Source organism: Anomalospiza imberbis, chromosome 2 (assembly GCF_031753505.1).
Source record: "Anomalospiza imberbis isolate Cuckoo-Finch-1a 21T00152 chromosome 2, ASM3175350v1, whole genome shotgun sequence".
NCBI classification, from domain to species: Eukaryota; Metazoa; Chordata; class Aves; order Passeriformes; family Viduidae; genus Anomalospiza; species Anomalospiza imberbis.
Window position 1 is genome coordinate 15,268,900 of NC_089682.1, and position 121,896 is coordinate 15,390,795.

General features: G+C 38.0%; 2 protein-coding genes and 2 long non-coding RNA genes across 8 annotated transcripts; 3 read left to right on the top strand and 1 right to left on the bottom strand.

Annotated features, from left to right (window-relative positions):
* Positions 1–20,194: 20,194 nt before the first annotated feature.
* LOC137468319 (uncharacterized) lies at positions 20,195–30,682 on the bottom strand. Its single transcript, XR_010995872.1, has 2 exons — positions 28,383–30,682; positions 20,195–27,111 (listed from the first exon to the last, which is right to left on the bottom strand). It is a non-coding gene; the product is annotated as an uncharacterized lncRNA (long non-coding RNA).
* A 144-nt stretch (positions 30,683–30,826) lies between these two features.
* RPS6KA3 (ribosomal protein S6 kinase A3) lies at positions 30,827–103,154 on the top strand. 5 transcript variants are annotated; one of them, XM_068179901.1, is made up of 22 exons: positions 30,827–31,047; positions 43,836–43,892; positions 64,177–64,293; positions 66,430–66,511; positions 70,212–70,292; positions 71,253–71,332; positions 73,806–73,912; positions 76,289–76,326; positions 76,696–76,838; positions 79,933–80,003; positions 84,298–84,386; positions 84,652–84,716; positions 84,815–84,917; positions 85,103–85,227; positions 86,976–87,101; positions 88,553–88,642; positions 92,986–93,144; positions 95,785–95,946; positions 96,131–96,207; positions 97,241–97,358; positions 98,098–98,238; positions 99,356–103,154. In XM_068179901.1, the coding sequence occupies exons 1-22, from the start codon at positions 30,976–30,978 to the stop codon at positions 99,476–99,478; spliced, it is 2,226 nt and encodes a 741-aa protein (XP_068036002.1). In that variant the 5' UTR covers positions 30,827–30,975; the 3' UTR covers positions 99,479–103,154. The 5 variants fall into 5 exon arrangements, with proteins under 5 accessions (XP_068036002.1, XP_068036003.1, XP_068036004.1 ...); XM_068179902.1 differs by having other exon boundaries at positions 86,979–87,101; XM_068179903.1 differs by lacking the exon at positions 30,827–31,047 and adding an exon at positions 32,054–32,122.
* On the top strand, positions 47,173–48,724 carry LOC137468320 (uncharacterized). The gene is made up of 2 exons (XR_010995873.1): positions 47,173–47,460; positions 48,388–48,724. It is a non-coding gene; the product is annotated as an uncharacterized lncRNA (long non-coding RNA).
* A 1,433-nt stretch (positions 103,155–104,587) lies between the features above and the next one.
* On the top strand, positions 104,588–112,480 carry EIF1AX (eukaryotic translation initiation factor 1A X-linked). The gene is made up of 7 exons (XM_068179927.1): positions 104,588–104,746; positions 105,621–105,704; positions 107,285–107,388; positions 108,755–108,805; positions 110,199–110,280; positions 110,388–110,479; positions 112,087–112,480. Exons 1-7 carry the CDS (start codon positions 104,731–104,733, stop codon positions 112,090–112,092), a joined length of 435 nt encoding a protein of 144 aa, XP_068036028.1. The 5' UTR covers positions 104,588–104,730; the 3' UTR covers positions 112,093–112,480.
* Positions 112,481–121,896: the final 9,416 nt, after the last annotated feature.

Sequence of the window (121,896 nt, forward strand, 5' to 3'; positions counted from 1 at the left end):
GCTGTGACTGTGCAGTGAGTGTGATGGTCCCTAACTGCAATTTATTGGCTTCACTGTAGGACGAGATGGGGACAATGAAGGACTGCCAGCAGTGAATGATGGGAAACTCTATTCCTGTCACTTGCCAATTTTTCCAAGACTGAATGGAGGCCTGCCCACAAAGAGTGCTGTAACTTGGCTAGCAAGAGAAGAGGGAGCACAGGAGGGCAATAGGAATCAGTACAGTAAGAAGTGAAGTGCCCTGTCCCCTCAGGGTGCAGGCAGGGAGGTAGGTCTGCTGAGGGAATGGAGCTGGCGTGCATTTTACCTGCACTCAGGGAGGAGGTCATGCCAGCCCTGTGCTGGCAGCTCGATGGGCTGCCCCTGCTCTCCCTGCACCTTGGAGGCTTCACTGGGCATGAGCAAAAAGGGCACTTTTCTGCTGGTTTCATTCTGCTGAGCAGGAAGAGTGCGTGTGTGGTCTCCTGGCTTATGAAACGCTTGGCATGTTATTGCTCCTCAGCTTTAGTGTAAGTGAATTGCAGCAGTTTTTCTGCCGTCCGGGCCAAGCGTGTCTCAACTTGCATAAAAGGAAATTAACACTGAGGTTTTGAGCTAAAACCATTTCTATACTAAGGCAGCACTAAAGCACTTTGATACATTCGGCTAATCTGTGCTGTAATCTCAACAGTGGGAAAGAACTCCCTCATGTTAACCCGTGAGCAGCCAATATTCACTACAGCTCCAAGTCCTTCTTCCATATTGGGACTGAGTCCTCTCTCATTAAAATGTTGCCACTGGCACCAAGATGGGAGGAATCCCTGAGGATTTCAGCACACATTCATTCATACTCATGAAATGCCTGTGAAGCAGGGACAGGCCCTCAGCTAGGCTGAAACATTCAAGTACAGAGAGTCTGGAGGGAACAGGAAGAGCTTCACTTTGTTAAAACACTGCAGTTGGACTGTCTGAGCTGTGCTGAGCATTAATCAGCTTTATTTAATTTATTTCTTTATTTTAGGATGGGCTAGTAAATCTCACCTACGGTAAGAACTATAGCAGTGAGTTATCTCCACTAAGCACATTCATCAAGCATTCAGAGAAGTTTAAAGGTATGAAACTGTTACATCACTGACAGAACATAACTCAAAGGGCAGGCCACATTTTCATCTTTAAGGTATTGATTGTGGCTGTTACCATTCTTAGAAAAGCAGTGAGATGCCAGTAACAAGACAGACCGCGTTACAGTTTTGCTACTAAATTATCAACATAATTCTAAAATAAATTTAATTATTTACAAATAAACGACCAAAAGTTAAAAACCAATGAGCTATTTATTTTGCAACACCACCACATACAAATTTACATCTACCCATTTCTGGGAACCACATTTACAGCAAGGGAAAGATCATGCAATTATACACACACAATCTGTTCCTGTGGAAATTTATACTAGCTGGAAGAGAAGTTGCAATCATACCTCACTACGTGGAATGGGGAAAGACTCTTTCTTCAGCTGCCCCATGAGGAGAATAAGCCTGTGCTTTCTGTAAGCCTTCAAGTTTCATCTTAGGTCCAGTACTAGCAGGAGTGTAAGTTTTCTGCAAAGCATGTCTGCATCTTGTCTTGTGGCTTCTGAGGGTTTCAGCTACAAGCCAGAAGCTCACGTTGTCATTGCTCTTCTAGGAAAGGAAATGTTTAAACTATAGAGAAGAAGTCAAGAGTTAGAGCCCAGATCCTGTGGCCAACCTCTTGAGACAATGAGCTCCTGTACACAGAGGAGCCTGTCTCTGCTACAGCTGCAGAGCTGGAGTTTCCTGAGGGATCCAGCCGCTTTGTCCAATGATTATAATCTGATAACAGATCAATAAGGTCTTTCAGTTAGGCAAGTATCACATAAACTGTTAGCAGTGGAGTTTGTAGTAAGATCCCCACAGCATTCAGACTATGATTGAAAACCAGAAATTTTGAATGCTTAGAGAAAAGTAATTATTCCTACTATCTAATAGGGGTGTCATGGTGGTCAGTTAGAGCCTGCCTGAAGCTGAGAACTGTATTTCAAATACCCACTCTTCGCTGCATTGAAATTCCTTCCCAGCCCAGACCAGTGCTACTGTTTTGACAAATCTCCACTAAACATATCTCGAGGTGGAAGTGCATGCTGGCTAATTTGGCTTTACTGCCTCCAGAAAAAGAGGACGACCCAAACCCACTGGTTTTACTCTGGAGTTGCTTCTTTCCAGTGATAAGAGAAGGTGCTATTCTAGAAGAGCCAAAGGTTGATGTCTTTGTTGCAAAACTGGAGATGAAGTTCCTGGAGGCAGAGCACAGCAATTAACCAGGTTCTAGCCTGGCTTAGGCTGCTCACCAACAGATTGCTTCAAGACCATTTTCATGTCCTTCATCTATGATTCCTAAGTCAGGACTCAGTCAGTCAAAGTACAGCATTCAACTACTCCAGCAGCACCCCAAGTGCTAAATGCCAGCCTCTCCTAGACGCTTTCAAAACTCCTTCCTCAGTACAAATGAAGTACTCAGACTTTACCTGGACATTGTTGCTTTTAATACTTCAAGGTTGCTTTTGATGTTGATCTTCTTTGAGCTACTGGTTCCTTCTACCAGTTCCCTAATTGAGGTGGAAAATTACTTGTGTGTATCATGATCAGCTCCTAGAGACCTGTTCATGTACAGGTGAAGAATTCATGGCTTATCTTGGGTTGAGAGTTATCTCAAGTGTTCAAAGCACTTCCTTGTTATTATGACATTCCTAAGTCTGATCCTGTGCACTACTAATTACATTTTACTAACTATGTGTCATCAAACAATCTTTGCCATTAATTTGGCTTTTCATAGAGATTGAACATGGCACACATGTGCCATTTTATGTTACAGACTTTGTTAAAAGGCTTTTAGTCCAAGTAACTTCCACTCCACCCCACCAAGGCACAGAATACCACGGTGCCATGCTGAATGCTTCAGATAGGAGGAGATGATAGCCATGAAAGCCACAAGTCTGACATCTGCCGACATTCTTCTGTTCTGCCAAGATCTGTTTTGATAACTGCTCTGCAGTTGCTAAGACTGGTGCTGCCTGGATGAATTAAAACCAGAAAGGAATTACTCCTTCTCCCATATTTAAAAGTTAGAAGAAAACTCAGCTCATAATGGATTTTCAGCAGAATCTAATGCTAGTCATAGATAGAGAAATGAGTACATGAGCCTAATTACTGTGCAGGGCTGTTTCTCCAAGATTATCAAGTGCAAAAAGAAGTCATGCTGCTTGACTCTGATTCTAAGCTAAACAAAACTGGAAAATACTGCTTCATGATCCTGAATCTGCTGACATATTTATATTATTTGCTGTGTGATTTCCTATGCAATTTTTAAGCAAATTGAGAAAAGTGGCACACACACACAGACTTAGAACTAAAAAGACTTTTAAATTCTACATTTAAAATATGAGGATACCCAGAGAAAAAGAAGAGTTTAAGTCTGAAAGATATTTTGTTGCTGGGTTATTTCCAAAAGTTGATCTGTGCAACCTTGGCTTCCTGAAGTGAAACTGTTTGGGGCTACTGGAACAGCATGAGGGGAAGACGTCCTGGAGTCAGAGCCACAAAGAGGGCTGTGCTGCTTGACTGTGCCAGTGCATCCCAAGAGCAGCAAACACTCTGCACTCCATACTAACCCCAAAGGAAGTGCTGGGTCCCTTTGGTTATGCTTGACCTAAAGGCGTAGCTTGCAGGTCACCTCCTTTGGCATTTTAGACCATGTCTGTGATGGCTGGAGTCCAAGACTGGCTTCAGGACAGGTACAGCCAGCAGTACATACCAGGGCACCAAAAACACCAGCTGGCTCCATTCCAGGCCCTGCCCCTCACCAGACCATGGGTACAACTTATGCAGAGCTATAACCATTATGCATTTAACATTAACAGCAATGGCAATATGAGTTATCTTTGGGGTGCAAAAGGTGCAAGGGACGTCAGTCTTGGTAGGCCATAAGTTGCCGCTGAAAATGCCATTTTTCCACTTGCCCTCTAATCTCTCTATTAGTGTTAACTGTCTTTAACATCTGCAGCTGTGTATGGGTGGTTGGTTCTTAAATTCTACTGGTGACCATATATTTTGTTAACTCAATCTGAAACAGAACTCTTGCTTTCCTTGGCATTTATTTTTATCATTCTCATTTCCTTTTTCTGGGTATGTCACTATAGCACATCCCTGGGTGTTAAAACTTTACAAAAGCTGTGGTAGATTCCTCAGAAACTCTGGCAAGGGGAGCTGCACATATTTGGTGTGTATTCAAGAGGTGAACACAGAAGTAGTTGACTGGTGAAGACCCCAGCTTTTAGGCATTGCAAGATGTGGTTTTCTCACCCACCAAGCTGGCTGGCAGATAGAGTGGTCAGGGCACTTGCGGGACAGAAGCCAGAGCTGTTAGACAGAACTTCAGTATTTTCAGCAGCATATCCACAAAAAAGATAATCCCCCCCAAGAAAAAGGAAAAAAACCCCACAGGGTTGGGGATTTATTGTCAGCAACTTCATCTACTAGTAAATCTACAGTGCTATCACATACCTGTTTCCAGTTTTAAAACTTATTAAATAACTTTCACAGTCTGCAAAATTTCCAGACCTTGGGTTGTGCCATCCTTCATTTTAAACATCTTAAGATGCTTGCCGAGTCATGAGATGGCAATCTGAAGGAAAGCTGTCATTTCTCTGAGCCAGTGCGTCCAATATGAGTGTGTGAATGTGACTCTGTGAGGGCTCTCTGAATGAAAAAGGAAAAGGATAATATTCCAGATAATTAAAAAAAAAAAAAAAAATCAGGGAACCTCTCTAAAGTACTTCAAGTACATGCTAAGTAGGAACGGACTGTTGAAACCTGGATCAAGAATATCATGGCATTATGATATAAAAGCAAAATAAACAGAAATAAAATCCAAAAGCCAGAACAAGGAAGACAAAAAACTGCTTGCTCGCATACATTAAAAAAGAAAAAGTCCTTTCATGAATCATCAATTGGAAAAAATGGGAATTATTCTATTTCTAAATAAGCTGCATACTTTTTTTTCTTTATTTTTTTTCCCTCTACCTGTCCTTTTGGGACACTTGCTTTTATTCCTCAATAATGTAACTGGTAAAACCTCCCATACACAGTGACTGGTTTTGATATGTATTATTTATTCTAAAACTATTATCCTGTCAGCTCAAGAATTGTGTGTGCAGGTTGCAAGATAAAATTCATTCATGAAATGTCTGTGACACTCACTGATCTGGAGTTTCTCAAAGAGGTCAGTACCAAGTTACTGTTTATTTCCATAGCAACTATGTGCCAAAGAAAAGGTAACTATTGTCAATGTATAACATTTGTTAAAAGTTAGAGTCATCATAAAGGACTGCTGGGAGAGGCATTGCCAAAGTCCACTAATGAGACATCTCTTACTTTACCTCAGCATTAAATAGAAGTTTGTGTTTTACTTCAGTTTGGGGTTTTTTTATGTTCATGAATTTGTTTAATCACTTTTTGAATCAAAGTTAACTTTTAGTACTTCATATATCCCCATGTCTGGTTTCTACAGCTGAGCTATTGCATAGTGATTTCCTTGGATGTTCCCTCTTATTTTAGAACAGCAAAATCATCCTTCCTTATTGATCGTCATCCCATATATGATTTTACAGCTTTCTTTCATATTTTCTCTGAGTCAACATTTTTCATAGCTAGAGCCCTCCCATGTTTGATTTTTTTGTATTGAGCCTTTTTATCTACAGTTATCCTTGTCATTCAACCATACTCTTTTATAAATACATACATACATATGTATATATATATACACACACACACTGATATGAAGGCTAAAAAATGTCCACAGCCTTCAAGATACCATAGCGTAATATTGTTTTATGCATCATTCTCCCTCCCTTCCCTAGTAATTTGCTTCATACTGGCTGCCATTCAGGACTATGCTGATGTTCCTGCAAATTTGCTATTATGACTTCAGAATCTCTGTACTGGCTGATAATAGATTCTTCAGTGTCTGCAATAAACTATATTAAATTCAAATTCCTCTTGTGTACTCTTTTTACATTTTCACACATTCCCTTTTCCCCACCCTGCCATGTTACTCAGTATCACAAGATGTTAAAGCAGCTCTTCAAACTTTGCAAGTTTTTGGTTTTAACACAAAGAAGAGTTCAGAACAGTCACTGAACTTTGTCACTTCATATTCCATTCATTTGTGAATGTAATGAAGAGCAAGGCTCATCAGATATACCCCTATGGGACCAGAGTGTTAAGCTCCCTCTTCGAGAAAAGTAACTTCTTTTCATTGTTTGCCTATCCACGTCAGCACTGTCCATCTCATCCCAGTCTTAACTTCTTTAAGACCCTTTGGTGAATGATCTTGTCCAGTGACTTTCAGGAATCCAAGGAGACTGTATCAGCTGTATCTCCCATGCCAGCATGGCTGTTCACTCCTTCAGAGAACTCTGACAGATTTATGAGAAATTCATTACCTTTACAGAACCACCAAGAATCGTTCTGAATGTAGCATACTTGCCTACATATCCAGTAATTCTGCTCTTTTATTAATGCACCAAACCAGTTTGTAATCTTCTAAAATCTCTGAAACTGCATTCAACATCAGGCAGCATCGTTTGTTACATTTCCTTTCCTCTGTTATCCAGGTTACTGGATAACAGTAGGATACTGGGAAAGGTGGGAAACAAGTGGCTGTACACTAAACTAGTAGTTCATTTGCTTCCATTTAGAGCTCTCAGGTGAAAAATATGGTCCTGATGGTAACTCTCTACTAACTCTCCATGCAGTGGCCATTTAGGGTAATTTCAGCTTTCATGGGTTTGTCATTGCCAAGGCTCAGTTCTCCAAAACTCCTTCAGGTCAGGACATTTTGAAGTCATTTTTTTATTCCTATAAAATTAACTGAAATGAGAGTTGTGAAAAGGCCAGGAGAGGAGAAAAAAGTCATAACAACCTCCTAGAGACCATGTCAGAATGCTCATTTAAAGGCTGAATGTTTAAAACCTCCCGATTTCATTTTCCCATTGAAAAGCTCTGAGAATCAGCAGGAGAGAAAAACAAGAGCCTGTGTTCACAACTGCCTCTTTTCCTTTTCAGTTGTGTTTTCCTGTCTAGATTCAGACCTGTCCGGATTCAAAAGGAATGAATAAAAAGATAGGTCATGGCACATAGGCATGCTTTTCTCAATTAGAATGGGCCTTCATGAAATGAAAGTTTCTGTAACAAAGGCTTTTAGACACTGGGGCTTTTTATACATTGCTCACATATAATTTAGCAATGAGCAGTTACTAATGTAGTCAGGCAGTTGTGGACCCAATTATCCAATTACTGCAACTGGCACACAGACAGGGTAATTGTACAATGAATGCACTCGCGTACTTGGCATTGGTGCCTTTGTGAGCCTGGTGTCACCCTTTCAGTGCTGTGCCAGAGTAGGGATGTTTCATCTTGCTTATTAACACCTCTGTCCTTGGGGAAGTTTTAGCACATGGTTTGGGGAGAAAACATTCTGGGTTTTCACAGAAGACAGCTAACAGTGGAACTACCACAAGATAGCTAGCAACCAGAAGCCCTAATTCTCTCGAATTTAGATGACATTGAAGTTAAATTTGCTAGCTTCTCTGAACTTCCCCTTCTCAAAGTTGTTTCTTGTGATAATTCTATTCCTTATAGATGTTGAAAAGTTATAGCAGCCTCATCAGCCAGAAATTTGCATATGACTGAAACAAATTCACAGTGAAAACTGAATTTTCTGCTTTGCCTTAACAGAATATTAGTTTAGTGTATGCCACAGAATACAAACCTAGACGTAGCTCAAAACAAATTTCAGCATTCTTAATGTTATTTCTCTTGACATTTGAGTTTGGCATGAGAAGGGAGAGGTGAATCCATCAAGTCTGTGCCTGTGCAACAGCAGTATAAACAATTAGGCAAATTTTTCTTCAAGACACAAGTTCATGTGGAAAGCTAAATAATAAAAGTAAGTTGTTTGGGCAGTTGCAAATAAATCAGATCAGAACTTCATTCCAAGTGGAAGTGGGATACATATTCTTCCACAAACTGAAGCAATGTGTTTCCCTTCACACTTATATTTCTGACTGTGAATTGTTGTGTGGGAAGTCTAATGACTTGGGACAATTACTGAATAAAATGGCACTGCAAGAAAGGAGATACTCTTTGTGGGATGCAGCAAAGGTAAAATCACAGATTGTTCTAAATTGCTTGTATAGAACGTAGCTTTATAAGCATAAAATATACGTGTATTTTTGCCTTGATACAATATCCTTACAGTGTTCATCTTTTCCCCATTAGTCTCCTGGATTCCCACAGCGCACAGCTCCCTTCCATTGGTCCCTTATCCTAAAAAGTAGTTGATCAAAATCCAGACCATGTTTATCTTGCTGGAGGCAATTAGTTGGGACCAGCTGTCAAAGCCACAGCCGGTTCCTAGCACATGTGTGCAGCCTGTCAGCAGGCACAGTAACAGCATATGCCTTCCAGAAGATAATGACACTGATCTTAAACTGAAATCACGTTTTGTTGGGTAGAATAACACATGGAGAACCAGACTACACTACAACCAAATACTATGATATTTCAATAAATGATTCAACTTCAGGCCTATTTTCTGTTTTGTAGATGGTTAGCACAGCAGCTGCTTGTAATATAAGCTCCGTTTATCTGCACCCTCCCAGTACTTAGAGGTTTGAAACTCCTTTTGAATTTACTGCCATCTCTATTTTTAAAAGCTCATTTATCAGATAAGCTCAGCTGAAAGACCAAGAAACCTCTAGGCTTTGAATGGATGGATTAAAGTGTTGGGCACAAGAAGTGAAGATTTTTTTCAATTATGCAACTTCCCCTGCACATCAGTGTTTTCAACACTCTGTCATATTTAGAAACTGTTTTGCTGCAATATTATTAGAAACAGTAGTTAAGTGTTACTTATGAAAGGAAAGCAAAATAATGTTACCCATTTGTGAGCCAGAACTGTCTACCTCCTACTGAATGAGAACCATCAAATAATAAAAAGCTCTTTGAAATCTATAAAAATACTCCTGTGCTAATTATGTTTTACATCAAACCTTTGTAATTCCCAACAAATTCATTATGTAAAATTGATAAAGAACGAGTGAAGATTAAGCTCACAGCAATTACTAAGTACAGGTCAGAGATGGGAATATTCCATTCCAGGAACAATTAGGATTGAGAAACTTTGTATCTGGGTTGAGATACATTTCTGGGGATGAGCTTTACTCCCTTGCATTCTGAAACACACTGCCTCCCCCTGAGAGGCTGCAACAGCCCCAGAAGGGAACCACAAAGGCCAGAAGATTTTCTGTGAAAGCGTCTTTAGGAAGAGAAAGTGTTATTAGACCCAACATGACTAAATCAACTTACTGGGAAACTGAGACAACCATCTGGGAGGGAAGTCCCAACCCAATGCAGAGATCTCTTCTGAAACTGGGAAGCAGAAGAAGAGCAACAACAAACTGCTAAATTTTTGAGCCACTGGTAACCACATTACCTTGCAATCAACAGGGACCTAATTAAAAGCAGACAAAGTAATGTCTTGGAAAGAAGCAGCACAAGGAGAATTTTACTCTTTTCTGAATCACTGGTGTCTCAAGCTGGTTTTGGATGTGTGGATGAGCATCACCGGATTTCTGCCTGTGCATCATTTTGACTGTTAACTTTGTTTAAACCAATGCAAAACTCCTGAGCAGCAGAAGAGTTCAGATTTTGTTATTTGCTTTTGAATTGCTGAGTTCTAAACTACAGAGATGATAGCCTCTTTAGTAGAGGCTATCCCTTTCTTAAGAGAAGGGAAATGGAACTGGAAGCTCACAAGTGGGGTAATTTTGAAACTATCTCCACACTAAATATTCTAAAACTATTGCAGCAGAAGAGGCAAGATCATAGCAACCTCTCTTTTTTGGATAGCCCTCTGTGAAGTGCAAGACAGAGAAGAATACAAGCAAGAGGAAAAAAAAAAAGATAGGAAAGGAAAATTTTGAGCAGATTATGAAAATTATCCAAGTAATTTCCTAAATGAAAGTAATCATTGACTATGAGCAGCAGAGGCTGCAAGTAGATGAGACTTTTGGGTAAAGAATTCCTCTTACTAATCAGAAAGAGCAGCTCTGCGCAAGCAATATAAAAGGAGAGTAATAATATTAGTCACTCCTCATGCTCTGGGATTAACTTCTTTCAAAACACTGATTACAGCTCTAAGTACAGCCCAAAACTGGAATTTATAAATCAGATGAGAAAGTGGCATATTTAGTAGTTCTGTTTCAGATTCCAGCCATTCTCTTTCTGCATAACCAAGATCAGCTTTTGTAAGCTTATGAAGTTCTACCATGTATAGTTACTCATCCTATATAGTGAATATTCCCTGTAAGTCACATTGTGCTTCAGCTGATTTCACTGCTTATTGCCTAGGACTGGAAGTTGTGTGGAGTATGGCAGTCCAACAACCAGCTCTGGCCACTGCAGACCTCAGTGAAATGTCTTTATTTGACTTTTAAATCACATCAGGCATCTGCATACCAGGCTCAAAACAATTTGAGCATGGGTTTCTTCTGCCTCCTTTCCTGTGTTTGCCCTCCCAGCTGACACTGAACCTATGGGAGGACACAGGGCCCATTGTTGCATGGAGCACAGGGTGAACAGGAACAGTGAAGCCTGACCAGCCACTTCACATGCCACACTTGGAAACCCTTGGCTCTTGGCCGGGGCAAAGGAGTTTTCAGCTCTGAGTACTCAAGGTCAGTGACAGCTAAGCAATAAATTATGTCATAAGAAGATGCTGAGCCCCTGACTAATACACTTGGAGAGAATAACAGAGAAGATCCACTTTTGGAAAAGTACAGGACGAATTAAAAACCAGAAGCAAGGAAGGATGTCATTCAGTGGACAACCTTCTATCAGAAGAGGTCTAGTCTGATTTTTTTTTTATTATAGCCTGCAAATTTAAGCACATTAAACCTAATGTAGAAAAATTGCATGGATTTTTATTTAACAAGCCCATGTTTTCTTTGGCTTCTCAAGGAACTAAGTTGCAAAGTCAGTTCCTGCCTGGTTCATCTCCAGATATCTGGAGGTTGCACATTGCAGGTGTCCAGAGCCATTTTGAGGGTCTTAGGAAGATGGGTTTGTCTCAGAAATACTTCTCCCCATCTTTCTTTATGTTTTTTCTCTTGTGCCTGAATATGTGTGATGAATCATGGCATCCCTAGGCACAACTCCACGAAGGGGCATGTTTGTCCAGCAGAATTCACATAACTTTAAGCTCTTGCCCAAATTAAATGTTTAACCACTGCTTAGCTCATACCCTGCCAAATAAAGGCATAAGGACTAATAACCACAGTGCTCAATGGTTATGAAACTGTGTGGTCAGACTAACAAAGCCAGCGCTCATTCTGTGCTGAATCTGAAGAAGCAGGTTGAAAATTTGTTAACATGGATATGTCACTAGAAAAGATCTAAGAAAATTTTAGACTTAAATATTAGGAGACCAAAGCTCTTTAATAATGATATTACAGTCATTCAGAATGTAGAGCAGATAGCCGAGGTGAAAGTGAATTTATCTCAGTATATACACAGACACTGTATCATCGCTATGTTCATTAAAAGCAATACATTCAAAGAACATGTAAATTGCCTAAGCTCAGCAAGATGTAAAACAGTAATGTTGAGGTTATGCATTCAATCTTAAATAAGTCCTTTCACTGTTTCTTAACTGGTAATAAAACATTTCTCTCCATTTCTCTACTTATTCCAGTGTATCAAGTAATTTATTTTATATTGCCACCTAGGTCCAAAGGAGCCGCTTTTCCTTTGTTTCTCAAAGCAGTTATTAGTGTGTCAATAGATGCCCAAATAATAATATCAAACAGAATTTTTTTAAAAAAGGAACAAGCATCATTGCTTCTTTTATACTGTCTTTTCTTTACTCTGTTTAAATTACAACTTTTCTAATTATGGCCCAAATTAAATATTTTTCTTTGAAAAACGCATAGCTGAATTAGGGTCCAGCTCTGTTCCTATTCAAACCTAATGAGGGAAATGAAAAGGAAAATGAGACATTTTGGTATCTTTCACTCCCAGCCTCAGCTTCCTTTTTTCTCTTCCTTCTTAGATTCACTATACATTTATATTAGTTTCTGAAGGAGATAGGGATTATCTGACCACATTGTCTTTCTGCTCAACTTCACTTTTGAACCCTGTAGATTAATGTACTTTAACTTGAGAGAGCTCCTGATCTCCAAAAGGTTACATTTCTATGCCTTCTGGGGAAATAACAGAGACAGCCAGATTAGTCATTCCACTAGGAGAAAGGTGGCAGTGTGAGGGGGGTTATTACTCCCCCCCGTTTTGCCAGGCTGCAATCCCTCTAGCAAAGGCAGTACTTGGAAGCACAGATAGCACCGTTGATAGCTGGGTATTACAGAACACACAGAAGGATGAGTCAGGATGAGTGTGATAGGAGCCTTAAGCAGATCAAATGCCAGACTGGAAATCAAGATTCACAAGTGACAACTCACAAACTGGATGCTCTGTTATTTTTTCTATTATTTTATTTTTATTCTTCTTCTGAGGAGGAATCAGTTTGATTACAACATGCAGTCCTTGGGAATATCTAAGTTCTGAAGAGGAATCCACAGGAGTCGGACAAGCATTTGGCTGAGCTAAATCTAAGCAGAAACTTAGCCCAGTGGCCTTAAGAGCTCACTTCCTCACATCATTTCCTCCCCAGATGGCAGATGAGTATTTCACCAGGGTACCAGCTTATCTCACCTAGGCCAGCTGTGAAAGCTCATACCAAGTCCAGCTTCTAAAAGTACCGTTTCGCCTGGTGTTGGATTTTTCCCTCTTCCCTCAGTGATAAATTCAGTAAATCTTTCATTTTTGTTTCAGAAATATTAAACACCAAATCCCAGGTCTTAATGAAAGCTGCTATATGTAATGTCTTATAAACATAAAAGTAGGACAAGAGATATGAAAATCAAATCCCATGGCCCACTCAGTTGTAGGAATTTCTTTCATTATAATAACCAGTGCAGCTAACATAGCTCAGCTACATCTAAAATTGCTCACATGCCTGTTCCATTTTCTTCTTCATAGCAGCTTTGCTATTTAAAAAAATAATAATTTAATAATGTTTTGTCCATATACTGATCCCACAATTACAGGGGTCTGCTTCTCCAGCACCTTCAGATAAATCCTTCCTAGCCCTATCCCCTGGTATTGAGTACAGCCAGCTTCTTTCAAGTCTCTAACTTGTTTGCTCTCTCCCCACTGAGGAAGGGCTGTCCTTCTCCATCGCACATCATGCCAGTTCCAAATCAGCTTTTCCTTGTGAATACTGAGGCAAAAAAGTCACTGAATACTTAAGCCATTCTTGCTCAATTTTAACCAGCACTTCTTCTCCATCCATCCCTGGGTCCTGAATTTACTTTGAAACTAACACTCCCAGAGTCTATGCTCCTCAGCAGTGCCTTCCTAATTTTGACACTAAGTTTCTTAGACTGCTCCATCTATACTACCTGTCCTTTCTACATCTTCTCCACTTCCTTTCTGTGAGCTACTTCAATGAGAAGCTCCCCACCTAGCCATGCAGACCTTCTCCAGAAATTCAGTCTTCCTACATGGTAGAATTCATTCCTGAACTCTAAGTTACCTTCAGAAACCAGCCAGCTTTACTGGGCACTCTTCCCCTTCCCAGCAGCTCCATAAGGGATCGTGCCAGGTAAACCTTGAACCAGTCCCTGTTTGCTTCCTCAAAGACCAGGGTCCTCTGCTCACCTTCCAGCCTTCCTCTGTGCCCCAACCTCCAGCATCTTGTGTCACTGCATCCTGGGCTGCCCTGTGTGACCAGAGCTGCCACCAGCTCTTCCCTGTTTGTGAGGAGCAGGTTGAGTCAATCAGTGGGGTTCTGTCAAACCATCACCCCGAGGAGGACAGCCTGCCTGCAGGGTCGTGCTGCTGGTTTGGAGCTTGTGCCTGTTCCCAAGGAGCAAGCACCTTTCTGCCACAGGTGAGCGCTGCCTGTCTGTACCACCATGTATTGCCAGCCACAGACACTATTAAACTTCATAAGATTGTTCCGTAATAGTTGTCCTGAAGAGGTGAGCTGGTCCTCTAGTTTTAGATAAGTGACAGCTTTTCTATCAATTACAGTGATACTTAATACAGTGATTTCTTTTAAAATCTGGACTTTGAATGCCTATCTGGAAATAACAGGAATATCAGCTCAAATTACTGCTTATCAATCACTGATGTAACCATTTAATGTGAAATATAGCTTTCCAGTTTGTTTTCATTTTTAACTATTTTCTGGCATGACAACCACTGGTCTTACTGTGCTCCAGTCAAAGACTTCTCGTTTTTAAATTTTGATACAGTATCTGAGTCTTAGAATTCTGACAGTTGAAAAAACAAAATAGTATTGTACAGAGATTTTTTTTAGATCTAATTAAGAAAATTACCATGTCTGTAATTCAGCACTTTATTAAGCACAACTACACTTTGCTCACTATGTGATTATGAAACCATTGTTTTGTGCAAGCAAATATACATTTGAATGTATTGTGGGGGCAGAGAAAAGTTTGCAGCCTAGTGGTAAATGGAGTCTTATATCCCCGAGAACAATAGCTTATCTGAAAAATCTCACTCAGGGATAAAAATGGTATAATTATAGGGGAAAAAAGATACATTGGTTTGGCACTGGCAGCAGTTTACCAGGCTGGGTGGCTAAACCAGTACAGTCTGCACCAGTGAGACATGACCTTAATACCATGTTGCACTTCAATAATGTTTTTATAGCATCTGGAATATTCAGTGTTGAAATTTAGATCCAAAAATGTAAAACATGATGAAAAAGAGGTTACCTTTCTCATCTAAAAGATTTTAAGACTTCTTTTTCTACAGGAGAAAAAGATAACAGCTCTGTCAGAGCTGCTGAGTGTGGTACATGTGTTTTAAGCAAGTTTTAGTCTGCAGGGCCAAAAAATAAAGGTGCAGAGTGTTGGTTTAATTGTTGCCATCTATATTCTTCCTTGGCCATTCTTTTTGATCCTTGAGGTTCACACTGCAGATTGTCATTACCAGAAACTCTAATTTTATCATCAGAGATCCCAAAATGAGATCCTTATTCCAGGGGATGAAGAACACACTGAAGATGGATAGAAATGCCAATAATTCTCAGGAATAAATGTCACAGAAATTTAGGAACAGACAATTTGGCCCATCTAGTCCAGTATTTCATGTTCCAGTCATATGTATCAGCCACCAGTAAGGTTTTCTTTTAGAATTCAGAAGTTGTGTGGTTCTTTGTTGCCTTTGTTGGAGTAGAGTGAAACTCTGCAGTCCTTGAAAATTTTGAGTTTTAAGGACCATGTAGAAAAGAAAATATTTTTTCCCAAATTCCTTTGCTTGCAAAGTTCTAGGTTAATAGTGTTTGCTAAACCACCTCTGTAATGTAATCTCTAGTCACAAAGCATTATTTCTTATTCCCTATTTTACCCTAGTTGTCTTTATCTAATCAGGTTTGCAGGTTGGCACTCATGACTAAGTACCTGAATGGTACCAGCAGGAACTTGATTCTAGTATCTACAGGAGCATATTGTGTCCTAAATAATCACTCACCCTTCCATAGAAAGGCACTCATATTTCAATTTTAGTTTAGTTTTATTTTTTTCTGTTATGGGCACTTGCTATATCTGCCCAAGTAAAAACATTAGAGACTGATCCAGGAGCAATGGACTGGATGGGATTTCCTAGTGCATCAAGTTCTACCTATCTGGTATTACTAGCAAACAACCTGCATCTTCCTTTTTATAAACTGACCAACTTCTGGTTTAAAAACATGTAGATTCTGTCATCCGTTATTTCCACTGTGGTTTCAAAGCAACCAAAATCTTATTCCTCTGGTAGTTATAAACCGTTTTTCTTTTATTCACAGACAATTTATACTCATTAGTTCCTGTGACAGTATTGTTCTCTAGCACAAGTGGCTCTTTCCCTTCCAGGTGTTTTACCTGTTTAGCATTCACAGAGAGCAACCAGGTCCTCTTTCAGCTTTTGCTTTTCTAAGCTGAGCAAGCTCTCTAATCCAAAACACTTTCCATTATTGTAATCCATTCTCTGCACCTGTTCCAGTCTGAATTCCCTCTCCCTCAGTCACTGATGCTCAGAAGTGCACACAATACTCCTGATAAGGTTTTGGCAGAAAACACACCTGCATGAATATGTCTCTTTTTTCCTTACAATTATTTCAATTGACAAGTCCAAGCACTGTGCTTCAAGGCAGCTTCTCATTAGGAGCTTATAGTCTGATTCTCATCAGTTAATACAGCCCATAGCACTTATCCTCTCTGTAATTCCCACCTGGCATTCTCACAACACTTTCTCTAAAATATTTCTGCAGGAATCGTTTCATTCATACAATTTTAGCAATTTGAAAGTCAGTGGTCAGGCTCATCAACTTTAAAGTATCTGTCAAAGGCAATTTAGATAGGTATGTCCCACTGCAACTCATTCCATCTATCTCCAGTAGATTTCTAGTACTAACTTGATGTCTCCACCCAAAGGTCACACAGAGTCTGGGACACATGGGCCATATACCCATGTAAGTATTGAGCCCTTGCCTAATACATTGGGGCCATTTTGTCACATGCTAGCTCTATAAGTCTCATTTCCTCCATCATCTTCCCAGTTCTCTCTGAGCTTACACCGTCCCTGGCCAACCCAAACATGTAAAAACCAAAGCTCCCACACTGACAATCAGGTTCACCCACTCTGTGTAAATACTATAACCCTCAGCCAAGAATTACCCAACACCAAAGAGATACATAAGATGTTTTTTCACAGAAACCAGTTGGGATTGAGCAGGATGAACTGGAAGACAGCAACAGAGCATGGAAGGGATAATAGCAAGAAGATAAGGACTGGACTACAGCTCATCTTCCTGGAACAGTTGTGTGGACAGACCAAGACCTGAGACAGCTTTAAAGTATGGTGAACCAGGGAGAGCAGAGACTATGGGACAGCCCCAGCCATGGCTGCAGGAGGGGTAAGGAGAGCTCCTGAGGAAAACACTTTCTCCTAGATATCAAAGAAACAATTGAAACTCCTTACCATGGCCTTTCTCACTCAGAAACATTAAAGACGAAAATGTTTACTGGCAATTCTTTATGATCATAGCACAGGCCTTTTTTACAGAATAATTTCTCAGATGATTACCAAGTATAGCATGGGAAGGCCAATCAGGACCAGAGCAGTATTTGGGGAAACAGCCTTTGACTACACTTGCCAGCTTTTTTGTCATTTTTTGCAATGGGCAAAGCCAGAACAGACATGGGACAAGCCCACACTATCTCTGTAAAAGCAGTTGTTGCTGTCTAAAATAAAATCATGGTTAGGAATTAACTGACTCTTTTTCATGTATGAAAAACCCAGGAGCCCAGCAGTCATGTCTGATTTGACAGGCAGATCGGTAAGGCAAGACTAGGTCTGTCTGTTCATTTCAAGGACAGGGAAGCAGGGCTGAATCTGCTTATCTGAGCAACTCTTGGTTGTTGTGGTTTGCTTAGCTGTCGCTCCAAGTTTTGCTCTCAGGCCCACACTCATCCTTTGCCCTGACCACAAATCCCCCCTCCCCGTTCTTATCACTGCAAGTATTCTGGCACTTAGAAACACTAAGAGTCACTTTTTCAATTTCTTTGGTTTTGAGGTTGTGTTGTTGCTGTTGTTTGGCATTTCAGTCTGAGTGAAGGCTGATCAGCGTATTGCTGACCTATTTAGACGCAGCCACCAATCTGCTCCTATCAGTGAGGGTCAGCTCTCACTGACGCAGTAGGACCCCTCTTGCATCGCTCAGCTTTGAGGCTGCTGTGAAGTCTGTCCAGACATCCAAGGCTACCTTTAAGATGTGGTGGGCTGGAAGGCAGATGGGCATCTCCTGCCATAGCACCTGACATGTGGCTGAGATGAGAAAGCAGAAGAAATTCTTACATTCTGGGCAAGAAGAGTTCAAAATCAGGGGCAGAGCTGTGTGGGACTACACTAAAAGATTCCCAGCAAGTCCTTATAGTGTCTGGGTAATTTTCTTGTACAACACTAATTTTGTGCAAGAGAAGAGACTTCTGCCACTATGGTCTCTCTTTCTCACATCTGCCTTGCCCTAGTGAAAAGGAATTCAGGGTGGTAAGAAGGCCTGTGTGTGAAAAGCAGCCTGAGACACGGGCTGTGCCAGTGGCTGTCCAGGGGCTTGAAAAGCTTGGAAGAGGCTAGATTTTTCTATAAGAAAAATCCTAATTTCTTGCTCCACTTGAGAAAATACTGTCTGAGTGCAGAAAGCCTCGTCCAGATACAACGCTGAGCTTGATTTCAAGTGACTGACATTTTTCCTGACATTTTCAGGTTCATCTTCAGCCAATGACATAATATATAATTACAGGTAAGCTACATGTGTACCATCTTTCTATTGTTGGCATGATTTAAAGACTGTTAAAAGCTATCAATGCATGTCTCAATATTACAAAATTTCCAGTGATAATGCCACATTATACTTTACAATTTTCAGGCAGTGAAGTTCAGTTGCCTTACCATAAAAATGTGCTACAAATGTGCTAGAAGAACCAACATTTCTCAACCTTAATGAACCCTGCTCCTCCACCCTAGAGAAGTTTTTTTTAAAGTATGTAATCTCAATGCCTCTTAAAAATAGGACCTCAGATACATTTCACAAAGCAATACAAATTCATAAAACTAGGATTGCTCTGTATTTCTTATGCTGTCATAGTCCATGCATCCACCTGGCATTCAATGCATCATAAATGATATAATAAGCATGTCAATGCACGCATCTATTTAATTTTGGCAAGTTCTTGATTGCAGTCTTTTGTATGGAGGCAGTTGCAGATAGGAATTGTGACAGACAGTAAATCTAACTGACTTTGAATTGGCAACAATAGCTGTAATGAAGATTTGCATTTTTAAAGGCGTGTAATTAACACCAGTATTAGCTTCCTCCTCCAGCTAAAAAGTCAAGCTGAACTACCTTTTGCTGAACTTGTGTTGGGTTTTGTATTTCTTTTGCTTTGCTGACAAGTATAAAGCATACAGATCAGACGCTGCCTGGGTACTGTTCTGAATATTGCTGTTACAAATGGTTAACCTGTGAGAAAGAAAAAGCAGGACAAATGGGCAGATGTGCTGGGAACCAATGGATGGAACAAATACTTCACTTATCTCATGGTCTGATCTGAGACATTACCTTAGAAAACTTGGGTTTTACTCTGTTTTCTACGGCAAAATTACACAATGCATAAGGCAATAAGAATTTTCCTTCCATAGTTTCTTCACTTTTATTGTATTGTATTGTATTGTATTTCATATGCACATAATGAAACATAGAAATGGCTTTGGTGTCCTTTATGTTCCCTCAGCCTTTAGACTCTCAGTTTGAACACACCCCTATGAAGGCATGATATTCAATCCAGTTATTTCAATTTTTGTAAACATCACCAAATACATGAAAGAATAATATTATGGTAGACAAAGTACTAATGAAAATGGTTTTGAACACCTTAAAAACTACATATCAATCAGGAAGTCTGAAATTCCAATTTTTTTACTGCTGTTTACTTATTATTTCTATAATTTTTCATTTTCCAGATATTGTTTCTTTAGCTGAAATCTCCTTCAGCTTGTTTAACAAGCTCAATAACTGCCAGTAGTAACAATAAAGAATTATTTACTTGAGCTTTCTCTGGGCCAGAACCTGAGATTTCTATCTGAAGTTTAGTCAGTTCTTTGTCAAACAAAACATCCATGAGATTTGATTGGTCCTTGTCTTTTGAAAGCTATGAGTATAAGCTGTTTTATAGGATGCAGAGCAACTTATGTGAAGAATTCATCAAACTGTATGGAGAGTTAAAAGCAAGACTAAGTATGAACCTTGTAGATGCCACTGTGGGATCAACAAGATGAAGTCCCTCCCAGTTTATGACACAGCATGGAAATTTTAGTTCTTTAAATTAAAGCTCTTCACATGTCATTTAAATGCATGGTGTTATACCAGAAAGCTGTTTTGAAAACTCCTAATTTGAAGGATGCTATGCAGCAATCCTCTATGACCAGATTAACTGTCCCATTTAAAATTGATTTTTGCTCCTGTAGGTATTTATTTGCATTATGCTTATGGTTTCAATGAGAAAATAATTCTATTCATTGTTTTACTGTGCTAGTACATTACAGAATCAGAGAATCACAAAATATTCTCAGCTGGAAGAGATTACCTTTCCATGTACCTCATATTTAAATTAAATGTTGACATTAGTTTTCAGCTTTTTTAAAAGAAAGTACATTATACAACTGACATTAATGTCTAGAGGGAAACTTCTGAAAGAGTGAATTCATCAAGACGAAAACATGCTTGACCAATCTCTCATCCTTGTATGGCACGAATGGCCAGGTAGATGAGGGAAGAGCAGTGGATGTTGCCTACCTTGACTTCTACTTGGAGGGTGAAAAAGCACTGCAATACACAAAGCTGGTCATATTTGAAACTTGCCTGGGCACAATCCTGTGCAGCTAGATCTAGGTGAAGTTGCCTTAGCAGGAGAGTTGGACCAGATGACTTCCAACTCCAACCATTCTGTGATTCTGTAATTCTGAGATTCTGTAAGTATTGTGAGTGTTGTTGTGACATTAATTTCTAGAATTCCTTGTGGTTTTTTTTTCCTACAGAAATGCACACATATGATTAAAAGTGTGACAAACCAAAAAATGATTCATGGAGTCCATGAGAATTTAGAAATATGCCAGCATGTTTTTCTTCTGCATCCTAACAAAAGGGTGAAAAAACAGTAAGGAGCAGCTTCCAACCTAAACTTTAAAAGGAGAAACAAAAAACAAACAATCAAAAGGCAGAAAATTAGATGAGACTTGATATGAAATAACTTCTAAGGCTTACAGAAAAATAAAGTGAAAGTAAGGCAATGCTACTTAAACATCCTGAAGAAAAACACACAAATGAAACAATTTCTATATTTTTGCTTATTCTTATTTCACATGTGTGTTCTTCCTTGTTCTGAATACATAGAGCCATTCATTGCATTCAAATATACCTTATCTTTTTATTATGGACACAACTCCATTCTGCTTAGCGAGTCAGTGGCATCCCTGAAAATGCAAAGTGGTCAGAAAAGCTTTCCATCATCTGCCAGCAAATAATCTGACCCCTGGATACTTACATACATAAGGAGAGCCAAAAAAAGTATGCTGTCAGGAAAAGCCTCCATTTGCTACTATTTTGTTTGTCCAAACTAAACTGCAACCTTTTTTTCCCCGTATAATATGCATAAAATATGTCACATAGAAATCAAAAATATTCTTTGTGAGCAGGAGCAATTCTGCCCAACCTTGCAGCTACATGGAAAAAAAAAGATAATAAAACTGACAAAAGAGGGAGCATTTGCACACTCATTTTCCACAAGACGTTTTCACTTTAGCTTGCAGAGGTATTTTGGGGCAGGCCAGGAAGGAAAAATAAAAGCATCTGAGCAGTGGATGTGCAGCCAAACCATCACTTGCTGACACCACAGGCACTGTGTCAGCTGAGGTGAAGGTAGCAATTCAACCATCCCAGACAATCAACAACTAGACCAACCCTGTGGCCTGGTATGGAAGGAGAGAACTCATCAGTAGGACAACTCTGCAAAAATTGTACATATTCCTGCTTTCAACAACATCTGCTGTATGATAACAAAGTGCAAAATTATTTCAGTCTTCATTTACATTTTCCTTCACATTTACCTGCTACAAAGAAGGTGGATATTTAAAGACCAAAACTCATGGCCAAAATAGATGAAATAAGCATAACTACTTGCTTCAGACCTAACAAGTGAGTCAGCAGTCAGATTCTATTTCCTTTGTTGAAGTCAGAAAACAAATTAAGCTGACAGCATGCCTCTAATGGTGATGACATCACTGACAGCAGTGTTATTTTCAGTCTCTACAGCACCGGTAAAGGAGAAGCATAAAAGTGAGAAAGGGAAACTTTTTACTCATGCCTACTCCTAATACATTTGCTTTGCATCCCTTCCCTCAGGTTAGGTATTTTTTGCTTTTTTCATTCTGTGTTTAAAAGTAGACATGCATTTTTCAAAAGCTTGTAACCATATAAAACATTTTCTTTCTTTCTTTAGGAAGCACCAAAACATAAGATTTACAGCAATTTTATCCTTGTATGAAGTGGGAACAAGTCCTCCAAATACTTTAGAATTGCACCTAAATAAAGCAGAGAAAAGTCAAAACCATTTGCCAAAATGTTCAAAAGTGACCTTATATGAAATCTTTCAGTCTTCAGATGCCCAACCTCTGAGCCCTGTGGGCAGTATAGAATGTTGCTCTATATCTGCAAAAATACCTCCCTCTCAACTGTGTTGCTTTCTTTTAAAGTGGGGGTGGAAAAGCTTTTGCTTTTTGACAGTACAAAAATTGTGCTTTGAAGAATTTTCAAACTTGGAAAAAAAACTTTCTGGGACAGTGGCCGAGAGACACTATTAAAAGGTGGATACAGGGAGACTCGAGGGGATTTGGGGAAAAGCAGGCCTTTCTACATAAGAAGCCTGAAGCACAGAGTGACATAAAAAATGCATGAGGCTGAGAAGCAGTAGAAAAGAAGATGCATGAGTATACAGGTCCATGAACAAGATAAAGGAGAAAATGAAGAAATAAGCCAAGGCAGAGTTCTGCCAAGCTATGAGGCTGAACCTGAGTAAGAAGCAGAAAGAAGTGAAAGTGTAGAAATGTCAAGGGAGATGGGAGCAGCCTCACTGTGTTGGTGAGTGATGAGATGTGAGGTGATGACAACGTTGCAGCAACAGGACTGCAACTCCTGGCATTGGTAACAGACTGGAAGGAAATGCAGAATAGCCAATATGCAGTTCCTGAAGGTACGTGATTTAGTGAGAAGATGATGACTTGACAAGGAGGATTAGAGAGGCTGGTTTCTTGTGCAGCAAGTAGGAAGTTATTGAGAGAAGGGGAAGAAAAATTTTGGATGCACCACATAAAATATGCAGATAATTAAAAAATAATGATGACAGGGCAGAAAGAGGAGTCATAGTAAGCAAGGAAATAGATGTACATGAGGTGAGTGGGCACCTCAGATCTACCTAATATAATGCAAGGAGAGCAGGCAATCTTCTGCCAAGTGCCAGATTTAAGCTGTGTGAGAAAAATGAAGAAGACCTTGAAAGAAACACGAGAATGAAGTTAAGAAAATCATGTCTGTCTTCAGAAGCTGAAATGAAGAAGAAGAAATGTACAGAGGACTAAGAGGACTGAGAAAGGCAGTCAAAGCTGGCCGGAAGGAAATTAGTGACAGATTTCCTGCTTGTCTCCAAGGGAAAAATAAACCCAGTGCAAAATGTCACACTTCAGACAAGAACATTCATGACATCATATGTTGTGAATGTACAAGGTGTTCTGTTGACTAAAGTGTACAAATTTTGTCATAGGGATGAGTGGTGCTTTAAGGAGCTAATAAAAAATCTCTTTGTCCTGAGAAACTATTAAACAAAAAAAAAAATCTGTAGTAATGAAATTAATAATTAAGGAAGCCTTGCAACAGACCAATTCAGCACTCTCTGGAGATGGCCATCTTATTGCATTTTACACTCTCTCTTAACCAACATCATTAGTCGGGGTTCTAGAAAGCAAAAAGTAATGAAGCACTGAAATACTGCAGGAACACTGTCAACACTGATCAAAGCCCTCATCATAGCTTTTGTTCAACTAGGGCAAGCAGTGCATTTGTGCACAGCAGAGGAGCATTCATTCTGATGAAGCAGGCAAAATAACGTCATTCCTTCCTGAAAATTGTGATTTTTAAAATAGCTTCTTTGAAGTCAGACAAAGTTTCAGTTTGCTGAAAGTGAATCAGTAGAGGAAGAATATAATCCTGACAACTCGTTTAATCCCTTCTACTGTCTGTGGTCACGTAATACCAAAAACTCTATTAACTTATACGTCCACTCATGAGCTGAAAATTTACTTCTTAGTGCAAGCATTAATCTAAGCCATTGGAAATTGTATCCAGTTGTAACAGATTTAATGAGACAGTGAATGGTTGTTTGTTTCGTTAATCTTGTATCAAGTGACTTTAAAAAAGAAAATACTGATCAATTTCTACAAATGTTTAGAGCATCTCTCTGGCTTATCACTATGAACACAACAGCCTTTACGATTTTCTGTGATTCACTAAATATATACTGAAGTATATATAGATTTAACTGGCTATTCACATCCAAGACACAAGGGCTCCTTATGGTCTTTAAAACTGTTCTGCTCTTTTACCTGTTTAAAAAGCCATCTTCTATTCTCATCATTCCCTCTCCATTTTATCCTACACCTTACATTACCATCCTTGGCACTCAATGAAGAATGACCAACAAGCCAAAAATCTTCCACAATCTCCCCTCCTCCAGTATCTTGCCCAGCTAGTAGTAGATCAAGTCCATACCACTCATTAGCTTAAGCCCAGAATCTTCCACAAGTATCAGACAGCACAGACTTTACAGTTTCTGACTCACCTGTCACATATATACCATTTTGCAACACTAAAGCTCTAAATAAGGAACCACATCTTAACACAGTCTTCAGCTGCTCTGCAATACAGGGTAAATGTTCCTGCCTCCTCATCCTGCTACTCCTTTTGGCCAGTTTGGGACTCTGGAGCAAGACCTTGAGCATGTCTTTACTCCATCAAATAGGACAAAGTGGGTCAACACAGCCAGGGCAGATTGAGGTACTTATGGGGGGAATAGGGTTGTTTCATCTAACGTATTTCTCTTCACTGCTTCCAGATAACGCTTCCAGAGCTGTCTTCCGTCACATTCATGCTTCCCTTCAGTAAGCGCTGACTTTGGGGGATAGAAACATGCACTCATTGTGGAACTGTGCTGAAATGATTGCTGGGGATGTAAAGTATCCATATTTAGAGTATGCACCTTTTCACCAGTGAAATCACTTGTAGGACACAAGGAAGGGTGCCAGTATACTTTGGAGTTTGATAGCTCCCAGCCAATACTGAGTGCTGAAAAAATACTTAAGGGTAAGGCAGTCGCCAGGGAAGTTCTTTTTGATGTATCAACAGCACACAGGAGTGTGAATCCATCATTTCACTGAATCACGGAGTGGCCCAGGGCTCATACAGGGAGCTGAGGAAAACACTACCTCTACAGAGCCTCTTGTACAATGTACACAATTATGATCCTTACTGATTTACATGTGATGATGCAACAAGTTTTACTGATCACTAAAGAACATTTTTGGACATGATCACAAACCTGGGCCCTCTCTGGCACTGCTTTGTTCTCCACAGGGCAAAAGGCAAGGCACAAAGGTGAGATGCTGATGGAGAAGCAAGTGAATGGTCTTGAGAGAATACGTGGATTTTCAAACCAGTAGAGGTAACAAACTCTATTTTTAGGTGCTTCAACAGCACATATCTTGGAAATATCCCCAGACTACTGGGAATGAGCATCAGGTGTTGTCAGGCAGGATAAAGGACAGCTGTTACCTCAGTCTGGAGAATCCTGTTCAGTATAATTAAGGGTCAGTAAAGAGAAAGTGAAGCTTTCTAGATTTAGAAGGGATTCTTGGCCAAGAGATGCTGGATAATCTATAAAAGGAAGTGAAGAGTAAGATTGTTAGAATAGATTTGGTAACTAGTTTTCAAAGAGACCAAGGCATTTTTTAATTGTGAGGGCATAAAATCAGGAAATTTAAGTAGTAAGGTTAAATAGCAAAAAAGTGAGATAAAGTAGACTTTGCTTGTCAGTAGGCTCTTTAATTGCATAGCAGTAATAAAAGGGTCTGTGACCCTTAAATTCCTAGATCTGGGGGGTAGGGTGCATAAATACTGCTGTGGCCTCCTCTTGACAGTGTGTTTTATAGCAATGATTTGTGAAGCTGATGAGTTTTTTATTGCAGTATTATATAATATAACATCATATTCTATCTCTATCAGCACTCTTTTGGTTTTGGGTTTTTTTGTTGGTTGGTTGGTTTGGTTTGGTTTTTGTTGGGTTTTTTTGTAAATAGCTATCTTGTGTACATTTAATGAAAGAGAACTCTGACCCTTGAACACTTTTGCATGTTCATAATCCACCATTTCCTTTTTGTCTCAAAATACCACAATCTGAAATTCTAATCTGCTTCTCATAGTTCCACTGCAATGGGGTGACAACTTGAACTCTGTATTTGACAGCAGGTTTCCATGTAAGATTTCAAAACTCAGCAAGAGGTTTCTTATACTCTGTGGTGAACAGGATAAATTTTGCCATTCAGACGATAAATCTGAGCTATCTGTATGTACAGAAACACTAAAATGAGAACATATGTTGGAGACAGGTATGCTGTAATGAGACCATATTTTATTGAATTCCAGATTTCCACTCAGGATGTAGAAACCACAGGCACAATTATTTCCTGCTAGCATAGTGACCACAGATAAAACTCGGATAAGTAATTCCATCGAGCCTGATGCATTATGCTTTATGCTTTCAGTGTAATTTTATGTAAGCATACTTACATCCAGAAAAGCTATAGCTTTAAGCAGTGAGTCAGACATTGTATCTCTAACATATATAGGATTTAGAAGCATTCTTATTGTCATTATCACATCTACTACACTTGTAGGATTAGAACTTCAAAGGAGAGCCTGCCAGAGGAAAATGCAGGAAATGTTTGCATTCCTGTATGATTCCATCATCCAGGGGCCTGTAATGGTGAAAGCACCGTTCAGCAGATGTTGTTTGAAAGGTCAGGTTAAATCTTAATACACAATAGACATTCATTTCAGTTCTTCCCTTTTTTGTTATTGATTATAACTCTGATTAATACAGCAAATCGTTCTGGTGTCTCTGCTATGACAACTCACACCAGCTGGAAACTTCTTGCAGCACTTTGTCTCTCCTCCCCTGGTCTTTATCAGCTTTCTAAACATCACCGAAACCAGCCTTCCAATATCCCAATGAGGTTAAGGAGATGTTCTTTCTATCTGCACCTAAAGCACAGAGCAACCAATTCTAACTAGCACTAAGGCTTCCTTAGGTTATTTTGGCAGGATGCATCTATGCTTCTTCAATCAAGGCCTCCTCACACATTTCAAAAGATCATGAAGAAAGACTAAGTCTTCTTAGTTGAATGTCATCTACATGAAGTGACTGACTAAATTACACAGTTGTCCTTTGTGTTCTGCTAGGAATTGAATCCAGGTGTCTTGAGAGTAAGAGACTCTCTTTGTCTATCAGCTATACAAATAAATGGCATTGATTATTTTTTTAACTCCTTGGAGTTTTTTTCCCATATAAATTCAGACAGTACCTTCTGTATATTTTCCTGTGCATTAAATTCAAATTGTACACCTCAGTGCTATGGTCACAATACTTGAAACAGAATTTCACACTTTCACATTGTATTTACTGTTTCATATTCTATTCAGAAGATACTGCATCACAATTCCCACCTAATGCACTACTAGACCTTCTAGATGAGTGTCAGATTGTGGGGTTTGTTGCCATAGTTTTGTTTGGTTTTCTCCCTGCTTTTATGTATATTTTAAAAATGCAAGTTGAAGTTCCCAAATATTATTCCGATCATAATATTAGTAAACTATTTTTGTTTTAGTTATTATTTTGGGGGGCATGGTTATGGTGATTTACTAACTCTGCAATTCATTCTGCACTAATTGCAAAGACAAAGTAGGTCAAAAGCTACTTCAAAGCTAAGCAAAGCATTAGATACAACCAACCATAAGCAAGCTTCCCTAATTTCTGTCACATATATATCAAGAGGCTGCCTGTGGGAAAAGACAGGTAAGTACTATTAAGCTGATGTCTCCCTTGCAATCGAGTGACATTTTAGTGAGGTTTGTTAGAAACAAGTGAAAAAAAATGGTGCTGCATGTGAAGCCCATCTAATTCATATGACAAGTTAATGGGATTTTATACAGCACTGTCATTTCAGTGCCATATGCTACCCTTCTCCTAACAAACGTGATCAAATTTTTGATTGCAATGCATATAAAACATCCGTGTGGATGCACCACAATTGCAACCACTTATGCAAAGGTGAAATCAACGCCCACAACCGAGCCTGGTGACAGACATTATTAGCAGTGACTGCAGTCAAGCAGAGATAGCTGTGCCTAGAGAGAAAGAGGGTATAAGGAGAGGCTTAATGCCACAGGTGAAGGCACTACCTCACTTTGGCCTGAGACAAAAGGAATGAAAATAGGAGCTGCTGTCTTGAGGTAAAATATCTTCAGCATCTTACCTCTTGCTGGGAGGATGAGCCAACTCCGAGCTTAGCAGGATTTGAAAGCCAGAATCCCCCGCATCTCCCAGAGATTAACTGATATGTTTGTCTTCCCTGTGGAGACACTTTGCAGATGATTTTCTTGCCCTGAAGTCTGTTCTTGCATAGTAGCTCCTACTAAAATCCTGATGCAGCTTTCTCTGTTATAAAATTTAAATGCGTGGTGCAATAATACTGAAAACCCTGAACAATGAAATGGCATACTTCTGCCTACTCTGTACTTCAGTGCCTCAGAAAAGGTCAGATTCCTATTGTTTGCAGCTCTCTTACCTGCTAGTGCAGAAGATCTTTGCCCCTATTTTATTTTGGATTTGCAAGATGCATACAGGGAAGGACAAATGAGGATCTATGTAAAAAATTCAGAAATTATAACCAAACTATGACCCCCCTCCCCTTCTAAAAAGAGTTTAAAATTCAAACAAGTAATTTAGAATATGTACCCATGGCAAGAAAGGACTAGACAACTATGAAAGGAAAAGAGATCATGGAGATTTTTAGTTAGAGGAAGGAAATCTTTTATAAAGAGGGACTTGTTGAACTATGTGAAATGCAAGCTTAGGTTTGGTGTATTGTTCTTGTGATTGCCACCTTTCAGTTGTCAGGTTCATCTCCCTAATGGCACGTCTGAGATGTATACACCTGACTGTGTAGCTGATGCAGGTACGAATGCACGAGCTTTGATAAAGTCAAGTGAAATATTCCTGTGAGGGAATAGAAACTTTTATTTCCAGAGGGATGTAAGGTAACTTTTTTTTTAACATCATTAATTTTTACATGAACTCAGGGATTTTTTTTAAAGTCCCGATTTGTGTGTCAACCACATAATGTATGACTGCTGTAAAAAATTAGTTTTATGCTCAACATTCCAGCAGCCAGCCTGAGACTGAAGTGACGTGCTGCTGATCAGACTATGAAAAATTATTTCTTGCATTATGCTTAATATCATAATGTTTGCATTGTTCTAAATTTCATATCATTAACCAGACAGAGTTCTGCAACTCATTGGAAGGAAGCAGTCTCAACTCCTCTTCAGCCTTTAATATGGTGGGTTGGTTGGTGGGGTTTTTTTTGACGACAACAGGAGGTAAAAAGGGTATGGTAGGGTAAGTTTTGATGCGGATCTGTTCCCTGGTATAACTCACCACTTGACAGCACAAGCAATTGCACCCCTTTGAAAGAGAGGCCGATGCAAGGGCCAGACTGAATTGCAGTGAATGAGGGCACATCTGCTCCTCCTGGCTTCAGGTGATCATTCAACTATGACCTTTTACTCCAGATATGGAAGTCTCTGCAGGAACAACTGAAGACTGATTCATTATGAGCAACTGCCTATCCACTCCTTTGTTCCTCTTTGTAGATAGGTATTTATACTTACGTGAACATGAAGTAGGATCAAAACTGCTACCAAGCAGAAACAGAACCAGCCTGTGCTCATCACAACAGTGTGTGCATGCACATACACACTTTTAATTACTAGCACTCTTGCTATTTCTCACACTCCAAAAAACCTTCCAAGTATTTAAAGAATGCTAACTTTTATAAAGGATGGAACAAATCATGTGACCTGTCAAAACCTAGAAATGCTTGGGGCAGTGGTGGCTGTCAAAAACTAAGTGGCCTTCTCAAAGAGTTCTGGAAATTTTGGCTTCAACAGCAAGAAGTCTGACACCAGTGCTCACCCACCTTCAGTTGTTGGTCTCATGTTTCAAGGATTCTTCAGCAGTAGCAAAGCCATCTAATGTTGCAAAACATGGGTGTTTATGACAGTGCTTAGCATTTTAGGAAAACCATGTAACACCCTATAGGCTGTGGGTCTGTTTATATGTTTGCGTACCAGCTAACAGGTGAGAATAAAAAGTTAAATAAGGGCCGTTTTCTGAATCTGTGGGTTTTTGGGTTTTTTTTTGACAGCTTTATCTTAATGTCTCTCGGCCGGAGGGAGTATGACTTTCCCGCTTCCAGTCAACTCCCACTCACGCAGTCCAACCACTACTTAAACGGTGTTGCTACAAAAACAAATTCCTACACCTTAATTCCTTTCCCTCTTCGCCTAATGATATTCTGCACAACACCACGTCTCACCCGCCTCTCGATTTCTCCCTCCGCGCTCGTCTGTGCAAACAAACTCTCCGTGTCTCCAATTCCCCGCGGCCCGGGGGGCGGTGGCAGCCGCGGTTCCCGCAGCCCCTCTCCGTGGGGCCGGGGCCGCCCCGGCGGAGCCGGCGGCGCTGAGGGCGCAGCCCCTCACGACCACTGAACGGCGCCGGTGGGGGTTGCCGGGCGCAGGCGCGGGCGGGACCCGGCCGCCGCCATGTCGTGAGCGGAAGCCGGGCCGGGCCGGGGGAGGGCGGCAGCGCGGCCCCGCCCGGCAGCGGGGAGGGCGCGGGGGAGGGACGGGCGCACCGCGGCGGCGGCAGCGGGCAGCAGTCGCCGCAGGAGCCGCCGCCGGAGCCAGCCGGGCTGTCCCGCGCCCTCCGCAGCGCTCGCTGCCTGCCTGGCCGCCCCCGCCGGGTAGCGGGAAGGCGGAGGCTGCGGGAGCCGGACGGGAAAGATGCCCCTGGCGCAGTTGGCAGACCCTTGGCAGAAGATGGCTGTGGAGAGCACGGCCGAGAGTAGCACCGAGGTACGGGGCGGGCGGGGGGTGCTGCGGGGAAAGTTGTGAGGAGAGAACGGGACCGGGACTCCCGGTGTCGCCGTCGCTCAGCGGGTGGGCAGAGTTTTCCCCCCGCGAGGTTTCGGGGCGGGCAGCGGCCCGGCGGGGGAACGCGGCGAGCGCCAGCCCCTGCACGCCGCTTCCTCTCCGGAGCACTGACTCACGGCCGGCACCGGCCGGGACTCCCCCGCCCGCGCCGGGCTCGGGGTGTGTTTCCCGGGACCGGGCTGCTCCCGGCGCGCTCCCTCCCCTTCCGCCCCGTTCCCGGGAGGGAGTAACCTGCCTCCGCGGTGGCCGCCGGCTCGGGCGCTTTTGTTCCAGCGCGGTGTCTGGTTACTGTCACGGCGAGTTTCCTTTCCCAGGGCGGCCCTCCGCCTCCGCGGCTCGAGGTGGGCAGGAGGGCCAGGCCTGCCCTCGCCTTGCCCGGTGCCCTTGCCTTGCCCGATGTCCTCTCCTTGCGGCCGCCCCCCTTGTGGGTCCCCGCCCGGTGCCGCTGCCCCCTTATCTCGGCAGGATGGGGTTGGCGGCAGTTTCGCAAGAATTTGGGAAACCGCAGGGACGTGAAGGGTGGTGAAGCACGGGTGAAGCTTTGTGCTCGGCGGCGTTGCCGGGAACAACCCTGGGGTGCCGCGCACTGTGGGTTTCCCGCTGTGGTAGCGGGGAGTGCGTGTTGTGCCTGTCCTTGTTAGGCAGGACGCGTGTCAGCTTTCCTAGGCTGGAATAATGAGGGCGGCTGGAAATTAGAGTCACTTGACACCGAGGCCATAGAAGCTTTCAGCTATTTTAATATTTTTCCTACTACTGTTGGTTTGGATCTGTGTAAACACTGCACCTACTCAGTCAGTTTTGCTTGCTCCGTGAGTCCGTAGTAGCCCACAGTGCGTGTGCTACTTTGTGACCAGATTCCATCTGAAAAGAAAAAGCTGCTTTTGACAGTGCAGCTTCGACCTGAATCGGCTCCAGCTGATACGCGGCCAGGCCGCTTCAAGTGATGCTGATGTGGAACGGTGTGGACCCAGGCCAGCTCACAACAATTATTCGCAAGGTTAGGACTCTCTCCTTAGTGAGACGAGCATAGAGGGACCAATGCAGAGTTTCTGCAGTATCAGGATTTGTCCTTTCGATCTTTGTCTTGTCATTCTTCCGCTGAAAGTCACTGTGTCTCAGGGAGTCAGAAGAACCTACAGTTCAGATCTGACAGGCACATATATTTTGTTAATTCTTGCCAGGTACTGTAGTTACTTTTAAATTCGTGCTAGTTATTCACTGGCTTCTGGAGTAGTGATCTTAGATGATTTTAAATTGGGAGTAACTACAATAGTAGTGTGATGCTTGAGGGTGGGGCAGAAGGTGGTAAGGGAAAACACTTAGGTTAATCATTTAGAGAAAAGAACTGTTGCTTTAGTCTTTGATGCTTACTGCGTGCAGTCTAACTTCAATAATAGTATATATGCTAGATATATAGAAAAATAGATTGTTATTTGCAGTGTGTGTACATCATGATTATACTTCACTTGTTTTAACATATTTCAGACGTCATTTGTTTTTAAATTGCTGTCATAAACTTTTTGAAACAAGTGTATTTTATCACTTCCTTAAAAATAGTTAAACTCATATATTGACATGAGTCTACAGTAGTTTATCACCAAAAAATGTCTAGGACCAATAATAAAACTTGAAACAGCATGAACTGACAGGTTTGCACTCCAAGGCCCTAGCCCAGAATAAATAGTTCTTGAAAAGACCAGGCTGCACCTGCAAAAGGTTCTCAGATGACACTCAAAAGGAAAAAGTTATTTAAAAACATTGCTTATGTGAAATGACTATTTAAGAAAAGATATTTTAGTGAAAATAGGTAAGTTTAAATCAAATACATAGACAAGTGACCTAAATACATAACTTGGATTTTTGATTTGCATGAGTTGTGTTTATCTGTAGCATAGCAATATCCTAATTACAGACCCTATTCTGCAAGAGTATCCTTGGGCAAAAATGTTCTTACATTTGCCTGAAACTCACTGTGATTTCAGTCATAGTTTGATACTAATAATGTCTTTAGCTGTAACTCTGAGTAAAGCATTTCTGGTAACCTCTAAGATTTGCTGACACAGTTCTTGTAACGTTGTATTATCAGCATATGGAATTACAAATTTTTGAGCTCTAAAACTCAGCTCAGACACTTTCCTGGTCTTAACGACTCATGGAATTTTTATTTGACTTGATTTTTCATTTGTTTCCCAGTGCAGTCCTGTAGTTGGTACTGCCAAGGAGGTGATGTTCTGTGGTGGGTGAGCAGATTTAGGAGGAGGACTAGAATACCTTTAAATAGCTTTAGTTTGGAAGTGTACTTAACCACAAACAGCTGCTGTAACTTAGGTGTGCAGAACAGAAGAATATAATCTTTCTTTTTTAAAAAATCTGACAATTTTTTTTGATAAAATGTGGCTTTATGATTTTCAAAAATCATTTTCAGGACTTCTTTTTCTACAGGTGCAAATAGGTCGGTGATCCACATTGTACCTCTGACAGCTTTTTTATTGTGTAAAGTTGTTAAAGTATTTTTTAAATAGTGTGTCTGTATGTGTCGTTTCAGTTTCATGTTGTAAATCAGAGCACCTTTAAAGCTTGTGGAATGATGCTGTCTCTTACTGACTCAGGGTCTACTCAGGATTCATAACAACATAACAAGCATAGGTTCGTTTTTCGTGGTGAGAATATGCCTGTTATTGCAAGTCATCTGCTTTCAAGCAAATTAAGTATTGATGACTTGAGTTTGCATTTGAATGCCTGAATAACTAGCCTGATCCTTTGATCTGTACTCCCAGCTATGCATATTAATATCAGCTGGAGGAGAATGAATACAGTTATGGCAGCCAAATTTTGGACATTGGTATGTTGAAAGAACTGGCCATCATAAAGAGATGCCATTTGCTAGACTATCTGGGAAGTATTTGTGACAGCTGTCATTAGGAATTTTAATTTAGATGCTCCAGACTGGCTGTGAAGAAAGTTCATTTTTTTCCCGCTGCTCTTGACAGGGTTTATGGTCATTTGTTCAGGTGTTTAAATAGGTGCTATGAATCTTCCTTCACAAACTTCTTTGGTTTATATTCTGTATCCAGGATTATTTGAACTTTGCATGAGACAAGGGATGCTAGCATTTAACAGTCATGTTGATACTTTAAAGAAACTAGTATAGAGCAAATTTTGCTTTGTAATTTCATTTTGATTGTCAGTGTGGCATTCTCTATGTCACTATATATTTCTGGCCTGGAAGGTGAAATTTGTCAGATGTCTTGCCACCTGTAGCCTTGAGCCTGTGCTTGTGATTGTCTCTTCACATTCTGTACCATGTAATCAGTGTTGTACTTGTCTTCCACGGCAACAAAGGCTATATTTACAGTTATTTCTGGTATAGCCAACGCAGGTAAATAGTTAAAGCCAAAGTGGAATCACCTAAATGGACTGGTCTGTGGGGATTTTGAAGACTATCCATGGTCTCTCCATTATAGACAAAATTATGTGCAGCACTTGGCTGTTGCTTCTCATGTAGAACTGCTGTCAGCATGGTGCATTCTGAAGTCTGAATTTTTCACTGATTTGTGGGGTGATGTTTTTTTTGTACTGAGTTAAAAATGGGAATTGGGAATTTAATTCTGATTTAAATAAGTAGTATAAACTATATTCCACAAACTGCTGTGATAGACAGATAACAGATCTTATATGTATGTAAATACTGCCTTGAGAAACACATAATCTGCATGAAAAGTGTTGTAGGGGGTGTTCAGTTTTTTCATATCATTATTGGTACCATTTTATCTTTGTTTTCCGGTTAACACAATTTTAGTCCATGACATGGTAAGGATGTCCTGTGGTCAGCTGAGTGGGGCAGGAAAAGGCAGGAGTTTTACTTTGTTGAATTCACTACCTTCATGCACTACTGTGTGCTCTCTGCAGTTCTTGGTTTTCTTGTAAAGGTGTTGAGTTTAACTTCTTTGAATGGTTCTGTTGCTTTTCTTATGACATCGGCAGTTCTTATCTTGTTATTGTTTTGTTCGTTGTAGTGTAGGCAGTATTTCTTGCCCCAGCTGGGCCATGTAACACAAAGTGGATGTAAGCAGATTGACACATTTAAAGGCGTGTCTGTTATCTTTGAATTGGTTGTGGTCTGTCACACTGACTGTAGTTGTTTGTCATTTGAAATGCTAGACTTAAAGTCACATTGATACATAGACTGAGGTGGGCGTTTAATTATTTCTGCACATCAAAAATATTAGCTTTGTGTGTTGACTGATCTTGGCAGTTGGCAGATCTACCAGCTTTAAGAACTAACTCAAGATACTGGTTTGGAATTGTGGGTTTTTTCTATGGCACTTGGTTGGGGGAGGTGTTTTGTTTTGGATTTGAGGCTTTTTTTGTTTGGGTTCTTTTTTCCAACAGATATCATTCATAGCCGTGTTCCAATAGTGAAACTTCTAACCTGTTTTTCAGGCCAGAGTGGATTCATATAATTGGGTTTTTTTCAGTCTTGATAACTTTCCAGAGGAGAAGAGTTTAATCAGTAAAATTTTAAAAAGTTAGAATCCCTTCAAAGAACTTTTAAGTTGGGGCAAAGTGATTGAATACCACAGTTGCTGTGCTATATGCTTGCATACGTGATACTGTGCTGCTTATTCTCTCCTTATTCCCTGAAATAAGATTAAATGCCTCACCCACTAGAGGGTGGGTGAAATAGAGGGGAGAAAAATCCTATGTAACAGATGGGAAAATGAGGCTCAACAGCTTAGTGACCCCATCTAGCATCATTCATTGAGATTGTTCTAGAACTACATGAACTCTGATTTTTTGAGACCTACTCCAGTGCCTTGACCACAAAGGTACTGCTAGTTCATTCCTATCAGTAAGAGTTACCATGTGTTGCCTTTGATGCAATAAACCTCTGTGGTATGCTTAATGCTCCACTTAACTATTTTTGGAGGAAATGTGCTACCATTTTTTTTCATATATTAATTTATTTATTCAGTGAAGCCATTCAATTTTGTATAAGTATGTATCGTAAAAATACTTTATTATGGTCTAGGTCTGTTTCTTGGCAGTTTCTAAGTTTAAATGAAAATAAATGTTAAAAGAATATTTAAATAATTTAATCTTAGCATTAATTTATTGAAACTGGCTTAGCTATATGCAGATGATGTGAAGAAATGGTATTTTGTGATTTTAAATATCCAGCAATACATAGCTCTGGAAAATAAAAAACTCTTTGTCCTGCAAATTCAAAAGGTGGTGGGTTTTGCATGTAAATATTATTTGAATTATTTCTTGCAAAACATGTTTGCCAAAATTAGTTACTGCTAGAACTTAGACTTCCTTGTGAAAAAATGCTTTCAGCTTCATGGAGATTCTTTCTCCTTCTGTCTTTCTGTAGCTGACTTTTGTTACATAGCCAGAACTATACTTCAGAAATCTTGAATTTTAGGAAATAGTGAAGTTGTTCCACAGCTTATTCTCTCTTCTTAGCAGAATGTATCAGAATAATAAATTATAAAATAAGTTTAAAAAATCTGCAAATTTCACCTTTTGAATTTATCACGAATTCCGAGAAACCAGCTCACTTCTGAAAACCTGTGTGTGCAACACCGGGAAGTGCAGTGCACAGGCTTGCTGTGCCTGCTCATAGAAGGGCCTGGCACGTCCTCCCTGTGTGTGTCCAGTCCCTAGGCAGGAGCCCAGGAAGGCACAGGGCATTTCCATGGGCCTGAGACTGCAGGAGGCAGGGAAGGTGAGGTGCACCTGCCTTCTCATGCAGATGCAGGCTTGGTAATTAGATTTGTACACTACAGGTGCCAGAGTCACTCTTAAGATTATGTGTACAAGCAGAAGGAATTTCTTCTATTTTCAGGTGTGCAGCAGTGGTTGGATATATTGAGGTAGGTGATTTCTAATATGTTTATTTCTTCTTCTTTGGAACAGATGAACAGAGATTAGGTGCTGTGGGTTTTTTGGCTTTGTTTTACTAAGGCTGTTGAATTGATGTGTTAAATGTAATAATTTACTACCCATCCACTTGTACAGGTAGGAAACTAAGTGAGACTTTCTCTTCCCCATCTTTTTTTATTTTCTTGGGTTGTTTTCTTGGGTTTTTGGTTGATTGGTTGGGTTTTTTGTGAATACATGACCACACGTGATTTGGAGCTATGTAGACTGCTTGTCCAAGACCAAGATTTTATAACAGTACATGTACAGCATCTTGAGTAATGTTGTGGCACTTGTTTGACTTCAAGATTAGTTAATTCGGAGAATTAAACTTGCTGAGAGCTGCAAACCTTTTTACTATTCTTTTCTAATGTGACTTGGCACAGTGCTGGACAAATGCCAGCCAAGGAAAGCATTGCAGTGCAGGAAAGGGGACTGCTTTTCTGTATTGTTCAACTGTACTCTTGAGTCATACTAGATAGGAAGAAGGTGGCAAAGTAGATAGGATTTACAAAATCACATAGTTAAAGTTGCCCAAGTATCCTAATTTAAAGAAGTTTGGCTTTGTACCTAAATGATTTGCAAGTTAATGGCTTTTATCTGAGGTTGTCTATGGAGAGGCAAGTTTCAACATCCTGTTGTTTCTCTTAATACTTAGCAAAGGAAGAAGTCAGTCACCTTAGACAATAAAATTGAGAATAAATTATGTGGAATTCATGGAACTTGAGTTAACAAAGTTTTATATAAAAAAATACTTGTGGGATTTTTTTAATACGGAGTTTTTAATACTTGCATGTACTATTTCTAACAGTATATGCAAAATGTTTTGGATAAGTGCTGTAAGACAACAGCTAAAGAAGTCTAAGATGATGGCTCACTTCTGCTATTTACATCTAGTAAATTTTAATCAGGTCAGGATTTAGTTAAGTGCTTTGAATCTGTGTGGCTGCACAGCTCAGAAGTTAGGGCACAAGTCATTAATTCAGATCCTATTAAAGCCTTATATTTTATTTAAGCACTGGAATAGATTGTGAAAACTCCTGAAGATTTAAGAAGGGCTTAGACATAAATGTCTTGTGAGCAGCATTGTAGGAATAACTGATCGTGCTTTGGTGTGTGGAGATAGATTGCTTGGCCTCTTAAGGTCCTTTTAGTCTGTTTTCAACTATTTTTTGCAGACCTACAAATTTTTTCTGAGGGTAGCTCATTGCTTCTTAGAATAGCAATTTTGAGTGTGCACAGTTCGAAAGGTTTTTACTAAATGTGGTTCCGCACAGTGCCTTGCGTTACTAACAGCAGATTTGTTAGGAGCGTTTCAGTGGGAATGCTGCATTTTGTGCTGCTTTGAAACAAGCCAGAAGCATTGTCACAGCTTTACTCTATCCAAGGACCTCACGGTTCTTGGCCTTTGTCAGTTGAGAGTCCCTTGAAAACACTAGAGAGAAGAGCTTGGATCTATATAAACCCAGTGTTTTAATGACTAAATAATACTGGAAGTTCTCATGTGTTTAAATCCAGTAACTGCAGTTGTTGCATAAGTCTGGAAGTTTTGGTAGTTGACACCTAGGAGTTGCCTGAGAGAAGCTTCATCACCTATGTTACTCATTGGCACATTAAAACATCCACGTAACAATTTCTAAGGGGTCTGATGCAGACGTCTTATCTCTTTTGCTTATTTGTCCGCAAAGCACCATTCTGCACTGATATACAGTTTCATTCTTGATTTAACTCTTCTTAAGTCTTGAGTAATTGCTAAGTCTAGGAATAGAACACATTTTGTGTTTATTGAATTTTATGGTTCTTCTACAAGGCACCAATTGTATGGAAAAGCCAATAGTTGCCAAGTCTACTGAACTCCGTTAATAGTATAAGGACTGCCTACTAATTTATATGCTCAATTCCAGTATTAATAATGAGGAAATGTCGAGTTTAATGGCAGAAGAATTATTCCAAAAGATGCAATTGGTATCAGTTTCATAAGGGGTTTTTAAGTAGCTGACAAACATAGTTGAGGAAAAAAGTTAAAATATTTACCAGAAAGAATACTTAAACATCCTGGAATAGTTTAACAATAGTCTAAATGCAAAGGAGAGATATTCTGGGGATGGAAGAAAGTGTTGAATATCGAAGAAGGTCTGGGAAAAAACTTAATGCCCTTCAGAAAAAAAAATCCTTTTAGACTGTAGAAAAGTTTTTAGCAAGGTAGGTCCAAATCAGTGGAACTTTGATTTGCAAACAGAATGTAGGAATGGAGATGCTAAACTAAATGTAAAAATTTCAAGTGTATACTATCTATCATATTATTGATGAAACTAAGGGGGAAATAGGGAAAATGAGTACAATAGGAAACATAATTATTTGCCCACTTAAAATTTCAATTGATATGGTTTGGATACATGTAAAAAATACTATACTGGGAATGATGGTTACCTGACATTATTATTAAAACAAGATGTCCTGCCCCAGATTGCTAAGTCTTAATTGTATTTATGGATGCTAGGTGCTGTATTGTACATGCAAAATTACCCATCTGGATCCAGTGCTAATCAAAAAGGTTCATGTGAAAAGCATTAGGTTTATTGTGCAGGTGAGTTTTGCCAGGCTTCTGAGACGAATTGGATCTCTTGCAGTAAATGCTGGAACCATTAAAAAAAAAAAAAAAGTGTCATTACAACTTGCAGATCAATATGCGACCGTAGTATGTAAAGTACAGGATATTCAGTGCTTCAAAGGAAGTGGTTAATTGATTGTAGGGAGATGTGGGCTACATTTCTTGGTGTACTTCTTTCTTACAAAGGGTTTGGTATGACTGTGTTTTCTTGATGCCAGTACCTTAACATATGACGCTACTTGTGACCGCGTCGTCCCTGCAGTGGTTTTTATGGGTGTGCATTACTGGTCCAGATTTGAAATAATTTTAATTTTAAAACAACTTTCTTTAAACTGTCTTTCTGCCAGGGAATTCCTAAGAGTTTTTACATTCTGAGAATTCAGTGGGTTGAAACCTGTAATTTTAGATTACTAGAAATATTGATGATTGATTGACTTTAGTGTCACATGTTCTGTCACATCATTTGGGGCACATTAATGTGCTAGCTGCCTGATAAAGATTCACTGGTGTCTGTCTGCTTTATATCTAGTAGAGAACCTGTAGGATCTCTTTGTGTTCCTGTCCATATGCCTTCAGGAAAACTTCTGGAGCCCAGCTGTGTTTAGGTATTGATTTCTACTAATTTAGTGAGATATGGCAACAGGTTGAAAAGCTTTGGGGAAACAAATTTTGTACCTTAATTAACATGATTTTTCCCACTGGAAAACAGATAGGAAGTTAAATCAGAGTGGGTTGGAAGACCATTTTTTAGGTTGCCTTTGTAAGGGATGTGCACCCTCCTTTCCCTGGCAGAAATTGATTGTTCAGGTTGAAATTGAAATGTGTTCAGGTGTAAGTAGAAATTTTCTGTGGACCTTTTCTATTATGTTTTTATACTTCTCTTGTGTTGCCATCTGAAATATGTTTTACTTTTGGAACCAGAATATTGGGAATAGCCAGATCTTGGATCAATTCTGCTTACTTAGTTGTCCTGCTGTGGGAGGAGAGCACCTGAAGAATAATCAAGGACTAGAGTCTCTGTCCTTTGAATTAAACTAATCTGAGAACATGAAAGATACATATTCAGCCTTTTCTTACATCATACATATATCTGCTCCCAGCCTGTTATGTCATTGAGGCATGCCGTTGGTGCTAGTTAAATACTAGTGGGAGTCTACGCCCAGCGAAACAAAACTTATTTCATTTGCTCACCTCTTAAGCGTGCTGCTGACCTCCTCACTCCACACTGGTTTCAATAGTGCCATTTCCAACAGGAACCTTTGGGCTTTACATTTTAACTCCTAAGAAAGGCTACTAAGTGCACGGCCTTTCTGAATATGCAGCTGCTTTCCATTTAATTGTATATACCAGCAAAACATAAATCATATATACATATTCTTCTTTACCTTACATGGCTCAGACTGTTCTGAGAAAAACTGGTTCTACCATCCAGTGATTCCCTCAGCATAATCATTGCTTGGGTAGACCTGTTTGAAAAGATCTTGCTAATCCAGTGCTCTGGCTCACACAGGACTATGTGGCTCTCATGCTGATTCCTTGAGTTTGTTCCTAGTTCCAGAGAGTGTTTTGCTTGAGTTCAGCTGAAAAGTAACTGTAAGGAGTGCAGGATTAAACAGGAAGACCAGATTGTACAAAACAGTTTATTTGTTTTGCAGAAGTTTGCTGTGGTTTTACTGGTTGACTGTTGAGAAAGTCAGTGAGGTTGAAGATTAGAGCCTTTTTAAAAACAGAAGTTGATCTCGCCTTTTTGTCTTCAGAGGGAGGCTTGTCTGAAGTTTCTGAGAGTGCATTTCACTTCCAACAGATTTCAGTTGTCTTAAAATAGTAAATGTGAAAACTTAAACTTACTGTGTTGTAAATTCTTATTAAACATGCAGTGAATGTACATTATTATTTAGCAGAATGACTGTTGTAGCAAGAGTCACTATTTCTGAAAACCTGCATGTGGAGCGGAGTCAGTGTAGAACACATGGTTTTGATATACAAATTGTCCTATTTTAGGCCCCAGAGTTTAGCCATTGTTACTGTTAGGACATCACAGACTCCTCCTTTTCAGCTAAAGTCAATTATTTTATTTGTTCTACTGATTTTTTTTTTTCTTTTCTTTTTTTTCCCAATTGGCAAGATCAAAGGAAGCTATCTTGTGGCATGAACAGAATACTGAGATGTGTAGCTAAAGTACTAATGTTAATTTATATCATAAATTTGAGAAAAGGGGAAGTATGTGACTTGTGGCCTTGATGGTAATGATATATGTGTACTCAATATACAGCTTGTCCCTGTAAACAAGCTTTATTAAAAACACTCATTTCTGTTACTTAACTAAGATGGTGTTTTTCTGGTCTTCCATTTGATAATATCACCTTTTTATGTATCTTAAGGAAGGATAGTACAATACAATATTCACTGCCTGTACACTACAAGTAAAAGATATTACAATGTGGGGAATGTGGGCTTTTTGGAGAATCATCTTATCAAATTACCCTTTGCTGTACAGATAAAAGGTTGTATTAACTGCCCGTAACTGAGACAGCTTTTAAAGATTATAGTCACTGCTGTAATAATATATAGCACATGACACTGATTTCTTACTAGAAAGAAATTTTTCCATCATGGAAATATGACTTTTAGAGTAGACCAGCATCATGTGAGAAATCTCTAGTATCTTCCTGAAGCCAGGAAAGATGAGAAAATAGCACTGCTACCATGTGCCAGATGTCTGCACTAGGAAGACAATCGGAAAGCCCAGCCATCTTTCCCTCCTAAACAAAACAAAAACAAACAAACAAAAAAAAAAAAAAAAAAAAACACCCAAACAAAACCAAATCAATAAAAATCCAAACAACACAAAAACCCCCAAAAAAACTAAAGAAACACCCTGTCAAAAAAAACCCAACCCACTTGTGTCATATTTGGGAAATCCATGATTCCTACAATTTAGCTTTTTCTAGCGGCATCTTCCAGAGGAAAAAAAAAAAAAAACTCCAGATAAAAGTTGCTAGAGAGCTGGTAATCATCTGATTGTACATTCAGTATTTGAAAATTAGAATTTGTAAGTGGTTGAAGATGCTAGGAAGGCTCTGAAGAATTCTGCTGAAAAGCTGAGTAGTGGGAAGGAAGGTGTGAAATGAAGGTAAAATCTGAATTTCTGAGCAGCTTTTATTAACTTTCTGGCATCTAAAAGGTAACTATCTATATATGTATGTAACTTTTAAGTAAATTAGGATTTGAAAAAACTGATTAATTAGACTTTGGGTTCTCTTGGGAAACAATGCACAAATGAGCTCAAATTCTGTCTCCAATGGTAATGGAAAATGGTAACCATTTTTAATAGCTTTTCATTTGTTTCTAAAATGATACTGAATTGCTGTTAAACTTTAGGAGCAAACTAAGAATAGATGCCTGGGGCAATGCCCTGTACCATAACTTAGGAAATACATACTTTTACTTAAAACTTGCTATTGGTCATGTTTGTTTTGTAAACTAAGTCATTCAAAATCTTTCAGGGAAAAATATCTCCTAGAAATTCTCCAAGTATAGTATCACTGACAAGCAAAAGAAAGCCTTTGTTGACCAACAAGGTATTTAAGAGTTGTTTTTTTTTAATCTTTTTGGTGAAATTTTATATTCAAAAGCCTTTTTCTGTATGGCTTATTAGAATGGCCCTTGGGAAAGTACAGAAAGTAGCAAATGGTGTAAAATTGATAGTAAAATTGCATTCAATATTTTTTAAGTCTATGCTGTAGTTATAAATTTTCCTTAAGGTGGAATAAGGGCTGACTTGCTGTATAAGGTCATGCTCTTAGGAAGAATCCTTTTATCTGTTAATTTTGTGTGGCTTTTTGCTATTCAGTCTTCATCAGGTTTAACTGTTTTACAGAAGTGGTAGTAATGGAAAATAATGTCTAGCTGTGTAGTAGTGAGACTTCAAATGCCAGGTTCTTTTATATATTTCTTACTGTGACTTCATCCAGGTTGAGAATACACAAGGCTCAAAGCAAGAGTGGCATTACATACCAGCAATAGCGAGTTTTCCATGTTTACTTTCAATAACTTGCTTTTGTAGAGTATGTAGAAGAGAGTACAGTAACATGCTATGAAAACCTATCTCCAATATATTTATTTCTGTACTTGGATTCAGCATTTATTTTTACTTTCTGTGTCTTTTTTACAGAATGGACAGCAGATTGTGGATGAACCTATGGGAGAAGATGATATCAACCAACAAACTGTAAGTAAAAGATGGCTGTAATGAAAACAGTACAACATTGGAGCACACTGACATCACTTAATTCATAATGGCAGTTTGCCACTAGTGTTTTGTTGTTTGAGATTACTGGACATGGGGTGCACTCTCAGATCTTAATATTTTTGAGAGAGGTTTTTTCCTCACTCACTCAGGTCTAGTTTGGCATCCTACTGTTCTCAAAACTCATTCCTCAGCTTTTAATAGTGTTTCAGGGAAGGTCAAGTGTGAGGAACAACTGTGAAAGTGTAGTTTCCAATGTGCTTGTTATTGGAAGGCATTCATCAAAGGAATTCTTAACCTAGGCCTCTTAAAAATAGAAATTGTTACTAAAGAGAGGATCAATGAACCTTCCTGACTGTGATAATTTTTAAGGTTTCTTGTCTTCGTGTCAGACTTGCAGTTTTCCAAGTTTCATAATGTGAAGATACCGAGTTCAGTTTTCTTGTTGCAATGTCTGCGAATTTCGTCAAACATGAAGTTTAGCTGTGCTTTCGTGTTAGAGAGTACTAGCTGAATGCTAAGTCTGGTGATAAATGGCTTTGCCAATGAAAACAATTTTTGAAACTCCATATTTGGTTGACTTCAGGGTTCATGTGCTACTATTGCATATTGTGCAGACTTCAGGTTGTGAGTAGATGATCCAAGCTGTTTCCTATTCCACCTGTACTGCTTGACAGGGAGCAGGTAGAAGAGTGGTATCAGCCTAAGAAGGGGAGGGTGGAGAAAAAGGTGGTTTTAGTTTCATCTTTGTTTCTCACTACAAAGGTGAAATAAATACTCCCTAAACTGATACTCTTCGGCCCATGGTGGTAACTGGTGTGTGCTGTCCCTGTTCTTAAGGCAGTGCATGAGCTTTTCTCCTACATGTCCTGCTGAGGAGGGGGATTGAGAAAGCAGCTGGGTGGGTGTCTGGCAGCCAGCTAAGGTTTATCCCTCAAAATTATTGAATTTCTCTTTCAATATTTGATAACTACAGGATGCTTACAAATGTTTCCCTTTATTTCCTTTGGAAATTTCCAAACTGTTGCTTTTTGAGTGAGCAACTGATTTTCATACAGTATAACTATCAAAAAGTTAAAACATTACTCTGGTATTCTTTCTGTCATGCTTGAGCTGCTTGGTTAAGATTGTTTTAGCTGTTTAATGTCTCAGACCAGTATTTTAGGAGTATACTTTGCATTTATTTCTAGGCTGTGGTGAGTAAAAGATTGCCAGTTGTGGTGTAAATTAATCTAGGGGTTTTTAAACAAGATGTTATTTCAACTGCTCAGTCATTTACAGCTGGAAGTTAACCAGTGCTGTCAGTTGGGTGATAAAATACTACTTGAGCTGGGATGTGAGATTGTCAGTGCTTCATAATCTGTTTTGGCAAGATAAAGACAATTTAAAATTACCATTGAAACTCATTTAAATTGTTCTGTTTAACTTTGCACTTAAATGGACTTGGGGCACTTACATAGTTGCTAACAATTTATGGCATTTCTCAGCTGTAACTGAGGACAGTAGAATGCCTAGGGTGTACTGGCAAATCAGGTAAGAAGATGAAATACTTTGGTAGATGTATAAAGCATGCAAGTTCAGGACAGAAAGTTGCCATACTTCTGTGGAGACAGAAGGTGAAAGCTTGAAATCTGCATCCTTTTGCTGTCTGAAGTGGTTGGATAGAATGTTGATAATGCAAATGAGATAGGAAGTTTAAGACAAATATTAAAACTTAACACAGTTCTATGTACATAGGAACTCTCTCTAGTATTCTGTGTATCATAAGATAGGTTGTTTCATTACATCTGTGTTCTTTTGGTCAAAAGTAAAGTTAATTACAGGAAAGCCTGAGTTACATGGCTGTGATTCAAATTTGATGGTTGTTTTAAGAAAATCAGGAGCTATAAAGATACCCATTTCTCAGGAGTCCAAGATGCTGTATGGTTCAAAGTCTTGCTTCTTTTAAAAGGGGACTAATTCAGTACTCTGGTTTTATTGCAATGAGTGTGCTGATTATAGCTGACTTTATAGCTTGTTACCAACATTTTTTATCTGTATCTCATAAATGACCTGGGACCAGCAGGAAATAAACGCAAGAACAGCGGGCTGAAGCTTAACCTGATGTGAATATTTAAGTGAACATTACTGAAAGGGGAAGCTATTTAAAGCCTTTTGTTTGCTACCTTTCTCACTCTTGTGCTGTCTGCCATTGCTTTTTGTGCCTCTGTGTCCATAGAGATTGAGTAAGTTAACTGAGCAAATGAATTATTTTGAGCTGTTGCAATCATGCTGCATGCTTTATTGCTAGTTAAAGCTAACCAGAAACTGCAGCTAGTCTAACAGGTGGCTTCCCATTTTATGTGTATGTGAAGAGCATATCATATTTGTGCTGTGTTCTTTAAGTTCTGTTATCTGGATTCTATGCAACTGATTAAACACTTAGTACAACTGTCACGTTACCATTGCATTGTACTAGCTTAAGCCTAATTATTAAACATATGAAAAATATTAGGTCCCAAGAATTTGTAAAAAGTTTTCTTTTCACTAGAAGTGAAGTTTTCATTTGTAAGTTGCAGGAAAATTTCTTTTTGGTAACCTGCAAGGACCAGAAGTGGAACCTGTTCAGGCTCAAACCTGGGATGAACCTCTCTTCAATGCAGGTGGTGGGGTCATATTGCTACCCTTGACTTCTTGCTTTGGCCCTACTTTTAAACAAGCAGAATTAAAGCATACATAGAATTAAAACTAAATCAAAACAAATCATATTGAAATATGCTGATCGGGGTGATAAAAAATTAAATCTCAGTAGCTGTTATACTCTTACTAAAAATACATAACTACGGTAACAATGACCAGTCAGTGGGTAGTCAAAAGGTAGGGCAAGAAATCCAAAGAGAATTCAGTAGTTTAAAAGGTCTTTCTCATTTATGTTTTCCTGGTAGAATTTAAATAACACATCTGTTTGCAGTCAGGAGAGATGAAAATTACCATTGTCTTCCTAGTCAGTGTTTTTTATTAAAAGAGTTTGTAAGAAAAGCGTGATCTTAAAAAAGGCTTCAGTGTACATTGGAAAAATAATTTGAAGCATGTGGACAATACAATCTCTTTGTTGAAGTATTTCATTTGATTGGTTGGTGCTGAGATTCTGTATTTTACATGCATATATACCATACAATTTACACTAAATCTATAAAGCACTGGAGTGGGGATGTCAAGATAAGGAGAGGGAACTCATTCACCAGTTACAGCCGTGGGCAAAACAGCCCCCATCACTCAAGCAGTAATACTAAATCCAGAGTAATCTGGGGTAATCTCATTTGTTGTGTCTTCATCTGTGAAAATAATGTAGGATGAGAACATTATTCAGGAAAAAAAGCATAACAAAACTGAATGATTTTTAGATTTTAAGACTTTTCAGAGAGGCTTTAGCAGATTTTTAATTTTACCTCAATTTCTAATAATCTGTACTAGTGAGAACTCAATGTTTCAGAAATTTATGTTTGTCTTTCGGCAAGCGGAAGCACCATTTCAGGACTACTCTAAACTTCTGTTGGATATTCCTGCTCAGGTGATCAGTAACAGTTTCCATGTTTAAGATCAGTTATGTTTGTTAACATGACAATGAAAGCATTTCTGATTTTGATAGGTTTGTTTTACTTTTGCTGATACAACCTTCACATTTCAATTTCCTTTCTGTGCATGTTTATCAAAATTTTGATTAAAATTCTTGGCTCTGTGGTAGAGGCTTTAAGACATAGCTATAATTTCTTAAACACTAGGGAAATGTTTGGATTCACAAGTGTTCATAATTCATAATCCAAGTTCTGGATTTCTCATTATTTACAGACTGATACTTAATTTTAGTAGAAACAGCTGCTTATGTAGCTACTTGTAGCTTGGGTTGCAAATACTAAACTTGTTCTTGAAAGTATTCTGTGATTCTTACATTACTTTTATTGTATTCTACTAAATATACTTAGATCTTTGTACTCATGTATTTAATTTTATTTTACGATCAAATAACTTGATTCTTAAACGGATAAGGGTTTTTTAGGCAAACAATTTACATATGTAAAAATTAACTTCAGTCATTTCCTTGTCAGTGACCAGACTGTGCTTTGTAAAAGGCTGAATACTTTTTTTTTGTCTAATGTGATGAAATTAGAAATTCATTATCTTCCAAAGCACTCTACTCTGCTGAAACTTGGATGAATTTTGTTAGCAACTTTGTGACATGGTGCATCTTACCTCTATGAGAATGAACTTGCAGAAACTCATGTATGAAGTTACAGCATCCTTGTAAATAGTGCAGACTGTTTGGTCTTACATGTTAACTCTTAGATATCAAACTAATATATAATGAAGGCAAGCCCTGGAATATTTTTTCCCCTAAGATGTCATCAGGTGTTGAGGAAAGATTACAACAAAACTTTCATTAATATGTTCTACTGGATTTTCTAAGTGACTTCTTTTGCATTTGGTGTCTTAGTTGCAGGGTACATTCTGGATCTTGGTCAGAAAATTTGAATAATTTGAGAGTATAAGCAGTGTTCAAAGTCAAGCTGCTTACTTGTATGGAGAGAAAACAGATGGTAGCCCTGCAAAGCCTGTAAACTGACAGATGGAAGCTGCCACACCCTCTGTTTAATAGAATATTGCTGCTTTGGCTATATAAATGTATTTATTATGAAGAAAAGTATATTATTCAGCTTCTGAAAACTCAAAAAAATAGCTCTCTGTTCCTCAACTGTTGACCTTTGTCAAACAAGGCCTTTTCATTCCATTTGTGTACTGCTTCTTTGTTTTTTGCAAGTAACTGAAAGCAATCCATACTACAGAGCCTTGCTTTTCTAACACTGTAAAGACTTAATTCGCATTGTTACACTTCTCAAACTGAGGGTATAGGAGATTGTCAGTTTATCTGAAGGACTCCACTTAGATTCAATGTTTCCGCATTCAATAAAACTCATGGATTCCCAAATGTTCTGTATTGCTTTGAGAGTTCCTCTGCATTTTTCACTTCTCCTGCTCTCTGTAGTGTCTGTGAGCTCTGTTCTCTAGAAAGTCTAGACAGCATTTCTCTTAATTTTTCTAAACTCAGATCATCCAATTTAAACAATGAGGAGGGGATGATGGGAGATGAACTCACTTTATATTTCTGTACTGGAGGAGAAGGAAATGCGTTGTGCAAGTGGAGTTCTGCGATTGACAGGACTGTGACAGGCATACTACATTCTCTTTGTTTTGGAGACAGCTGTGTCTCCTGATAAACAAGTATAATATAAATCCTTACCAAAGATTTTAAGTTAGGGAAGCAACTTGATGGAGCAATTTGTTCTTTTTATCAGAGACTTCCCTGTTGAGGACTGCTGCCCTCTAACCTGTCTCCTTCATATATGAAGGAATATTTAAAAGGGCAAGCTTTCTTCTGAGAGATGCTCCAAGTGAGTTGTGTAGCTTATATCTTAATGTTTCTGGTTGGCTGCTGGTGCTCCTTGGGAACCATGCAGGCTGTGTTCTCCCAGAACACAAGAAATTTCTTCCACCTGCCAGACTCACGCCAGTTATAGGAGAGCTATTGTTGTGAAGTAACCCCACTGACCCCTGAGCACAGTGCTTTGTACTTCTCTGGGAGGTCACATAAAAGGTTTGGGAGAGCAGTAGTCAGTAATTGTACAAATGTTTCAGTTGAAATGCCTTATTCCCGTCACCCTTAGCAGATACAGCATATCTGCAGCAAAATACACTCTTACCTTTACAGCCACAAGATAAGAAAATTATTATTTACCCACAGTATCTTTGCATGTCTAAGGAATATTGTAGTTAGAGCTGCTCATGCCATTTACTCTCCATTTCTGCCCTTAGCTCTTTTTGGTACAACAGGGTTTAATTTTGTGACTTGAAGATTCCTGGTCACTGTGCTTTTAGTGTAATTGTATTTATTCTTGACAAGGTAAAGGCAGAGAGGTTGAATGGTCTCCTATTTATTTATTTAAATTTCTTGAAAGTTTTCCAAGTGCAAATAACTATATTGCTGTTAAACTACAAAATTAAATTCTTGAGGTATTTCAGTTTTGAAGGAGGAAGTAGCTACAAGTTTGAACCAATTGAGGAGAGGAAAGCTTCAAGTAATTTTATGCTGTTTATGAAATATTTGAAATCCTTTTGTTGCAGTAAGCTTATTGTGTTAAAGAAGCTTTGTTCATCTTGAACCTAGTATTTAATAATTCATGCTGTCTTACTGCTGCTGCTTTCAAAAAGGCTGTGCCACACTGGACTGTAAAAAGCACATTGGCAATGAGAACTTCTGAGCCCTCAGTTGAATCACAAAGTCCTCCTTTGTGTAGTAGGAGTTCCTGAAGGCCTCTGTTTATTATAATAATAATTGTGTATATTCATTACACAGATTTTGAATGATCGTCCCTGCAGATATGACACAAATTAAGACCCAGAGGACTACAAAAGAACACTAAAGTGGCACAATTTTGCTTCTGGGATATGGCTAAAGTCAGGTCTTTATTTCACCTCTCCATTTTGACAAGAGGATCTTGGCTCATGCTGAGGAGATGTGTAATCCCAATTTAAAGGAAAAGCTAGAAACTGATACTGTAGGGAGCCAGGATATAGGGATAGAGATAGCAATGTGTTCTGTCACTTTAATTACCGCCTTTGTCTTCTGAAGAGGAATTAAAATATAACAAAAAAAAGAAATAATCCAGATATTTGTTAGAGCCCAGTCAAGGGAAGCTGTCTGCAGGGTGGGTTTGTTTTCATGTCTTGTGCAAGCAGGACTACAGTATTTTGCTGTATGTTTCCTTTGATACATAGTCACTAAACGGAATCACCTGGATATGTTTATAGCTGAATACTTGTATATGCCTTTGACTAAAGCTTTTTACTTGCCTTTGTTTATTTATTATTTGAAAAACAGACTTATTCCACTAAAGGAGCATGTACTTCGCAATTCATTGTTTTAACAAGTATCAAAAAAGCTAAAGATAGTGGCAATATTCAGGAAAATAGCTCCCATAGTAAATCTAGAGAGATCAAATTAAAAATTTCCTCTCTTACTCTTTGCAGTAAATAGATTGAATTCTAATTCCTAAAACATTTGAAGTGTTTGGGGCTTTTTAAACATTGAAAGAAAGCTTAAGGATCTTTTTTTACTTCAAGAAGTTCACTTTCTGCAGAGCAATACAATATGGGTGCATAAGTCAGACATTTGAGCTGGGCAATCCAATTTAAATATTTCTTCAGTTTACCTTGGCCTAGAATATCCGTGGAGCATTTTCTATGTGCAGGATTTCAATTGACTAGGCACAAGGTCATTTTAGTCCTCTTGACTAAACTCTAGTAAATAAAAACAATCTTTAGGCATTCTCTGCATTGAAGTCTGTAATGTAGTGATATGTGAGATTTAAAACATTTTGTAAAGTTAAATTAATAAAAATACAGTTATCACATATAGGACTTAATATACTTGCTATTGTGCTTAGTCAGTGAAATGTTATGTAGTAGTGTGATTTCTGAAAGAGATGCTGGTCTCTTCTGTTGTTTTCTGGGAACCAGGAATCAGTAACATCTGCAACAGCCTGTTGCTATCAGGCAATCTGCTTGAGCTTCCTGTGCTGATCTCTGTAAGTATCAGCAATATGAGTACCACTGCTGCCCAGTCTTTCTTTATCACAGCTCTATGTGTGTGTGTGAAATCCATGTCTTTTTTCTTTTAATTTTTTTTTCTTTTTGACCTTTTTTTCCCCCTTCTCTCTCCCCACCCCCCATCTGTGTGTGACTTGCCTGACAGGAAATTTTCTAATTGCCGGAACAGCTGGTCACAGCAAAAACGCCAGGGTTGGTCTTCCCTGCTAGACTTATGATCGCTCAGTCAGAAAATCCAAACATCATGGTTTCTTAGTCATGTTTAAGTTTCTGGCTCTGCGTGTTCGCTCTGTTCGGGTGAGCTTAGTTTATTATTTAAGAGAATAAGGGGGAAAGGGGCAAGTTTTACTTTTATCTAACTTCTAATCCCAGAGCAGTTTTAGTTTTTCACTGCTTAGGGATCAGTGTTGTTTGGATACAAAGTGTTTTGTATTTCCTTTTAAAAAAAAAAGTCTGTGGTATGTTCATATGTTGTAGAAGTTTCTAAGGTACCTGCTGATAAAATTTAGCCTTATTAGGAAATTGCTACCTGTATGTAAACAATGTAAAACTTATATTTTAGGGGGAGATGGGGTTGTTAATTGTGAGCTTAGCTGTATGTTTTCTCACTGAAAGTCAAGTTTTATTAAAAACCTTTGTATTTTTAATACTTAGTGGTTATTTTAATAGTTACATATTCATATGGTGCTTTAAACTGTAAGATATGGCTTTGTGTGGTGATAGTTAAAATAACTCAGGCATATTAATATCTTAAATTTACTTTTAAAATGGTATGAAGAGTAGTGATGCTTGCATAACAATGTTAGGGTTATTTCAACTTTTAAATGATAACTTAGTCATAGCAAATGTTTAATATGTGTAATTTGTCTTGTTGGGCCTATATTTAAGCATTAAAAAGTTTTGTTTAAGTTCAGAAAAATTACTAGTGGTGTAGTGTATCATCCCAAGCACTGTTTTAGAAGTATTTAACATTACATGTAAGCATGCAATGGGACAGAACATTCTATCGTTGGAAGTCAAATCAGTTTTCATGTTTATCCTTCTGTAGATCTGCAAATACTTTTCAGTGAGGGGGTAAAAAACCCAAAACCCCATGACCTTCTTGTGTATTGACTTAACATCTTAAGTGAAGGTCTATTAGCTTGTAAAAGTGGTAGACACCTACTAGCCCATATAATGGTTTAAACAATTTGTATTAGTTTTTGCAATGCATTTTAAAAAATGAAATTGAATTTTCTTGCCACGAGTGAAACACCAGAAAAAGACATGAATGTAAAACAGTAGAACATAGCTTGTATTATAATCAAGGGTATTTTTAATCTAAACCTTATAAAATAAATACTTATCAACTCATAGTCCTGAATTACAGTCCTTTTCCACAGGCAACATGAAAGGTATTCCTCAGAAATTTTGTCAAATAATGACATTATTTTATCTTACTTACAGGAGCCTGGTCAGGTCGTCTTCAACATTCTGTTGATTTTAAAATGCTAGCTATAACAGATCAAACTCCAAGTTTTCAACCCATATAGATTTCAGTATATGTTTAGGAAATTATGATAGTAAAATAGCATTCATAGCATTCATAGATTAGTGCTGAGTATGCTCAGGGATTATTTTTCCTTCTAAATAGTTTGGAGCTTTTAAACTTGATTTAGTTTTTTAATCGCAATTTTCTGAAATGTTAGTGCTTACAAAGTAGGAAAAAACTTATATCAGAGTTAATGGGAAATGAAAGTTCCACCCAATGAGTATTTTTTTCCAATGCTGATGAGCACATTTCAGTTCATGAGATAATTTTGTGCTGTTTGATCAAAAGAGAACTGCATTGCAAAACCGCTTTTGGTGACATTGAGCTTTTAAAATACTTTCAGGAATTCCTCAGCTTACCTGCCAAACAACCTAACGCTCACAGTTCCTTTGGGAAGGAAGGAGTAGTGTCCTGTCTGTATTTTCATTCCAAAGAAAGAAAGCATTTTCAGAATTACACTCCCAGCTGGTGCTCTGCGACAGGATTCATTCTTCAAACTCCTATCTGGCTTCATCTGTACAACCAAAAGACAGGGAGGAGTTCTGTCTCAGAACCAGGTCTGCAGTCTTCATTCTGTGAGTTAGCTACGTGGAACAAATACAGACATAGGCATCCTTCTAGATCTCAAAATTGTTGCAGAAAAAGGCAGAAATTAAAAAGAGTAGAAAGAGAGTAAGGAATAAATACATAAATACATTTTTTTCTTTCTTATCTCTACAAATTGTCTTCCTCTGAGAGACTTAACAATTTAAGAATTAAAAAAAAAAAAAAGCCCAGACCCTGAAACTAAACATTTACAAATAAAGTTTTCTTTTAGGAAATCTTAGTTCTATCAGGTAAAACAATAGATACAATTTCAACTAACATTATATCTCTTGCTGCAGACTGTAAGTTTTTCCATCTTCTAAAAAGAAGCAAAGACATAGATTGTGAAAGCCTGTGTTTCTGACTTCAGATGCCCACATTTAGAACTTCTGCTCTACTCTTGCTTTTCTTTGGTAGTAGTGTAAAATAGACAACATACAGTGAATATCCTTAGATAGCTTGATTTAATTTTATGCATGGTACTGCTTTGCTTTTTGTTGTATTGGAATAATTGTTGCTTCAGAAGTAGGATTTTTAATCAGCTTTTTAGAACAATTGTTTGTGTATGAGCAGATAAGTAGTGGTTAGTTCTGTTAAGTGACTCAAATTGAATATTAGTCACAGTTATAAGGAATGAATTTTAGTCCATGGTTTAGCTCACTAATACTGCTTACTAAAGTAATGGGAGATTGTGAAGTACTTGTTGCTCTGTAGTTTTATTTTTAAGGTAGTTTTGAATTTGAAGGTAGGAGTATAAAAAGTATAAAATGTATGAAAGCATATAAAATGTGTCTAAGATATTTAAAAACACCTAGACTGGTGCACTCTTCACATTTTTAACTCCCATTTTTACCTTAATGAATATTTCTGTAAGCTCTAATAAAAGAGGTAAAAATAATTGGTTTTCAGTTTGCTGCTCTTTATTGTTTCAAAAAGTAAAACTCAAAAGGGGGGTTTTATTTCTGCAGATAATGCTGAAAAATTCATCCTATGTTCATAACAAGTTGGGAAAGAAAAAATGCATCTAGGACACTTCCTGACTCAAGGGAGGGGAGGAAAAGGAAATTCTGTATATGAGCTGGGGAACTGTGCCAGCATTGAGTCATCCTTTTAAAATCACTTGATATCCAAAAAGCTTACTGTCCTTACAGGACATAACTGCTTTATGTAACTTCAGTACCAAGGTTTAATATCATAGTCAATACTTCAGAAATAGTTCATTTGGTTATGGGGATCAACATTATGATGCCTGTGACAGACAAATATTTTGCCAAACACAGCCATGTCCAGCAGAGCTCTTAGCAGTACAATGAAGGCTATGAAAGTAGTAAAAGGCAACCTATACCCATTGTTGGAGCAGTGTGAAGTAAATTGCTGGGGAATCCATTCTTCCGTTTTCAGTATTATCTTTGCTTGTACTGAATGTACACGTGCTTCAGGAAAGTGCATTTGTCTAAAGGAAGCAAAACATTTGGGAAAAGAGATTGAGAGGGCTGAAAACATGAAAACAAAGCGGCTACTTCCATAATGAAAATGGAAAAATCTATGTTGTTACATAATCAGTACTAACAAGTGAAAATGATAAAAGCAGTATCTTTGCAGCTGCACATTTGGAATTTTTTTTTTTTTTTTTTTAATTGTATGGTTAACAGCATACCCTGATTTTAGGACTGATACACTGATTTAGGTCTTACCTTGAAAAATGGCTGATGTTTGAGGGAGGTGTTCACCAACATGAGCAATATGGTTTTGACTTAATTGTTATGATCAAAGCTATCAAAAAGGATTTTTTTTCTCTTATTCTGATTCCTGACTATAGAAGTTGAAGTTCCAGAACTGTGATCTTTCCTAATGGTGATTCTGGCTGTTTCTGACGTGTAAATTATCCCCATATAAAATAGATACAAAAAATACTGTAGTATGTGATTTTAAACGGAATATAGTCATTAAATAGTTCCCTAAAGAGTTTCTAATGGGATCTCACCAACATTTTTTAATGTATTAATAGGGTCTGTTTAAAAGAAATATTAAAGTCACAATATTGGCACAGTTAAGTGCTAAATGGTGTATTAAGACAAAAAATCTGGCACAGTTTGGGGGAGTGACTTGGCTTTGTCAGGCAGTGACTCTTGGAAGGACTCTCAGTACCAACTAAACACAGCCCTGTGGCTGGTCCCTCAGCAGCTGTGGTCACTGCAGGAAGAGGCAGGAGGATTGTGGCTGGAAGCGTCGGGGTTATTGCTCTATGTTCAGTATAAATCAGTGGTGCAGAGGCTTCCATAATAATATGAACAATCAAGTAGTAAAAGTAAAAAATTCGGGGAAGACTTTACAAGAACATGAGGTAGAAAATCACTTTATAGTGAAAAATCTGAAAAAGTTCTTAAGGAGCAAATTAAGTCATAACTAAGACTTATGTCTGTAAGTAACTGTATATCCAAGATGGTTCTGTTTTGTAACTTCTTCATTCTGTTAAGACAGTACACAATTAACAAGTAAATGTGAAACCTGGGTAATGCTGGAACCAGGATTATCAGTATTTAAATTAATTTCTCCTGCAGTTGCTTAAGATGTCTTAGCAATTATAAAGGTTTTAATTATTTATTGAGATTAAAACTTGATAATCTTCTTACCTGATGTTTACCTTAAGTCAAAGTCTTAACCTCATTTTTACAGATTTTGGTCAGCATGTCAAGAATGTTTGATGTCTGGGAAGAACTTTTATGATTACTGGACCCATCCAAGGATTTTTTTGCATGTGTCAGATTTCACTCCCACTGGGTTTTTGTGAACTTGAGTATGTATAGCACATCTCTCCTAGTGATGTGTGCTTGTTATTGGAAAATGGCAATTCATTTAAAAGTCCTGCTGATAGTCAAATTTTTTCTCACTTCTAAAAGCAAAGATATGACAGGGGTTTCTTTCTGTCCAGAAATTGTGTTGTAAAATTCAGAGGTTTTATTTAAAATGAGTGTGAGGTTAATGGTTTGTCCTTGTTCCTTTCTGATGTCCTCTATTTCATAACTTCCATCTCTGTTAGATGCAGAAGGGATTGGTATGTGGCTGATACTTTTTTCAACCATGAAACCTTTTATTCTGATGCATAGAATCAGGTTTGGTGCTGTATTTCTTGCTATATTTTGTATAGCCAACGAGTGTGCAGAGGGGAAGCTTTTTGGTCAGTATTTAGTCATCTGCCAGCTGAAATTTACTGCACTTCTGAGGAGATTTTCACCTTCATCTGGGCAATGCTCATTTCGTGGGAAAGTGAGCATGCAGCCAGCCTTGTTTTGCACTCAGTTCTTGTGGGTCTCTTCTTGTTGCAGCATGCGGATGTTGTGCATTATCTTCAATATCCCCTTCCTGATGCAAAGGACTGAAGATAGGATAGTTATTCATCACATGTCTCACGCAATAATGACTTCAGGGATTTTCTAAATCAACCTTCTTTAAAGAGAACTTTCTCAGAAATCTGTTCCTGAATTTGTTCCAGGTGGAACTCGGGTATGGTGAAGGAGTCATTTATTTTGTTCAGCCTTTAGCTGCTGTTACTGCTTTTTTGTCATCAGATAAGAATATCCATTTTCCACAATAATGGGCCTCAGAATAATCCAAAAAGTAATGTTAATCCTTTTGAAGTGTTTCAACATGTTAAAAATAATGTTTTTTCAAAAAGCCTTAATCAATAGTTACTTGTGGCGTGTACTGCACATACCTATCTTTGCTCTTGGTATGATGAAAAAAATTAAAACTGCCAGGTTTTTTTGTTGTTCTTTGCATAGTTAGTCAGGAAGATTTTTTTCATTTATTTTTTTTAAAATCTCACACTTACATAGTCAAATAAAATCTTCCTGGACCCTTCCAACCCTTAATCTTGTTGTGCATGTCTATCTTTATTAGGAATCTTAGGTCTTGGGTATCTTATTTTGGTCAACTTTCTATTTAGTTTAATTTCACTGAAGCAGGCAGCAGAGACTATGCAGTCAGTCTTTCTGTTCAGGACGGGTCCAGTTTACTTTTAGAGTCACATGCTATTGACTTTAATGTTTGAATGTCTTAAGCTGTAAATGTTTCCCTGTACTTTTTTTTTTCTTTACCTTTCCAATTCTATGTCACTTCATGACTTTACACTCCTTAAATGTCATCTGTGTGTAGAAGCAATATAAATACACCAGTCCATTATTATTTTTGCACTAAAATTTTACATTTTTTAGGTAGCTGCTGCTTTTTTCCTTTGGAGTAATATATGCATATCATAATTTTAATTTATATTTTCAGTATATTGAAAAGTGTATACTCGAGTCTTTGTCACTCATTGTGAAGCTGATGAACTAATTATTCTTTTAATAACTGTTACCTAGAATATATTGTCATAAAGATTTAAGTGTTTAAAATGTTTCTACTCATATTCCTGTAATTTTGAGTATCTAGAAAAGGAGAAATCTGTCTTCCAGAAATACCTTTCCTAAGTATGCATTCCATAGCAGTTTATTCTTTGATGTTCTGTTTAAGTTAATTCACATCTAGTTCTTACACCTCTTTAAAAGTAATTTCTTGCTGAATTTCCTATTTCTGTGCCGGTATTTTGAAATTTCTTTGCCAAGCACTTGTCATCATGTGTGTTCACACTTTGCTTATGCATTTTTTTCGGGAAGTTGAGACTGAGAATTTTAGGTGCAGTGAGACTCCTATGGTGTTTGGGTGTGCTAATATTCCTTATTCTGAATGGCTTTCTTCCTCCTGCTACAAGAAAGAGCACAGATCTGATCCTGTGCTGACTAATTAGATGATTTGGAGTATTTCCTTGTGAATTATTTTGCCAATACTGCAGCATACACTTATATATTTTTTTAATTATTTTAATCTTTAATTGATTGTTTCTCTGTCCTTTTTACATAAAATTTATAGACTAAGAATGCTCCCATGTTTTGAATGCTTACTATTTAAACACTACTGAGCGTCGCAATGGTATTGTGGATTTTACTGGTAGTTCTCCTAAATACCAGTTCAGAGCCCAGTTTAGTAGTCCTAGACCAGCTTTTCAGCTGTCTCTAGAACATACTGCTCAGAAAAAGGTCTGCAGATAACATACAGCTTGTTCTGCACTGATGAGCTTAGGCCATCCAGCTCTGCATGGGTCACTTCTTTACACAGAGCAGTTTTCAGGTCTTCTATTGAAAGTTCAGAATTCTGAAGGGTATATTTTAGAAGAGTCTATGTATAGATAAACTCATGTTTTTCTCTTGCTTTTCTGAGCTTTTTCATTACTACTGAGAAATATGTATCTAGTAAGACTCTGTTTCTACTTCCTTTAGGGTTTGAAGTCTGGTTTTCTTTTAAAACATTATCTGTTAGTTGTTCCTGTAATAAGATCTCAAACAAATACAAATATTTTATGTTGGAGGAGAGTTAATTTACTTTTGAATTAAAAAGTGAAGGTAAATTTCAATTACGAGAAGCAAGATGAGTGTTTAATGTTCATTAAGTACCTAAAATATTGTTGTTTTTCTTTTTCCAGCAACATGATTAGGCTATTATTTTTATAGCCTGATAATGATTGAATAGTTTTTCACTGCTTCCCTAGAAGGTGTCTGTCCTTTTCTTTTTTTACTGGCAAGAATTTTTCCTATTCCAATTTGCAGCTGATTACTTAAGATAAAAATGAGTTGCCCTTGATGTTGTAGAATCCCCCCCCTTTTTTTTTTTTCTATGAAGTTTTTAATTCAGATTTTATTTGTCTGTGCCATACAGTCCATTTGGTGTTCTTTCCTATATGTATGTGTGTGTTCTTGTGCACCGACATATATTGTGAGGTTTGTTAGTATAAGCTTACTTATATGGAGATACTGCCCAGAATTGTTCTGAGTTGCAGACTAGATCACTACAGGAAATTTTTCTGGAATATGGTATTTTAAATTCATACTTAAACTTGTTTGTCACTCACTTCCTTTCTAGGCTAGTGTTGATTTAACACTATTACAATTGTTAAGAAAACTCAGTAGTGTTAACCTTCTATTTGTTTCCTTGTATTCCGTATTTAGTTTCACTGTAGTGGAAGCCAGTAGCAACCACTTAAAAGTTGACTCACATGGTTGTTTTGGGGGTTTCTGAGGTAGTGTAACTTTATAGTGTGAAGAAGTCCTTGAGAGAACTGTGTGCCAAGAAGAGGAAATCATGTCTTGAGACTTTTATTCCCTGCTGCAGTATAACGCTTGAGAAAGGGGAGCTTTCCAGGCTTATAAATAACATAAATAAAATGTAGGCACTAGGGTGTAGCTGTAACTGGAAGGAAGACCCCCACCATTGCAACTGGTGAGTTGACTGTCTATAGTTGCATTATCAAGGAAAGTTATCAAGAAATTGAAGAAAGGAGCAGAGTGCCCAAGTATTCCAGCATCTCATTTATTTTCATTTCATCACATGGGACAAATGGTTTTGCCAAGTACCAAGAAATGATCAAACAATTCAGTACCAGATGGAATGGCTGGCTTCTCTTGCAGTTTACTGGAAGATGACATCTATCATCTGATGTAATTAGTGCAGTTGGTTGAGAATAGAGATTTCTTTCTACACTGTATAAGACTTGTATTTTAATTCAGGTAGATAGTGGGGCTTGATTACCTCTGCATATAATTTGTGTTTCTGTAAAAGGCTTAGCTTTTGTATTTTTAACTGCATTTGCAGAACACTGTTTAGGTTAAAATAACAAACATTCAGCAGTTGTCAGAAAAGGAAACTGCAAATTTGTAGGCAACCACTCATCATAAGTCTTGCTTACAAACGAGAGTTACTGACAAATTAAAGTTGGATATCATTAGAGTTCCTTTTCGTTTAAACCAGAGTTCTATTAGGTCTGCCTTTTATGGACTGAAGAGTAACCAAGCCCTGAGAAAAGTCTGGGAATATTCTCTTGGTATCAGGAATGTGAAGTGGTGGTTTGGGGTTTGTGTTGTTTTTTAGAGGATGCTCAAAATAACCACTGGAAAGTTGGTTGTATAATAATTGCATAGCATTCAAAAATAATAATTTTTGTTTGTGTAGAGAGAGCAAGTTAATATATTTTCTTTTCTTGTTCTTGTTGAGTTTTGTAGTTCTTTTAAAGCAATTTAGAATCATAGAAAGGTTTGGGTTGGAAGGGACCATGAAGGTCACCTAATTCTAACCCATGTGCCCTGGGCAGGGACCCCTTCCATTAGATCAGGTTGCTCAAGGCCTTATCCAGCCTGGCTTTCAACACTGTGCCAGGGTTGGGGCATCTACAGCCTCCCTGGGCAACCTGTTCCAGAATCTCACCATCCTCACAGTAAAGGATTTCCTCCTAATACCTAACCTAAATTTCTTATTTTTCAGTTTGTACCCATTACTCCCTGTCCTATCACTACAGTTCTTGAGGAAGGATCCCCCTCTGGCTTCCCTGTAGTCCCCTCCAAATAGTGGAATTTTGCTATGCGGTCTCCATGCAAACTTCTCTCTCGTAGGCTGAACAGCCCCATCTTTCTCAGCCTGTCTTCACAGGGAGATGCTCCAGTCATCCTATCAACTTCATGGCCCTCCTCTGGACTTATTCCAATAGTTCCATGTTCTTATGTCCACCTGATTGCTTTGTGTCCTTGAAGGCAGTAGATAAAAGAGATTTGAGAATGTTGTGCTTCACGTGTTTTGACTTTCCCAAGATTGCCAGGGAGCAAATAGATAAAACCATTAAGCAGAAATGGATCAAAGTATCTGAAGTAATGTGTGCTTGGCAGTCTGTTTTGCTGAGCTATTCTTTTCCTCCCTTGGGGTTCTCTAAGATTCAATTGGTGGTTTAAGTAGTCTGTAATCCAACTGATCACATAATAATTTAAAATATAATACCAAAAATGTCCACCAGCAGTTTATTCCTTTGACAAGTAAAAGGAAACAATATTTCTCCGACTCTATAAAGATTCAGCTGGTAGTCAATGCTGGTAGCATTTTCTTCTGAAAAGACAGAGAAATTCAGGGTATTAGATGGAGTATTCAGCATGCCTATGTGCACACACATATAAGATTTTTGGCTGTCTTAAAATGGAAACAGCCACCTAAACGTAGAGGACATCTTAGATTTGTTTTGGATCTTCTAAAACTTTTCTTAAAACTATATTCTTCACATTGAAATATCTTTTTACACTCTCTGATTTTAAAAGTTGCCAGCATGTTCTGTGCATTATTCCAAATCACATGCTGGAGTTTTTTAATATATACAGACTCTTACACACATTCAGGCTTTCTTAGGTGCAGCTCGTTTTCAACTTCGTAATCTTTTGAAAAAAAGAATCTTTTGAAGAAGAATTGTCCGTCTGGGAGAAGCATGTGTTGGAATATGCTGACCTAGGTGGACAGTTGCTTTGCATTTATATAGATTACTGAAATTATCAGATGCAAAATGGTACTTTCAGCACTAATTCAGCACATAAATTTTGCAGAATGCTTGAACAGCTTACGAATTAGCACTTCAGAAACACAGTTTTAGAACTTGGCCTCTCCTAACCTACCACTATAACTAATTAGTGCACATTTTGGTGCATATAGATGAAGGGAAAGACTGGAGCAAGGAAGACATAGTCTTAGAGGAAAATCATAGAACATCCTGAGGTGGAAGGGATTCATCAAGATCATTGAGGTCCAGCTCCTGGTCTTGCATAGCACCCAGCAGGCATCACACCATGTGCCCCAGAGCATTGTCCACATGCTTCTTGAACTCTGTCAGGCTTGGTGCTGTGACCACTTCCCTGGGGAGCCTGTTCCAGTGCCCAGCCACCCTCTGGATGAAGAACCTTTTCCTAATATTCAACCTAAACCTTCTCTGACACAACTTCAGGCCATTCCCTCAGGTCCTGCCACTGGGGAGAATACTTAAGTAAACAGGGTGTATCTAAATCTGTGGGCCCTGGTGCAGCACGAGTACTGAGGGACCTGGCAGCTGTCACTGTGAGGCCACTGTTAATTATTTTCTTATTACCACGATGACCAGGAGAGGTGACTGAGGACTGAAGGAAAGCAAATGTCAACTCCTGTCTTCAAAAAGGACAGGAAGGAGGATCCAGGGAACTACAGATTGGTCAGCCAGGCCTTAATCCTCAGGGAAATAATGGAGAAACTAAGCATTCCTGTATACATGGAGGACAAAAGGGTAGCTGGGGTTATTCAGTATGGATTCACAATAGTGAAATGATGTTTGACAGCATGAAGGGAGGGTGCAAAGAGCTTTTTTAAAGATCTGCCCAGTGGCAGGACCAGAGGCAATGGACAAAAAGGAGTTTCTGTCCGAACATCAGGAGACACTTTTTTACCATCAGGCTGGCTGAGCCCTGGCACAGGCTGCCCAGGGAGGTTGTCACCATCCATGGAGATATTCAGGTCCTGAGCAGCTGGCTCTGGGTGGCCCTGCTTGAGCAGAGGGTATAGGGTTAGACAGGATGATCTCCAGAGGTCCCTTTCAATGTCAACCCGTCTGCAATTCTATGAAATGGGTCCAAGAGTTCCTCAATAAATAGATGAAGAGTATTCTCAGATTTGTTTTATTCACTATAACCCATAGAAGAAATAGAAAGAGAATGAACAAGAAGTTAAAACTGTAGATAGTATATTGCTTTCTGTATGTTAACTAACAGTCAGTTGTGTGTTAACTTACAGTAGCTTGGATTGCATGTAATGCCTAGATAGATCTTCAGATGACATTAACAAGAATGCAGGTTTTTAATTACTTGATGATAACTTCTGAAATTCCTTCCTTGTGTGGCAAGGAATGTCAGTTTTCAGGGGATTCTCAAATTCAGTGCAGAAAACACTGAATTAAGTGCAGAGAAGATAGGATTCACTGCTGCTTAGAGCTTTCTGGTGACCAGCTTCTCACAAAAGGGGAAAGGATGAAGACTGGGCAGCTTTCATAGGATAGACTCTTCTTGAGAAGAAAAGCAGAATACCTTCTTCAACAGAATTTTGTCAGTGGCAGGTGAAGCCTGCTGTTGAAGTGGAGGTGGAGAGTGTTGCTTTGTGTGGAAGTGTCTTGAGTCTCACACTGTCTTAAAAGGTGAGCTTTGGCATTGCTGCAGCGTGGTGGTCCTCATTCAAGTGTTAAAAAGGAGGGTTTTCCAAAGACATCTGGGCCATCTGATACATTCTAGGTGTGCTTTAAGATTACTAAATTCTTAAGAAGATTGGTTTCCATTAATTGGTTGTGAATCTGGAACAGAAATATGAACCCAAAATATGGGACTAAGAGAAAAAGCTTGGGGATTGCTGACTTCTGTCAACTCTTTTATTGTCTGGATCCCGGTACATCTCTTAAAGTTTAAGCTACTTTGTTACTGAACTAGTGCTGTCTGTCTTAATTATGCAAATAACATTGCTAAGTGGTTTTTTGCCTATATTTGGCATCATCTAGTTCATTGGGTTCAGTGACACTGGTATTTTTCAACATATTGTGGATTTGTAAATATTTGTAAACCATTAATCTAAATTTATTTCTCTGTTTTCCTCTGCCAGGAAGAAGGAAGTATCAAAGAAATTGCAATAACTCACCATGTAAAGGAAGGACATGAGAAAGCAGACCCTTCACAGTTTGAACTTCTGAAAGTATTGGGACAAGGATCTTTTGGAAAGGTTGGTAACTGAACTCCTGTGGAGCCAATTATTCAGGAATATAGAATTGAATATTGGTTGTGAAATATGTAGAACAGTCACAGTTTTGCATTAAGGCAATGTTGCAAGTGAAAACTGCTTTTGAAATTAGTGCTAACTAGGCACTGTAATTGTGGCAGATCTTTTTAAAGCAGTAATTTTTTTTCATGTTAGCATGATATGTGGATTTCAAAGTTCAGTAGAAAAAATGTCTTTGTATGAAATAGTAGGATATTTACTGTTAAAATGGAATGTCATTCTTCTCTAACTTCTCTGTTTGAGAGGATGAGGGTTGAAATGTTTTTTGATAAGTATTCCTTGTTGCTTGCTAATTGTAAGACATCATCAGTACAGAAGCTGATTTTTATAGCATGTTGCAATTGTAATGAACAAATTTTAGGCAATAATAGCTACTGAAGTAAATGTGATACACCCCAGTCATGTTCATTATCTGCTGTAATTTGGTTAAGGTGCAATGTACCTTGATATTTATCTGAACATCTGTTAAAGACTCAATGTTTCTAGCATTTCATGAGTACTGAGTCCTCACTAGGCATAATTTTTTATACTTCTGGTTGTCCAAATCCAATTTGAAAGCAAAACATTAGGTTCACATAGCAAGACAGATCATCGAGACTGAATGAAATATGTAAGGCAGGATGGGAGAGTCTACATCCATTTTCAAACTTAATTGCAGTTCTTAATATGATGTTAATCTCTAGCATGTAAAAAAATCACCTTAGATATGGTGGGAAATTAGAAAAATAGGTCCAATTCTCTTTTGGTGGCAGTAAGTTACTGTTAGTCACATTATTATTCCAGTTCAGTTTGGAAATCTAGGTGCTTAGAAACTATAAAATTATGTACTCCTACTAGTAAGAATTCACTGGGAAACCTGATTCCAAAGGTTTGATTTAATCCAGAATCATGTCCAAGTTTTTATTTGGAAATCTTCAGCTCATGAGAAGTAAATCATTCAAGTGCAAGGAAAAGTAAGCAAATAAATTATCATTTCAGCAATCACTTTTATTTATAATACTAAATTCAGTACTTTAATGGGAGGGAGAAGGGGGAATGTGATTTTTTAAAAAGCAAAAATAACAAACTGTCTAGCTGACTCAGATTTCTGCAAAAATGCAGTCTTGTCCTCAGTTGTCTTAGCCTTTATGCAAAAATCATTAATATAAAATATTTTTAAAAATAAAAATCCTTAAATCATTTTGTTCTAATAATTTGTGAAGATGTCAGTGTTTCCCATTTAGTTTAAAAAAAAGTAAATCTGCATGCTTTTCAAGGTCTCTTGATGATGATTTGGTAGTCTCTGGGTAATGCAAGGAATGTTAATATAAGTGAGAATTAGGCACAAAACCAGACATCAAACTGATTTCACATAACATGTTTAACTTCCTCATGTACAGCAACATGTCTATGCATGTTCATAGCCAGAAAACCTGTGACACTTGGTTTTGATGGTTTTCTTTTGGTTTGTTGTTTTTTTGTTTTTTTTTTCATTCCTAAATCTAAAATTTGTCTCTATTGGAATTAATTTTGTGTTAAGGCTATTAAAAACAGTACCAGTCAAGAAATCCCATGATACTGAAGAAGGAAATGAATCACCCTTTAATTGAGGCTGGTTGTTCTTTATTGGTATATGCAAGACTAGGGTATTTTTAAAATTTATTTATACATTGATTAATATGGATTTCTGAATCAAATTTTGTTCACATATTTATGGTCATATCTGAAAATTATTTTATTAGCACGTTTGTTGTGCCATCCTATGAATTTCAGTAAGATAAAACTAGAGATTAATTTTTAAAAGCTGATTTTTTGTTTGTCAGATTTGGAGGAACTTCTGAGATAATCCAATTTTTTTTTTTTACTCACTGAAATTAGACCACAGTTAATTTGGCAGAGTATCCTTTGAATGAACCTTTTAGATTATGAATAAAGGAATTAGAAGGAAAAAATATGAAAGGAGGTTCAGCTTTACAGAATCTAAAACTGTCAAATAGAGTTTCATTGAAATCATACTGACTTACTTGAATGTCATAGCAAAATGCATTCATCTGACTTGCTTTTATTTGCTTTTAAGAATTCTTTCTAATTTTAATGCAGGTCTTCCTTGTCAAAAAAATCTCAGGATCAGATGCTAGACAGCTTTATGCAATGAAGGTATTGAAAAAGGCCACCTTGAAAGGTAAGCATTGTTTAGAACAAGGGAAGAGAAATAAAAAAGAAAACTCAGACCTTATCCCAAAACCTCATCTTTACACAGCTGCTGTTCTACAGATTGTGTTTTACAGCTTTCTTCTCTGAAACAGGAAATAGCAGAATACACTCCTTTGTCTTGTAAACCTGGAAGGATTAAGGATTAACAATACCATGTTGGTAGTTAGAGAGGACAGCAGGCTCCTTCCCATGCCACTTTCCTTAGGTGATGGTGGGTTAATGGAGTGGTTGTGTTACATCTGCCACCTGACTTGCTCCTGAGCTGTTATTTGAAACTTAATATCCTTCAGTTTTTCCTTTGCTGTGTGTCACCAAGGATACAGTTAATGCCTTTTGCTCAGTTTATAATTAGGTCATGATATTTTAAAGCACTTTATATCGGCTGTTTTATTCTAGAAGTTCTTAAGCACGTATGTCTGTTTCATAAAAAAAGACTATACAGTACAGTTGCCCCAAACTCTTGGCACATGATGTTGATGTAGACTGTATTTTATAAAATCTTAAGTTGATAATCTAAGTTACTTGAGCAAAAACAAATTATGAATTTATCTGTTTCTTGGATGGTTTTGATCTTGAATGCTATCAGTAGCAAAATAAGTCTAAGCCTGAGCAATCTCAATACTGTCTCAGAGAATTCTGTAAGAAAAAAAGAAAGAAGGTATTTTTTACCATAGATCAAAATGAAAGTTATCTGGTTAAGGCACTAATGCCTCAACCAGATTGTATGTTTGTTCTTTTATGTCATTGTTCAATAGTTTTGTCTATGTGAAGTTCTTCTAATTCATGATTGTACTGAAATGAAATTATAATTTTGGGATGGCTCCAACAGCTTGTAGTGCTTTAGCAATGTTATTGATTATTATATTGAATTTCAGTTTTAATGTATCCTTTTATCGTAAAATATTTATAGAATGATGGAGGGAACAAAAACATTGGTATATGAACGTCTGCTAAAATGTTGACATTTTTTCACTTAAGATCTAGTGCTGGATGTCACAGTTCTTACACTTTAAACTATTACAGAGGAGTGTGTATTTGAACGGTTTCCTATATTTTGATTCCTTTGTGTTTTGTGGCACGTGTCATTCTCATTATTTACTTCCTTTTTTTCTGAATTTGATTTCCACTCATTTAAGGTACATTAATATCCTCAACAGGCTTTCATTTCCCAGCCTGTTAATAGCTCAGGACTGGTCAAAGGTCACTCGGCAGTTGCTTTTTTAAGATGTTCAAGGGCTTCTCTTCATCACCTTTTGATTGCAGTTTAGCATCGTGTAAAAATTACAGTCCAAGCTGTGGTTCTAGTTTTACCTGCAGATGGGAGAGACTGATAAATACTGAAATTGAGAGCATGACTTTTAATTGGGAAAGGAGACCCTCTGATGCACTAAGAATTCAAGGATGTGAAAGGCTTGAGCAGAAAGGTGACAACATCAAGAGGATGCCACAGTTCTCAACACTTTGTATCTGGATTATCAGATGCTTTTCATGCACTGCTTGCTTGTGATTAATGTTTTAGAAAGAGCAGAGTTGCAAGCAAATTAAGGTTACTGTTGAAACTTTAATATTAAATTAACTGGAATTAATTCTGCTTTTCATAATTTTAACTTTTTTTATATGTAATACTGTTATTTTTAAATAATACAGCATATTACTTGATTTGTCTGTTTTATTATGTCTTTCAAATCTATTCCATAAAGTTATTTTTGTGCTTTATAATTAAAGATAAAAAGGCCACACTTGAAAGCAGTGTATCTGATCCACAAATCAAAATTAGAGAGAATATTTTCATAGAAATGCAGCTGTATTAGCCAGAACACATTGATATAACTACACAGCCCAACTTTCTAATGTTTAGAGCAAATCCAAGAATATATACATGTAATTTTGTTTACTGCAGAGACTAGTTTATTAATAAACTCTGAGAGAAGGTGTTATTTTTCAGTGCCCCTTTATGATGTGGAGAGAGAAACAGAGCCAAAACATTGCTAGAGCATCTGGAATCAAATATATTAAGAAAAATCAGTGCTTCAAGTACAATCCATGTGGAAATTACAGTCAAACAGAAATCAGATGTCAAGTCAAATAATGGGTTATGCCATTGTCTGAAATGAGCTCAGTTCTTTACACTTGTTTTGCTTGGAGTTTTAAGTCCATAATTTCCATGTAACTGCTGCATACCTGCAGGCACTTGAAAGTCTTAAATTTTTTGTCACCTGAACCTGCCTAAAAAAAGAAAGAATATTCTGAATTTCAATCTTGTAATTCGGATGAACTGCTGAAACAGTTAAACTGCACAACTATCTGGTGACATTTTAATGGCTTTAGATGCAAAGGTCAACATTCAAATGTGATGTTTGCTCTGTATTTGAGCACGTATTTCATAAGCTTCCATTTTTAGGAATGTGTTCTGCAGACAGATGGAAACTTCATAGTTGTATTCAGTCATGAAAATGTATCTATATAACTTCTTCATAAGTGTCTGTATTATTGTATGTGCCTGTTTCTGGGAAAAGATAGATAAATGCCTTAACACCATTTTGCTTCTTGTTCTTTTTTCTTTTCTTCCTTGTTACATTTTAATATCTGAGAACTCTGGCTTGTTAATTGTACAAGGAATGCTGTCAGCTTAAACTTTGGATGGGACTTCATTGCTCTGGGGTGCTTCCTCCAGGAAGATACATTGGTGAAAGGAGCAGTAACAAAACGTAGAATAGAGGGAAAGAGAAAGACGCAACATCTTAGACCACTGAAAGCAAACTTTGATTGTTCTCCCCTGTGTAAAGTACTGAATTCTGTCTGTGTTCTGGCTGATTCAGAGCTTCAGATGGGAACCAAGCCCTGACTGGAGCTGGCAGGAGAGTCGTGGAGAACAGCTGAAGCAGGTGCTGTGCTCAGCTGACTGCCCTGCCTGTATTCCTGCGTTGCTGGCATGTGATGCTCATTTGTGTTTAATCTCTGGTGGCATAGGAGCACTTATATGTCCTGTTCAGAGGACACCATGGATGGACAGAACAGTCAGCTTGAGCACCAACTGCTTCTAATGTCTGATATATCTCTCCATGCACATTTACTCTCAGTAAATGTCCTTAATATCAAAAATATAATCTGAAATATAGACTACATTGAATCAATGGCATTTTTATTTTAAGTTCATAAGAAAGGAAATGAAAAAAAAAATCCCTTTCAAATTGTAAAGGACTTAATATTTTATTATTATCAGTTATTTAATGGGTTAAACCAATATAAACATCTTTATGATAGTATGATTATAATTATGCTGTTTGTTTTGCTATGACTTTCAGTCTATGCTCTTCACTAGCAGAATGTTTTCTATACATAGCTGTGGCAATTTTGCTGTGATGTTTGAAATGTTTACTAAGTATAGAGCAGACTAAGGGTGGCTGTGTTTTCTCATGTGCTTTTGTTAAATTTATTTGCCTAGTGTTAGGTTTTGTCAATAGCACAAACTGAAGCAAATCAAAATGCATAAAGATATTTATCAGAAGAAATGTGGAATAAATTCTCTCAGCACTCAGCTGTGTACAGTATAATGACCTGCAGAAAGTTACAGTATTACCCAATCAGAAGTACATCAGGAAACATGAGAAATACTCAGTTGTAATGTAATTTTTTTTTAAATCTTGCTTGCTGATGTTCTATTGTAGTTCGAGATCGGGTTCGGACAAAAATGGAACGTGATATCCTAGTAGAAGTTAACCATCCTTTTATTGTCAAGTTACATTATGGTGAGTTGCAGAAAATTTCATTTTTATAGCATAGCGTGTTTGTCAAGATAGCTTTTAATATTTGCTTTGTGGTTCAGAAAATCGCAGAACTTTAGGGTGTTAAGTCCCAATTGTGCAGACTTGCTCTGTAATAATTCTCAAGCAAAAGAAGCACATGACTGACTTCATGTGGTGCTAAATCTTTATAGTACTAAGACTCTGTAGCCCTTTGTGTTATTAAAAGAAGTTATCTATAAATAACTAGCCATTCTTTTCCAGAACCTCTAATCTTTTGTATGACATAAATTTTTTAAGTTATTTCTTTCAGTTGCTTTGTTTATTCTATAGAAAATGTATGCAATGGTTGGTGGAAATTAGCCTTTTAGTTTTAATAGTATGAGCAGCTGTAGCACAATACTTATGTGTAAGAGGGGGGATATCAGTACTTTTAACATGTCGGGGGAAAAGGGCATTTTCTGGTTTGTTGGGGGTTTTTTCAGCTCATATTTTTCTTTTCGGGTTTTTTTTCCCTATCGTTAAACCTCTTATCTCTCTCTCATTTTCTAAAGGGGCTTAAATTATGTACCTTTCACTATTTTATTTGCCATTCTTTTGCAGACTAGACTAAATGTCCCTGTTAAACTGAGTTTAACCTAGAGATTTTAAAAGGTTCATTAGTTACTAGTTTGCCATTTTAAATCTAGCTTCTTACTTTAAAATCTGAAATAAAATGCTGGCTAACCTAAGTAAAGTTTATTTTTTAAGGAACTTCATTGATGATTTGCTTTACTTTCATTTAGCATGGGAATTACTGGGTCCATCATAGAGGATCAGTTACCTAATTCATTTCAATACATTTTCTCACGAAGGAGAAAGAAATTAATTTTAATAATGAAAATAAGGGTGAATTACTTGGTATGTTATTTTCCTGATCATGGATAAAGTTAGGTGATATTTAATTTTTTTAATTGATCTTTTCAGCTTTTCAAACAGAAGGGAAGCTGTATCTTATTTTGGATTTTCTCAGGGGAGGAGACTTGTTTACACGTTTATCCAAAGAGGTACACTTTTTAAATTTGAAAAATTGTCTGTTGATAGAATTTGACTATAAATTGTCTGTATTAGGAGAATTTACATTTTAGATTCAGTTTTCATTGAATAAAATTTTGATCTTTTTTTAACCAGGTACATTTTTCGTTTGGTTGAGTTTATTTGCACAGTCACTTCATGGAAGGTCTGATGCCAGTTTACATTATTTCTGAAAAATGTCTTAGACGAGCAGTCCTTCTGTGCTGCTTTTTATACCTGGCAAAATCTTCCCTTGTTGCTACCATGTTTAAATATAAGACTCAAAACCTGGATTTATATCAAGTAAATTTATGGCTGGTTTTAATATCCAGAATTCAGGGGCAGATAAGATATTCCCTTTTTTTAATCCATGAATGCAAAGTTGCATAATGTATGAATATTTAAAAAGTGAGAATTATATCCCACTTCTTTTAGTAATTATCAAAAAGTGAATGTTTTACCTCTGTCATGATGGAAATATGTCTGTATAGATATAGGAAATAACAACTTCAAAGAGTTTCATTACCTCAATTCAATTTGATTATAATTCCTAAAATAAATGTTAACATCTAATATATCACCATATTTTTTAAGTTTTTGTTATCCATTACTCCTGTTCAAGAACTCACACCAAATATCTGTTAGGCTAGAGATTGTATCCAATGTGTATCTGGTAGCCTGGATTTGCAGTTGTAGCTGCTTTCCGTTTTCCTTTGCCTCAGCAGTATCTGGGACAGCTGGGTTACCACTACAAAGCTGTATTTTTATTAAGAGGAGAGTAGAATGGAATTTACTTTGTATATAGATGTACCCTTACGTCTGTGCTGACCACATAAATTATTACATTTGTTTTGATGATGCCATCTGTTTCAAATTGCCCTTTGTCACTTGTTTTGCCACAGGTAACTAATAGGTTATTAGTGCTCTAAAACTGAGATACTCTTAAGGTTCATAGTTCATTTTTGATTCCCAGAAAAGAAGTATATTGGCTTCCTGCTGATGACTTTTTTCATCCCGAGCCACTCACATTCTATAAAATTTAATGTGGTTAGATGAGAAATATTCATTATAGGTACCTGAATCTAAGCAGAGTTCATAACTGGAGAGTGAAATGGGCATGCTGGATGCTATTAATGGCATCCTCATACCACACCATGTGATTTTGAAATAGATCAGATGAACTAAAAGTTGTTGCTTTTTTCCTGTTGACTACAAAGGGAAAGGTGATTAATTCAGAGCTAGATGTCTACATTGCAGATGTTTAAGGTTAGGAAAGATGAGTGCAACAATTTTAAATAACATAGTGTGGGTGTATTATCCTCCTCATGGGATCTTTTATTATTTGAGCTTTTAAATGTTTCTTACAGAGATTTCCTTTCTTGAATATGTCTGCACTAAATATTGTCTCTTGTAGAAGTAACATCAGCAACAACCTCTTGTACAAGCTTTAGTATTGCTTTCTCTCATGAAACTACTGAGGGGAAAACATATTCTCCATTCTTAACTCTTGTTTAAAATCTTCAGCTTTGCTGAAATAAATTTTTTTGCTTTTGCATAAAAAAGAATTGCCATTCTTTTTTCTGGGTCTGTATGCTTTATCTTAAGGTATTAGTCCTAGATTCTAAAAACAAAGCAAGTAAAATAACTGAGTAGTAACTGAAATAGAATCAAATCATGCAGGATCTGTTTTTATTTTTATCTTTTTCTACAGTCTTAGAAGAGTTGAATTATAATGTATTCTGTCAGGGATCACAACAGTTTATATATTGGGACGATATGTTCATTTCAATGAACATAAACAGAGAGTAGTTCATCTTCCTAATCCAAAAAGTGGGATTGCTACCTGGAATCCTCCTGTGCTCTTACGCAGGCTGTTCACTTTACTCCTTGTTAACTCCTGTTAGTTTACTCCTTGATCTGCCTTTCTGCAGATACATCTCAGGCTGCACCTTAGGGCTTTTACCATTGCTGTAACTTCTTTCTCAAAGTACCTATGGGCAGTCCTTCCAAAATCAAGATGCATATATTTTCTTCTCTCTTTCTTCATGGATGAAATTCAGGTATTTGGACTTCTTTGGTCCATTTGCTGTCTGTAAATGAAATAGTCCCATCCAACAAAGAGGTACTCACATTCTTTAAGTGCTTCCAAAGTATTTCAGTTTCACTACAATGTGTCTGTTTTCTTGAACAATCAGAAATCAGATAATATCCCAATTTGCAGAAAGAAGAATATATTGCCTTTAAAAGTTTTTTCAATTATGTCCAAGTATTTCAAGTATGAAATAGTGTGGGTTATAAAATCCTAGTCTTTGTGTAACTAAGAAATTTGAATTTTCTAGTGTTTTGTGTTGCAATGAATTCAAGTATTGTAAGAAGCCCTTCTGAAACACCACTATTGTTATTTAGTTTGTGCTGGTGTAACCTTTACAGATTTCACATGTGAAATACACTGTGTTAATTTTTCAGGTGATGTTCACAGAAGACGACGTTAAATTTTATCTGGCAGAATTAGCACTTGCTTTAGACCATCTACATAGTCTTGGAATAATATACCGGGACCTAAAACCAGAAAAGTAAGGTTCCTCTGTGAGAAATGCAGTATATTAATTTCATTTCTGTAGCACTTCTTCCTATGTACTTTTTCCCAACTGTTAAACTTTGGTAATTTACTATATAAATTGAACAGAGGGAGATGGGGGAGGTTTATAAGCTATTTTCATTTAAAAGGTTGGTTTTCACCTGGCTCAAAGAGGAAAAGGGATATTAGCTTAGGACTTACAGGGGCTTGTTGAGGGAACTTTAAACTCTGTTTGAAGGGGAATGGGGACAAAGCCAGAGGTAAGCCTGCAGATGGCACGCTACTCTTTAAGGAACAGTGTTCTACCAAGGTCCTTTGGTCTGCCATGGAGGTCCTTTCAGCAGCCAGGATGAGAGAAATATCAGTATGTTAGAAATCCCAGAAGCAGAAGACAACAAAAAAATATTTGTACAAATCAGCAACAAAAGGAGGACCAAGGAGAATCTCCATCTTTTGTTGGATGTGAGGGGAAACATAGTGACAAAGGATGAAGAAAAGGCTGAGGTACTTCATGCCTTTCTTGCCTCAGTCTTTAACAGACGAGTTGTTAAAGACTAGTTGTTGTCAAGGTGTCTAGCCCCCTGAGCTAGAAGACAGACTGGGAGAAGAAGGAAACCTCCATAATCTAGGAGGAAATGGACAGCAGACTGCTATGCAACTTAGACCCCTAAAAGCCCATGGGACCGGATAGGACTCACCCAAGAGTTCTGAGAGAGCTGGTCAAAGAACTCATCAAGCGACTTTCAATCATTCATCAGAAGTCCAGGTCAACCATGGAGGTCCCAGGACACTGGAAGCTGGTGAATGTGCCACCCAACTATAAGAAGGGTTGGAAGGAGAAACCAGGAAACTACAGGCATGTCAGCCTGACCTCATTGGCAGGAAAGGTCATGGAGTCATCATCTTGGATGCCATCATGTAACGTGTGCAGGACAACCAGGGGTTCAAGCCAGGCCAGCCTGGGTTTATGCAAGGCAGGTCTTGCTTGACCAACCTGATAATTTTCTATGATGAAGTGACCTGTTTAGTGGATGAGGGAAAGGCTCTGGATATTGTCTACCTAGACTTTACTAAAGCCTTTTGTGACATCCAGCCCTTAAGGGGAAAGGACCACTCAAGATTTGTAAATGCTCCAGGTTGAAAGGAACAACATATGTCAGAGGATCTGAAAAAAATCACAAGGTTTTGTTAGTAAATTATATACCTGGCATGGAAATTGGTATTTTAGTCCCTGACCTACTATAAAAGCACATGTAGTGGGGTTTAGATAAAGGGGTAAGATGAAGAGAGAAAAGAAAAGGTGAATTAAAGAGAGAGAAAGAGAGAAAAAGAGATCGCCAGTCTTGGCTACAGTGCCAGTCCAATTGATGGGATATCCAGGTTCCGGGGGGTCATCAGTTGGGCTTGGTGGGGGTATGTTTTTATAGATAGGCTTCCCTGCCATGAAGGTAAGTTTCTTGTTTTCCATACAAATTAGTTGTTAGGCACAGTCTGTTCTTTCAGACCTTTCTGGAAATGGTTTGAGGGTCTTTGGGAATATTGGGTGGTCTTTTCTTCCCCTACAGTCCATGCCTGCTTCTCAACCCCATTCCTGCACTTGTGCTGTACTTGGTTGTGCTTATCTGCAGGAATTAGAAAAGGATGTTTGTCCTGGAAAAGTGCTGCCCTGTCTCTGCATGGCCTCTTCTCTGGGCACATCTTGTTCTTTCTCAGTGTATGATTACCAGCAATCCTTGCTTATTACTAGCAATCCTTATCTGTTGTTACCAACAATCTGTGGTTGGCCTCAGAGCCAAATGACTTTCAGCGTTCGAGACATAACGTTAGCCCCTTATCTTCTGTGATTCTATGCCTTTGATACCATTTCCCACAGCATTCTTTTGGAGAAACTGGCTTCCCATGGTGTGGATGGGTGCACTCTTCACTGGGTAAAAGACTGATTGGATGACCAGGCCCAGAGAGTGGTGGTGAATGGAATTACATCCAGGCAGAGGCTGGATACTGTTAATACCTGTTACGTATACATATGAAAACATACCTGGTATAAGAGAATAGAGCTATGCCTCTGTTTTTAACAATTACAATAGTGCTGCAGATGGCCAAAGCTGTTACTATATGTTACTACATACTGAATTTAATCAAATCGTTGAATAAAACTCCAGTAAATTTGTTTCTTAATCTTTAAAAAGAAGGAGTAGAAGGAAAATAAAATGTCGTTTGAATGTATCTTCTAATAATTCATTTTCATGCAGGTTTAATTCTCCCTGTATTTGTGTATCCTCTGTTTATTCCTAAATGTTGTCAGGATGTTGTCTGAAACAATACTTAAGATATTTTAATTAGTTTTTCATATTTTTTTATTGTTTTTTAGCATCCTGCTTGATGAGGAAGGACATATCAAACTGACAGGTGAATAAAGGAATTGCAATACTAGGATCATTTCTGTTCATAGTAAAATCTTTGCATTTTCCTTTTGGTAAACCAGTATGATAAAATAAGTAATGTTAACTGATGGGTAATTTAGCTGTGGAAGCAAGTAGTGTAATTAGGTTGAAATAAATGAAATCTGTAAACATTTCAATAAGATACCTGCTTTACAAGTATATATGAATTATGGACCTATGATCATGTGGGGAGGGAAGGAGAATCCTGTAATTCCCGTATTAGTGTTCAGTTGTCTGTACGAATGATAAAAGCATAACACTTCATATTATGGTAAAAGTATTAAGCATGAACTTTTTTTTTTTTAATTACATTTGGAATTTTTTTTCCTTTCAGATTTTGGCTTAAGTAAGGAGTCAATTGATCATGAAAAAAAAGCCTACTCTTTCTGTGGAACAGTGGAATATATGGCACCAGAAGTTGTTAACAGACGAGGCCATACACAGAGTGCAGACTGGTGGTCTTTTGGTGTTTTAATGGTAGGTTTCTGGTAAATGTAAATAATAGCAAAATTGTGATTTGCAAGGGCTGGTGAAACAAATCAAACCCTAACCCCTAAGGTGAGCTTTACATGAATTTTAACTGCAAAGGAAATCTAAATTGTGTGAAATCAATAACACCACAGAGTTTGAAAAAGAACATGGACTAGAATCCAACACCATCAACACCAATAATATGCCATATTTTTATTATCTTTTAATTCAAATACTATATATCTATGGTAGTTTGACTTTTATGGGGACCAAGAGAAATACAGAAGTATACAGAAAAATGCTGTCTATTCCAAAGTAGGGGACAAATTCATATTCAAATTTTAAATTTGAATTTACATTTAAGAGGAAAAAGGAGATGGTAACTTTCTAATTGGAGTCTACGGTGTAATTACAAGTTAGTGGAATAATGACAGCTGTTCAACTGTTGTTCTCACACATCAAATTTAACTAAATGACACTGGCCAGATATGAGATATAGTTTCTCAGTTGCTTGTGGTGTTTCTGCAAGGGGTAATTACTGTAAAGTTGCAGGGTCAGGGGAAATATGTTTATGGAATATGAAATGGAAAAGAATAATCATGTTTAGTATTTAAGGAATGCTGAAAGACTTAAAATGTTTGTGTGCATTTTTGACATAGAAATTAAATAATTGTATAAATGTATTCATTTCTTACTGCTTCTGCTACATAACTGTAACAGTACAACTAATGTGTGTGCTTTATAGTACAAGGACTCTTGTCTGAAAATAGGTCATCCTTTTGCTTTATGATGATTAGAATGCTGTTGTGATCTGAAAACTGACTATGTAAAAGTAGCACCTGATAACTGAATTCTCTCCAGAAAAGCACACACACACTCCTCACAACTGCACATTTTATCATTAAGAACAGTTAATTAAAAGATAATTGCAATGTAGTTGCAGAATATTTGTTGTTGATAACACAAACATAATTAAACTTCAGCTTTAATTTATAACGCTAGGAAACATAATTTGGTGTTTATCAAGTGGATATGGTATAATTGAAAATTGCTGTAAGATGTTAGCTGTGACTAGGGTGGCTTTCATAGTCTTAAGTGCACTGCATGTTAAATATTTTGGCTTCTACTTTGAATACAGAAATATGACCTTAAAAACCAAATTCTGTAAAGTAGTATATGAAATATAGTGCAGCTTTCTCTAGGACATATTCTTGTTGCTTGCATTTATAGTTTGTAATTTTCGTAATCAATCTGTAAGTATCCCCTTTTAACTCATTCTTAATTTCTGAGCTGATCAAAAATTCAAGTTATGGTTGGTGTGGTATAAGTACACAGTAACTAGAGTAAACAAAAGTTATAGCATAGAAATGGAGACTTTATAGATATTACAACAAATCATTTGGCTTCTTTTCTTGTGCTGCTCGGCACGAAGTTTGCTTAAGCCATTGTTAAGAATTATATTCCAGTTTGTCCTTTAAAACAGCAACAGTTTTAAGGGATGTCATACAAGTAAAAACATTCATTTAAAGTTTTCAGAAGTACTGAGGTACTCTCCTCCTGAAATAAAACATAAGTAGGAAAGGCCAATGTTGGCTTATTCTGTAAGCCTATTATTATTGGCCTATTAATGTTGGAATATAGTATTTGGGAGGGGTGACAAACAGTACACATGTTGAGCTGTTAATACAAGTGTGTGTGCTTGTGACAAATTAGGAGCTTGTTAAAGAAACGGTATTTCCTGCAAGTGTAAGTGGAGCACTCTGAAGTTACCTTTCTAAAAAGGTTTTATTTTTTTAAGTGCACCTTGTGAAGATCTTTCTAAACCACAAAGAAAATTTTTTTTTCTACTTATAGTTCTGGCTTATCCCTCTCACATCTTCCTGGCAATTGTCTTAAATGTTAAAGTTAAAAGTAGTCTTTTTTTTTGTGTTGGCATTATTATTAAATTTAATGTTTTTAATATATCAGTAAGAAATTATTATCTAGACTATAAAGTATCTACCAATAGTGAAGAGACGGCAGTAAGAAATTCAAATTTTATTTCAATAGAATGGTGTTTTAAAGAATACTGTTAGTGCAACTTCATGCTCTTATTGTAGATCTACAAATAATGTAGTCTCACATTATTTATTCAAGTTATCCACTCCATCTTTGGTTTAGGAGGCTGAATGTTTGGGTCATACCTGAAAAGAGGGGAATAGAGGATACCTTGTGTTCAGGATACCAGTGTTAAGTTTGCATAAGCTGTCCAGAGGGTTCCTTTATAATTATTTTAATTTTGATGTTGTTAACTGTATGCCATGAAATTGCATTGAACTAAATTATTTTGCAGTCTTTAAACCAAAAAAATCCGATTTCTGCCTAAGTGCTGGCTGCCATGACTGCTGCCAGACTGCTTTCACTGCCTCACTTAGATCCGATATCCCTGCAGCATACTGCAGTCCAACAGGAGTGCCTTTATATTTATCTATTTTTACTCGGTCACTTTCAGAACAAATCAGTATTTTAGCAGTGTCTGTTGCTTACTGCCAGGCACTGTAGAATGTGCATGCACATACTGTGTAGCTCTTCCGTGTTCCTTCAGGCTTTATTTCCACTGTATGCATACAGTAACCACTTTTCATCATGCATGTCTTTGTCAATCAGCTAACCTTTTCCCCTTCCCAATGAAGGCTGTGTACATGCCAATTTTTAAAATTTTGACCTTTTTAAAAACTTCTGCATGAGGAGAAATCATCACTAACTTTTGAAAGGAAAACATTTTTCCCTGCTCCCTCCCCTTTGTTTAAAACTAAAAATACAGTTGTACAGATCAAGTCTTCCTAGAACAAAATTTTTAGGTAGAAATTAAACACAGAACATTATAGTCTAAGTTGTTGGATGTAAAGCAAGTTACCAATATAGACAAATATTTTGCAGCTTGAAAAATGGCAAAGGCTGCTCAATGTTGTTAGCAATTGAAACTGTACAATGAAATTGTTTTGCGCAGACTTGATTGTTAACATGCATGAATTTTGGGAAGGTTAAGATGCTAAGTAGTTTTGTCAAAAATTAGTTTTTGTCCAGGTAATGTAATTGATGAAAGTTTTACTCTATACAGTTTGAAATGCTCACTGGTACTCTACCTTTCCAAGGGAAAGACAGAAAAGAAACCATGACTATGATTCTCAAGTGAGTACACTCTTATTTATATATCTCATCAGGTATTCTACAGGGATGCCCTCCGGGCTGCAATATCTAATTTCTACTCCTCCCTCATTTTCAAAGGTACTGGTAAATCCTCACTCCCTATTCCATATTATTAATTCCCTTTGCTGCCTATCTAATTTGCTTCACTATTCCTCCACCATACCAGGTACAAAGGATTTCATAGCAGCTCTTTAATCTGTAATAACAACTTCTCCAACCACATGATTTCTCACATCTTATTTCCATAATATTTTTTTAACTTTCTTATCCTTTTTGATAACATGTGCATTTTTTCCTTGTTGTTTTTTTTTTCTTTGTTTTAGGTTTTTGGAGTTTTTTTGAGAAAGTATTTTCACTCCTCATCCTTCTTTATCTTACCAGCTCCTCACCCTACCTCTGTATATTAATGGTGCTGCCAACAACTTGCCTCCCCAATACTCCTCCCTTCTGTACTCTTCTATGACTCGCCTAAGCTCCAATTTTTCCCTTTGCTATTTTCAGCATAGATTTTGCATTAGCTCTGTTGTGGGAATTGCTTTCCTTCATGCAGTTAATGTTATTGTTTTTGCTAATGAAGGTCTGCTTTTTTCCTTGCCAATTCCCCACATGTTCTCTAAACTAGTACAACCTATGGCATAAATGCCCCATTTTTGGGACTGTAGCCAAACAGTCTGTTTCCTCATATCATAGGTTCACTTCTCTGTTTCCATCTATTTTTAACTAATACAGTTTTTTTCTATGGAAGTTCATAAGATTATCTTAGTTTTCTCATTTGTTTTCTGCTTCATTGTTCTCAGTCCTTTTATCCACTTGTCTACCCATATATCAAAGGTGGAATTTCTTTTGCACTGAAAGCCTGTTTTGAAAAATAAATAATATGGAACTCTTTCATATTTTCTCTAATTAATTAGAATGTGAAAACCACTAGAAAACACACTCATTATTTTCCTGGCTTTTGCTTTCATAATGCATACGTGTTATCTTATTCTTTGCCCTTGTTTTTTTTCTTCATCTTATTTGCAAATATATTTAGTGATGCTAGTTTCTTCTGCTGCCTCAGCACTATGCCAGATCAAATCTTCATGGTGTTATTATTCAATGTCTTTTAACTAAAAAGTTCTGTCTATTCACAGCAAGCATAAACTTCTTCTGACCACCTCCTATTTACAAGAAGCTAGTCTGAGTTCTGAGTTCTGCTGCACTCTCACTTGGTTCAGGAGCCATTTTTTTCTGTGTGTCTCATAAGTCATTTCTTTCTCTTCTTCTCTTTGCCTGCATGTGACTCCGCTCTGTTCCTCAACAGTCTTTTCACTGTTGCTATAAATATCTTCTGTATTCAGCTGCCATGTAGAATATCCTTGTATTTCTCCAGGTAATTGATGTTCATAGTCATTCATAGCCCAGAGAGTGGTGCTGAATGGAGTGAAATCCAGCTGATGTCTGGTCACAAGTGGTGTTCTCAAGGGGCCAGTCCTGTTCAACTTCTGTATCAACAACCTGGACAAGGGGATTGAGTGTCAGTTTGCAGGTGCCCCCAACCTGGATAAGAGGGAATATGGATCTGCTGGAGGGTAGGAAGGCTCTACTCAGGGATCTGGACAGGCTGAATCAATGGGATGAGGCCAATAGGGTGAGGTTCAGTGGGGCCAAGTGCCAGGTCTTACACTAAGGGAACATGCCAGGCTTAGAGAAGAGTGGCTGCAAAGTTACCTAGCAGAAAAGCTCCAGGGAGTCTTGGTCAACAACTGCTGAACATAAGCCAGCATGTGCCCACATGGCCAAGAAGCCAGTGGCATCCTGGCCTGTGTGTCAGCAACAGTGTGGCCAGCAGCCCAGGGCAGTGATTGTCGCCCTGTACTCAGCACTGGTGAAGCTGCACATCAAATCCTGTGTCCAGTTGTGGGCTTCTCACTATGAGGACATTGAGGTGCTGGAGCAAGTCCAGAGAAGAGCAATGGAGCCAGTGAAGGGTCTGGAGCACAGATCCTATGGGGAACAGCTGAGGGATCTGGGTTTGTTTACTCTGGAGCATGCACAGGGGAGACCTTATCACTCTACAGCTACCTGAAAGGAGGCTGTAGCCAGGTGGGGGTCAGTCTCTTCTCCATAGTAAGAAGCAACAGGATGAGAGGAAATGACCTCAAGTTGCACTATGGGACGTTTAGATTGGATATTGGGAAAAATTTCTTCATTGAAAGGGTTGTAAAGCATTGGAACAGGCTGCCCAAGGAAGTGGCTGATTCACCATCCCTGGAGGTTTTTAAAAAAGATGTGGCACACAGGGATATGGTTTAGTGGTGGACTGGATGGTGCTGGCTTAATGGTTGGACTTGATAATCTTAAAGGTCTTTTCCAACCTAAGCAATTTTAGGTTTCTGTGATTCTGTAATTACTTTCAGATTTCATTTGAGAATGTATCTCTTAATAGGATCCAACTTTCCAACTTCTTTCCAACTTTTTTCACCTTCTAGTCTTTTCAAATAGCTGCACAGAAAGTGTGCTATGATGTAAAGACATTTTACTCTCTTCTAATGTTTCGTATTCTTATGAATATTATCTTGTGTAGAAGTGTTAAAAGCAGCTGAAAACCAGAAGATATTTGGAAGTGTTTTCCGATTAAGTCCACACTTTTTTTCTGGTCTATGTTTTCTTTTTATTTTCCACATACCTAGTATATTTTTCCTTAAATTTTTCATAAAACTTTAAAATGGACAGGTGTGCATATGAATTCTAGTTTCCATAGTGTATATTTATAATATATTGCTTTTCTTACCTTCTGTTCCTAAAAATCCACAGAAAATGCATTCTTCTATAACAAATTTTTTCGAGGTTTCTTTAGTTCTTACAACATTATCAAGACAAATTTTTGTTTATTCTTGTGTGTTTCACCTAAAACTGGAAAGCCCTGCAGTTTGAAGTAATCATAGGTTGCTGAAATTTTAAACATTTTTCTCCTTTACTTAAGAGGTATGCCTTCATATAAAATTTTGCCATTGTCCATCAGGAATGTCAGAAAAAAATGCTGTCACTCATGTAGTTGCATAACATAGGAACTCTGACAATTGCCTTTCCTTCTCCTCTGTCACGTGCCTGATACAGGATTTTGTGAAAGGTGGTGCATGCCAGTCAGGAAGAGTTTGATGGCCCACTGCCCATTCCTCCCCTCCACTGGTGGCCTTGGTCTGTCTGTAGTATGTTACTGAAGAGTCTAAAGAAGCTAATGTTTTTCAGATTTTCCTCCTCCCTGCCCTAGCTTTCTTAATGCTGAAAGGAAAGGAAAATTTACTAAGTTCTAGTTTTAAAGTAATGAATAATAAATCAGTGGCAACACGTATGCATTTACACAAGCGATGCAGAGGTGAATATCTACAAATACCTGGAATACAAGACAGATCAGGTTCTGATTGAAACACAGGGCTTGTGTCATGGACTGTTACAGAAGAATACAAGCTACAGGTTGAATTAGTGATGGAAAGGAGGGAATTATATCCCTCCTTACCATTATTATAGTTACAAGAAAAAGTAAGCCCTATTAACCCAGTAAGCCCAGAAAGAATGAAGGCTCAACATTAAAGGGAGAGGAAAAAAAGATTGCAAGGATTACAGAACAAAATGAAATTAAAGACGTACAAAAACTCAAATCTAAAAATTCAAGGCTGGCAAAATGTAAAAGTATTATTTGAAATAAAATGGGGAGGGGAGCAAAAAGGAAAAGAGGAGTGGGGTTTTTTTTGGTTTTTTTGTGTTTTTTTGTTTTTGTTTTTTTTTTTTTTTTTTTTTTTTTTTAACTAGCTAATCCTGCAAGATCTGTCCTACCTTAATTGAATTTATGTATTCTAGTTTGTTTCTTGGGTCACCTTGGTGTGTGTCATAGTGTGGTACTTTTCTTAGTCCTTCTATTATATAACTATCAGAATGCTTTGTTTGGTGTCATTTGCTAGTAACTGGACCTATAAGTGGATCAAAGCATATTATGAAAATTTACAAGTTTATAAACTGCTATTCTCTATCTATTTTTCTCTACATGTTTTTCCACCTTTTCCTCTACTTCCTGAGTCATTACTGAAAATACTATACTACTTAAAAAAATTTTAAAAACCCAAACATGTTTACATGACTGACAGCACTTTTGCTCTGTGTCTGATGTCTGAAGGCAATTTCTCAGTGATGCTACTTCATTTATTATGGACTTGTTGAATGGCAAAGGACAGGGGGAATGCAGAGTTAATTCTTACCTAGAAATGTTTGTATACTATTAATTATTTTTATTCTCTAGAGCCAAACTTGGAATGCCCCAGTTCTTGAGTCTTGAAGCACAGAGTCTCCTGCGAATGCTCTTCAAGAGAAACCCAGCAAACAGATTAGGTAAAGTTTTTAGCAGAATATTTTAAATTTTATCATAATATTCATGAAATCAGTGATCATTAAACTGACTAAAATTTTTTTTCCTATGTAAAATGGGCTTTAAAGGAAGAATGTAGTTTGCCCTTCAGTTGATCACCAAAGTATTATCATCTCTGCTAGTCATACATCTAACATTAATGCAGAAGGAATAAGAAATATAATTTTGCTAGCCATTCCTTTTACCAAGAAGAAAATAATTCATAGACGTTTTTCTTCCTTATAAAAGGAGCTGGTCCAGATGGAGTAGAAGAAATTAAGAGGCATGCATTCTTTTCCAAAATAGATTGGAATGTGAGTATCTAATTAAAAATCAATCCGATACATTTCTTGGTTAAATCTTTTATGGTATCATAAAACTTTTCCATTTACCATTTGTCCCTTCTCTTCAGAAATTGTACCGGAGAGAAATTCATCCACCTTTTAAACCTGCAACTGGCAGACCTGAAGATACATTTTATTTTGACCCTGAGTTTACAGCAAAAACTCCAAAAGGTAAAGAGATATGAATGAAAGAATTTACATATTCAGAAGACAGAATTTGAATTTCAAATTTCTTCATTCAAAATTTGATAGAAATTGTTGTCTTTACAAATTTAAGGTGCTACCAAAATTTCAGTACTTCAACTCATATCTACATGTTAAAGACTCTGCTTATAAGTATATGATGTATTTTTCAGATTCACCTGGTATTCCACCCAGTGCTAATGCACATCAGCTTTTTCGGGGATTTAGTTTTGTAGCTATTGCATCAGATGATGAAAGCCAAGCAATGCAGACAGTTGGAGTGCATTCAATTGTCCAGGTGAGTACATCTAATAAAAAATTTAAAAATCAGTGTTGTCTCTTGGTGGATGGATTGTTTCCCTGTCACAGAATGAGATATCATGACAAAATCATTGTCATCTTTTATACAAGAAAAGTAAAGACCAGATTATTTCATCCAAACAAAATCTCTGAAGGTACAGGACCTGTAAAATTACTGAGCAGCTAAGGCTTCAAACTTAAATGAAAACCTTCTACCATCTGTACTGTATTAACTCTTTAATGTCAAGCCATAACTATAAGGTGGAGTGGAATAACAGATATATTGATTTATTGTTTTTTTCCCCCATACATGAAAATGTCAGTTGGCTCCTGCAATGCAGTAGTAGGAGGCACTGGAGTATGATTGTGAATTATGTCTGGATGTTCTGGACTGCTGGCTCAGCACATATTCTGTCCCTCCTAAGCCACTTGAAATTAGTTAGCTAATCTGTGCTTTTTGTGACTTGATATCAGTGCATCGTACCAAGTCCATGTTACAGTGCACACTAAAGCTTTGGCTTCCTTGATGTATTTTATTGACTCTAGTAGAGTCTCCTGTATTAATAATTGTGAGGTTGTCATCTGGAAGAGGAGACCTCTGTAAAAATGGTGTTTCTACCTCCTCTCTCTGCTTTTAATAATTACTGAGTCATGAAAATCAACTTATGATCTAAATTGTGTTGAAAACTTCTTAATGTATGGGTAGGAATAAATGATTGGATTTATGATTGGATTTATTTGTGTGATTGGGTTTATTTGTATTTTTTCAATGCACTGATATTTTGTAAATGTCTAAGAATTTTTAAAACCCCACAATTTATACAGAATGTGAATAATAGCCCTTGTATTTCTTTGACACTCTTGTGTCTAGAATTGTCGCAACGTGCTTTTCTACACGTCACTGTTTCATGTGTAATAAATTTTTAAAATATAACTTTAGATCCTTTTTTATTCTCAAAACGTTTTCTGATTTGATATATGCATCAGAATTATTTGTGATCCTGGCATCTTGCTACAAGTTTCTGAAAGCTGCTTTGTGCTGCTTTATTCCCACATAGTTTTGTAGATGGCATTATTGCTCTTTGTATATGGTTTCCTTCTCTTGTAAAGGTCTGTTTCTCTGCTGCCTTTCCTCTGTGCCCCTCAACAACTTCCTCACTCCTATTTCCTCTTTTCTGTGCTGCAGGATACCCAGATGGTTTCCTGCAAATGCTTTGCATCCTTTGCACAAACTCCATGCACTAGAACACCATTTCCTTCCCTTACAAGAGTGAGCACTTGTCCTCCTTTCAGCTTTTTATTTCTGTGAAAGGATTTTTGACTGCCATTCCATGCAATTCCAGCCAATCTGATTCTATTCAGTATGTCTGAATTTTCCAGCTGGCATTCTGTCTATTCAGATAATAAAGACAGTGATACTTCTTTACCATTGTTGTATCACTATTTTATCTTGAAGTCTTCTGATTTTCTTTGGTTTTGAGTTTTTATCTTTAAATTAGTAAAGCAGCAATCAGAAAAATAAAGTTGTCAGTTTCTAATATGTGTGTTATTTACAGCATGTGTAATATATATTATATCTTATACTAATTTTGAACAGAAGGTACTGGGGATTTAGACCACTTTGACCTAGTAGAGTCATCAGTTAAAATTTTAAGCAAATCAATTTGAATTTTTAAAAAGTTATTTTAATATAAAAATCAGTTGCACATTAAGAATATTCATTAATTGATAATGTTATTTTGGTAGCAGTTGCACAGGAACAGCATTCAGTTTACTGATGGATATGAAGTAAAGGAAGATATTGGAGTTGGCTCTTATTCTGTCTGCAAGAGATGTGTTCATAAAGCTTCAAACATGGAATATGCTGTAAAGGTAATTACTTTGTTATAAGCAACACTTTCCACATTTTAGCATTGGGCATCTTTTATTTGCTGTAGAGAAACAGAGATTAAGATTAATTTTTTTAATATAAAAATATTTTATATGCAGCTGCAAAAGTAAATTCATAAATTCTCAAATGGGTAAGGAGTTCATAACAGTCTTCAGTCTGGTATAACTTCCAGAATAAACTTCAACTCTGTTTTGGCTTCCTCGTGTTCAGCAAGGTTTTTAATGTAGTTTTTGTTATTCTATAGGGCTTTTTAGCACTTCTATGAAGGCATTAAGTTCTCAGTTGAAATCAGTAGATTTCCCAGAACTGCAATGATAAGGTTTTTTGTCTTTCTGTGTAATAACCTGGGTCCAAATGGTTACTATAAGAGCAAGAGAATGGATTAGCAGACTTTATAAGCGGGGGGGAAAAAAAAGCAGTCTTTAAATTGTATTCTATGAGGCAGTTCTCTTTTTGAATTGTTGAACAGCTTACTACTTAACTATGTAAAATACAAAGGCGAATTCATTATGTAGATTGCCTCCTCAAAACCTTCCAGTTTCAATCTGGTAGTTAAATTGTTTTTATTCTGATTCTGGCCAGGAAGAGATTTGACTCCTGTGCTTTCAAATTGAAGTAATTTCTTGAAACTGCAAGAAAGTCCTGGCATAGCTGGTAATTCCCTATCTAGCTATGACATTTGTTATAAAGAGTCACTTGCTTTTCTGTTGCCTCTCTTAGGGCATTTTTTTCCTCAAGGAATCTTGAAAAAAACAATAAGATAAGTGTCTGATGTGTTAGCAGGGGATGGGTAGCAGTATGGGCATAAGGATGAAGGGGTAACACAACAATGGAAGAGACATTATAAATTCTGCAGTTCAGGAGAGGAAAAAAGTGAGAAGAACAAGAATACATTTAAGTAGGGCAAACTGTTATTTTGCTTGCTTGAACAAGGTGAACTTTACAGCCAGAGAGTCAAAAGGACTTTTGTAATGAATGTGTGTTTGAATTAACCCTGAGAAATGTTTACTTTTTCTATTTTTTTTATTCTCTTTCTCTCCTGCTTTCTTTTGCTGCACCAAATATTTATTTGAGATTAGCATTGTGAAAATCAATTCATTAGCATCATCTGAACAATATCTTGTAGTAAATTAGGAACTTCTATTTTATTAAATAATGGATCACTGAAGTCTTACCTACTGAACAACCTTGCATTATTTATCACAAAGAGGTTAGGTCACTTATCTTCCAAAATAATTTTCAAAAGAGATTTTTTTCATTTTTCCCAATATTTTTTGCTTTGCCTTGGTATAATATTCCAATTTAACAGTCTTGGTTTTGGTTATAATCAATGCCTTTTGCAACAATGAATACTGCTTAACTGTGGATGCTAATAAGCATACCAAAGCCTTACACTACATCCACAAAAAGAACTGCGCCTATGCTCTTACAGATTATTGACAAGAGTAAAAGAGATCCAACAGAAGAGATTGAAATCCTGCTGCGCTATGGACAGCATCCAAATATTATTACCCTGAAAGATGTAAGTAGTCTTTTAAAGACATCCTTTAGTGTATTACAATTATGAATCATTTCTAATTTGAAAGACGAGAAGCTACATGTTTTAGATTTATGTTCATGCTTTCCAGTATTTAAAAATAAAACAATGCAGTTTATTCAATAGAGTCTAGTTTTTTACTGGCATGTCTTGAGTTTTCTTTTTAAGATGCATATATTGTGGTACAGTGTTATTGTAATGAGTCAAATAATTCATCCTTCAGAAATCCTAGCAGAAGAATAATTTATTTAATATTGGCTGTGTTTTTAAAGGACCAGGGATGTTTTTTGATTGTTTAGTTAACTTTAAATCTGATTTTCCCTACATTAATCAAAAGCAACTTTTATGTACATTATTATATAACAAAGGACTCACTGTTATCATAGTACCCAAAATAATTTTCATGGACAGTAGCAAGTATTACTCAGTAGTAGAAAAAAATCTTTCCATGTCCATAGTTTTCACTCTTTTTTACCCAGTATCTTTATCTGGCCTCTGTATGAACACTATCTAGGTATTTTTTCTTTGTATTATTTGCTCTGACCACGGAAACTCTTTGTCCATAAAAAGTGAGGAATAACATAAGCTGGGAGGTAGAGGGTTTTCATAGTGAACAGAATATTCTGATGACCTAACTGAAAAAGAAAATTGTCTCTGTCTCCTTGGTTATTCATTAGAGAGGATTAAAAATTAAAAAGGTGTATTCTTAATGACTTTCTTAGACTGCAGGGAAATATTCTGGTCCCCCAAACCAAACCTCAGGCAAAACAGCAAACCATTTCCAGGAAGCTGAGCTCAGCTGAAAGGAGATTGTCAGACATGTTGAAGTCATTAAAACAACAGCTCATAAATACGTGGAGATGAGCACTAGATAACTGCATTAAGTTGATCTACTGTAATCTGTCTTCACTTGATTGATATCATACTGTTTGGCCCTTTTTTGGACAGAGAAAATAAGGTAGATCTTTAGGGGAGCCCACTAGGGAGCTTATCTTACTGTAAGCAAGATACCACAATTCCAGTCCCACTTTCTGTTCTGTTTCATATGGTTGGACAGTAAAACTACTTGAAAGGAGCTGTGCTGAACAGAACCTGCATCAGCATTCATGGTGCTTTTAGTGCTGCATGCTGGGCTCATGTGTTACTTTAATTCATAACACAGTTTATGTTGTTTAATCAGGAAGACAAACATGAGAATGTGAGCACCTAACCTGAACTTAAGCATGATGAATATTTTACATTGAGAACAGAAATCCAGGCAGTCTTAAACAGCTGCAATATATGCTGAATTATTTCACATTGTAATTAATCTTTTATCATCACCCATCATCTTCCAGCAGGAACCATCTTTCATGCACAACAACAGCAGTAGACAAATAGAAGACTACCAAAAAAAAACCCTTAAGCCCACAAAGGGAGAAAGGCTGTAGTTCTCACTCACTCCTGCTTCAGATCAGTTCCCAAAGTAGAAATTATGGAAGGATGTCCAGTATAAGAAGAGATATAGAATTCATATGTAATAGAATCTTGTATAAATCTGTGAGAATTTGACATTAGGTTTTTCTTGTCCTAATACAGACCCGTGGGGCAGATTGCTTGCATATCTCACATTACAGTGGTGTGCTATTACAGCTTTCAGAGAAGATAAGGAGTAATTTGCTTTCGTGTCTCAAACTCTAGAACACCACTGTGCACCAAACTCTAGAGTACTATTGTAAAAATAAAATTCATTGTTGATTTGCTCAATTTCTCATTTAGTTCCACATCAAAACTTCAATGTTTCTAATCTGAAGTGCCGAAATAAAATATTTCAGCATTTAAGTACTTGTTTTAAAAATTACTATTCTGCAAGAAATAATGTCTATCTTTCTTCTATTTCAAGAAGAAATGCAGTAATATTTGAATTTTGCTTAAGATGGAAGTTTTCATTCTTGCTCAGCCTTTTTATGTAATTTAATTCTGAAGGTGTTTGGATTGAAACAATGGATATTCAAGAGACCAAATTTTTTCTGCTGTGCACAGTCCTCTGGGGGTTTTCCTTCAGATTGTTATCAGTGGTCTTTTTCAGTTACTCAGTATATAAACAAAAGCAGCTATATTGTGCTAATTCAGATAGCCTTCTTATCCAATATCCTGCCTCTGACAGAGGCCCTTAGTGGATGCCTAGGAAACAGTGTAAGAAGGGAGGAAGCACACAGCTTCCAACAAAACATTACCTAGAAACTTCCTGTGCCAGACCATTATAAGTATTTTACCCTTTTTATGTAATACTGTTCTGTAACAGAACTTTTGTCCTGCTTTGAGTTATTTAAAGCATTGCCTGAAGAATCTTTTCAGAAACATTTTAGAACCCTGAATACAAGATACCCAGTCTCCCTTTCCAAGTGCTTGTTTATGATTTCAAAATAACCTCATAATATGTCTGTAAAATCTTACTTCCCTTGGCAAAACCCTTGATTTCTTTCTCCATTGCATTATGTATTATGCATTATGTTCATATGCCTACATCTGTTTCTCACTATAGTTTCTTCCACTTCACCTTGTAGAGAAAACATACTGACTGACCTGTGGCTTGTGCTCAGTTAATTTTAAAAAATAGTGTCACGTTTGTGATCTTAGCATGATACTGTGCATCTGCGAAGAAACTTCATCAGTTTTTATTCAAAAACAACTTGAGTTGGTAATGCCGTTAGAGGAATTGGTGCAAGGGGAATGGTTCGTTTGGGATGAGTTATCTCTGGGGTTTTTTGGCTGGCAGACAGGACCAGCAGGTAAAATAGGAACCAAATGCAAATTTTGCTTGAATTCTGCAATCCTGAGATGTGTATTCTCTGTCATGTCAAATGAAATAAGCTGATCTCATGTTATACCAGGATTAGAGGAAGCATGCCTATTTAAAAAAAATCCTGTTTAGAATCTAGAATTAGATAATTCTGCTTTTGCATACTGTGTAATATTTAAAATCTTAATACAAACACATTCAGGTGCTCAGTCATTTATATTTCATTGGGGGAAAAATTTCTGTTAAATGAGAATACAGAAACCCATCATGTCTTCATGTCCTTAAGATCAAGAGCTTGTAAGGCCCACAGAATTATTTAACATTCTTTTTTTTTTAATTTGGTGAGAAAATAAATCCTTTAAGTATTGTTAGGAGAACAGAAATTTTGATGCTTACAACTTCATTGGCAACTTTTTCCTAGGCAGCTTAAGACCAGGGAATTGGTATGAAAACCTTTTTTTTTTTATTATATTCTGTTACTTAGCTGGTCTATTCCTAAATTTATTTTTCTATAATTTTGGTAATTGTTTCTACTTAAACACAAGTTATTTTTTATTTCACACATTTTACTGAAAATAACAATTGTGACATCACCATAAAAGTAGGTTGAAATTATTAAAGGGAACAGTTTGTACAAGATTTCACTAAAGCAAGAATTGTTTCTGGATTAAGTTGGAACTCCCAAGTCAGGTTGGATGGGGCTTTGAGCAACCTGATCTGGTAAAAAATGTCCCTGCCTATGGAGGAGGGATGGGACTAGATGATCTTTAAGGGCTTTTTTCAACCTAAGCCATTCTAGGATTCTCTGGAAATGCAACTGAAATGAAATGCTGAAGTGTAAGTATCTTAAAAATGTGCTTTGGTATCACTCAGTCTGTAGTGCCCTCTGGTGAAAATGTAAAGAATTCTCAAATGCTTCCCTGGACAATAAAATCCATGCAAAAATTAAGCTATTTTCCATGACTAGAAGTAAGGGATAAAATATGCATATTTTAATGCTTTTAGACTTTGGCATAGGCTTTATGTGCAGAGTAATGTATAAGTTTTAGGTTTTTATCATAGCAACTTTGTATGCACTGTTCATAGAGGCCATTTGAGATAAACTTAGATTAATTTTTTCCTTTTTTTTGTCTGATTGTTGGAATTATCTCTGTTTATATTTTTAATTTGGTGCAGTAATTGCTGCTTGAATTAGCTCTGGTTTTGCCTTAATTCGAGTAGTTTCCATTTTTACTACTTCATTTCTCATGTCTGATTTCCTTTGTTTTAGTGAACCTGTGTTAGGGAAACTACCTGTTATTTATCCTTTTATCTTTAAACACCTTCATGCCAGTATTTCTATGTTATTTTGGTTTGGCATTGCCTTTTTGTAAAGGTTTTATGTTCGATTCTGAAGATGAACAACGTTTGGATAGTGTATGGGTTATGAAATACGGGGAAAACAATTGAAGAAAACAGCTTGTGGACACACCTGCGCTATGTGTTTCACAGGAAGATAGCAGAGAATAAATATTTTGAAGTTTAAATTTTTATGTACTTTTTGCAGGTGTATGATGATGGAAAATATGTGTATGTAGTAACAGAACTTATGAAAGGAGGAGAACTGCTGGATAAAATTCTTAGACAAAAATTTTTCTCGGAACGAGAAGCTAGTGCTGTTCTGTTTACAATAACAAAAACGGTTGAATATCTCCACACACAGGGGGTAAGTTTCCATCTCACACAAAATGTTTTTAGCTATTGATATTCTTCTCTTTCAGAAGCATAAACTTGTATCTTGATACATTGTTCTGTGTGGTAAGTAGTTTTTGGTAAACAATTACATTGCATCAGGAATTTGTGTTGAAATCAAAACTTTCCTTATCAGCTCTGTATGTGTTCAGATAACTGAGATGATGCAACTGTTCCTGTTGTTCTTTGTGCAGTCTGTCAGCAGTTCTGTGGAATATGCAGCTAATTACTAACAGAGAGGATATGAGGGGAAGAAAGTCCAGGAAGAAGTGCTCGGACCAATGTTGTTGCATAGCCATGGGACCTAATGTCATTTCAATCTTGTCCTGTGATATACCCTGAAAATTTATTTTCCACCTGTCATACTTGTAATTCCTTTGATTTCTTGGTTTTGAAGAACACGGTTTATGACTTGTAACTCCTGTGCTATAGGGTCAGGAACTTGTAGGAGACAGAAAATTAACACTTTGGGAAATGCATTTGGAGACAGGAAGTAATTCAAATATAGAGAAGGACAGAGTGATAGTTGCATGACAAGAAAGACAAGTTGTGTTGCATTTTTAAGTAAACAAGAAAAAGGGCATGGAGAAAAGGCAGAAGATAAGGGTGCAAGGAAAAAGTCAAGCTGCTAATACATGATGTTGTTACCCAAGAAAAGATGCTTTTTGGAACATATAGTACCCAAATTATTTTAAATAACAAATAACAATTCAATACACACTGTTGTGGCTGGAAGCTATTATTTCGAAAACTTATGATCAAAGTTATCTGGTATCTCATTCTGTGATTCATCACTCCAGTCACTTTCTCATGTGTGTGGTTTTCTGAGCCTGTGTGCACAGATTATAGTCCTTGACCAGCAGCACCCATGGGAATTATGATCAAACCTTGATACCTTTTGTATGAAAATACAGATAATAGAGTAACAAATCATAACATGGTTTATTCTTGCCACATGTGGATAAAAGAGGCCCAGAGTCCTTGCATCAAGGGATTTTAGGGGTTTGAATTTCTTTACTGTTGATTTCCTTAAATATTGGCATTTTAACTTGTATTAGACCACATGCACTTTGGAATGTTTGCTTTTGTAAATTTTCAAGTCTTACATTAAGTACACCTCCACAGGAAAGCTGGCCATATATGTAAATAGTGGGCACTTAAGTAGCCTTATTCTTTTTTGGAGGAGTCCCTCATATCTTCAGTGGATTTTCCTGTTGAAACTCCTTTGGACACTGGAGGAGGTTATTTGAATATAGTATTAGGTAATACCTGGTTTGACAGTCTCTGCATCTGTGTGCAGTCTCCACAACCCTTCCCAGGAAGAGTTTCCTCATGGACATCCGTAAGATATTTCTGAACTGAGAAACTAGCTAAGCAAGGAATGAAATCCTCAGGATAAGTAGTGCTTCCAACGCTCATCCAAAGCATTCTAAAAGTATGAGGGCCAACATACCGTGATTAAGGATTGGCACAAGAGACATCATAAAACAAATAAACAAGAAGTGTCATGTCCTCTTGGAGCAGCAGACTTGTGAATGCTGATAGGTAATTGAGACTGCTGGTCAAAAGCACAATGCTAAGAAATAAAGAACTGAAAGTTCCTGCCCATTATTTTTTTCTTTTCTGTTGCTCTAAAATAAAATGTTATTTCTACACAAAATAGAAATATTTTGCAATCTCTTCCATTTAAATTTAACCACAAAAAACTGTGTTTAACAAAACACACAGCACAACCAGGAAGATAAAGGCCCTCATGTTCTGCTTCAATATTTAAAGGACACTTAGATCCACTCTGCTGTTTTACAGTGGTATATACCCTCTTCTTCACAGAGAGCCAAGTCTCTGGAGGCTGTAGGCTAACTAGTCTTGTGAAGAAAATACATCAGGTCATCTGATTTCAAAGACTGTCATTGTGCATTCCAGGTTTTGTTAAGGCTTGTTATAACATAGCTTCAAATTCTGCCAGAACATTGGCAGCTTCTCCAGTATTGTCAAACATTTTACATGTCAAGCCCCTGCAAAAGCAGACACTTGGGAACCAGTACAGGCTTTTTTTGGTACTTGGAGAATACCTCTTTGATACTTTGGGGGTTTTCATCTTATTATTATTAAAATTCCTTCTTAATCAGGCTTTAAGTGTTTTTCTGAAATTAATTCAGATTGAATGATGAGAATGGAATACAGTTACTCCAGCAGTAAATAGTCTGTGGTTACATAGCAAGGTGGTACATCAGTAGATATGGGCACTCCTGACTCCAAAAGATACTAGAAACCAAAGGTTCTGATTTAAAGAGCCTGTTAGTTATGCATGTTAAAAGGAAATAATGATTCAACCATTAGAAGAGACATCTGGAACTGTCTGTACAAATAAATTAGGGTGGCGGGGATGTCTGGAGGAGATTTTATAGTTAAGAGTTTCCAAGTTAGAATTGTCATGCTCCAGACACCACAGAGCATCAAAACACTGCAGCTGATGGTGGAAGCTGGAATTCTGGAAACTGGGCATGCAGATGGGAGACTTAAAATTAAGTAGCGGAATTGCCAATTAAAATAAAAAGCTTTTCATATGTTTAGCTTATTGTATTTAATGGTTTCTTTTTTTTTTTTTTTTTAGGTTGTTCACAGAGACCTGAAGCCTAGCAATATTCTTTATGTTGATGAATCTGGTAATCCAGAATCAATTAGAATTTGTGACTTCGGCTTTGCAAAACAACTGCGAGCAGAAAATGGTCTTCTGATGACTCCATGCTACACAGCAAATTTTGTTGCACCAGAGGTAAAACCCAGGATAGTTTATATGCCTTGATATATTTTACTGTGATTTTTTTGCTAGATAGATTTTTTTTTGTTCTTGTGCAACTAGTAGAATCACTCTGTAAACAGTAAAAATATGAAATTTTACCATTTTTACAGCATAATCAAAGCATTTCCAAGCATTTTTTTTCATTTATCTCCCTCAGGTTTTAAAGAGGCAAGGTTATGATGCTGCATGTGACATATGGAGCCTTGGTGTTCTACTTTATACCATGCTCACTGGGTAAGGGATTATCATTTGCTTTGCTGTAGAATACCAAACCATTGCAAACAAATCCAGTAATAAATGTAGGCCCACTGTTGCAGATGTTTCTGTCAAAGCACTGATTAATCTCAACTTCAGGGTTGAGAATATGCTTTGCTTTTAGTAAAATCCAAGTTTTCAGGGGCTGGTGTGAAAAATTCTTTGCTTCTAATGTCTCCTCTATTTTAGGGCTTTAATTTCTGCTTAAAGGTGACTTTGCACTAAGAATTTATTGTTTCATGTGAAAATTAAAAGATAGATAAAGCAGCATATATATTGAAGAAAATATATCTTGCAAATATAATTGCAATGCATTAAAGCATGTTTCTGTGCAAAATCCAGCCACTGAATGTTTGAAGTGATTCAATTAAATAATAAAAATGCAACAGAAAGGCATTTGTGTATGTAACAGAAATGAATTGTGTAAAAGATGATAAGGAATTTAGTACTAGAAGTTCAAAATCTATTTAGCAGATGCAATAGCAACTATCTTTTTATGCTAGGTTATTCAGGTTGCCACTTTGGTCAAGAGTTAACATCATCAAAGATTTTTGTATTTTAAAATAAATAAGCAACAAACATAGTTGGTTTTAAGTGTATCTCTTTTTTAGTTGGGGGCATTCTAATAGCAGCAAGAGTATACAGTCAAGCAAGGAAAACTGGTGCACCTTTCTTCCTCTGGCATTAAACCAGCATTTATTCTTTCTCAGACATTTAGATTTACAACAGAATGGATTGGTTTAGTACCTCACTAGAATATGAAAGCTTAAGGAATACTTTATGTAATTCAGGAATCACCAGTATTTGAACTGCTACAGGAAAAATCTGCTTTTCAGACCAGATACAGAGGAAATAGATGCAATAAGAACAGATCTATAGTCAGTGCCATGTATTTTCATGTGTTAAGAATAAATTCTTTTTACATCTGTTTGACTATTTGTTACCTATTTACAATACTTACTGAGACCCAGGTTATGGAAGTTGCTAACATTGAATTTGTTTGGTTAAATAGCTACACTCCTTTTGCAAATGGTCCTGATGATACCCCAGAGGAGATTTTAGCCCGAATAGGAAGTGGAAAGTTCTCCCTCAGCGGTGGTTATTGGAACACTGTTTCAGACACAGCTAAGGCAAGTATATTTGCTTTGTCTCTTGGGATGGATTGCAATGTAACGTTGCTTTGTCTCAGGGATGGATTGCAATGTAACGTTGTTGATTATAATGTATATGTTATATCATAGATGATTGGCTAAGTTCCACCCATTGTTATATTAAAATAGTGATCTAATCCCTTATGTGCCTAGAATTTTGTTTCCTGTTTTTGATCAGTTCATGTTTCAGCAGTCACTTGCATGTAGGAGGAAAGAACAGGTGTGACTTACACTGTAGCAGTTAACAGCTGTCCTTAGAAATATAGTGTGTTTTATCAGTATTCACACATACAGTTATCCGTGGTGAGAAGTGCTTTGATAAAGCTTCATGTGGAAGCATGACATTCAGAAATCATACAGGTAGTCTAAATCATGATAATGAAAACCAATGAAGAATTACATTTTTGAGAATTCTGTTTTTGACAGCAAATACACTATGAACCTCAGTGTGCAAGATCCCTTATGGCCCTTCTATATGGATGCTTAAAATGCTAAAATTTTCCACATTAAATTGGATACCACACTTCTGTGTTACCAAATGTCTATTAAGTCACATAATTAAAAGATAAACTGTTAGCATTGCTGGGTGGTTTTTCATTTGTCTTAAACTGACATTATGAACATATTTTTATACCTCTACAATCCTTTATAGTTTTGAACTATTAATATGTTTTAAAGTTGAATTTCTGGTGTTTTTTCCATTGACCTTCATTGACAGGACCTTGTTTCAAAAATGCTTCATGTTGACCCTCATCAAAGACTGACTGCAGCCCAAGTTCTCAGTCACCCCTGGATAGTTCACTGTGACCAGTTGCCTCAATACCAGCTGAACAGGCAGGATGCTCCCCATTTAGTGAAGGTAAGTAGATTTTTTTTTCAGCTTGCTGTTTGGCCAAAATTAGTGTAAACAAAAGGGGTTTCGTTTTTAAGGTTGGGGGTAGCAGGTGTATCTTCAAAATACTGTGAAAAAGTTGTTACAGCTGGTTGTTGCACAAAGCCATAAAATGAATTTGTAATGTAATAGGATTTAATGTGAAACCACTTACAGGTGATAAATCTAATACATTTGAAAAAAAAAAACTTTCTTGTGTTTGAAATCTATTGGGTTTACTTACACTGGAAGGTTTAAGTGCTTTTAGAAACCAATGTAAATCATTCTTCTCCAAGTGAAAAATGTCAGGTGACTATAGGGGAGTTGTAAAATCATTTGCTAACTTTACAGTTTCAGAGGAGGGTACTAGGCAGTAACTGAAGGAAAACAGCATACTTTGTGATCACGGTAAAAGCTGAAGAGAAGTCAGAAGGGCAGTGTTAATTACTATGGTATCACACTTCTGCAACTCTGTCTGAAACAACCTGGAACTCTTTCACTTTGAACAAGCAGAGGAAAATCAAAAATAATTGAATTCTACTTCTTTGTATTCAATCTTGTTTTCAGTCCTACTTTCAAGAATCTCTTGTGCAACATAAAAGGGATCTGAAAAATATAATTAACACTCTGAATCAGTTATTAGAAAGTTCTAGCATCCAAAACACAACTGGGAAGTGGGGGAGTTCTGATCCCACAGCTCACAAGTTTCTAAGTTTTTTAAATGTATTTTATGTGCTGAAAAATGTGTGTGATTTTTAAATATTTTGTTCAAAACTAAAATGGTTATGTAAGTGATAAGCAGAGACAGTCTACCAATGGGATTTCATTCCCCAGCTCTTTCACACAACATAGTGATAGAACTTAATTTGGCAACCTAGCTTATACCTTCTGGGTTTGACTAAGCAATGTAAAACTATTTATTACCCTAAAAACACTCACTTGTAACACTGCTAGAACTTGAGTAATGCAGTAGTATGTTTCTGTTTTGTAGATGAAAATAGGCTGAAAGGTGCAACTTGTTCAGAGTTTCTGGCATTTAGCACTGCTGTAGTGTGTGCATCAGTCACAACCTCCTCTTACTGTTCTTTTCCCTTCTACCCCACAGGGTGCAATGGCAGCAACTTACTCTGCTTTGAATCGTAACCAGTCACCAGTTTTGGAGCCAGTTGGCCGTTCTACTCTTGCTCAGAGGAGAGGTATTAAAAAAATTACCTCAACAGCCCTGTGAAATGACCTCAACCAGACACTTGGTACCACAGCATAAGATGATAGCACAAATCATGGCGACAGGTAGCACATATCTGACAGATACCTGCAAGCACACTCTGTCCCAGCTGGTACCTATAATGCTGCTGCTCCTGCTGCTGCTACTGCTTTCATCTACTCTCGCTTTAAACTGTTGATGGCAAGTTACTGATCTTACTGGAGCTGCAAATGGAGTGACAAGTGGAAACAATGAAAATTACCATGTTCGCCACTGAGTAAACCAGAAGAATTACAAATGCCACCTCTGTCAAAAATACACTGAATAAAGCACTCTGCACCACATAGCATTATTTTTATAAGGAATATTTTTTTTGTCCCCTAAAATATTCTTTGTTACAGGTCGAGATGGACAGTTTTATGTTAAGCACTTAGCTTAAACAATCTGTTTATATTAGCACTATACATTGTGCCATCCAACATTTTGTATGTTTTTGTAAACAGTTCACAAGCAGTACATTTCTGTGCTGTTTTCTTTAATGTATACATGCCTTGTTTTACTTAGATATTATTAATCATTATGACAAGTAAGTCTGATTAAACAGTTCACCTGGATTAATCAGTATTGTTTGACAGCTCTAAAAGAAGCCTGACTGTTAAACAGCTATTGAATGTAATACTATGGATAAGTAGTTTTCCTTGCCTATGTCTTTTCTACATTTCTGTGTTTTTGATGCCACATGTCATGTTAGGAAATTTAAGCAGTGAATCTCTCACTATACTATATATCTTATAGGTAATGTAACCCAGAGAAAAGATAACTTGCTCCATATCTCACTGTCTTTGTTACCCCTCCCCTCCCTTTTAGTCTCTCCCATCTAATCTCTGGACTCAGGAATTATTGCTAAATACTTTCTGATAGAGGACATTTCTATATGGTTTATTCTTATAATCCATTGTTAATATTTTATCTGTATTCTATGACTTTTGTTTAAGCTGCAAAGGAATTGTTCAGTGAATGAATGTTGGCATTACAGAAGAAAGGCAGCATTTGAAGATAAAGCAAAACATATTGGTCGCTAATAAGCAGCAGCCTGCAAAGAGTAGGTGTAAACTGCATTCATTGCAGTTGCAAAACTGATGGATCTAATATTCTGTCAGTTACTTTCTGATAATTTTAATTAACACTGGAATGTGTTTGAATACAGTGAGTGTTCCATTCCACCAAAATTATAGGCTATGTAAAGTCCTTTCAGATATGAAATTACTATTGGGAATTCTAGCGTTAATAAAATATGGATGTGGGTGAATGGCTGTTGGTGAACAATGCAATTTTGTGTTTTGCATAAGAAGGTATTTTCTTGGCTTAGTGGTATTAACTTTCTTTTATGGTGCTTAATTGGCTTATTTCCCTGAAACCATCAGTGGTTTGTTGATAGGAACAATCATCTTTATGACACCACAGATTTGTTCTGGATGGGAGCATATCTTCCGCCAGAATTTCTGAGTTCCTTGGGGAAGCTTCCTTTGCTAGATCTGCAAAGGATCCCACTTTTGTTGCCCTTAAAATTTTGCTAAATATTTAATCCATTATAGAATTGTGAAGAAATAGGTTTTATAAACAAGGATTCTTAAATTAGCCTAGCTCTGAGAAATTTGAAAACATAGCTTTTCCCAAGCAAACAGTATCTTTCCCTTACTTGGTGCTCAAGCATAGAAGTTCCCTTTAACTGTACAGATGCATCTACCCTTCCTTCAAGAAACATTTTTAAGTAGAGGCAGAAAAAGGCAATCTTATTTTTTTTACAGTGTCAGCAGTTCCAGAGGCATTTAGTAAAACCTCACCTCTCAAAAAAAAAAAAAGTGTTTTTCAGCTCTGTGAGCAATTTTAAATCAGGCTTCTCAAAATCTGGAAACTGTACTTTCTGGTGGCTTTTAAGGTGTTAATTAGAAGATTGCCATATCTAGTCAACCAAATTATTTAAATGCTGTTGAAATAAAAGAATGGCAGTACTTGCCAGTGTGTCAGTAATAACATTTCACTTCAGGAAGGAGTTCCTACTGTGTTCAGTGTGTGTATAGAGGTACCTGGCAAAGAACAGACCAAAAAGAGGAAGTGTTAAGCTGCCTCACTATTGGCAATATCCACATTAAAATAATATAAAAATACTTTCAGTAGTTTTATTGTAGCCTTATTTTGTGGTCCTCAAACTCATTAGCCAAATAGTGAAGCAAAGTTAACTCCTGCATCTTATATATCTACACTCTCAAGTGAGCTGTTAATTTAGTCTAGGCTTTACAAATGTTGCTATTAAGTCATGTATATATATCAGCAAAGGATGAACATTTTAAATTGTAGCAAAACAGGAAAATTCAGCACACCTAAGGTGAATGGATTGAAGTCTAGATCCACTATATTTTTAAGTTACTTTCTAAACCAAGGTATAAAGGACCTGCCTAATCAGGGAGGTGTATTTTACAGCCAGGCATGGTTTATGTACCTTACTTCCTGGTTTGGATCCATGTTCATGACTTCCACTTTTTTTTTATGTTTTTATAGCTGCAGTTGTTATAACCTGTAAAGAAATCCACATAATGCTTCTCTGAGTCTCAGCACTTTTCTGTTAGAATGTGAGTTTATGACACACTGTGTAAATGCATTGCTGGACTGCTGCTTGGTCTGCAAAGCATTAGCAAGTGACTCAGAGAGTCATAGAGGATAAAAAAAGAGAATGCAGATACAGGTGAATTTTTCTATGTGTTGACTATGGTTTGTTTTTAATTTTTTTAGTGTGAAATTACCATTTACTGTGCTTGAGAGCATGAGGGAACAGAGGGAAGAGTGAAGTTGCAATACTCATTAAATGCCATCTGTGTCCAGTAATGGCAAAGTTCTGTGTTCATAATCACTATAACATTGAGTAAAATTTAAAAGGAGTTTTTCAAGAAAATAGTTAAAACTTTCTTCTGAAGAGACAAGGCCATAAGAAAATAGATTTATATGTCTGGAGTTTTTTGTGTGTGTGTTTTGCTTTTGTAAATGTGGTGTTACCAACTAAAGCTGTGCTTTTCTATTACTGGAAGGACAGGATTCAAAGTGTGCTGGCCCTTAATAAGCAGCAATGGTTAATAGATGAATTTTCACTTATGAAAATGATGTAAATGATTAGCTTTATCTTGATACTCTTGACCTAATCAAAGGGAAGGTGTACTTATGAGGGATGTAATTATTTTGCAACCTAGTTGGGGGGGGAAGTATACTTAAACAATTTTTAAAAAATTGCAAAATCACAGATAAAATATTTTTCTACTATTCTATACAATCATACTTTATACTAGTTTTCTCAGCATGGCATGTAAGTGAGTCTAAGGTACTGTTCCAGGAAATCAGTGGTATTGTACCTTGTTCTAGACCATTACAATAGCATCTGTTAGATGCTTGGCACTGCTGTCATAGAACTGAAATGCTAGTTTAAAAAAAATAATTAATTGTACTGAATACTTTAAATGATTGTTTTATTCAGAGTCTGATCTAAGAGATGTTCCAATCATGCTATTAATGTGTAATTAAAACTGTTCCAGATGTAACTATGAACAGTTTTGGAAAGTATCATTGCTTGTTTTCCTGTCTAATGGCAGGTTTTGTAGTCTTCAAAAGAAATTGAAATTTCTACTATGAATAAACTTTCAAACATCTTAAAGGGTTGTTTTGTGTAAGCATTTGTTCTGACCAGTTACAAAATTCATTGCTTGTTCATCGCTAACACTAAACTACCTTCACAGCACACTGAGTGTGCTTTGCCAGCCAGAAAGGGTTTGTAAAAAGCAAGTGTCTCAACATTGCAGCACATTGAGGAAGGTAAACATGGAGGCAAAGGAAAAACTCCTGTTCAGCCGGTGCTTAGAGACCTGATCTAACATACAACAAGACCACAGTGCAAGGATACTGTATTTAAACACCCCATCAGATTCCAGTCAACTCTAAAGTACCGCTTCATGGGAGGCTGCTAAATAATACTTGCAATGCCTGCATTGCTCTGGACACTGAAAATATGGGCATGTTGGGTCATTAATGCACTTTGTAAATATTTGAAATGTAACAGTATATGCAGAAGCACTCCATAAACAACAGGCCCGTGTTTTAGCAGCTCATACAACTTGGAAGCATGCAGCTGTGATTCTTTTTAACCTTGCAACCTGGAAAAGATGAGAGATTTTCAAAGGTTGCATAGTATACAAAAACTATAGTAATGGTGATAGAGGATTTGTGAGGAATGTAAGCAGAGGTTTTGCTAAGTGTACCAGAAGAGAGGCATCAGGTAACATGGAGAGGTTTGGTAACAGATATGGGGCAAGGGTACTGGGATTTCCTCAGTGAAATTCACACCTGGGATCAGAGGTGTGCATAGCTGTGGCCCTTTGTTCACACAAGACTTTATGCTGCTTGTCTACAAACATTTTTTAATTTGTTTACAAGTAAACTGGATAATTCATAAACCTCCAGAAATTCTGCAAAGGCAGAAAGGGGGGCTGGTATACCACAGCTCCTGCTGTCAGCCTTCCTCACCTTCGTACCCTCTTATTTACAGAATCATAGAATAGTTTGGGTTGGAATGGAGCTTGAAAATCGGCTAGTTCCAATCCCCTGCCGTGGCAGGAACACCTCCCTCTATCCCAGCGTGCTCGGAGCCTCATCCAGCCTTGCCCTGAACACCTCCGGAGACGGGGCACGCACAGCTTCTCTGGGCAGCCTGTGCCAATGCCTCACCACCCGCACAGTAAAGCGTTTCTTCGTAATGTCTCATCTAAACCCACTTTCAATCTGAACCCACTCCTCCGTGTTCCGTCACTACGAACTCCTGCAAATAGTCTTGCCCCAACTTTCCTGGCAGGTACTGCAGGTACTAGAAGGAGTCACCACTAACACCGCTCCCCCCGAGCGCTGTGCGGTGTCCCGGGGCTGCCCGGGGCTCCTCCTCCTCCTTTTCCTTGAACTCCGCCACAAAACGCCGGGCAGTGCCCGGGCGGGGCCCTTCCCCGGGGCCGGGGCCGGGGCCGGGGCCGGGGGCGCGTCCTGCGCCGCTGGAGTCCGCCGGGCCGCAGGGGGCGCTGTGGCCGGCTCGGCGCAGCGGCCGGAGCGCAGCGCACGAGCCCGCGCAGCCCCGGCCCCGCCGCTGGTCCCGCCCGGAGCCGCCGCCGAGCCCGAACCGCCGCCCCCGCCCGGAGCCCCTCCCGCCGCCCCTCCCGCAGCCCCTCCGCGGCGGAGCGTTCGGCGCCATGCCTAAGAATAAAGGTGAGTCGCCCTTTCCCTTCGCCGGGCCCGCGGCGGCGCGGCCGGGCCCAGGTGCGGTCGCGCAGGGCAGGCCCGCGGGCCCCTCACGTGGGCGCCGCCGGAGCCCGGAGCCTGCGGGCCCCGGGGCCCTCCGCCAACCTGGCGGGCCCCGGGCCGGTTCCGCCTGCCGGGCGCGCGTCGGAGGCCGCTGGGGCCCGGCCGGGAGCGGGAGGCCCTGCCCGCGGCTCGCTTGTCAGGAGCGGCCCTGCCGAGGAGGCGGCCGGGCTCCTCCGTGCCCTCGCTGGGCAGCGCTGCTGCCGCTTCCCTTCTTTCTTACTCCGGCAAGAAATGCAGAAACCGTGAGGGAAAGGGAGCAGCAGATTTTAACAGCGGGGCAAGTATGAACTGCTCTTATGCTTTTCGTGAAGAGTATCTAATCCTGTTGCCACGTGTGTGCCTTTTAAAAAGGGCCGCTTCACTTGGAGGGTAAGCTTCCTCTTGAGTATTTCAGGGATTTCAGTAGCAAAGTAACTGGAGTTATTCATCTGCTCTTGAAAATTATGTGCATCAGGCTATCCCAACGTTATTTTTGAGGTATTTGGTAGCAGGGATCACAGAAACTGAAAATGGCCATCTTGTGAAAATCATTTTGAAGGCTGTTGTCACTCCAGAGCAACCAGGACAGCTTAAACAGTGGAGATTCTAATGTTTAATTACTTCGTTACTACCCAGCTAAAGATTTAGACTTAAAAGTAAGCAAAAAAATCTCGATCTGGGTAGGATACTTAAAATAGCCATATAGAGTACAGGCATAAAAATCTCCATAAGTCTGACTTTTTTCACTCACTGTATCTAGAGACAGTAACACCTGCTTCTTCTTCCACTTCTAATTTAGGCAAAGGAGGTAAAAACAGGCGACGAGGTAAGAATGAGAATGAATCAGAAAAAAGAGAACTGGTCTTCAAAGAAGATGGGCAAGGTGAGTCTTTGACTATAATATGGCAATGTCATTGTTTTCAGTCATGTACTTTAAGTGACAGAATAGAGAGGTATTCTTACTGAATTCCAAGTGGCATATTGAATGTAAGAGAAACACAGGAGGAGAAGGGAAATTTTCAATATCTTCACCACCTAAGAATGACATTTTTCTCTTCTTGACCTTATTGCATGCTCTGTGTAAAGCAGCACTTAAATATTTCCTAAAAACCTCTTGATAGCTTTGTGTGAAGGTCTGTGAGCAGCTGGCTTAGCAGATGTAGTTCAGTTTTGCCAGTAATTGTCCTTGGGATGCGCAGTCCCACTTTCTGTTTTATGTGGACTCTGACATCTCTTGGATCCTTCACTGAGCTGCCCAAAGTCACTGATGTGGCAGAGCAGCTCATCTCACTGTTCTGTCCCCTGATGGTTTAGTTCACTTGGCTCCTGGGCTGGAAGTCTAGCAGTTATTAAAACAAGAGATGTAAGTGGGAGCTGAAGTAAGGCACAAGAGGGTTCAGCCAGGGGATGACTGGGATTCCCATCTGCCCTGCCTCTGGTGACAGTGAGCTCACCTCCCTTTCAGCTCGCCCTGTCTTGTGTGTCACACTCTGGTGGTTGCTCACATAATGTGAGTGCTTTCCTAGTAACCAATTAATCAGTTGTTTTGTTAGAAATATGGGAAGGCTACTGATTTAGATCACTGCAGAAGTGCCACTGAACAAATTTCTGGTATTTTGTGTTGGTTGTAAGCAGAAAAGGAGTTAATTTTTATGTTCATCTGAAACCTAAGATCCTTTACATCTCCCAAGCAAAATCTATTTAATGAAACATTAGTCTCAGTTATGAGCAGTCTCGTGGTTCATTGGACTATCTAATTCTATGGAGTTCTCCAGTATGTGATTTTTTGCAGCTTGGTGAGGGAGAAGATGAAATACAAGGTGAAGAGATTGAGGGTAGGGTTAGAGAGGTGCTTCACAGACCTCAGCTGAGGTCTGCTGTTTACCTTCCAGGCAGAGTCTGATAAGGGTTATGTCCTTTCAAGGACAGTGGGATGTTGTCCACAGAGCCTCTGCAAGAGCGATTCAGAGTCTCGGTGGGTGGCTAGACAGGGCATGCAGCTTTCTCCTGCCTCAGTGACAGCACTGAGGTGTTGTCCTTTAAGACAGGTGCTGTGATGTTGTGATATACTTTCATACTCTGAGTGTGACTCAATACCTCTGAGATTTTCTGTAGTAAACATTTGAGAGGGAACAAAAGGTGGATGCAGCCAAGGAGCAGTATTTGAAAATGTTAACATCAAATGATACAAAACTGTGATACATTCAGCAGCCTGTGTGGGTACTTGAAGCTCTTCTCAGCAGTTCACATTTGATAAAATGGTACAGCAGATTTGGGTTACAGTGGAAAAGTTATTGGTTGTGTCTTGAAACTGGATTTGTTCAGAAGTTTTGCTCTGTGGCACTTTGGGACATGACTTAGTGGTGGACTTAACCATGCTGGGTTAATGGTTGTACTTGTTGATGCTAAAGATCTTTTCCAGCCTAATGATTCTGCGTTTCTGTATGTTACCATCTCTTTCAGAATATGCCCAAGTGATCAAGATGTTAGGCAATGGAAGACTGGAGGCATTATGTTTTGATGGTGTGAAGAGGTTATGTCATATTAGAGGGAAGCTAAGAAAAAAGGTAATTCTGAAGCATTGCAACAGGAAACAGTGATGTTATGCATGATATGTAATTGTAAAAATTTACATGTGTAGTTTGTTACAAAAATGAATGTTTCTACTGCACTTAATATTTTAAACTACTTTTTTTGATAGTAAGCTAGTCTGTCCTTCTGTTTCCATTGCTGGCACAAGAATAGGCAGTCTTTGGCTCTTGGGTGAAGCTCACAGTTGAAGGGCTGCCTTTCCATGTGGATATTTCAGGGGAAGGTTTTCTTGCTGCTTATGAAATACAAGCTTTTCATATTCTAGAAAATTATACGTATTTAAAATAATAAAAATCTCCCTAATTGCAGATGAGGAGCTTGGTGACTATTTAGAAAATGCACCTCCAATGTCATTGTTTCATTGTCCACTTCATCAGTTCCCAAAATATTTCGGTTGAAAGCTAATTGCAAAGATTTTTTACCTTCAGGGATGTCAGGTGTAAGTGTTTTCATTCTTAACTTTGCTGTCTTCAGATGGTATCCCCTCTGGCACTTGTCAGGTGTTACATCTTCCTGTCCTCTGCTGGTGTATGGTAAGGAGGAGGAGGTCCCTCAGTCTGTTTCCAATGAAAGCAAACATTCACTTTCTTCATTCTGGCTTGTTCCATTTTTTGGTCAGCACTGAATGCACATGTCTTGGGATCAGTGTAAGCAGTGCTGTACTGCCTGAAAGAAACTGTTGAAGGTAGTGGAGAATGTGCATAAATAAACACTAAGTGCTGCAGAATTAATTTCTTGCTACAAAAGGCACCACTTAGCTATTCCTTATGTTTAAAAGAAAGGAAATTCCAACTGAAATTAGTTCAGTCTCCAAAAAAATCAAGTGGATGTGGAATAGAACCCACATAGAACCACCCTGTGCATTTAAAAGCATATCCTCTTCTGCAGATTTCTGGTTAACATAGTTTCTAGAAACAATTCAGTTCATTTTCTTGTGCTCTTCACTGTTCTTGTCCGTCGCCCCCTTCATCAGGTTTTTCTTTAATTTTTGCCCTTGAGGAGCTCAGTTCACAGAGTTTACAACTGGTGCCTTGATGCATTCTTTCTGTTTTCTCAGATGTTAAGGCTTATTAACCACCCTGTTGGCTAGAAGCTCTTCAAAGAACTTTGATTACCCTGTAATAGCTCCATAACATGTAAAAATAATGTAACTATGAGTATTTATGACCTTGGGTTTGCTGTTAAAACATTAAATTGGATGTTTCTAGCATACTGGTTAGAAAATGAAGGTGGTGGCTGTAGTGAAGTGTTTTATGTCTCTCTATAAATATAAATGTGCAGTTTGGTTCTTGTGTTATACAACAGAAGTTGAATTTCTGTAACACATGTTTTCTCCTTCAGGTCTGGATAAATACATCTGATATTATATTGATTGGCTTAAGAGACTACCAGGTAAAAATTCAGTATAATATGACACTATAAGGAGTATCTTACAAGTAGCTTTGTTTACTGTTAAATTGCAGCAGATGTTGTGAGGAAATTCCTGTCTAATTTAGCATTTGTATTTAGTTATGCTAAATCATGATTTTTAGTTTCCTTGTACTACAGGAAGATTGTAATGAGTAGACAAATTCTGGTTTGACTTGTTCTTCTGTTTGACTTTGTGAGTGAAGGTGCTTATTGTCATCAAGCTTGACCTGTTTTTTTCCAGATGTAGCTTTTTGGTGCTTGCATCCTGTGGTACAAAGGGAGATTGAGTCAAGTAACAAACATTTTATTGTAATAATTAGAATTGTTGGTAATCAGAATTTTGGGTACTTGATGTTTAGGCTTTTACCTTAAGAGGCAGATTAATCAGTAATTAGTTTGTACTTAAATTTCCAAAAATTGAGTGGCGTAACTTTACGTCATATAAACAGTAATGGGAAGCAGTTGTCAGGTTTTCATTAGGTGAATGCCTTTCATGAATATTAGTGTTGTCAGCAGTTGTTGAAGATAGATTCTGCTTCTGAAGTGTGCATTAGGTTTATAAAACATTTAAGATACCGTCACTTATTGTGTATATTAAAGTACTTAAAACCAGGAATTTTTTGGTTTTGACTTTGCCAAGGGAAATATAGGTTGAATACTAGGAAAAAAGTTTTTCATGGAAAGAGTGATGAAGTACTGGAATGGCCTGCCCGGGGAGGTGGTGGAGTCACCATCCTTGGATGTGTTTAAAAAAAAACTGGATGTGGCACCCCGTGCCATGGTTTGGTTGAGGTGTTAGGGCTGGGTTGGACTCGATGATATTGAAGGTCTCTTCCAACTCAGTAATTCTGTGATTCCTGATTGACCATCAACACCTCACTGTGTGTATTGTCTGAAGAAAGGTTCATTTCAAAGGCATGAAACTGAACTTGTCAAGTTGTTGAATACTCAACATTTCTCATTTGTCTCAAATTCTCTTTTGTCTTGTTGCCTAGGGAAGTTGTGGATGCCCCATCCCTGGCAGTGTTCAATGCCAGATTGAGCACCCTGGTCTAGTGGAAGGTGTCCCTGCCCATGGCAGGGGGGTTGGAAGTAGATGATCTTTAAGGTCCCTTCCAATCCAAACCATTCTGTGAATCTGTAAAATTGGAGATAATTAAGTTATCACTGAGAAGAAATGAAAATACCCCAATGTGTTTATTTCACATTTAAAGGAACTGGAGGGGAATGAAGAACAAGATGTTCTTCTATAAATATTATAGGTGTTAATCCACTGTGAATAATATAGCTGTTGTAAATAATGCAGTCTGCTGAGGTTAACAGTTTTATTTTTCCTTCACAGATGACTAATATGTTCTAATAAATTCTTATTTAGGATAACAAGGCTGATGTTATTCTAAAATACAATGCAGATGAAGCCAGAAGCCTGAAAGCATATGGGGAGCTTCCAGAACATGGTAGGAATAATTTCACTTCAAATTGGAAGTTCATGTTGGATAAGAATACTCAGTCTGTTTTGGTACAGTGTGAGTGCACTCCTAAACTTCTCTAAATTCCTTCATAGCTAAAATCAATGAAACAGACACATTTGGTCCTGGAGACGATGATGAAATCCAGTTTGATGATATTGGAGATGATGATGAAGATATTGATGATGTAAGTAGTGAATGTGTATTTTTATCATATTCTTGAAGCCCTCATCTTTGGCAATAAGCTGTTGTTTTTGTTCTACAGCAAGGAATACCTGGGTGTTCAGGATAGCTTTGCTCCTCAGGGACTGCCTCAGGACGTGGTGGGGTGCATTCATGTGCCAGCTTTCTGTCCTCTCTCCTGTCCTACAGTATTTCCTGCGCTGGCCTCTAAACACATGGCACATTTGGTGTCACACTGCTAAAACACGTGGAGAGCAGGCTGAAGGTGCCTAAAAGAAAATCAGTCGTTTGACACCCCCCTGTTCCTCTAGGTTTACCAGCCTCGCTGTCCCACCAGAACTGCAGAAGTAATTAAGGGATTTGTTTTTTTAAAAACAAAGGGTTTAAGTCTCCATTTTTGTTTACATAAAAACTACAAAAAGCTGCATCCTAATAGTTTTTCTAAAGTTAATCTTGACTGTCACAGTTGCTTGTGTTACTGCTTACCACTAAACTGTAGTATTGGTCATGCACACTCTGAAATTATAGTAGTAAAATTGTTACAACTCAAATTTTATAGTAAATTGCAGAAGCAGTATCTGCTAAGTTGATGCACTTTAATTTACAGCTGAGAGATGAATGTGTGCAGGGTCAGCTGGCTGAGAGGATAAGTAGTAACTCACTGAGCCAGTGAGTTAACTTAATTGGATCGACTGTTCTAAGAGTACTATTACGCTTTAATTCTTCATCTTTTTACTCCTCCCTCTAAGTTGATAATATGACTAATTCTTGTAAAATGCTTCCATTATTCTGACTTTTTTGAGATTATCAATATATGATTCATTAGATCAAGTATTTTAAAAATATGAAAATGCTGAGGAATTTTTGTTCAGACTTTTGAAAATTCCACTTTGGGCCTGTCAGTGGTTGAGCTTACTGAAGATTTAGCGCATTGAAGCTAGAAAAACTAGTACTGTATGCTTTTAATAATGAGGCTATTGAAAGACATCAAAGAGATAAGTAGCTGTAGGACAAATTTGCAAGCTAATGGATCTGTGTGTGGGATTAAGTGAGCAGCTCTGATTGTTTGTAAGCTTTTGTCAGCTCTTCAATAAAACATTAATATCATGCTTTAAGAAAGTAAAAGATACAAAGAAAATATGTAAGTAACCTCTCTGAGGATCGCCTTCTTATATCTGGAATAAAGTGCACTTTCCAAGGTCATTGTTAACAGGAGGAACTCAGTGGAGCCTTTCCTTTGTTTTTTATATCAGAAGGACAATTAGAAAGTCAGCACTTATTGTAATGACTCTCAGATTCGGTTTTATTTTCGTTTTTGAGAATCATGGCCTAATTTATGGCTGGTCCAGTGATGTATAATTGTATTGTAGATACTGTGATTAGGCAGAATTGCTCACCTGCATGACCATAGTATTGTCACAGGGCTTGTGGAGACAAAAGCAGGGAGTAACTGTTCATGTGTTAAGAAAACAGGGCATGAGCTGAGGCAAAACAGGACTGTGCTAAATTCAGCAAGTCTCCCGTTGAAATGTAAAAGTAGCTTTAAAAAAGAGTTGCTTGATGAAAAATACACTTGGATGAAATACACGATGTTTTGTTCTTGCTTTTCAGATCTAATTTGGAAAAGAGGTTTACATTCCAACTTTTTTCCTCCAAGGATTGTTCTACATTGATACTTCGATTATTTTTTGGGTGACGTCCCTTACTTTTAAGAAGACTGAAAATTCTCAGTAAAGAGTGTAGTTTGTTACATCAAAAGGATTTATTTTCAATGTTTGTTTTAAAGTATTTATATTTCTTTAGAAATGGATAACGCTGGATTATCACAAAGGTTCAATGACATGCCATAAATATTTTGTCTCTTCACCAATTAGAGCTTTTATCTCTGGATGTAAGTGAGATACAGTGACATGGGCTGTAAAAGACTGCATTTTCCCTCTTCTGCTTTCATCACTACAATTCCAGTTAAACTTGTATTTTGAAATAAAAATTGTTTACCCTGTAATTATCAAGGATTTTGATTAAAGGCACATAACCCAGTTCAGATTAGTATCAAATCATACTATGCAGTGTCTGTCCTTTTACCCCTTGCCTTGATGTTAACTTTAAAAAAGATTTTGATAATAGAAGAGGAAGGCAGAAATCTGCATTTAAACTCACAATGCATGATGAATCTGCTTTTCGCATCTAGTAGCATGCTGCTATTTTTATACTGATTTTGATAATTAAAAACACTCATTATTTCAAATATGTCAATTTTCCATGGTGGAGGGAGGGGCGGGAGAGGAGTAAAGATGAACAGTGAGCAGCATCTCAAATTTGCATTTTTTTGGAAACTGCGGTTGGTGCAGTGGCCGAGCTGCAGCTGCAGACGATGAACACTGGGTGGCACCCGACTGAACAGGGAGACACAAATGCAAAGCCTTCACAGGGGGGTTTGTACTGAAAAATGCATAAAATAGGTTTTCCCCAAAGTAAATGCTTAACATTCTTGATATGTTAAACATGTAGAATATTTTTACATTATATAAAAGGTTATGTTAAGAGTAGAGTTTTATTTTAATCTGAAATTCCATACATTGTAAGGTACAACATAAAAGCTTATGTGAACTTTGAGTAACAATATAAATAAGAAAATAAGTTTGTCAAAAGTAGAAAGAATCTTTTCATCCAGAATAAATCAATGAAACAGACTACTGGAAAGATTCTTGTCCACCTTCAGACTGGAGGAGTCAGTTGAGAAACTGAATAAAGACTAACATCATCATGCAAATATTATTTTGTGGTAGCCTTAGTGTCTTTGTCTTTAATAATGTATTTAACAACTCTGAAAGGTTAATGGAAAAATTCCTTTTGTGCCATAAAGATCTGACTCTTGACACTTGTATTCCTTATACAGTCTTTTTGGTATGATGTAAAGTGACTACCCCAATAGATAAAAACAAAATGACTTTAAATACAGAGTGGCCTCTTTGCTTTATATGTATTTTTAAGGAGATTTAAACATCCAAAGCTTTTGTAAAAATGTCTTCTCTTTTTCTTTCATTGTTGTGTCAATTTTCCTTGCATGGATCAGGTACCCTGCTCTAGGAAGAACATTTTCTTAGTATTAAGTAATTATTTCGTGGATTTTAACTTTTTTTTTGTTGTAAAAACTTGGTAAGTGTTGAGGGAAAGATACTACTAGTACAGCATTCTTGCTCAACTGATCTTAAATGTATCAATTTACTGTCTTTGTATGTCTGTAAGGTTCAATTGTGAAGGAACATAAATGGTGTAATGTTTCTGAATAAGGCTTATAAACCACTCCTGAGCTCATTGGTTTCCTCATTGTATTCAGCAGTCTAAGCAGCTCTGAAAAAGTTTAAAAGCTTTCAAAGTTCTTGAGGTCCAGGTGCAGAAGGTGTGTGTCCTTTCAGTTGTACTGGCAGGAAGGTTAGTGATTGAATTGCAGAAAACGTGTACTGAAGATTCCGGTATTATGGGAACTGTACTTGCCAGTCTGATCTTCTGTATGCGAAATGTAAATGCGTGGTCAGTGGTAAAGGGAAACGCGTAGACACTGCTGCTGTAGGGAGCCTACAGTTCTCAGTATAACACAGACTTCAGCTGTGGGTCAGAGATGGAACTGTTGCTGTCAGAATCGGTTGTGGTTTGCCCTGAGGTTCCTTCCAGTCTTCATTGTTCCCAGGTTCATGTCTGGCTTAACCTAATCTGCAGATTTTAAGGAAATTTCTTAATTAACTATTAATTTCTTCTTAGTGCACTAGCTTATCACCCTTAGGTTTCTACTCATAAGCTGGACTGTATTGCCTTTGTGAGTATCCTTAGTCACCTTGTTTCTCTGTCCTCTGTTAAAGCTCCCTTCACAGTCCAATCTAGGCAGCTTGATATTCCTATTGCTTTTTTTTCTTAGGGGCTGTAAAAACAGCTTTCCCAAGAAGCTGTCTTTCCCATGTCTCCGTTCAGAGAACAGTAGTAGAAGAGCAGCTGCCAGCTAGAGCGTTGCAAGGTTGCTGACTCTAAAGCCATGAAAGGCACTCCATCTGTAAAAGTATTTCCTAGATAATTTTTTCATTATTCTTGCATGAGAATTGCTGTTGGCTTTTTCCCTAGAGTGCAAAATTGAAAGCAGGGATACAAAAATTATTCTCCCACAGCTAAAATACAAACTGTGTTCTCTGTTTCCCACTTCAAGGTTTTCTCTGTGATTTAACATTTTGAAAAATTATTTTTGTCCATTGTTCCAAATCTTTTCATCTTACAATAGGGGCAACTGCACATTGCTTGGAGAGCCCTAATGCTTTTCCACTGTAGATACAGTCCAGACACAGCAACTGAAAAAGTGTATGAGAAACAACCTCTTGTTCCCTTCTCAAAAGGAGGAGCTGGTAAACCATGACTGCTGAGCTCTCTGCTATTTGTTCTGGTGATAGGTTGTGTCATGGCAGCGCTCTGCATGTGCCAGCATGCACATCTGAGGTACGGTGTGCTAGCGCCATGCAGATAGGTGATACACGCCATAAATCTCGTATATATGGTACCATATTAAACACACACACCTAAATTAGTGTACAGATAGAACCTGCAGAGTTTAGGCTGGCACAGGGGTTGCTTTGTCCTCTGGGTGATGTCCATGAATGTCAGTGAGCTGATGACCAAGTCTGGCAGGTTGCTCTGTGTGGTATCTGGCCACACTCCACAGGTTCTTCATGATAAACTGGTAGGACTGATGGCATCTCTTTGTGTGTGAAATAATGCTGGGACTGCTGCTCCCCGAGACCCTCTGGCCATACGGTAAGTCCTGTTCTCAGGTGAATTGGGGTGTCAGCTCTTCCTGCGGTTGAGCAAGCTCCAGTCTAATCCATAATTATTTGCTGTTGCTGGATATGAATATCAGGGAACTTGAGTTACCCTGTGGTTCCCTAGAGGACTCAAACCTACCTTTTCATCTGTGGACACTGCTATCCTATAGGCAGGTTGGCTGCCTCATAGAAGAAGACTTTAAGTATAGCTTTTTGGAAGATGTGTGGGAAGAGGGAAATACTATCTGAAATAATATTGTTGTAGTGTGAGTGCAGCTTTATTTGTTCCTTTAAACTTGAGGCCCATGGCTGGCTTTTCTCCAGGTAGCTGTTGGCAATGCTTTCTCATTTTGTTGAAAAAATGGGTCTTCAGAATTTACTTCTTGGACTGTGATTTACCTTCCTTTTGGAGAAGAAGAGAAGTAAGGGAGGGTGCCTTGGCTTTGTTACATTTTTAATCACAGCAAGCAAGAGTCAGAGTTCCCATTGATTAATTCAGGTTATAGCTTGTGCTGTCTTGCCCATGCGATTGAATGCCAGAGCTCAGCATTGTGATTATAAAATGCAATCACAACCAAATAAAGAGGCAAAGTGAAAACTGTGAGTACCTTCATTTAGTAATTGCAGCTAGTTTAGTGGGACAAAAAATACTTTCAAAAATGCACAGATGAGACTGTTTTTCATTTTTTCCTGTGTTTCTAGAGAGGATACTTGCACAGCAGTTTTATTTATATCCAGGCTGCCAGCTCAAGGAAGGAAAGTTTCAGCAGAAGCTGACAGAGACTTGGGGCCTCTTACTACATCACTTCCTTGGCAGTAAATTCTCCTTTGAAGCCCTCTGACTGTGTTTTGTAGGAATTCATTTCTCCCTCTTGCAAAAGTGGGTGGCTTGTTGTTGTGTGTCTAGGCTGTGGTGGTGTAGGAGTCTGTTCTGTGGTCACCAGCCCCTGTATTCCTTAATCAGCCCTACTTATCATTATGGTTAAATTAATGAATTTTCTTCCCAGTTGAGGAAGATGATCAGCTAAATGCCTTTGTGTGCTTGGCCTCTGGAGGGAGCAAACAAAAAACCAAACAGACCATGACAGAGGAGCAAGCAGAGTGCCTCAGCACCTCAGTAGGAAGTTTCGAGTCCTGGCTTTCAGGAACTCTGAGGTGCCCATGTCTGCAGTAAGTATTACCAGCAATGAAAATGTACTTGAGGTTTTTTTAGGGTTTTCAAAGTAGGTCACCTTCTTCCTAAAGAAGCAGCTGACTGAAGCACATCAGTATGGCAGAAACAACAACGGATACTGCTGTTGCCAGCTGGAGTAAATACAGCAAAGAGCAGCAGAAATACTGAAGGATCCCCGTGGGAAACCCAGAACTGTGTAGGTTACATATGTTCCACTATCAGTGTTACTGGCTGTCAGGGAGGATTCAGCCTCAAGACAATGACAGGACACTGTGGGGGCTATGTTTAGCCTCAGTGCTTGAAGAGGAAAGCCAAGTGCTGCACAGGGCTTGAGGCTTCTGACTTACAAGACTTTGAAACTAACTGTAGTAGACAGTGGTGGAGGGTGGAGAAAGGAGCATTAACGAGGTTTCTGAGACAACCTCGACAAAAGACAATTTTAGTATTTTGCTGCCTGACCTAGTAGAAAGATCCACCCTGCTCATGAAGATGTATAGAGAAACTACAGCGATTAAAGCTGTAGTCTTGAAGACTTGTCAAGAAGCCCAAGACCCTGAAAGGATGTGGAAGACCTTGCTGCCTTTTTACCCACTGCACAGTGACTATCCCAACTTGCCTTGCCAGGTTGCTCTGGAATACACTGGAATGTTAATAATGAGCTGTTGCAGCAGTGGCTGACCAGAGGAAGTCTTGCAGCAGCTCTGACACAGGGACCTTTTTGTCTTGAACGAGTGACAATATGCAGCTAGATCATAAGCTTGGCTGAAAGTGGCAGAAGTAGCCAGTGCTAAGTAACTGTGTGATGGAATATACAGAGATGGACCTTCAGATCTGATTCTGGCAGCCCTGTTAGTTGAAAGTATCTTTAAAAATGTCCTAAGACTCATTGGTGTGTTGTCCAGTATTACTGTATTCCTCTTGAGGGATTGGGTCCCAAGGAATGGGCACCTGTATCTCACTGTGGTTGTCAGCTGCATCCCCTTAAGTTATACAGGTTCCAGCCTAGCAATGTGTCTGGATTGCTGCTGTTAACCAGAGTATGGGCGAGTGAGCAGAAACCTCTTCCCAAAACAGGGTACCAATTTCACAAATGTGTTGGAAATGTGCAACAGCCTAGGAACTGTTTCATTAGAAGTGTGGGTGTGCCACCTGTGAGTGGAACAAATGCTGTTACTGGTGTATTGTTATCCTGGCACAGACTAGTGAAACAGTTGCTGGAAAGTGGAAAAAGCTCATGCTTTTTTGTATTAAATTGTGCTTTAATCCTCAACAACTCCAATCTCTGCCCTTCCTCTCCCCAGTTTGAATTGATGCTGTCATATTGCCAGGTGTATGCTTTGTCCACAAATGTAGAAAGAGTAATCTCAGGCTTCATGAAAGGTTTTTAACTAAACATATGTAAAGCTACTGTTTTGAACCACAAAAGTCTAGGTTAACTGTAATATTTAGTATAGGATAATACAGAAAATAATGTATGGTTACAAAGAAAGAGAACATAATACAGCCAATAGCTGACTGTGTGTGTTTACAGGCAGTTTAGGTTAGCCTGTCAATAGTTACTTACATAAGCAAATGTTGGAGAATCAAAAAACACTGAAGACATATGTCTGGTCTAGAGCATGGGGAGGCATTTGGAGGAAATAGCTTAAGTGCCAAGTAGCCAATAACTTTATATTGAGAAGACAGCATGAGTGTCTCTGATTACTTGCGTAAATTGACATCTAAATCAATTACAAAAATAACAGGGGAAAGGAAGGAGAGTATGACACCTAATGGTTTCCTTCTTTATTACCCAAGCCTTCCTTATTAATGGTTTTCAAAATATTATTTACTCTTGAACAGGTTTTGGGGATTTGTTTTGATGCGTGCATGCCTAAAGAGGATAAGCTGTAAACCACTGAACTTCCCCAAACAAGACTTCTGAGAAATTTAAACTTTCAAGATAATTTGGGAGTTATCACTGATCCTTAGAACAAGCTGAAGAACACAGTATGTGAGGAGAAAATGAGATCCAGTGGAGATCTATGAATCAAATTCAGATAAGGGGCTCCTGCCTGTTTACATATATTTCAATATTTTTCACTGTAATAATAATGAATGCACCTAGTTTGCACAGCTGAAGTACTACATCCATATGATCTCTTCAGAAGATATTATTACTATATTGTACTATTTATTATTCAATAAGAAGAAATCAAAAGCTGCAGAAACCTTTTTCTCTCTTGGGCTAAGCTGAATTAGCAGTACTCTGGGAATCTTTGCAACAAATTTCCCCACTGTAATTCTTCTGCAAAAGTAGTCCTTTAATGATACTGAAGTTAGTTTTATGTTCATTAGTATAGAGTTGGTACTGACCACTTCAGGAAATTGGTATTTGCGTTACTCTATTTCTCCATGGTTGTGTTGGCAGAATAATGTTGCATTGGTATAAATGGCAGAGAAAAATATGAAACTAACATTTATTAAAACAGGGGAATTTCTGAAGCTGTAAAAATTTTAACCATGATCACTGGCAAGACAATATTTTTGGATAAATGATCTTTAGGTCCTTCCCTGGTCAATACTCAATTGAACCTATGCCACAGTGTGTACAACACAACAGTTTGTGTAGCATAGCCTGAGCCATCTCAGGGCAGTTTAGTTGTTTAGTTACTTAACAAAGCTTTTTTTAAATTTTTTTAAAATTTTTTTTTTCAAACCTCTTTTTAATCTGGGTCACTTCACTGTTCCATTTGCATTAATGCCAGCCAAGCTGAAGGAAAAATGCACTGGGAGGTGAGAAGAGCAGTGGAGATACAGATACTGCTGTGAGCTTGTATAGCCTCTGGAGGCTTTGAGGAAATCCTGGCCTCCAGCAGCTGTTTGACTCACAGGATTGCTTAGGTTGGAAAGGACCCCTGGAGGTTGCAAGTCCAATGTTTTGTACAAAACAGGTCGAGTTAGAGCAGGTTGCTCATGGCTTTGTCCTGTTGCCTTTTTAATATTTTCAAGGTTGGATGTTCCACAGCCTCTCTGGGAAATCTGTTCCAGAATTTGAAAATAACTTCCTTGCATCTCATTGGAATGTCTTGTGTCCTGGGTTGTGTCCATTGCCTTTTGTTCACCCATGATATGCAGCCAAGACGAGTCTGGCTCTCTTTTCCCCTGCACCTCAATTATGTAGCTGCAGAAAAGAGTAAGATTTCCCCTCATTCTTTTCTCTGGGCTGAGCAAGTCCAGATCTATGAATGTCTCCCTCCAGTTCCTTCAGGAATCTGCTGCTCATTTTTCTAATGCTGGGGAGCCCCAAAATGGACACAGTGCTTTGGATGCAGGGTCAGCATAACAGTGTTCTTCACTGCTGTCAGAACTAGGCTGCAGTGGTGTATGATTTTTTGTACACTGCTGAGATGTTGAAGCATTTGATCTGAATCACAAGATTAGAACTTGACTCCAAGGATCTGAGAACTCCTGACTCACCTCTCTGTTAGAGAAGGTAACTGAGCAATTGACTGAGCAGAAATGGAAAAATACAAATGAGAAGTATTGCATAAAAAATGTAGAGGTTCTCTTTTTTCATTTTCTTTTTAAACTAGCTTTTACCTTCAGCACAATTAGAAATGCCTGTAACTACTGAAAACTGCACCACAGACTATGGTACTGGTTACTGTCATAACAATAGATAAATAGATCTGAAAGTGTTTGGAAGTCTTAGAGCTAAGCTTCAAAGGTGTGATTTATATCTACTGAATCCCAGCTCAGAAAAGTAAATTCTGCTATAAGGGGTAGGACATATTTCTCATACCAGGAAGACTTTCAAAGGTGTATTTGCTTGAGCTGTGAGGTTCTGGGGTTATTTTTAAGTTCATATTTAAACAAAGTATTTGCTTGAGCTTATAATCAGTCTGAATGTTCATTCTGTAGGATCACTTGTTCATCCTTTTATTTAATTAGCTTGCAGCCTTTCTTCTAAGGAGGTGCTTTCTGAGGAAATAAGTGCAACCACTGGAATAATTTAATTGTTGTTATTCTGAGACTGTCCCAGCCCTATTTTAAACTCCCTTTCTGTGTCTGTCTGGATTTGATGGGAGGACTGTTTGGCGGATGAAAAATCAGTTGGATGGTCACATCTACAGGGCAGTGTTCAGTGGCTCAGTGCCCAGATGGAGAACCGTGTCAAGGGCTGTCCCTCAGGCTCCGTACTGGGACCAGTGCTGTTTAATGTCTACATCCATGGCATGGTGGGGTCAAGGGCACCCTCAGCGAGTTTGCTGGTGACACCAAGCTGAGTGGTGTGGTTGCCACACCTGAAGGGTGGGATGCCATGCAGAGGGACTTGGACAAGCTCAAGGAGTGGCCCATGGGAATCTCATGAGGTTTAACAAAATCAAATGCAAAGGGCTTCACCTGGGCTGATCAACCCCTGGTATCAGCAGAGGCTGGGGGATGAACAGATTGAGAGTAGTCCTGCTGAGAAGTGCTTGAGGATACTTGTGGATGGAAAGCTGGATGCAAATGGGCAATGTGCAACTTGCAGCTCAGAAAAACAGCCGTGTCCTGAGCTGAATCCAAAAGCAACATGGGCAAAACGGTGAGGGAGAGAATTTTGCTCCTCTACTCTGCTCTTGTGAGAGCCCACCTGGCATGCTGCATCCCAGTTCTGGGGTCCTCAGCACAGGAAACACATGGACCTGTTGGTCCATGGGAGGGCCACGACTGCAATCCCAGGGCTGAAGTACCTCTCCTTATGAATAAAGGTTGAGAGAGTTGGGCCTGTTCAGCCTGGAGAAGAGAAGGCTCTAGGCAGCCTTCTAGTATTAGAAGGGGCTTAAAAAAAAGATAGGGATGAACTTTTTAGCAGGGCCTGTTGCAATAGGACAAGGCATAACAGTTCTAAACTGAAAGAATTTAGTTTTAAACTAGTTATAAAGCAGAAGTTTTTTGTGTTGGCAGTGGGTAGTGAATCACTGGAACAGTTTGCCTAGAGAGGTGTTGGATACTTGATCCCCTAGAAACATTTCAGGTCAAGTTGGACAGGGCTCTGAGCAACCTGGTCTAGCTGAGGATGTCTCTGCTTATTGTAGGGGGAGGGTGGGGTGGGAGGTGGGGGGTGTTGAAATAGATTATCTTGAAGTTCCCTTCTAATTCAAACTATTCTTTTATCTAATCCAAAGTCCTATTTATTTGGCACTGCCTTAGTGTCAGCAACCCCTAAAGTCATAGTTCTCTATCTGCAATATTTAAAAGAAGAGTCTTCAGCTCAATCTTCTAAGTGTCAGAAGTTGAAGAGCCCTTCCATGGCCAAGTACCTGCTGTCACAGGGGAATGGGAATGACAGTCACCAGTGATTCAAACAGCACCAGCTTTTACTGAACTACTGGATCAGGTACTGCATGAGACAAGGGCAGGCAAAAGGAGATTTCTCCTGCTTGGACTTCAACAAAAGAAAAAAGGAGATCAGAC

Coding starts and splice junctions, on each gene's coding strand:
- RPS6KA3 (XM_068179901.1), top strand. CDS start 30,976: ATGCCCCTGGCGCAGTTGGCAGACCCTTGGCAGAAGATGGCTGTGGAG. Junction 85,228..86,975: donor GAGTGCATTCAATTGTCCAG/GTGAGTACATCT, acceptor TTATTTTGGTAG/CAGTTGCACAGGAACAGCAT. Junction 87,102..88,552: donor ACATGGAATATGCTGTAAAG/GTAATTACTTTG, acceptor ATGCTCTTACAG/ATTATTGACAAGAGTAAAAG.
- EIF1AX (XM_068179927.1), top strand. Junction 105,705..107,284: donor CTTCAAAGAAGATGGGCAAG/GTGAGTCTTTGA, acceptor CATCTCTTTCAG/AATATGCCCAAGTGATCAAG. Junction 107,389..108,754: donor GAGGGAAGCTAAGAAAAAAG/GTAATTCTGAAG, acceptor TTTCTCCTTCAG/GTCTGGATAAATACATCTGA.